This window comes from Oncorhynchus keta, chromosome 13 (genome assembly GCF_023373465.1).
Source record: "Oncorhynchus keta strain PuntledgeMale-10-30-2019 chromosome 13, Oket_V2, whole genome shotgun sequence".
Classification (NCBI taxonomy): domain Eukaryota; kingdom Metazoa; phylum Chordata; class Actinopteri; order Salmoniformes; family Salmonidae; genus Oncorhynchus; species Oncorhynchus keta.
The window spans coordinates 5,573,476-5,717,654 of record NC_068433.1 but is presented as its reverse complement, the minus strand read 5'-3'; the positions used below and the strand labels follow the sequence as shown (position 1 = coordinate 5,717,654).

The 144,179-nt window shown below is 42.6% G+C and overlaps 5 protein-coding genes, 1 long non-coding RNA gene and 1 pseudogene across 61 annotated transcripts; 4 read left to right on the top strand and 3 right to left on the bottom strand.

Moving 5' to 3' along the window:
• Positions 1–31,716: 31,716 nt before the first annotated feature.
• Positions 31,717–34,301, bottom strand: LOC127906659 (uncharacterized). The gene is made up of 2 exons (XM_052459246.1): positions 33,178–34,301; positions 31,717–33,009 (listed from the first exon to the last, which is right to left on the bottom strand). Exons 1-2 carry the CDS (start codon positions 34,238–34,240, stop codon positions 32,921–32,923), a joined length of 1,152 nt encoding a protein of 383 aa, XP_052315206.1. The 5' UTR covers positions 34,241–34,301; the 3' UTR covers positions 31,717–32,920.
• Positions 34,302–36,257: 1,956 nt separating this feature from the next.
• LOC127906658 (uncharacterized) lies at positions 36,258–46,650 on the bottom strand. 6 transcript variants are annotated; one of them, XM_052459240.1, is made up of 3 exons: positions 43,166–44,312; positions 39,013–39,306; positions 36,258–37,082 (listed from the first exon to the last, which is right to left on the bottom strand). In XM_052459240.1, the coding sequence occupies exons 1-3, from the start codon at positions 44,142–44,144 to the stop codon at positions 36,994–36,996; spliced, it is 1,362 nt and encodes a 453-aa protein (XP_052315200.1). In that variant the 5' UTR covers positions 44,145–44,312; the 3' UTR covers positions 36,258–36,993. The 6 variants fall into 6 exon arrangements, with proteins under 6 accessions (XP_052315200.1, XP_052315202.1, XP_052315204.1 ...); XM_052459242.1 differs by lacking the exon at positions 36,258–37,082 and adding an exon at positions 37,496–38,259; XM_052459244.1 differs by lacking the exons at positions 36,258–37,082; positions 43,166–44,312 and adding exons at positions 44,714–45,760; positions 46,391–46,650 and having other exon boundaries at positions 38,918–39,306.
• Positions 46,651–48,734: 2,084 nt separating this feature from the next.
• On the top strand, positions 48,735–61,531 carry LOC118381868 (mucin-5AC-like). Its single transcript, XM_052459192.1, has 10 exons — positions 48,735–50,538; positions 50,668–50,729; positions 50,814–50,962; positions 56,112–56,944; positions 57,215–57,279; positions 57,359–57,543; positions 58,150–58,355; positions 58,485–58,546; positions 58,635–58,783; positions 59,255–61,531. Exons 1-10 carry the CDS (start codon positions 48,874–48,876, stop codon positions 59,344–59,346), a joined length of 3,468 nt encoding a protein of 1,155 aa, XP_052315152.1. The 5' UTR covers positions 48,735–48,873; the 3' UTR covers positions 59,347–61,531.
• Positions 61,532–72,723: 11,192 nt separating this feature from the next.
• LOC127906661 (uncharacterized) lies at positions 72,724–88,519 on the top strand. The gene is made up of 3 exons (XR_008062268.1): positions 72,724–72,875; positions 87,872–87,940; positions 88,049–88,519. It is a non-coding gene; the product is annotated as an uncharacterized LOC127906661 (long non-coding RNA).
• A 1,446-nt stretch (positions 88,520–89,965) lies between these two features.
• On the top strand, positions 89,966–108,105 carry LOC118382147 (mucin-5AC-like). Of its 50 annotated transcripts, none has more exons than XM_052459226.1 (14): positions 89,966–90,071; positions 94,244–94,285; positions 95,295–95,931; positions 95,974–96,969; positions 97,099–97,160; positions 97,245–97,393; positions 97,548–97,715; positions 103,804–104,201; positions 104,478–104,542; positions 104,621–104,805; positions 105,411–105,616; positions 105,746–105,807; positions 105,897–106,045; positions 106,526–108,105. In XM_052459226.1, exons 7-14 carry the CDS (start codon positions 97,643–97,645, stop codon positions 106,615–106,617), a joined length of 1,230 nt encoding a protein of 409 aa, XP_052315186.1. In that variant the 5' UTR covers positions 89,966–90,071; positions 94,244–94,285; positions 95,295–95,931; positions 95,974–96,969; positions 97,099–97,160; positions 97,245–97,393; positions 97,548–97,642; the 3' UTR covers positions 106,618–108,105. The 50 variants fall into 50 exon arrangements, 42 of the variants coding, with proteins under 42 accessions (XP_052315186.1, XP_052315163.1, XP_052315165.1 ...); XM_052459203.1 differs by lacking the exon at positions 89,966–90,071 and adding an exon at positions 90,393–90,407 and having other exon boundaries at positions 95,211–95,931; XM_052459205.1 differs by lacking the exon at positions 89,966–90,071 and adding an exon at positions 90,518–90,533 and having other exon boundaries at positions 95,211–95,931.
• Positions 108,106–127,800: 19,695 nt separating this feature from the next.
• Positions 127,801–138,203, top strand: LOC118380167 (claudin domain-containing protein 1-like). 2 transcript variants are annotated; one of them, XM_052459190.1, is made up of 5 exons: positions 127,801–128,018; positions 128,121–128,815; positions 128,951–129,058; positions 129,920–130,057; positions 133,585–138,203. In XM_052459190.1, the coding sequence occupies exons 2-5, from the start codon at positions 128,524–128,526 to the stop codon at positions 133,803–133,805; spliced, it is 759 nt and encodes a 252-aa protein (XP_052315150.1). In that variant the 5' UTR covers positions 127,801–128,018; positions 128,121–128,523; the 3' UTR covers positions 133,806–138,203. The 2 variants fall into 2 exon arrangements, with proteins under 2 accessions (XP_052315150.1, XP_052315149.1); XM_052459189.1 differs by having other exon boundaries at positions 127,801–128,815.
• Positions 137,773–142,116, bottom strand: LOC118380168 (N-acyl-aromatic-L-amino acid amidohydrolase (carboxylate-forming) A-like; annotated as a pseudogene).
• Positions 142,117–144,179: the final 2,063 nt, after the last annotated feature.

Genomic DNA, 144,179 nt, shown 5'->3' with positions numbered 1-144,179 from the left:
GTACTATTTAATGAAGCTGCCAGTTGAGGACTTGTGAGGCATCTGTTTCTCAAACTAGACACTTTAATGTACTTGTCCTCTTGCTCAGTTGTGCACCGGGGCCTACCACTTTCTAATCTGGTAAGATTGCTCTGTTCTGTGAAGGGAGTAGTACACAGCGTATGAGATCAACAGTTTCTTGGCAATGTCTTGCATGGAATAGCCTTAATGTCTCAGAACAAGAATAGACTGACGAGTTTCAGAAAAAAGTTATTTGTTTCTGGACATTTTGAGCCTGTAATCGAACCCACAAATGCTGACGCTCCAGATACTCAACTAGTCTAAAGAAGGCCAGTTTTATTGATTCTTTAATCAGAACAACAGTTTTCAGCAGTGCTAACATAATTGAAAAAGGGTTTTGTAATGATAAATTAGCCTTTAAAAAATTATAAACTTGGATTAGCCAACACAACGTGCCATTGGAACACAGGAGTGATGGTTGCTGATAATGGGCCTCTGCACGCCTATGTAGATATTCCATAAAAAATCTGCCGATTCCAGCTACAATAGTCATTTGCAACATTAACAATGTCTACAACTGCATTTCTGAATAACTCAATGTGATTTTTATGGATTTAAAAAATAAATATTTCTGAAACAAAGACATTTCTAAGTGACCCCAAACTTTTGAACGGTAGTGTACGTTTCTCAACAACAGGTTATGGTCAGTAGTATCAAAAGGCTGCACTGAAATCTAACAATACGGCTCCCACAATCTTCTTATTATTTTAATATATTTTTTATTTATCCATTATTTTACCAGGTAAGTTGACTGAGAACACATTCTCATTTGCAGCAACGACCTGGGGAATAGTTACAGGGGAGAGGAGGGGGATTAATGAGCCAATTGTAAACTGGGGATTATTAGGTGACCATGATGGTTTGAGGGCCAGATTGGGAATTTAGCCAGGACACCGGGTTAACACCCCTGTGCCATGGGATCTTTAATGACCTCAGAGAGTCAGGACACCGGACCCCCTACTCTTACAATAAGTGCCATGGGATCTTTAATGACCTCAGAGAGTCAGGACACCGGGGTTAACACCCCTACTCTACAATAAGTGCCATGGGATCTTTAATGACCTCAGAGAGTCATTAACGTCCCATCCGAAAGACAGCACCCTACACAGGGCAGTGTCCCCAATCACTGCCCTGGGGCATTGGGATATTTTTAGACCAGAGGAAAGAGTGCCTCCTACTGGCCTCCAACACCACTTCTCTGGTCTCCCATTCGGGAACTGACCAGAACCAACCCTTTCACTCCCTTCGGGAACTGACCAGAACCAACGCTGCTTAGCTTCAGAAGCAAGCCAGCAGTGGTATGCAGGGTGGTATGCTGCTGGCTTGCTTCTGAAGCTAAGCAGGGTTGGTTCTGGTCAGTTCCTGGATGGGAGACCAGATGCTGCTGGAAGTGGTGTTGGAGGGCCAGTAGGAGGCACTCTTTCCTCAATTTCTTTCATTCAACCAATCATCAGTCATTTGTGTCAGTGCAGTACATGTTGAGTGCCCTTCTCTATAAGCATGCTGAAAGTCTGTTGGTAATTTGTTTACAGAGAAATAGCATTGCATTTGGTCAAACACAATTTTTTCCAACAGTTTTCTAAGAGCTGGCAGCAAGCTTATAGGTCTGCTGTTAGAACCAGATGTAGCAGATGTAGACGCACGGTGGCTAGGAAAAACTCCCTAAAAAGGCAAGAACCGAGAAAAAATCTAGAGAAGAACCAGGCTCTTAGGAGTGGCCAGTCCTCTTCGGCTGTGCCGGGTGGAGATTATAACAGTACATGGCCAATATGTTCAAATGTTCATAGATGACCAGTAGAGTCAAATAATAATAACCACAGTGGTTGAAGAGGGTGCAACAGGTCAGCATCTCAGGAGTAAATGTCAGTTGGCTTTTCATAGCCGAACATTCAGAGTTTGAGACAGCAGATGCGGTAGAGAGAGAGAGTTGGAAACAGCAGGTCCGGGACAAGGTATCACATCTGGTGAACAGGTCAGGGTTCCATAGCCGGAGGCAGAACAGTTGAAACTGGAACAGCAGCACGGCCAGGTGGACTGGGGACAGCGAGTAGTCATCAGGCCAGGTAGTCCTGAGGTGTGGTCCAAGGGCTCAGGTCCTCCGAGAGGGGAGTGAGAGGGAGAGGGAAAGGGAGAGAATTAAAGGGAGCATGCTTAAATTAACACAGGACACCGGATAAGACCGGAGAATTGCACCATATATAACAGACTGTCCCTAGTCCCCCGACACATCAACTATTACAGCATAAATACTGGAGGCTGAGACAGGAGGGGTCGGGAGACACTGTGGCCTTGTCCGACGATTCCCCCGGACAGGGCCAACCAAGCAGGATATAACCCCACCCACTTTGCCAAAGCACAGCCCCCACACCACTAGAGGGATATGCGCAAACCACCAATTTACTACCCTGAGACAAGGCTGAGTATAGCCCACGAAGAGCTCCACCACTGCACGAACCCAAGGGGGAGCCATCCCGGACAGTGTGATCACATCAGTGACTCAACTCACCCCTCCTAGGGACGGCATGGAGGACTAGTAAGCCAGTGACTCAGGTAAGAGGCTGACAATCCCAGTGGCAGGAGGGGAACCGAACAGGCAGAGAAAGCAAGGGTGATTTTGTTGCTCCAGTGCCGTTCCGTTCACCTTCGCACCCCTGGGCCATACCACACTCAATCATAGAACCTACTGAAGTGATGAGTCTTTAATAAAGACTTAAAGGTCGAGACAGAGTCTGCGTCTCTCACACGGATAGGCAGACCATTCCATAACAATTGAGCTCTATAGGAGAAAGCCCTGCATCTAGCTGTTTGCTATGAAATTCTAGGGACAGTAAGGAGGATTGCGTCTTGTGACCCTAGCGTACATGTAGGTATGTACGGCAGGACCAAAATTAAGCGATAGGTAGGAGCAAGGCCATGTACGGCTTTGTAGGTTAGCAGTAAATCCTTGAAATCAGCCCTAGACTTAACAGGAAGCCAGTGTAGAGAGGCTAGCACTGGAGTAATATGATCAAATATTTGGGTAATTGTCAAGATTCTACCAACCGTGTTTAGCACTAACTGAAGTTAATTAGTGCTTCATCCAGGTAGCCGGAAAGTAGAGGATTGCAGTAATCTAGAAGTGACAAAAGCATGGATTAGCTTTTCTGCATCCTTTTTGGACAAAAAGTTCCAGATTTATGCAATGTTACAAAGATGGAAAAAAGCTGTCCTTGATATGTTCGTAAAAAGAGAGCTCAGGATGCAGAGTAACGCTATAGTTATTTGTGACTACTGTACAACCATCAAAGTTAATTGTCAGATCCAACAGAAGATCTCTTCATTTCTTGGGACTTAGAACTAGCATCTCTGTTTTGTCCGAGTTTAAAAGTAAAACATTTGCCTCCATCCTTATGTCTGAAACACAGGCTTCCAGGGAGTGCAATTTTGGTGATTCACCATGTTTCATTGAAAGGTACAGCTGTGTATCGTCCGCATAGCAGTGAAAGTTAACATTATGTTTCCGGATGACATCACCAAGAGGTAAATATATATATATGCAGTGAAAACAATAGTGGTCCTAAAACGGAACCGCGAGGAGCACCGAAACGTACAATTAATTTGTCAGAGGACAAACCATCCACAGAGGCAAACTAATATCTTTCCTACAGATAAGATCTAAACCAGGCCAGAACATGTCCGCGTAGACAAATTAGGATTTCCAATCTCTCCAAAAGAATGGGGTGATCGATGCAGTCAATAGCACCACTAAGGTCTACGAATACAAGGACAGATGCAGAACCTTGGTCTGATGTTTTTAAGAGGTAATTTTCCACCTTCATGAGTGCAGTCTCAGTGCTATGATGGGGTCGAAAATCAGACGGAAGCATTTCGAAAACATTGTTTGTCTTCAGGAAGGCTGTGAGTTGCTGTGCAACAGCTTTTTCTAAACCTTTTGAGAGGAATTGGAGATTTGATATTGGCCACTCGTTTTTTAAAAATGTTCTGGTGTTAAGGTTTGGCTAAAGGTTAAAGAGAGGCTTTATTACTGCTACTTTTAGTGAGTTTGGTACACATCTGCTAGATAAGGAGCCATTTATTATGCTCAACAGAATAGGGCCAAGAACAGGAAGCAGCTCTTCCAGTAATTTAGTTGCAGCATGAAGGGTTAGAGTGTATCTGTCAACCAAAAGACTCATTTAAATACAACAACAATCTCAGGAATGTCAACCAACAGACTACCCTAACTACAACAACATTCTCAGTGAGTGTTTCAGAAACGTTTTACTTCTTACTTTTTACATGTGGGTGTTTATATACCTTTGTCGATTGCACTAACTGAAGTCGCTCTGGATATAAGCGTCTATTAAATGACAAATATAAATTTAACTGTTGCAAGCATGCTGGGTATTATTCTAACTTTTAAAAAATGATTCAGCGCTGCAGACTATTACATCTTCAACAACATTAGGACCAATGGCAACCATTTCACCATTCCAACCAATATCAGCTTCCTTCATTTTCAAAACTACACTGCAACCAACAGCATTTTCTCTATGCCAACAACATCCTACATATTCCACAACATCATCACAAACTACAACCATTGTGAAATCAACAACTTCAGCCTCTCAGCCAGAATTAGTAGAAAAACAAACTGTGGCCACACATCATTTCTCAGGCTCCCAAATCCCCCCAAATCCTCCCCAGCTGCACCACTTTACAACCAACATCAAACTTGGTTCAGAAGACCCAGAAGGCCCATTTTACCCAGATGAAACACACACCCAAACTTGGCTGTTGTTAGGCCTATTTACGTTGCTTATCCTACTGTTGTATGTACTAGGTTCAGACCCCAGTTATTCGTGCGTAAATGGAACTTCATATCCTTTTTGCGCACTTTTCTCTGTATGCGTATTCTGACCATGAATTTGAAGCATAGGGAAATGGCTCGTGCCAACAAGGAACTTGTTGTGGAGGAGGTGTGTCTACTGATACACTGTATTCTGACCTTGATTTAATTCCCTAATAATTATACCACCTTTATGCGCGAGGAAATAATCTCAAGAGAGTGAAAAAGTGAAAAAGCATCTACTTAATATTTTCTGATAGAAATAATAGATTGATAATGGCTATTGATAAGAGTTATGTCAATTAGTCATCCGTTTGGAGAAAGGGGATTGTAAATATACATATCAATTGGTTTAGAAGATATCTCTTTATGACGCCAGGAGACGAATGTGAAACCGGTCATACCGAAGCAAACTGAAAATGAAATCAACATGGCATGTAATTGCGGCCGTTTTCCACAGTGAATTAGGCTATAAATAGTCGTGCTGTTATTCAGAATTTTAATTGTATGCCCTCGTAATTTGCAGGGACGAAATCTGGAGAGCCACTATACGTTTTTGTGAGACCGAATCTGCCGAGTTTATTTATGTGCTTTTAGAACGTTTTACTTACTTGCCTGGGCTTTTCTCCGGATTATTTTACCATTTGTATCATGTTACATATCACCACCATCAGTAATACCCATTTATATTTATGACTGTCATTTTACTCCTTGTAGCCTACATTTTTCATCAATCCCAATCTGTTTTCCTTTCTATCCTCTGGCACTTCTGTCTAGTAGTTCCTGAGGGTCGCTAGCATCAATGGATTATAATTAGGCTAATGTTGTGCGATAATTTGGGACATGTAGCCTATTTGAATCATTATGGAACGCAGACCACACCTAGCGGTTTAAACGTGGGTCCTGGCGCACAGTTCAGGACGAGTGGACCGTTGTCATACAGTTCCATGATTAGTGAGGATTAGGGTAGATTTCTAGGATTATTGTTGTGTGTGGGTGCAAGATACATTATACAGTGTGTGCTATTTGTGTGTGTTTTGCACTCGTGTTCACAGGTTAGCCACGCTTTCAGGTTAAAGTATCCAACAACATTCCCCTATCGCACATAAAATACATGCAGGTGAGTCCTCGAAGTTAATTGCCTAACACTTTCTGATGATCTCTACAATTTCACTGGCTGTATTTCTCTATGGAGGAATGGCTCCGTGGTTGTGGATGAATCCCTTACTTACAGTACATTAATTAAGGAACCGGACAGTGGGTCTAAGCAGCACCACAGACATTAGAGATTTGACAGATACAACGAAAACAGGGAAGACCTCTGAACATTATTCCAACCAGCATAATTGCATGCAAGTGCAGACTGAATCATTAAAACAATAGAGTATGGTATAAACCAAGACTTGTTCTGTGTGGTTGAGTTGCTAGAGCGTGGTGCTTGCAATGCCGTGGATCATGGGTTCCATCCATCCATATTTTAAATGTATTTATGCATGGCTAGTGATGTTGCTGTGACCATATTACCGCCACACCCAAGTCATGAAGGCAGTCAAATTCCACGTGAATATTTAGCCACTGTAATTAGTCTTCTCCAAGCTCTGATGCTGCTGATGGTTATTAGTAGCCTACCAAAATTGCAAAGTGCCTCGTACCCCGCACTCTATTGTCCCTCTATTCACTCTGACATCAATGCAAATATAATTGAAAATTGAATCAAATACTTCATGAGAGTCCATGAGCTCACGTTGCACAACAATTCTATAGGCCATGCAATTGTGCCAGAAAACAGAGTGATGGCCTCTATTAAAAAAAGAAGAGGTGGATCCCATCAGCTTTCTATAGGCTTACTATATTAATTTCTCAACTTTTCTAATAGTAAGCACATTGCTTATGTTTACAACAGAAGTATAGCCTACCTGGCTGGCATGAAAATGAACCACAAGAAAAGCATCCTCCATTGGCTATTGATGTGTATATTATCATTATACTGTACTAATATTTTTGACCTTTAATTAAGGAGGCAAGAACAAATTCTTATTCACAATGACTGCCTACCCCATCCAAACCCAGACGACGCTGGGCCAATTGTGCGCCACCCTATGAGACTCCCAGTCGGATGTAAAACAGCCTGGAATCAAACCAGGGACTGTAGTGATGTCTCTTGCACTGAGATGCAGTGCCTTAGACCGCTGCGCCACTCGGTCTATATTTCCCCTGGCCATGTTTCGAGACAGGTGCATGATAATGGCCCATTCTAAAGCAAAACACATTTCACACACATAGTTGAAGTCGGAAGTTTACATACACTTAGGTTGGAGTCATTAAATCTCATTTTTCAACCACTCCACAAATGTCTTGTTAACAAACTATAGTTTTGGCAAGTCGGTTAGGACATCTACTTTGTGTATGACAAAAGTAATTTTTCCAACAATTGTTTACAGACAGATTATTTCACTTACAATTCAGTGTATAACAATTCCAGTCGGTCAGAAGTTTACATACACTAAGTTGACTGTGCCTTTAAACTGATTGGAAAATTCCAGAAATTTATGTCATGGGTTTAGAAAATTCTGACAGGCTAATTAAACTAATTTGAGTCAATTGGAGGTCTACCTGTCGATGTATTTCAAGGCCTACAAGCAAACCCAGTGTCTCTTTGCTTGACATCATGGGAAAATCAAAAGAAATCAGCCAAAACTTCAGAAAAATAATTGTTGACCTCCACAAGTCTGGTTCATCCTTGGGAGTATTTTCCAAATGCCTGAAGATACCACATTCATCTGTACAAACATTAGTACGCAAGTATAAACACCATGGGACCACATAGCTGTCATACCGCTCAGGAAGGAGATGCATTCTGTCTCCTAGAGATGAATGTACTTTGGTGCGAAAAGTGAAAATCAATCCCAGAACAACAGCAAAGGACCCTGTGAAGACACAGAAGAAAACAGGTACAAAAGTATCTATATCCACAGTAAAATGAGTCATATATCGACATAACCTGAAATGCCGCACAACAAGGAAGAAGCCACTGCTCCAAAACCGCCATAAAAAAAGCCAGACTAATGTTTGCAACTGCACATGGGGACAAAGATCGTACTTTTTAGAGAAATGTCCTCTGGTCTCATGAAACAAAAATATAACTTTTTGGCCGTTATGACCATTATGAACACTTTCCCAACCGTGAAGTGGCAGCATCATGTTGTGGGGTTGCTTGGCTGCAGGAGGGTCTGGTGCACTTCACAAAATAGATGGCATCATCGGGATGAAAATTACGTGGATATATTGAAGCAACATCTCAAGACATCAGTCAGGAAGTTAAAGCTTGATCGCAAATGTGTCTTCCAAATGGACAATGACCCCAAGCATACTTCCAAAGTTGTGGCAAAATGGCTTAAGGACAACAATGTCAATGTATTGGAGTGGCCATCACAAAGCCTTGACCTCAATCCTGTAGAAAATTGTGGGAAGAACTGAAGAAGCATGTGCGAGCAAGGAGGCCTTACAAACCTGACTCAGTTACACCAGCTCTGTCAGGAGGAATGGGACAAAATTCCCCCAACTTACTGTGGGAAGGTTGTGGAAGGCTACCCGAAGCGTTTGACGCAAGGTAAACAATTTAAATGCAATGCTGCCAGATACTAATTGAGTGTATGTAAACTTCTGACCCACTGGGAATGTGATGAAAGCAGTACAAGCTGAAATAAATCATTCTCTCTACTATTATTCTGACAATTCACATTCTTAAAATAAAGTGGTGATCCTAACTAACCTACGATTTTTTACTTGGATTAATTGTCAGGATTTGTGAAAAACTGGGTTTAAATGTATTTGGCTAAGGTGTATGTAAACTTCCGACTTCAACTGTATATAATTTACTATATGTAAAGACAAGATTAACTCAAGAATAGTCTGATGGGTGACAATATCAGCCTATCACATGTGAATGATATTTTATCACTTGTGAATGATGTCCAGCGTAAGGCAAGACACAAAGCCTTTGTCGATTCATAGTCGCACACCTCATGTAGCCTACCTAGCCCATTGGCCTATTTGTTTTGATAAGGTTTGTATCACAACTAAAGTGTCCAAATATATTCTTAAAATGAAGCACATTAATCCGCTTTACAAGAGGTGTAGAGCCTAAATGGCATACATAAGCAGCAAGAGAGTGTCATGTTGGGGGCAAATAATTTTCACCATAAAAATGCACCTTTATAATAAAAGCATGACATGCATAATCACATTTAGGGTCACTTTTGATAATGGTGTATTCCCGTAAATGACTCATTTGCGCTTATAGCCTACTGCCTGTGTGCGCATAGCTGTGCTTATAATGTAAAGAAATACCCTAATATTTTATCACATTTTATACTAAACGTTCTGATCTGTTGCGTCCGCCTGGTTGTATTCATTTGGGATCTATCGCATCCCACACCTGTCCTAGACTATGTTTGGAATATTTATTTATTTAGGTCAACTTTTGTACTATGGGGGATAATAGATTGAGATAGTGCTTTTGCTGTTCGTTTCGACCTACTCATCTTGATTTTCTTCCATCAGGGGTTACGAACCAAAATACTACAGAAGAGGACATGGATGGAGTTCACACGGATCAGTACTCTGCAGAACCCATTGACTCATCTGAGCAGTACTCTGCAGAACCCATTGACTCATCTGAGCAGTACTCTGAAGTAACCATGGACTCATCTGAGCAGTACTCTGCAGAACCCATTGACTCATCTGAGCAGTACTCTGCAGAACCCATTGACTCATCTGAGCAGTACTCTGCAGAACCCATTGACTCATCTGAGCAGTACTCTGAAGTAACCATGGACTCATCTGAGCAGTACTCTGCAGAACCCATTGACTCATCTGAGCAGTACTCTGCAGAACCCATTGACTCATCTGAGCAGTACTCTGCAGTACCCATTGACTCATCTGAGCAGTACTCTGCAGAACCCATTGACTCATCTGAGCAGTACTCTGCAGAACCCATTGACTCATCTGAGCAGTACTCTGCAGAACCCATTGACTCATCTGAGCAGTACTCTGCAGTACCCTGTATCTGCACGTGAATCTGGAAGACTGTACTCTTGTGTGAAGTTGAAAATATGACTTTATGTGTGACAACTGCAGGTTTTCTGTGAATTTATGTAAATCACAAGGCTTATTTGATTGTCTTGTGGTGCGGGAAAACTCTCAGCGACAACAGAGTGATGAAATACAGATACGACTTCTGTAGGTACAACGACACCTTGTGGTCCTTCTGTAGCTCAGTTGGTAGAGCATGGCGCTTGTAACGCCAGGGTAGTGGGTTCGATTCCCGGGACCACCCATACGTAGAATGTATGCACACATGACTGTAAGTCGCTTTGGATAAAAGCGTCTGCTAAATGGCATATATTATATTTATTATTGAATGCAGGAGGAGAGAATTATAATAACATCAGCATGACTTCCTCCTGCATTTATGTGTTATGAGTGAGAACAAGGTGGCATTGTACACAGTGCCATAAAAAATAATCTTTCTGAATTTCTCAATTTATGCAATTTTTGATAAAGGGAACCTGAGTTTAAAAATAACAAACAAAAAAATCTATAGTCATTTTATTTATTTAACTTACAAAAATAGGCAACGCCCAATTCCCCTGTGTGAAAAGGTCATTGTCAACTTACGCTCAATAACTGGGTGTGCCCCTTTTAGCAGCAATGACTGCAAACAAATGTTTCCCGTAGTTTCCCGTAGTTGTTTTTCAGTCTCTCACGTCACTGTGGAGACATTTTGGACCACTCATGCATGCAGAACTACTTTAAATCAGTGACATTTGTGGGTTTTGTTAAGCAATAAGTTTTCCTTTTAAGTCCTGTCACAACATTCTCAGTTGGGATTAGGTCTGGATTTTGTCTAGACGTTTTTATATTTTAGAATATAATACACTTAATTAATTATTAATAATTAATAATTAACATAATTATTGCGACAAACAGGCATATGAAATGCCAATATCATTATACCACTGACAATGTGGTGATGAATTTGTCAAAACTGAACGCACTACGCAGTTTGTATTTTATTTATATATTTTTTTAATCTTTATTTAATTTATTGAATTAATCATTATTTAACAAGGCAGGTCAGTTAGGAACACATTGTTATTTACAGCCTAGGAACAGTGGGTTAGCTGCCTTGTTCAGGGGGCAGATGTTCAGATTTTTACCTTGTCAGCTCAGGGATTTGATCTTGCAACCTTGCGGTTATTCATCCAATGCTCTAACCACCAGGCTACCTGCCACCAGAAGAGCAATTTACGAATAGCAATGATGAGCAATTTATTGTTACATTCTATCACAAATTAGCCGATTTTTCAGATCTATATGTCTGTGTCCGATAATTGGTTTGGTCATTGTTAAATTCAAGGAATACTGTAGAGTTATAATTAGTTATAAAACGAAGGAATGTTGCCAACTAATCACGTACGTTTGTAATGTTTAGTGGATGAATTTGTATTGTAATATAATATTCATGCCTGGATTATAGGACATCTGATTTTGTACTCAAATTACATAATAAGTGCAAACTAACTGTGGCAAAACTAGTACTTTTGATGTGTTACATTTTTATTGTATATTATGACCGGCACCCCTAATGTAATAATATGCTTTCTGTTTTGTTTCTGTTCAGCCTAATGACCGGCACACAGAAGTAGAGAACAGGTTAAGGCAGTAAAAAGGAATGCATCAGCACAACACCTTAAAAATTAGACACATCGCCTTATATAAGTGCCCACAGTCAAGATGAAGTCATCTAAGGGTGCACCACGGATTCTAAGACAAACTACGCCTGAACTTCTGAATATTGCACTATAGATACTGGATACAGATAAATTGGTGTAGCTCTAGTCATATATTTATTGTGAAATTATGATATCAACCATTAAGACATTTTAAAATGAACAGAATTTCAATTTCACAATAATGGGTAAGTATTTGAATATGCATTATTATAAGCCACATTTTTACTATTTTCAACAAAAGAAACATGTGTAAACTCACTTTTAAATACATTTTCTGTCAATGATATAGAAAAGGGTCCTTAGGCTATGCATTATTTCAGTACAATGCCGTTGAAATGATGCATGAAGTTATTTCATAGAATATCTCAGAAACCTTATTTTATTTTAAGGCCAACCACCATAGGCTGAATTTTATTTTCATCTACTTATCAGTGATCTACAGTGTGCTACCGTTTTGGGGACATATGCTCCTACATATGTTGCTGTGCTACCTGAAACTATTATTTCGGGAGCACCAGTGCCCCTAGAAGAAGAAAAAAATCATCCAGATATTAAATGTTATAATGATTTCTTCGCTGTCCCTCAGCCTCAGTAGTAAGCAAACATGTTGTGGCACAGAGCGTTTGGAAAATGGAGATGAGCTTCAAAAGTAACTAGGATTCATTTAGATCCAATGTAGGATATGTCTCAATCTTTTTAAAAAATTATGCTGGTGCTCCTAAACCAGCAATCTGCAGATGCTACGCAAAATATAAGGTTGTTTTTCCAATGTTTGTAAAGTAAATGTCAACAAACACTGTATGGCAAGCGGTACCGGAGCTCCAGGTCTAGGTCCAAAAAGTCTCCTTTTACCCCCAAGCCATAAGACTGCTGAACAATTAATCAAATGGCCACCCTACTCTCTGTTTAATGTCTATGCACAGTCACTTTACCTCTACCTACATGTACAAATTACCTCGACTAACCTGTACCCCGCATATTGACTTGGTACCGAAACCTCCTGTATCTATCCTCATTATTGTTATTTTATTGTTACTTCTTTTATGACTTTAAAAAAAACTTGAGTTTATTTCTTAAATATTTTCTTAAAACTGCCTTGTTAGTTAAGGGCTTGTAAAGTAAGTGTTTCATGGTAAGGTCTACCTACACCTGTTGTATTCGGTGCATGTGACAAATAACATTTGATTTGATTCAAACTATAATGTTGATATCATGGATGATCAGACTTCGCATCGATAGCCGTATTTATGAATTGGATTGTGGGTATATTTCTCCAGCCCCATCATTCAACCTTTTACCGCTTTAATACCTCACATACTTTTCACTGTCTTCCTGAATATATTCATGTGTTCCCACATTTTTCAACTTAGGAACACATGTGCTCACCATAGAACCCTGCTTATACATTTTGGTACTTTAATACAATGAGTGCTTTCAAAAAGAAACATAAAAATGTCAAAAACCTGATATTAAAGGTATATTGTCTTTAATTTATCATACTACCATCCAGTGACGGTTCTAACTTGTATGGCTCCCTGGGCGACCCCCCACACAAAAAAAAAGCACCTGTCACAGTCGTGTGTATAGGTGGCAGGGAAGTCAGGTGCAGGAGAATCAAAACTTGGTGGAATGGAGTATTTTAATAACTTAAAAATCATAACTCCAAAACCATGAGATACAATGAGACAAAGTGGGTACGAGGACCCGTCACACACCAAATACTAAACACGAATACTGAACATAAAATCATCTCTGACAAAGACATGAGGGGCAACAGAGGGTTAAATACACAACAGGGAATGAATGGGATTGAAACCAGGTGTGCAGGAAGACCAGACAAAACCAATGGAAAATGAAAAATGGATCAATGATGGCTAGAAGACCGGTGACGTCGACCACCGAGCACCGCCCGAACAAGGAGAGGCAACGACTTGTCGTGACAGCACCATTCTACACTAACTGTAGTTTTTATTCAGACAATTGGAAAAACACAAATAAATAATCATAACATTTAAAACTATATAAATATAAAAAATATATACAAAAATAAGACTCATAAATATCAAAAATAATTAACAAAGGCAAGTAGAAACAAATTTGTATTGATTTGGCACTCGAGCATCAATACATTACCCATTCCCCAACACTGTCATCTAAGAGCCAAGACTAAACCCATTCACCTTAGTGGTGTGCAGCTTGGTTTTATATTATTCTTAACGATTTCACACAAACCAGAAAGAAATGCAACAATATGTCTGTGAAACTATATTTTCACAGTATTATGAATGAATTGTGGTTCATTTGGTAGCATTTCGTTGTGTGACTGATTTTACTAAATGCATTAGTACTGTACAAAGTTAGAGGTGTGTTATTTGATAGATTCCCCCGCCCCCCTACCTCGGGCTTCCAGTGAGGAGACCTGAGGTCAACATACCCCCGCTCCCCCTACCTCTGGCTTCCAGAGGGGAGACCTGAGGTCAACCTACCCCCGCTCCCCCTACCTCTGGCTTCCAGAGGGGAGACCTGAGGTCAACCTACCCCACTCCCCCTACCTCTGGCTTCCAGTGGGGAGACCTGAGGTCAACCTACCCCCGCTCCCCCTACCTCTGGCTTCCAGTGGGGAGACCTGAGGTCAACCTACCCCCGCTCCCCCTACCTCTGGCTTCCAGGGGGGAGACCTGAGGTCAACCTACCCCCGCTCCCCCTACCTCTGGCTTCCAGTGGGGAGACCTGAGGTCAACCTACCCCCGCTCCCCCTACCTCTGGCTTCCAGGGGGGAGACCTGAGGTCAACCTACCCCCGCTCCCCCTACCTCTGGCTTCCAGGGGGGAGACCTGAGGTCAACTTTCCCCCGACCCCCTATCTCGGGCTTCCAGTGAGGAGACCTGAGGTCAACCTACCCCCGCTCCCCCTACCTCTGGCTTCCAGAGGGGACCTGAGGTCAACCTACCCAGGCTTCCAGCCTCAACCCCCCCGCCCCTACCTCAGGCTTCTAGAGGGGAAACCTGAGGTCAACCTACACCCAGTGGGGAGACCTCCCCCTACCTCTGGCTTCCAGTGGGGAGACCTGAGGTCAACCTACCCCCGCTCCCCTACCTCTGGCTTCCAGTGGGGAGACCTGAGGTCAACCTACCCCCGCTCCCCTACCTCGGGCTTCCAGTGGGGAGACCTGAGGTCAACCTACCCCGCTCCCCCTACCTCTGGCTTCCAGTGGGGAGACCTGAGGTCAACTTTCCCCCCCCCCCTGCCTCGGGCTTCCAGAGGGGAGACCTGAGGTCAACCTACCCCCGCTCCCCCTACCTCTGGCTTCCAGAGGGGAGACCTGAGGTCAACCTACCCCCGCCCCCCTACCTCAGGCTTCCAGAGGGGAGACCTGAGGTCAACCTATCCCCGCACCAATACCTCTGGCTCAGAGTGGGGAATCCTGAAATCAACCTATCCCCGCTCCCCCTACCTCGGGCTTCCAGTGGGGAGACCTGTGGTCAACTTTCCCCCGCCCCCCTCCACATCTCGTACTTCTGAGTAGGAGACCTCCCCGACAAGGTTTATTGACTCACAGTCCCACACGGTGACACGATATCATTGATGTGACGTGCAAATGAGCGCTAGAAAACCGATCATGCAAATGTCACAATTCCGAAATGTTGGTGCAGCCGCTCCGTGCCACTCCCGGCAAGATGCCGCCCCAGGCGGCTGCCCGTGTCGCCTATACCTAAAAATACCTAAATCTAAATCCACACCAAAATGTCATTATTTTTTACCCCCTTTCATAGAGAATGTTACAAACTGGACTATATGTAGTAACTTAGTTTGAAAAGATGGGGATTGGATCTAAATAAGCATTTGGCAATTGGTAGGCTAAATTCTGTTTAATTTTCTTTAACTGACATTTCCCAAAAGTCAGACTCTTCCCACAGGCCAAGTAATTTTTTCTCAGCTACATTCACCAAAGTTTGTGTGATTATCTTTAGATCATGTCAGACTTTTACTGAGGGAATTGTTTATATGTTGTCAAATTTGTATCAATGTAAAAAAAAAATGAAAAAAAGAGAATATACATTTTTGCATTTTAGAGATTGAAAGATGAAAAAGTGTTTATCCATAATCTGCTGGTTATCCTGGAATTTCTTAATATTGAATGAGATTTTGCCAAATATTTCCTTTTAAATACAATATTTCAGAAAATGTGTAATACAAAAAAAGTATTATATTTGTGTCTACATTCAACTGGTAAAAGTTGATTGTCATATGATTAAGGGGGGGAAGTGTATCTATTAGGATATGGTAACTGCAGAACTCAGTAAGCTGAAGGCTGTCTCAATTCATTACTGTTGAATTGTTCTATATCTTAAGCTATAGCTACAGTGGTTGAAACATGAGATGCAGTAAGTGAACTGTCAATTGATTTATGATCGTATTGCTAATTTGTATGTGGTTTAACTTAATTAAGGATCGGACCCTTTAAAAAAAAATGTTTTGGCTAAAATGCCAAACTGCCAGTAACTCAGAAACTGAAGCATACTATTGATACCATTTGAAAGGAAACACTTTGAAGTTTGTGGAAAAGTGAAACTAAAGTAGGAGAAAATAACACATTACATCTGGTAAAAGATAATACACAGAAAAAAACATTTGTTTTCTGTATTTTTTTTGTTCCATCATCTTTGAAATGCAAGAGAAAGGCCATTGTATCACTTAGGAGTCTATGCAGAATATATATTTTGGCCACTAGATGGCAGTAGTGTATGTGCAACGTCTAGCTTAGCTTGTAGGACAGACAGGGTGTTAAGCACGTCCCAGTTTAGGTCACCCAACAGTGCGAACTCTGAAGATAGATGGGAGGAAATCAATTCACATATGGTATACAGGGCACAGCTGGGGGCTGAAGGGGGTCTATAACAAGTATCAACGGTGAGAGACTTGTTACTGGAAAGGTGGATTTTAAAAGTAGAAACTTGAATTGTTTGGGCACAGACCTGGACAGAACTTTGCAGGCTAACTCTGCAGTAGATGGCAACTCTGCCCCCTTTGGCAGTTCTATCTAGTTGGAAAATGTTATAGTTTGGGATGGAAATTTCTGGTTTTTGGTGGCTTTCTGAAGCCAGGATTCATACACTGCTTGGACATCCGGGTTGGCAGAGTGTGCTAAAGCAGTGAATAAAACAAACTGAGGGAGGAGGCTTCTAATGTTTACATGCATGAAACCAAGGCTTTTACGGTTACATAAGTCAACAAATGAGAGCACCTGGGGAATAGGAGTAAGAGGAGTGGTAGAGGGGGCTGCAGGGCTTGGGTTAACTTCTACATCACCAGAGGAACAGAGGAGGAGTAGGATAAGAGTATGGCTAAAGGCAATAAGAACTGGTTGTCTAGAGCATTCGGAACAGAGAGTAAAAATGATATGGTAATAAAAAATGTAAGTTTACACACTCCCAGAAATGTCATAAATGATGCATAATTAGCTGTTTTCTGGTTTTTCCTGATTTCGACCTTTCTGCCTGCCCTGAGCCTGCCTGCTATTCTGTACCTTGCCACACCACACTGCATTATTGACCCCTGCCTGCTCTGACCATGAGACTGCCTGTCATTCAGGACCTTTTGAACCCTATCTGGATTAATGGCCTCTCATTTTGCCTGCCCCTGTATTAGTAATACACGTTTGACACTGTCTGGATCTGGATTTGACCTGAAACGTGCAATGACTGACCCAGCAGACTAGGACCGTCTCTGCAGTGCCATCTCCTCCCAAGGAGCCACCGTTGGAAGGCACCAGGAGTTGCTTCGTGGTCTTATGGAAGAGTTCAAGACCTTGGCCGAACACCATGACCAAGCGTTGAACACATTGCTGGAGCAATTCCGCAGGGTTGTCTGTTAGGCAGCCTACCACGATGGTAATCTCCCAGCCCTTCAGTAATCCGGCTGTTAGCAGCGCCACCTCCCCGGGTCACCCCCGGAACCCAGCTTACCTTTCCCGGAATGCTTCGATGGAGAGTTGGGCGCCTGTCGAGCGTTTCTCACTCAGTGTTCCCTCATCATCGAGCTGCAGCCCTCTTCCTTCCCCTCGGACCACTCTCATCACACTGATGTCCTGGAGGGATCTCGCTACGGCTACAGGGCTACGGCAGTATGGGAACAACAGTCTGCCGTATGCGTCAGTCTGGAGGAGTTCATGGCAGAGGTAAAGAACGTTTCTGAGGCTCCAATAGTCACTGCTGTGTCGACAAAGACTCCCGCAGTGACGCAGACAATGCAGTGGATTTCTGCACGTTGGCAGCTGAGAGTGTCTGGAACCCGGAAGAGCTGTTTGACATGTTCCTGCACTGAGTATCGGAGGAAGTAAAGGATGAGCTTGCAGCCAGGGAACTACCGACGGATCTCAACTTGTTCATTGCCTTGGATATTCGGATCAATGGGCAACTAAGGGTACGAAGGAAGGAGAGGAGAGTCGATTCCACCTTGCCTCCGAGGCATCCCGGAAGTCCCCAACGGCTCCATTGCCGAGAGAACTCGAGGCTACCCAAGTTCCTTCAAGAGCCTCCAAAGACTGCCGATTCACCTCTTCCCGAGCCTATGCAATGAGACAGCTGTCTCCAGCTGAACAGCTATACAGTCTTCACACTAAGAGTTGCCTGTATTGCGGGACTGCTGGTCATTTCGTCTCCTTCTGTCCACTAAACAAAAACAGACTCACCGGTAGGAGCAAGTACTCTGATGATCCATATGGAGAACTTTTCCTTTCCCCTTACTCGCACCCCTTTTCATACCATTTTGCTGTGGGAGAAACAGTCAAAATCTCCCCAGGTACTCATTGACTCTGTGGCCGATGAGAGCTTTATGGACGCTACCCTGGCTTCTGAGCCGGACATCCCCACTCAGCCCCTCTGCATTCCCATGGATGTTAGAGCACTGGACGGGCGCTCTATAGGCCGGATCAACAACAATACCATCCCCATCAACTTACGTGTGTCAGTGAACCACAGCGAGACGATTCAATTCCTGCTCATAAAGTCTCTTCAGGATCCTGTATTATTGGGATTCTCCTGGTTCCAGTGACACAATCCTCTCACTGTCTGGTCTGCTGGTGCCATCATGGGCTGGAGCCCATTCTGCCATGCCCATTGCCTGAATTCAGCGCAGCCTGCCCCGGGACGTCTTCCTGGGGGCTCGGAAGTTGCCCCAGACCTTTCCGCCATTCCCATAGAGTACCAGGCCCTCCGGGAGGTGTTCATTAATTAAGGCCCGGGCTACTTCGCTTCTGCCGGACCGACCCTATGACTGCGAGATTAACCTTCTCCCATGGACCACTCCGCCCCGGGGACGACTGTGCTCTCTGTCAGGTCTAGAGACCAAGGCTATGAAGACCTACATTGAGGACTCCCTATCTGCAGGGTTCAACGATCCTTCTGCCTCCCCCGCCGGTGCAGGCTTCTTCTTTGTGGAGAAGCAGTACAAAACCCTGAGCCTGTGTATTGACTACCGGTGTCTCAACGATATCACGGTGAAGAACCGCTGCCCGCAACCAGTCATCTCCTCGGCCTTCGAGCCACTCCAGGAGGTGACCATGTTCTCCAGGTTGGACCTAGGAAACGCCTACCACCTGGTGCGGATATGGGAAGGGGGGGGAGTGGAAGACTGCCTTTAACACTGCCATCAGTCACTACGAGTATATGGTCATGTGATTTGGCCTTACCATCACCTCTGCTTTGTTCCAGGCTCTGGTTAATGTTCTCCATGACATGTTGAACCGTTTGGTCGTCGTCTTTCTCGATGCCATCCTCGTCTTCTCCCTCTCCACCCAAGAACATGTGTTTTACGTCCGACAGGTTCTCCAACGCCTCCTGGAGAACCAGATTTTTGTCAAAGCAGAGATGTGTGAATTTCATCACTCCACCATCCCCTTTCTGGGTTACATCATTGCCGCAGGGAGTATACAGAATGATCCCGGGAAGGTGAGAGCGGAAGTGGATTCACAGCAGATTTGGACGTGCGATATCAGTGTATGTGGTCGATTGAGACACATCCAATGCAAACCCCCCGAATATAACTAGCTTAAACTGCTAGATTTTTATGGAGAGTTTTTTTTAATGCTAATTAGATTTTCGCAGGGGGCATGGACATCGACTCTAGGGGGTTTAATAGCTGTGATAGGAGAAAACAGAGGATGGATCAACAACACTGTAGTTAGTCCACAATACTAACCTAATTAATAGTGGCAGGGTAGCCTAGTGGTTAACACATTGGACTAGTAACTGAAATGGTTGCAAGTTCGGATCCCCGAGCTGACAAGGTTGTTCTGCCCCTGAACAGGCAGTTAACCCACTGTTCTTACACCGTCATTGAAAATAAGAATTTGTTCTTAACTGACTTGCCTGGTTAAATATAAATAAAATAAAAATCGCACTTAAATAAAGGTTACATTTTTTTGAAAAGAAGGAATCCTGTACATAATATAAATATTCTGTTTGCAATAAGGCACAAAAGTAGAAAACTGCTCATTTGCAAAGAAATGTACTTTATATCCTGAACACAAAGCTTTAGGTTTGGAGCAAATCCATTACAACACATCACGAGGTAAGTCTCTTCATATTTTCAAGCATGATGGTGGCTGTATCATGTTATGGGTATGCTTGTCGTCGGCAAGGACTAGGTCGTTTTTTAGGATAAAAATATATGAAAACCTGGTTCAGTCTGCTCCCCAGCAGGCGCTGGTGTCACGACTTCCGCCGAACGAACAAGGAGAGGGTCCGACTTCGTCGGAAGTCGACGTCACCGGCTTTCTAGCCACCGTTGATCCACTTTCATTTTCCATTTGTTCTGTCTTTGTCTTACCACACCTGGCTTCACTCAACCAATTACTTGTTTCTTATTTAACCCACTGTTCCCCATATTGTGTTTGTGAGTGATCGTTTATTGTAATTCGGTCCGTCTTTGTGGGCTCGCGATGTCACTTTGTAAATTTGTCTTTTGAGTAAAGTACGTTGATTACTCATATTTGCTGTCCTGCGCCTGACTCTTTACACCAGCTACACACAGGACCCTTATAGCTGGAGACAAATTCACATTTCAGCAGGACAAAAACCTAAAAGGCTAGCTTTTTCAAGCAGAAATTTGCTTCCTTGCAACACTAACTCAAAAAAGTTCTGGGACACTATAAAGTCCATGGAGAATAAGAACACTTCCTCCCAGCTGCCCACTGCACTGAAGATAGGAAACACTGTCACCACTGATAAATCCAACATAATTGAGAATTTCAATAAGCATTTTTCTACGGCTGGCCATGCTTTCCACCTGGCTACTCCTACCCCGGTCAACAGCACTGCACCCCCCACAGCAACTCGCCCAAGCCTTCCCTTTTTCTCCTTCTCCCAAATCCATTCAGCTGATGTTCTGAAAGAGCTGCAAAATCTGGACGAAAGCCAAGTCAACAAACAGATTACCAACCATTTTGAATCTCACCATACCTTCTCTGCTATGCAATCTGGTTTCAGAGCTGGTCATGGGTGCACCTCAGCCACGCTCAAGGTCCTAAATGATATCTTAACCGCCATCGATAAGAAACATTACTGTGCAGCCGTATTCATTGATCTGGCCAAGGCTTTCGACTCTGTCAATCATGACATCCTGATCGGCAGACTCGACAGCATTGGTTTCTCAAATGATTGCCTCGCCTGGTTCACCAACTACTTGTCTGATAGAGTTCAGTGTGTCAAATCGGAGGGTCTGCTGTCCGGACCTCTGGCAGTCTCTATGGGGGTGCCACAGGGTTCAATTCTTGGACCGACTCTCTTCTCTGTATACATCAATGATGTCGCTCTTGATGCTGGTGAGTCTCTGATCCACCTCTACGCAGATGACACCATTCTGTAAACTTCTGACCCTTCTTTGGACACTGTGTTAACAACCCTCCAGGCAAGCTTCAATGCCATACAACTCTCCTTCTGTGGCCTCTAATTGCTCTTAACTACAAGTACAACTAAATGCATGCTCTTCAACCGATCGCTACCTGCACCTGCCCGCCTGTCCAACATCACTACTCTGGACGGCTCTGACTTAGAATACGTGGACAACTACAAATACTTAGGTGTCTGGTTAGACTGTAAACTCTCCTTCCAGACCCATATCAAACATCTCCAATCCAAAGTTAAATCTAGAATTGGCTTCCTTTTTCGCAACAAAGCATCCTTCACTCATGCTGCCAAACATACCCTTGTAAAACTGATCATCCTACCAATCCTCGACTTCGGCGGTGTCATTTACAAAATAGCCTCCAATACCCTTACTCAATAAATTGGATGCAGTCTATCACAGTGCAATCCGTTTTGTCACCAAAGCCCCATATGCTACCCACCATTGCGACCTGTACCCTCTCGTTGGCTGGCCCTCGCTTCATACTCGTCGCCAAACCCACTGGCTCCATGTCATCTACAAGACCCTGCTAGGTAAAGTCCCCCCTTATCTCAGCTCGCTGGTCACCATAGCATCTCCCACCCGTAGCACAAACTCCAGCACGTATATCTCTCTAGTCACCCCCAAAACCAATTCTTTATTTGGCCGCCTCTCCTTCCAGTTCTCTGCTGCCAATGACTGGAACGAACTACAAAAATCTCGGAAACTAGAAACACTTATCTCCCTCACTAGCTTTAAGCACCAACTGTCAGAGCAGCTCACATATTACTGCACCTGTACATAGCCCACCTATAATTTAGCCCAAACAACTACCTCTTTCCCTACTGTATTTTATTTTATTTATTTATTTATTTTGCTCCTTTGCACCCCATTATTTTTATTTCTACTTTGCACATTCTTCCACTGCAAATCTACCATTCCAGTGTTTTACTTGCTATTTTGTATTTACTTTTCCACCATGGCCTTTTTTTTGCCTTTACCTCCCTTATCTCACCTCATTTGCTCACATCGTATATAGACTTGTTTATACTGTATTATTGACTGTATGTTTGTTTTACTCCATGTGTAACTCTGTGTTGTTGTATGTGTCGAACTGCTTTACTTTATCTTGGCCAGGTCGCAATTGTAAATGAGAACTTGTTCTCAACTTGCCTACCTGGTTAAATAAAGGTGTTCTCAACTTGCCTACCTGGTTAAATAAAGGTGTTCTCAACTAGCCTACCTGGTTAAATAAAGGTGTTCTCAACTTGCCTACCTGGTTAAATAAATGTGTTCTCAACTTGCCTACCTGGTTAAATAAAGGTGTTCTCAACTTGCCTACCTGGTTAAATAAAGGTGTTCTCAACTTGCCTACCTGGTTAAATAAAGGTGTTCTCAACTTGCCTACCTGGTTAAATAAAGGTGTTCTCAACTTGCCTACCTGGTTAAATAAAGGTGTTCTCAACTTGCCTACCTGGTTAAATAAAGGTGTTCTCAACTAGCCTACCTGGTTAAATAAAGGTGTTCTCAACTTGCCTACCTGGTTAAATAAAGGTGTTCTCAACCTGGTTAGCCTACCTGGTTAAATAAAGGTGTTCTCAACTAGCCTACCTGGTTAAATAAAGGTGTTCTCAACTAGCCTACCTGGTTAAATAAAGGTGTTCTCAACTAGCCTACCTGGTTAAATAAAGGTGTTCTCAACTAGCCTACCTGGTTAAATAAAGGTGTTCTCAACTAGCCTACCTGGTTAAATAAAGGTGTTCTCAACTAGCCTACCTGGTTAAATAAAGGTGTTCTCAACTAGCCTACCTGGTTAAATAAAGGTGAAATAAAAAATAAAATAAATAAATAAAAACACAAGGTCAAATATACAGTATACTGGAGTTGCTTACCAAGACGATATTGAATGTTCCTAAGTGGCCTAGTTACAGTTTTGACTTAAATCGGCTTGAAAATCTATGGCTGTCTAGCAATGATATTTATTTCTACCCCACAAGACATGCCACCAGGGGTCTTTTCACGATCCCCAAATTCAGCAAAAACAATCAAGAAAGCGTATAGTATTATATAGAGACATTATTGCATGGAACTTCCGTCCATCTCATGTTGCTCAAATGAACAGCAAACCCGGTTTAAAAAAACAGATAAAGAAACACATCACGACACTACGCCTCTCCCCTATTTGTCCTAGATAGTTTGCGTGTATATATTGATACGTTGTCTTCGTGTGCCATTTTTAAATTGATATACTTTTGTCCTTGAGCTGTTCTTGTCTATTAATGTTCTGTATTATGTTCTGTTTTATGTTTTGTGTGCGGACCGCAGGAAGAGTTGCTGCTCCTTTCGCAGCAGCTAATGGGGATCCTAATAAAATACCAAGTTATCAACAACCAACTTGACAGAGCTTGAAGAATTTTTAAAATAATAATGTGCAAATATTTTAAAACCCAGATGTGCAAATCTCTTAGAGACTTACCCAGAAAGACTCACACCTGTAATCATTGTCAAAGATGATTCTGTACCGCTTTGAAATGTGAATCTAAAATGTATTAACGCAGGGGTGTGAATACTTATGTAAATTTGATATTTCTGTACTTTATTTTCAATAAATTAGGAAACATTTTGAGAAACATGGGTATTGTGGTATCTTTATGGGGTATTGTGTGTAGATGGGTGAGAGAAAAAAAACATATTTAAACCATATTTAATTCAGTCGGGTTTGAACTGTACTGTATTTTAGTCAAGGCTCATCCTATATAACTACTGCTGTACACACCTTTCTATGGGGTGGCAGGGAGCCTCGTGGTTAGATTGTAGGGCGAGTAACCGAAAACCTGTTGGAGTGAATCCCAAGCTGACAAATAAAAAATCTGTTGTTGTGCCTCTGATGCCGTCATTGAAAATAAGAACTTGTTCTTAACAGATTTGCCAGATTTGCCAGATTTGCCAGATTTGCCAGATTTGCCTAGTAAAATACATTGCTGACACGGCTCGTTCTGATATTTCTTAATTTCTTTATATTTATTTGATGGATTTATGTGTATTGATTTCTATTGTTAGTTATTAATGCACTTCTGTTGGAGCTAAAAACATAAGCATGTCGCTGCTATAACATCTGCAAAATATATGTGCGCAACCTACACATTTTTATTTCATTTGTTTTTTTTTTCCAATTTGTAAGTCGCTCTGGATAAGAGCGTCTGCTAAATGACTTAAATGTAAATGTAAATGGGTATTGACTGACGTGATTAGGGAATCTGATTTGATTAGTGAAAACATTACCTATTTGGATATATTTGTGTTGAGCTAGTGATGGAGCAGTTTATATGTGGAGGTAGCTAATAGGTCACAAGCACTGTAGGTCATATTTTCATGGTATTAGTTTTCCTCTCCCAATTTGAACAGTTGTTGTGCTTTAACCAAATCCATTGTATTGTATATTTATGTCTTTAGATCATAATTCTCAAAGAACACATATGATGAGTCTATGCCAGGGTATAGCAACAGCGCTCCTTCTAATGGGTAAGGGACGTGTATTCATAAGAATTAGACATTTTGGAATATATATCTATGATGTCGTTGTTACAATTTTAATCAGATACATTTTACTCTGTTTATGTTGAACAATAGTGGCCATTACTATGAATCCTACAACTGCAACCACTACAACCATCAAAGATGCATCAACAACTGGTGAACCCACTAAAACCATCAAAGATGCATCAACAACTGGTGAACCCACTACAACCATCAAAGATGCATCAACAACTGGTGAACCCACTAAAACCGTCGCTGATGCATCGACAAAAACTGGTGAACAACCACAAACATCACTGATTCAGCAAGAACAACTCGTGATCCCACTACAACTACCAATGAGTTATCAAAAACTAATGGTGAACCCATTACAATCGTTTCTTGGTCATCGACAACAGCTGGTGAACCCACCACAACGATCAATCATTCATCCAGAAAAACTGGTGAAAAAACTACAACCGTCACTGACACATCGACAACGAATGGTAAACACACTGCAACAACCGTTGATGCATCGACAACAACTGGTGAGCCCAAAACAACCGACAATGATTCACCACCAAAAACTGGTGACCCCACTACAACTGTCACTAATGCATCGACAACTATTATTGAAATCACTTCAAAAGGCACTGGTGCATCAAAAACAACTTATGCACCGACTACAACCAAAACAGGTGTTGTTTTCAAAAACAACTAGTGAACCCACTACATCCGTCACTGTTTCATCAACAACTGAGACAAAAAACTGTTTTATCCACAACTGATGAACCCACTACAACCATCACTGTGAACCCACTACAACCGACACTGTTTCATCAACAACTGGTGAACCCACTACACCATCACTGGTGTGTCAAAAACCACTAGTGAACCCACTACAACCGACACTGTTTCATCAACAACTGGTGAACCCACTACGACCATCACTGGTGTGTCAACAACAACTGGTGAACCCACTACGACCATCACTGGTGTGTCAACAACAACTGGTGAACCCACTACGACCATCACTGGTGTGTCAACAACAACTGGTGAACCCACTACGACCATCACTGGTGTGTCAACAACAACTGGTGAACCCACTACGACCATCACTGGTGTGTCAACAACAACTGGTGAACCCACTACGACCATCACTGGTGTGTCAACAACAACTGGTGAACCCACTACGACCATCACTGGTGTGTCAACAACAACTGGTGAACCCACTACAACCATCACTGGTGTGTCAACAACAACTGGTGAACCCACTACAACCATCACTGGTGTGTCAACAACAACTGGTGAACCCACTACAACCATCACTGGTGTGTCAACAACAACTGGTGAACCCACTACAACCATCACTGGTGTGTCAACAACAACTGGTGAACCCACTACAACCATCACTGGTGTTTCTACAACAACTAATGAACCTTCTACAACCATCACTGGTGTGTCAACAACAACTGGTGAACCCACTACAACCATCATTGATGCATCAAAAACAACTGGTGAACCCACTACAACCATCATTGAGTCTTCATCAAGAACTGGTGAACCCACTACAACCATCACTGGTGTGTCAACAACAACTGGTGAACCCACTACAACCATCATTGATGATTCAAAAACAACTGGTGAACCCACTACAACCATCACAGAGTCAACAAAAACAACTGGTGAACCCACTACAACCATCACAGAGTCAACAAAAACAACTGGTGAACCCACTACAACCATCACAGAGTCAACAACAACAACTGGTGAACCCACTACAACCATCATTGATGCATCAAAAACAACTCGTGAACCCACAACAACCATCACTGGTGTGACATCAACAACTGGTGAACCCACTACAACTATAACTGAGTCATCATCAACAACTGGTGAACCCACTACAACTATAACTGAGTCATCATCAACAACTGGTGAACCCACTACAACTATAACTGAGTCATCGTCAACAACTGGTGAACCCACTACAACCATCACTGGTGTGACAATAACTGGTGAACCCACTACGATCATCACTGGTGTGTCAACAACAACTGGTGAACCCACTACAACTATCATTGAGTCTTCATCAACAACTGGTGAACCAACTACAACCATCACTGAGTCAACAATAACAACTGGTGAACCCACAACAACCATCACTGGTGTGACAATAACTGGTGAACCCACTACAACCATCACTGGTGTGTCAACAACAACTGGTGAACCCACTACAACTATCATTGAGTCTTCATCACAACTGGTGAACCCACTACAACCATCACTGGTGTGACAATAACTGGTGAACCCACTACAACTGTTACTGGGGCATCGACAACAACTGGTGAACCCACTACAACCATCACTGTTTCATCAACAACAACTGATGAACCCACTACAACCATCACTGAGTCAACAAAAACAACTGGTGAACCCACTACAACAGTCACTGGTGTTTCTACAACAACTAATGAACCTTCTACAACCATCACTGGTGTGTCAACAACAACTGGTGAACCCACTACAGCTATCACTGAGTCAACAAAAACAACTGGTGAACCCACAACAACAGTCACTGCTGTGTCGACAACAACTGGTGAACCCACTACAACTGTTACTGGGGCATCGACAACAACTGGTGAACCCACTACATCCATCATGGTTTCATCAACAACAACTGTTGAACCCACTACAACCATCACTGAGTCAACAAAAACAACTGGTGATTCCACTACAACCATTACTGTTTCATCAACAACAACTGTTGAACCCACTACGACTGTCACTAAGTCAACAAAAACAACTGGTGATTCCACTACAACCATCACTGTTTCATCAACAACAACTGATGAACCCACTACAACCATCACTGAGTCAACAAAAACAACTGTTCAACCCACATCAACAGTCACTGCTGTGTCGACGACAACTGGTGAACCCACTACGACAACCACTGGTGTTTCTACAACAACTAATGAACCTTCTACAACAACTATCATTGAGTCTTCATCAACAACTGGTGAACCCACTACAACCATCACTGAGTCAACAATAACAACTGGTGAACCACTACAACTATAACTGAGTCATCATCAACAACTGGTGAACCCACTACAACTATCATTGAGTCTTCATCAACAACTGGTGAACCCACTACAACCATCACTGAGTCAACAATAACAACTGGTGAACCCACAACAACAGTCACTGCTGTGTCAACAACAACTGGTGAACCCACTACATCCATCACAGTTTCATCAACAACAACTGGTGAACCCACTATGACCATCACCAAGTCGACAAAAACAACTCTTCAACCCACAACAACCATCACTGGTGTGACATCAACAACTGGTGAACCCACTACGATCATCACTGGTGTGTCAACAACAACTGGTGAACCCACTACAACTATCATTGAGTCTTCATCAACAACTGGTGAACCAACTACAACCATCACTGAGTCAACAATAACAACTGGTGAACCCACAACAACAGTCACTGCTGTGTCAACAACAACTGGTGAACCCACTACAATTGTTACAGGGGCATCAACAACAAATGGTGAACCCACTACATCCATCACTGAGTCAACAAAAACAACTGGTGAACCCACTACAATTGTTACTGGGGCATCAACAACAACTGGTGAACCCACTACATCCATCACTGAGTCAACAAAAACAACTGGTGAACCCACAACAACAGTCACTGCTGTGTCGACAACAACTGGTGAACCCACTACAACTATCATTGGTGTGTCATCGACAACTGGTGAACCCACTACAACCATCACTGGTGTGACATCAACAACTGGTGAACCCACTACAACTATAACTGAGTCATCATCAACAACTGGTGAACCCACTACAACCATCACTGGTGTGACAATAACTGGTGAACCCACTACAACTGTTACTGGGGCATCGACAACAACTGGTGAACCCACTACAACCATCACTGTTTCATCAACAACAACTGATGAACCCACTACAACCATCACTGAGTCAACAAAAACAACTGGTGAACCCACTTCAACAGTCACTGGTGTTTCTACAACAACTAATGTACCTTCTACAACCATCACTGGTGTGTCAACAACAACTGGTGAACCCACTACAGCTATCACTGAGTCAACAAAAACAACTGGTGAACCCACAACAACAGTCACTGCTGTGTCGACAACAACTGGTGAACCCACTACAACTGTTACTGGGGCATCGACAACAACTGGTGAACCCACTACATCCATCATGGTTTCATCAACAACAACTGTTGAACCCACTACAACCATCACTGAGTCAACAAAAACAACTGGTGATTCCACTACAACCATCACTGTTTCATCAACAACAACTGATGAACCCACTACAACCATCACTGAGTCAACAAAAACAACTGTTCAACCCACATCAACAGTCACTGCTGTGTCGACGACAACTGGTGAACCCACTACGACAACCACTGGTGTTTCTACAACAACTAATGAACCTTCTACAACCATCACTGGTGTGTCAACAACAACTGGTGAACCCACTACATCCATCACAGTTTCATCAAAAACAACTGGTGAACCCACAACAACTATAACTGAGTCATCATCGACAACTGGTGAACCCACTACAACCATCACTGGTGTGACATCAACAACTGTTGAACCCACTACAACTATAACTGAGTCATCGTCAACAACTGGTGAACCCACTACAACCATCACTGGTGTGACAATAACTGGTGAACCCACTACAACCATTTCTGTTTCATCAACAACAACTGATGAACCCACTACAACTATTACTGGGGCATCGACAACAACTGGTGAACCCACTACATCCATCACGGTTTCATCAGCAACAACTGATGAACCCACTTCGACCATCACTGAGTCAACAACAACTGGTGAACCCACTACATCCATCACACTTTCATCAAAAACAACTGGTGAACCCACAACAACTATAACTGAGTCATCATCAACAACTGGTGAACCCACTACAACCATCACTGGTGTGACATCAACAACTGGTGAACCCACTACAACTATAACTGAGTCATCGTCAACAACTGGTGAACCCACTACAACCATCACTGGTGTGACAATAACTGGTGAACCCACTACAATTGTTACTGGGGCATCGACAACAACTGGTGAACCCACTACAACCATCACTGTTTCATCAACAACAACTGATGAACCCACTACAACCATCACTGAGTCAACAAAAACAACTGGTGAACCCACTTCAACAGTCACTGCTGTGTCGACAACAACTGGTGAACCCACTACGACAATCACTGGTGTTTCTACAACAACTAATGAACCTTCTACAACCATCACTGTTTCATCAACAACAACTGGTGAACCCACTTCAACAGTCACTGCTGTGTCGACAACAACTGGTGAACCCACTACGACAATCACTGGTGTTTCTACAACAACTAATGAACCTTCTACAACCATCACTGTTTCATCAACAACAACTGATGAACCCACTACAACTATCATTGGTGTGTCATCAACAACTGGTGAACCCACTACATCCATCACAGTTTCATCAAAAACAACTGGTGAACCCACAACAACAGGCACTGCTGTGTCGACAACAACTGGTGAACCCACTACAATTGTTACTGGGGCATCGACAACAACTGGTGAACCCACTACAACTATCACTGAGTCAACAAAAACAACTGTTCAACCCACATCAACAGTCAAAGCTGTGTCGACAACAACTGGTGAACCCACTACGACAATAACTGGTGTTTCTACAACAACTAATGAACCTTCTACAACCATCGCTGGTGTGTCAACAACAACTGGTGAACCCACTACAACTATCATTGGTGTGTCATCGACAACTGGTGAACCCACTACAACCATCACTGGTGTGTCAACAACAACTGGTGAACCCACTACAACTATAACTGAGTCATCATCAACAACTGGTGAACCCACTACAACCATCACTGAGTCAACAAAAACAACTGGTGAACCCACTACAACCATCACTGGTGTGACATCAACAACTGGTGAACCCACTACAACCATCACTGAGTCAACAAAAACAACTGGTGAACCCACTACAACCATCACTGGTGTGACATCAACAACTGGTGAACCCACTACAACCATCACTGGTGTGTCAACAACAACTGGTGAACCCACTACATCCATTACGGTTTCATCAACAACAACTGATGAACCCACTACGACCATCACCGAGTCAACAAAAACAACTCTTCAACCCACAACAACAGTCACTGCTGTGTCGACAACAACTGGTGAACCCACTACGACAGTCACTGGTGTTTCTACAACAACTAATGAACCTTCTACAACCATCACTGAGTCAACAACAACTGGTGAACCCACTACATCCATCACAGTTTCATCAACAACAACTGATGAACCCACTACAACTGTTACTGGGGCATCGACAACAACTGGTGAACCCACTACAACCATCACTGTTTCATCAACAACAACTGATGAACCCACTACAACCATCACTGAGTCAACAAAAACAACTGGTGAACCCACTTCAACAGTCACTGCTGTGTCGACAACAACTGGTGAACCCACTACGACAATCACTGGTGTTTCTACAACAACTAATGAACCTTCTACAACCATCACTGTTTCATCAACAACAACTGATGAACCCACTACATCCATCACAGTTTCATCAAAAACAACTGGTGAACCCACAACAACAGTCACTGCTGTGTCGACAACAACTGGTGAACCCACTACAATTGTTACTGGGGCATCGACAACAACTGGTGAACCCACTACAACTATCACTGAGTCAACAAAAACAACTGGTGAACCCACAACAACAGTCACTGCTGTGTCGACAACAACTGGTGAACCTACTACAATTGTTACTGGGGCATCGACAACAACTGGTGAACCCACTACGACAATAACTGGTGTTTCTACAACAACTAATGAACCTTCTACAACCATCACTGGTGTGTCAACAACAACTGGTGAACCCACTACAACTATCATTGGTGTGTCATCGACAACTGGTGAACCCACTACAACCATCACTGAGTCAACAAAAACAACTGGTGAACCCACTACAACCATCACTGGTGTGACATCAACAACTGGTGAACCCACTACAACTATAACTGAGTCATCATCAACAACTGGTGAACCCACTACAACCATCACTGGTGTGTCAACAACAACTGGTGAACCCACTACAACCATAACTGCTGTGTCAACAACAACTGGTGAAACCACTACAACCATCATTGATGCATCAAAAACAACTGGTGAACCCCCAACAAAAGTCACTGGTGTGACATCAACAACTGGTGAACCCACTACAACTATAACTGAGTCATCATCAACAACTGGTGAACCCACTACAACCATCACTGGTGTGACAATAACTGGTGAACCCACTACAACTGTTACTGGGGCATCGACAACAACTGGTGAACCCACTACAATTGTTACTGGGGCATCAACAACAACTGTTGAACCCACTACGACTGTCACTGAGTCAACAAAAACAACTGGTGATTCCACTACAACCATCACTGTTTCATCAACAACAACTGATGAACCCACATCAACAGTCAAAGCTGTGTCAACATCAACTGGTGAACCCACTACAACTATCATTGAGTCTTCATCAACAACTGGTGAACCAACTACAACCATCATGGTTTCATCAACAACAACTGATGAACCCACTACAACTATCATTGGTGTGTCGACAACAACTGGTGAACCCACTACATCCATCACGGTTTCATCAACAACAACTGATGAACCCACTACAAGCATCACTGAGTCAACAAAAACAACTGTTCAACCCACATCAACAGTCAAAGCTGTGTCAACAACAACTGGTGAACCCACTACGACAATCACTGGTGTTTCTACAACAACTAATGAACCTTCTACAACCATCACTGGTGTGTCATCAACAACTGGTGAACCGACTACAACTATCATTGGTGTGTCATCAACAACTGGTGAACCCACTGCAACCATCACCGAGTCAACAAAAACAACTGATGAACCCACTACAAGCATCACTGGTGTTTCTACAACAACTAATGAACCTTCTACAACCATCACTGGTGTGTCAACAACAACTGCTGAACCCACTACAACTATCATTGGTGTGTCATCAACAACTGGTGAACCCACTACAACCATCACTGGTGTGTCAACAACAACTGGTGAACCCACTACAACTATCATTGAGTCTTCATCAACAACTGGTGAACCCACTACAACCATCACTGTTTCATCAACAACAACTGATGAACCCACGACAACCATCACTGAGTCAACAAAAACAACTGGTGAACCCACTTCAACAGTCACTGCTGTGTCGACAACAACTGGTGAACCCACTACAATTGTTACTGGGGCATCGACAACAACTGGTGAACCCACTACAACCATCACTGAGTCAACAAAAACAACTGGTGAACCCACTTCAACTGTCACTGCTGTGTTGACAACAACTGGTGAACCCACTACGACAATCACTGGTGTGTCAACAACAACTGGTGACCCCACCACAACCATCACGGTTTCATCAACAACAACTGGTGAACCCACTACGACAATCACTGGTATTTCTACAACAACTAATGAACCTTCTACAACCATCACAGGTGTGTCAACAACAACTGGTGAACCCACTACATCCATCATTGATGCATCAAAAACAACTGGTGAACCCACAACAACAGTCACTGCTGTGTTGACAACAACTGGTGAACCCACTACAACTGTTACTGGGGCATCGACAACAACTGGTGAACCCACTACAATTGTTACTGGGGCATCAACAACAACTGTTGAACCCACTACGACTGTCACTGAGTCAATAAAAACAACTGGTGATTCCAATACAACCATCACTGTTTCATCAACAACAACTGATGAACCCACTACGACAATCACTGGTATTTCTACAACAACTAATGAACCTTCTACAACCATCACAGGTGTGTCAACAACAACTGGTGAACCCACTACATCCATCATTGATGCATCAAAAACAACTGGTGAACCCACTTCAACAGTCACTGCTGTGTCGACAACAACTGGTGAACCCACTACAATTGTTACTGGGGCATCGACAACAACTGGTGAACCCACTACAACCATCACTGAGTCAACAAAAACAACTGGTGCACCCACTTCAAAAGTCACTGCTGTGTTGACAACAACTGGTGAACCCACTACAACTATCATTGAGTCTTCATCAACAACTGGTGAACCCACTGCAACCATCACTGGTGTGTCAACAACAACTGGTGAACCCACTACAACCATCATTGAGTCTTCATCAACAACTGGTGAACCCACTGCAACCATCACTGGTGTGTCATCAACAACTGGTGAACCCACTACAACCATCACTGGTGTGTCAACAACAACTGGTGAACCCACTACAACTATCATTGAGTCTTCATCAACAACTGGTGAACCCACTGCAACCATCACCGAGTCAACAAAAACAACTGATGAACCCACTACAAGCATCACTGGTGTTTCTACAACAACTAATGAACCTTCTACAACCATCACTGGTGTGTCAACAACAACTGCTGAACCCACTATAACTATCATTGGTGTGTCATCAACAACTGGTGAACCCACTACAACCATCACTGGTGTGTCAACAACAACGGGTGAACCCACTACAACTATCATTGAGTCTTCATCAACAACTGGTGAACCCACTACAACCATCACTGTTTCATCAACAACAACTGATGAACCCACGACAACCATCACTGAGTCAACAAAAACAACTGGTGAACCCACTTCAACAGTCACTGCTGTGTCGACAACAACTGGTGAACCCACTACAATTGTTACTGGGGCATCGACAACAACTGGTGAACCCACTACAACCATCACTGAGTCAACAAAAACAACTGGTGCACCCACTTCAAAAGTCACTGCTGTGTTGACAACAACTGGTGAACCCACTACAACTATCATTGAGTCTTCATCAACAACTGGTGAACCAACTACATCCATCACTGAGTCAACAAAAACAACTGGTGAACCCACTACATCCATCACGGTTTCATCAACAACAACTGGTGAACCCACTACACTGTCACTGAGTCAACAAAAACAACTGTTCAACCCACATCAACAGTCAAAGCTGTGTCAACAACAACTGGTGAACCCACTACAAGCATCACTGGTGTTTCTACAACAACTAATGAACCTTCAACAACCATCACTGAGTCAACAAAAACAACTGCTGAACCCACTTCAACAGTCACTGCTTTGTCGACAACAACTGGTGAACCCACTACAATTGTTACTGTGGCATCGACAACAACTGGTGAACCCACTACAACCATCACTGAGTCAACAAAAACAACTGGTGAACCCACTTCAACAGTTACTGCTGTGTTGACAGCAACTGGTGAACCAACTACAACCATCACTGGTGTGTCAACAACAACTGGTGAACCCACTACAACTATCATTGAGTCTTCATCAACAACTGGTGAACCAACTACAACCATCACTGAGTCTTCATCAACAACTGGTGAACCAACTACAACCATCACTGAGTCAACAAAAACAACTGGTGAACCAACAACATCCATCACGGTTTCATCAACAACAACTGATGAACCAACTACATCCATCACGGTTTCATCAACAACAACTGATGAACCCACTACATCCATCACGGTTTCATCAACAACAACTGGTGAACCCACTACATCCATCACGGTTTCATCAACAACAACTGGTGAACCCACTACGACTGTCACTGAGTCAACAAAAACAACTGTTCAAACCACATCAACAGTCAAAGCTGTGTCAACAACAACTGGTGAACCCACTACGAAAATCACTGGTATTTCTACAACAACTAATGAACCTTCTACAACCATCACTGGTGTGTCAACAACAACTGGTGAACCCACTACATCCATCATTGATGCATCAAAAACAACTGGTGAACCCACAACAACAGTCACTGCTGTGTTGACAACAACTGGTGAACCCACTACGACTGTCACTGAGTCAACAAAAACAACTGTTCAAACCACATCAACAGTCAAAGCTGTGTCAACAACAACTGGTGAACCCACTACGACAATCACTGGTGTTTCTACAACAACTAATGAACCTTCTACATCCATCACTGGTGTGTCAACAACAACTGCTGAACCCACTACAACTATCATTGGTGTGTCATCAACAACTGGTGAACCCACTACAACCATCACTGGTGTGTCAACAACAACTGGTGAACCCACTACAACTATCATTGAGTCTTCATCAACAACTGGTGAACCCACTACAACCATCACTGTTTCATCAACAATAACTGATGAACCCACGACAACCATCACTGAGTCAACAAAAACAACTGGTGAACCCACTTCAACAGTCACTGCTGTGTCGACAACAACTGGTGAACCCACTACAATTGTTACTGGGGCATCGACAACAACTGGTGAACCCACTACAATTGTTACTGGGGCATCAACAACAACTGTTGAACCCACTACGACTGTCACTGAGTCAACAAAAACAACTGGTGATTCCACTACAACCATCACTGTTTCCTCAACAACAACTGATGAACCCACATCAACAGTCAAAGCTGTGTCAACATCAACTGGTGAACCCACTACGACAATCACTGGTGTGTCAACAACAACTGGTGAACCCAATACAACTATCATTGAGTCTTCATCAACAACTGGTGAAAAAACTACAACCATCACTGAGTCAACAAAAACAACTGGTGAACCAACAACAATAGTCACTGCTGTGTCGACAACAACTGGTGAACCCAATACATCCATCACGGTTTCATCAACAACAACTGATGAACCCACTACAAGCATCACTGAGTCAACAAAAACAACTGTTCAACCCACATCAACAGTCAAAGCTGTGTCAACAACAACTGGTGAACCCACTACGACAATCACTGGTGTTTCTACAACAACTAATGAACCTTCTACAACCATCACTGGTGTGTCAACAACAACAACTGCTGAACCCACTACAACTATCATTGGTGTGTCATCAACAACTGGTGAACCCACTACAACCATCACTGGTGTGTCAACAACAACTGGTGAACCCACTACAACTATCATTGAGTCTTCATCAACAACTGGTGAACCCACTACAACCATCACTGTTTCATCAACAACAACTGATGAACCCACGACAACCATCACTGAGTCAACAAAAACAACTGGTGAACCCACTTCAACAGTCACTGGTATTTCTACAACAACTAATGAACCTTCTACAACCATCACTGGTGTGTCAACAACAACGGGTGAACCCACTACAACTATCATTGAGTGTGTCATCGACAACTGGTGAACCAACTACATCCATCACGGTTTCATCAACAACAACTGATGAACCCACTACAAGCATCACCGAGTCAACAAAAACAACTGGTGAACCCACAACAACAGTCACTGCTGTGTTGACAACAACTGGTGAACCCACTACAACTGTTACTGGGGCATCGACAACAACTGGTGAACCCACTACAATTGTTACTGGGGCATCAACAACAACTGTTGAACCCACTACGACTGTCACTGAGTCAACAAAAACAACTGGTGATTCCACTACAACCATCACTGTTTCATCAACAACAACTGATGAACCCACATCAACAGTCAAAGCTGTGTCGACGACAACTGGTGAACCCACTACGACAATCACTGGTGTGTCAACAACAACTGGTGAACCCACTACAACTATCATTGAGTCTTCATCAACAACTGGTGAACCAACTACAACCATCACTGAGTCAACAAAAACAACTGGTGAACCAACAACAATAGTCACTGCTGTGTCGACAACAACTGAACCCACTACATCCATCACTGTTTCATCAACAACAACTGGTGAACCAACTACAAGCATCACGGTTTCATCAACAACAACTGATGAACCCACTACAAGCATCACTGAGTCAACAAAAACAACTGGTGAACCAACAACAATAGTCACTGCTGTGTCGACAACAACTGGTGAACCCACTACACCCATCACTGAGTCAACAAAAACAACTGTTCAACCCACATCAACAGTCAAAGCTGTGTCAACAACAACTGGTGAACCCACTACGACAATCACTGGTGTTTCTACAACAACTAATGAACCTTCTACAACCATCACTGGTGTGTCAACAACAACTGGTGAACCCACTACGACAATCACTGGTGTTTCATCAACAACTAATGAACCTTCTACAACTATCATTGGTGTGTCATCAACAACTGGTGAACCCACTACAACCATCACTGGTGTGTCAACAACAACTGGTGAATCCGCTACAACTATCATTGAGTCTTCATCAACAACTGGTGAACCCACTACAACCATCACTGTTTCATCAACAACAACTGATGAACCCACGACAACCATCACTGAGTCAACAAAAACAACTGGTGAACCCACTTCAACAGTCACTGCTGTGTCGACAACAACTGGTGAACCCACTACAATTGTTACTGGGGCATCGACAACAACTGGTGAACCCACTACAACCATCACTGAGTCAACAAAAACAACTGGTGAACCCACTTCAACAGTCACTGCTGTGTTGACAACAACTGGTGAACCCACTACAACTATCATTGAGTCTTCATCAACAACTGGTGAACCAACTACAACCATCACTGAGTCAACAAAAACAACTGGTGAACCAACAACAATAGTCACTGCTGTCGACAACAACTGGTGAACCCAATACATCCATCACGGTTTCATCAACAACAACTGATGAACCCACTACAAGCATCACTGAGTCAAAAAAACAACTGTTCAACCCACATCAACAGTCAAAGCTGTGTCAACAACAACTGGTGAACCCACTACGACAATCACTGGTGTTTCTACAACAACTAATGAACCTTCTACAACCATCACTGGTGTGTCAACAACAACTGCTGAACCCACTACAACTATCATTGGTGTGTCATCAACAACTGGTGAACCCACTACAACCATCACTGGTGTGTCAACAACAACTGGTGAACCCACTACAACTATCATTGAGTCTTCATCAACAACTGGTGAACCCACTACAACCATCACTGTTTCATCAACAACAACTGATGAACCCACGACAACCATCACTGAGTCAACAAAAACAACTGGTGAACCCACTTCAACAGTCACTGGTATTTCTACAACAACTAATGAACCTTCTACAACCATCACTGGTGTGTCAACAACAACTGGTGAACCCACTACAACTATCATTGGTGTGTCATCGACAACTGGTGAACCAACTACATCCATTACGGTTTCATCAACAACAACTGATGAACCCACTACAAGCATCACCGAGTCAACAAAAACAACTGGTGAACCCACTACAAGCATCACCGAGTCAACAAAAACAACTGGTGAACCCACAACAACAGTCACTGCTGTGTTGACAACAACTGGTGAACCCACTACAACTGTTACTGGGGCATCGACAACAACTGGTGAACCCACTACAATTGTTACTGGGGCATCAACAACAATTGTTGAACCCACTACGACTGTCACTGAGTCAACAAAAACAACTGTTCAACCCACATCAACAGTCAAAGCTGTGTCAACAACAACTGGTGAACCCACTACGACAATCACTGGTGTTTCTACAACAACTAATGAACCTTCTACAACCATCACTGGTGTGTCAACAACAACTGGTGAACCCACTACGACAATCACTGGTGTTTCTACAACAACTAATGAACCTTCTACAACTATCATTGGTGTGTCATCAACAACTGGTGAACCCACTACAACCATCACTGGTGTGTCAACAACAACTGGTGAATCCACTACAACTATCATTGAGTCTTCATCAACAACTGGTGAACCCACTACAACCATCACTGTTTCATCAACAACAACTGATGAACCCACGACAACCATCACTGAGTCAACAAAAACAACTGGTGAACCCACTTCAACAGTCACTGCTGTGTTGACAACAACTGGTGAACCCACTACAACTGTTACTGGGGCATCGACAACAACTGGTGAACCCACTACAATTGTTACTGGGGCATCAACAACAACTGTTGAACCCACTACGACTGTCACTGAGTCAACAAAAACAACTGGTGATTCCACTACAACCATCACTGTTTCATCAACAACAACTGATGAACCCACATCAACAGTCAAAGCTGTGTCGACGACAACTGGTGAACCCACTACGACAATCACTGGTGTGTCAACAACAACTGGTGAACCCACTACAACTATCATTGAGTCTTCATCAACAACTGGTGAACCAACTACAACCATCACTGAGTCAACAAAAACAACTGGTGAACCAACAACAATAGTCACTGCTGTGTCGACAACAACTGGTGAACCCACTACATCCATCACTGTTTCATCAACAACAACTGGTGAACCAACTACAAGCATCACGGTTTCATCAACAACAACTGATGAACCCACTACAAGCATCACTGAGTCAACAAAAACAACTGGTGAACCAACAACAATAGTCACTGCTGTGTCGACAACAACTGGTGAACCCACTACACCCATCACTGAGTCAACAAAAACAACTGTTCAACCCACATCAACAGTCAAAGCTGTGTCAACAACAACTGGTGAACCCACTACGACAATCACTGGTGTTTCTACAACAACTAATGAACCTTCTACAACCATCACTGGTGTGTCAACAACAACTGCTGAACCCACTACAACTATCATTGGTGTGTCATCAACAACTGGTGAACCCACTACAACCATCACTGGTGTGTCAACAACAACTGGTGAACCCACTACAACTATCATTGAGTCTTCATCAACAACTGGTGAACCCACTACAACCATCACTGTTTCATCAACAACAACTGATGAACCCACGACAACCATCACTGAGTCAACAAAAACAACTGGTGAACCCACTTCAACAGTCACTGGTATTTCTACAACAACTAATGAACCTTCTACAACCATCACTGGTGTGTCAACAACAACGGGTGAACCCACTACAACTATCATTGGTGTGTCATCGACAACTGGTGAACCAACTACATCCATTACGGTTTCATCAACAACAACTGATGAACCCACTACAAGCATCACCGAGTCAACAAAAACAACTGGTGAACCCACTTCAACAGTCACTGCTGTGTCGACAACAACTGGTGAACCCACTACAATTGTTACTGGGGCATCGACAACAACTGGTGAACCCACTACAACCATCACTGAGTCAACAAAAACAACTGGTGAACCCACTTCAACAGTCACTGCTGTGTTGACAACAACTGGTGAACCCACTACAACTATCATTGAGTCTTCATCAACAACTGGTGAACCAACTACAACCATCACTGAGTCAACAAAAACAACTGGTGAACCAACAACAATAGTCACTGCTGTGTCGACAACAACTAGTGAACCCACTACAACTGTTACTGGGGCATCGACAACAACTGGTGAACCCACTACAACTGTTACTGGGGCATCGACAACAACTGGTGATCCCACTACAACCATCACCGAGTCAACGAAAACAACTGATGAACCCACTACAAGCATCACTGGTGTTTCTACAACAACTAATGAACCTTCTACAACCATCACTGGTGTGTCGACAATAACTGGTGAACCCACTACAATTGTTACTGGGGCATCGACAACAACTGGTGAACCCACTACATCCATCACGGTTTCATCAACAACAACTGATGAACCCACTACAACCATCACGAGTCAATAAAAACAACTGGTGAACCCACTACAAAAGTCACTACTGTGTCGACAACAACTGGTGAAACAACTACGACTGTCACAGAGTCAACAACAACTGGTGAACCCACTACATCCGTCACAGTTTCATCAACAACAACTGGTGAACCCACTACAACTATGATTGAGTCTTCATCAACAACTGGTGAAAAAACTACAACCATCACTGAGTCAACAAAAACAACTGGTGAACCAACAACAATAGTCACTGCTGTGTCGACAACAACTGGTGAACCCAATACATCCATCACGGTTTCATCAACAACAACTGATGAACCCACTACAAGCATCACTGAGTCAACAAAAACAACTGTTCAACCCACATCAACAGTCAAAGCTGTGTCAACAACAACTGGTGAACCCACTACGACAATCACTGGTGTTTCTACAACAACTAATGAACCTTCTACAACCATCACTGGTGTGTCAACAACAACTGCTGAACCCACTACAACTATCATTGGTGTGTCATCAACAACTGGTGAACCCACTACAACCATCACTGGTGTGTCAACAACAACTGGTGAACCCACTACAACTATCATTGAGTCTTCATCAACAACTGGTGAACCCACTACAACCATCACTGTTTCATCAACAACAACTGATGAACCCACGACAACCATCACTGAGTCAACAAAAACAACTGGTGAACCCACTTCAACAGTCACTGGTATTTCTACAACAACTAATGAACCTTCTACAACCATCACTGGTGTGTCAACAACAACGGTGAACCCACTACAACCATCATTGGTGTGTCATCGACAACTGGTGAACCAACTACATCCATTACGGTTTCATCAACAACAACTGATGAACCCACTACAAGCATCACCGAGTCAACAAAAACAACTGGTGAACCCACAACAACAGTCACTGCTGTGTTGACAACAACTGGTGAACCCACTACAACTGTTACTGGGGCATCGACAACAACTGGTGAACCCACTACGACTGTCACTGAGTCAACAAAAACAACTGGTGATTCCACTACAACCATCACTGTTTCATCAACAACAACTGATGAACCCACATCAACAGTCAAAGCTGTGTCGACGACAACTGGTGAACCCACTACGACAATCACTGGTGTGTCAACAACAACTGGTGAACCCACTACAACTATCATTGAGTCTTCATCAACAACTGGTGAACCAACTACAACCATCACTGTTTCATCAACAACAACTGATGAATCCACGACAACCATCACTGAGTCAACAAAAACAACTGGTGAACCCACTTCAACAGTCACTGGTATTTCTACAACAACTAATGAACCTTCTACAACCATCACTGGTGTGTCAACAACAACGGGTGAACCCACTACAACTATCATTGGTGTGTCATCGACAACTGGTGAACCAACTACATCCATTACGGTTTCATCAACAACAACTGATGAACCCACTACAAGCATCACCGAGTCAACAAAAACAACTGGTGAACCCACTTCAACAGTCACTGCTGTGTCGACAACAACTGGTGAACCCACTACAATTGTTACTGGGGCATCGACAACAACTGGTGAACCCACTACAACCATCACTGAGTCAACAAAAACAACTGGTGAACCCACTTCAACAGTCACTGCTGTGTTGACAACAACTGGTGAACCCACTACAACTATCATTGAGTCTTCATCAACAACTGGTGAACCCACTACAACCATCACTGAGTCAACAAAAACAACTGGTGAACCAACAACAATAGTCACTGCTGTGTCGACAACAACTAGTGAACCCACTACAACTGTTACTGGGGCATCGACAACAACTGGTGAACCCACTACAACTGTTACTGGGGCATCGACAACAACTGGTGATCCCACTACAACCATCACCGAGTCAACGAAAACAACTGATGAACCCACTACAAGCATCACTGGTGTTTCTACAACAACTAATGAACCTTCTACAACCATCACTGGTGTGTCGACAACAACTGGTGAACCCACTACAATTGTTACTGGGGCATCGACAACAACTGGTGAACCCACTACATCCATCACGGTTTCATCAACAACAACTGATGAACCCACTACAACCATCACCGAGTCAATAAAAACAACTGGTGAACCCACTACAAAAGTCACTACTGTGTCGACAACAACTGGTGAAACAACTACGACTGTCACAGAGTCAACAACAACTGGTGAACCCACTACATCCGTCACAGTTTCATCAACAACAACTGGTGAACCCACTACAACTATCATTGGTGTGTCAACAACAACTGGTGAACCCAATACAACTATCATTGAGTCTTCATCAACAACTGGTGAAAAACTACAACCATCACTGAGTCAACAAAAACAACTGGTGAACCAACAACAATAGTCACTGCTGTGTCGACAACAACTGGTGAACCCAATACATCCATCACGGTTTCATCAACAACAACTGATGAACCCACTACAAGCATCACTGAGTCAACAAAACAACTGTTCAACCCACATCAACAGTCAAAGCTGTGTCAACAACAACTGGTGAACCCACTACGACAATCACTGGTGTTTCTACAACAACTAATGAACCTTCTACAACCATCACTGGTGTGTCAACAACAACTGCTGAACCCACTACAACTATCATTGGTGTGTCATCAACAACTGGTGAACCCACTACAACCATCACTGGTGTGTCAACAACAACTGGTGAACCCACTACAACTATCATTGAGTCTTCATCAACAACTGGTGAACCCACTACAACCATCACTGTTTCATCAACAACAACTGATGAACCCACGACAACCATCACTGAGTCAACAAAACAACTGGTGAACCCACTTCAACAGTCACTGGTATTTCTACAACAACTAATGAACCTTCTACAACCATCACTGGTGTGTCAACAACAACGGGTGAACCCACTACAACTATCATTGGTGTGTCATCGACAACTGGTGAACCAACTACATCCATTACGGTTTCATCAACAACAACTGATGAACCCACTACAAGCATCACCGAGTCAACAAAAACAACTGGTGAACCCACAACAACAGTCACTGCTGTGTTGACAACAACTGGTGAACCCACTACAACTGTTACTGGGGCATCGACAACAACTGGTGAACCCACTACGACTGTCACTGAGTCAACAAAAACAACTGGTGATTCCACTACAACCATCACTGTTTCATCAACAACAACTGATGAACCCACATCAACAGTCAAAGCTGTGTCGACGACAACTGGTGAACCCACTACGACAATCACTGGTGTGTCAACAACAACTGGTGAACCCACTACAACTATCATTGAGTCTTCATTAACAACTGGTGAACCAACTACAACCATCACTGAGTCAACAAAAACAACTGGTGAACCAACAACAATAGTCACTGCTGTGTCGACAACAACTGAACCCACTACATCCATCACTGTTTCATCAACAACAACTGGTGAACCAACTACAAGGATCACGGTTTCATCAACAACAACTGATGAACCCACTACAAGCATCACTGAGTCAACAAAAACAACTGTTGAACCAACAACAATAGTCACTGCTGTGTCGACAACAACTGGTGAACCCACTACACCCATCACTGAGTCAACAAAAACAACTGTTCAACCCACATCAACAGTCAAAGCTGTGTCAACAACAACTGGTGAACCCACTACAACCATCACTGGTGTGTCAACAACAACTGGTGAATCCACTACAACTATCATTGAGTCTTCATCAACAACTGGTGAACCCACTACATCCATCACGGTTTCATCAACAACAACTGATGAACCCACTACAAGCATCACTGAGTCAACAAAAACAACTGTTCAACCCACATCAACAGTCAAAGCTGTGTCAACAACAACTGGTGAACCCACTACGACAATCACTGGTGTTTCTACAACAACTAATGAACCTTCTACAACCATCACTGGTGTGTCAACAACAACTGGTAAACCCACTACAACTATCATTGGTGTGTCATCAACAACTGGTGAACCCACTGCAACCATCACCGAGTCAACAAAAACAACTGATGAACCCACTACAAGCATCACTGGTGTTTCTACAACAACTAATGAACCTTCTACAACCATCACTGGTGTGTCAACAACAACTGCTGAACCCACTACAACTATCATTGGTGTGTCAACAACAACTGGTGAACCCACTACAACCATCACTGGTGTGTCAACAACAACTGGTGAACCCACTACAACTATCATTGAGTCTTCATCAACAACTGGTGAACCCACTACAACCATCACTGTTTCATCAACAACAACTGATGAACCCACGACAACCATCACTGAGTCAACAAAAACAACTGGTGAACCAACAACAATAGTCACTGCTGTGTCGACAACAACTGGTGAACCCAATACATCCATCACGGTTTCATCAACAACAACTGATGAACCCACTACAAGCATCACTGAGTCAACAAAAACAACTGTTCAACCCACATCAACAGTCAAAGCTGTGTCAACAACAACTGGTGAACCCACTACGACAATCACTGGTGTGTCAACAACAACTAATGAACCTTCTACAACCATCACTGGTGTGTCAACAACAACTGCTGAACCCACTACAACTATCATTGGTGTGTCATCAACAACTGGTGAACCCACTACAACCATCACTGGTGTGTCAACAACAACTGGTGAACCCACTACAACTATCATTGAGTCTTCATCAACAACTGGTGAACCCACTACAACCATCACTGTTTCATCAACAACAACTGATGAACCCACGACAACCATCACTGAGTCAACAAAAACAACTGGTGAACCAACAACAATAGTCACTGCTGTGTCGACAACAACTGATGAACCAACTACATCCATCACGGTTTCATCAACAACAACTGATGAACCCACTACAAGCATCACTGAGTCAACAAAAACAACTGTTCAACCCACATCAACAGTCAAAGCTGTGTCAACAACAACTGGTGAACCCACTACGACAATCACTGGTGTTTCTACAACAACTAATGAACCTTCTACAACCATCACTGGTGTGTCAACAACAACTGCTGAACCCACTACAACTATCATTGGTGTGTCATCAACAACTGGTGAACCCACTACAACCATCACTGGTGTGTCAACAACAACTGGTGAACCCACTACAACTATCACTGTTTCATCAACAACAACTGATGAACCCACGACAACCATCACTGAGTCAACAAAAACAACTGGTGAACCCACGACAACCATCACTGTTTCATCAACAACAACTGATGAACCCACGACAACCATCACTGAGTCAACAAAAACAACTGGTGAACCCACTACAACAATCACTGGTGTGTCAACAACAACGGGTGAACCCACTACAACCATCATTGGTGTGTCATCGACAACTGGTGAACCAACTACATCCATTACGGTTTCATCAACAACAACTGATGAACCCACTACAAGCATCACCGAGTCAACAAAAACAACTGGTGAACCCACAACAACAGTCACTGCTGTGTTGACAACAACTGGTGAACCCACTACAACTGTTACTGGGGCATCGACAACAACTGGTGAACCCACTACAATTGTTACTGGGGCATCAACAACAACTGTTGAACCCACTACGACTGTCACTGAGTCAACAAAAACAACTGGTGATTCCACTACAACCATCACTGTTTCATCAACAACAACTGATGAACCCACATCAACAGTCAAAGCTGTGTCGACGACAACTGGTGAACCCACTACGACAATCACTGGTGTGTCAACAACAACTGGTGAACCCACTACAACTATCATTGAGTCTTCATCAACAACTGGTGAACCAACTACAACCATCACTGAGTCAACAAAAACAAGTGGTGAAACAACAACAATAGTCACTGCTGTGTCGACAACAACTGAACCCACTACATCCATCACTGTTTCATCAACAACAACTGGTGAACCAACTACAAGGATCACGGTTTCATCAACAACAACTGATGAACCCACTACAAGCATCACTGAGTCAACAAAAACAACTGTTGAACCAACAACAATAGTCACTGCTGTGTCGACAACAACTGGTGAACCCACTACACCCATCACTGAGTCAACAAAAACAACTGTTCAACCCACATCAACAGTCAAAGCTGTGTCAACAACAACTGGTGAACCCACTACGACAATCACTGGTGTTTCTACAACAACTAATGAACCTTCTACAACCATCACTGGTGTGTCAACAACAACTGCTGAACCCACTACAACTATCATTGGTGTGTCATCAACAACTGGTGAACCCACTACAACCATCACTGGTGTGTCAACAACAACTGGTGAATCCACTACAACTATCATTGAGTCTTCATCAACAACTGGTGAACCCACTACAACCATCACTGTTTCATCAACAACAACTGATGAACCCACGACAACCATCACTGAGTCAACAAAAACAACTGGTGAACCCACTTCAACAGTCACTGCTGTGTCGACAACAACTGGTGAACCCACTACAATTGTTACTGGGGCATCGACAACAACTGGTGAACCCACTACAACCATCACTGAGTCAACAAAAACAACTGGTGAACCCACTTCAACAGTCACTGCTGTGTTGACAACAACTGGTGAACCCACTACAACTATCATTGAGTCTTCATCAACAACTGGTGATCCCACTACAACCATCACCGAGTCAACGAAAACAACTGATGAACCCACTACAAGCATCACTGGTGTTTCTACAACAACTAATGAACCTTCTACAACCATCACTGGTGTGTCGACAACAACTGGTGAACCCACTACAATTGTTACTGGGGCATCGACAACAACTGGTGAACCCACTACATCCATCACGGTTTCATCAACAACAACTGATGAACCCACTACAACCATCACCGAGTCAATAAAAACAACTGGTGAACCCACTACAAAAGTCACTACTGTGTCGACAACAACTGGTGAAACAACTACGACTGTCACAGAGTCAACAACAACTGGTGAACCCACTACATCCGTCACAGTTTCATCAACAACAACTGGTGAACCCACTACAACTATGATTGGTGTGTCATCAACAACTGGTGAACCCACTACAACCATCACTGGTGTGTCAACAACAACTGGTGAACCCACTACAACTATCATTGAATCTTCATCAACAACTGGTGAACCCACTTCAACAGTCACTGCTGTGTTGACAACAACTGGGGAACCCACTACAACTGTTGATGGGGCATCGACAACAACTGGTGAACCCACTACAACCATCACTGCTGTGTCGACAGCAGCTGGTGAACCCACTACATCCATCACGATTTCATCAACAACAACTGATGAACCCACTACAATCATCACTGAGTCAACAAAAACAACTCTTCAACCCACAACAACAGTCACTGCTGTGTCAACAACAACTGTTGAACCCACTACAACTATCATTGAGTCTTCATCAACAACTGGTGAACCCACTACAACCATCACTGCTGTGTCGACAACAACTGGTGAACCCACTACGACTGTCACTGAGTCAACAAAAACAACTGTTGATTCCACTACAACCATCACAGAGTCAACAAAAACAACTGGTGAACCCACTACAACTATCATTGAGTCTTCATCAACAACTGGTGAACCCACTACATCCGTCACAGTTTCATCAACAACAACTAATGAACCTTCTACAACCAACACTGGTGTGTCATCAACAACTGGTGAACCCACTACAACCATCATTGATGCATCAAAAACAACTGTTGATTCCACTACAACCATCACAGAGTCAACAAAAACAACTGGTGAACCCACTACAACCATCACTGCTGTGTCGACAACAACTGGTGAAACAACGACAACCGTGAATGGTGCATTGACAACAACTGGTGAACCCACTACGACTGTCACAGTTTCATCAACAACAACTGATGAACCCACTACAGCCATCACTGAGTCAACAAAAACAACTGTTCAACCCACATCAACAGTCAAAGCTGTGTCGACAACTGCTGGTGAACCCACTACGACAATCACTGGTGTTTCTACAACAACTAATGAACCTTCTACAACCATCACTGGTGTGTCAACAACAACTGGTGAACCCACTACAACTATCACGGTTTCATCAAAAACAACTGGTGAACCTACTACGACTGTCACTGAGTCAACAAAAACAACTGGTGAACCCACTACAACTGTCACTGTTGTGTCAACAACTGTTACTGGGGCATCGACAACAACTGGTGAACCCACCACAACCATCACTGAGTCAACAAAATCAACTGTTCAACCCACATCAACAGTCAAAGCTGTGTCGACAACTGCTGGTGAACCCACTACGACAATCACTGGTGTTTCTACAACAACTAATGAACCTTCTACAACCATCACTGGTGTGTCAACAACAACTGGTGAACCCACTACAACTATCATAGATTCTTCATCAACAACTTTTGAACCCACTCCAGTCATCACTGGTGTGTCGGCAACGACTGTTACAGCTTTACCCACTACAACCGTCACTAGTGCATCAAATGCCACCACAACTACAACGGTTACTCCTGTCATCACTACTGCCATCATCACAGCCACGACAACTGCAACTACCGCTGTTGCAAACTCTAGGGTTCCTGTGGTGTTCAGGTCCAGAGGAGAGACATTTACCTCTGATCTATCAAACCCATCTTCTCAGGCCTTTCAAACCCGAGCATTGCTGATTAAAACTAAGGTGAGCCTCCCAAAACAATGAAGATGTGAATGTCCTAACGAGAGGGGTAGAATACAGTAATACAGTCAACTTTTAATTGACAGTAAGTTGTTTGTTTAAAATTCATCTGTTTCTTGTTTTGTCTTCCAGCTTGAACCTTTCTATCGATCGGCTTTCACCTCTTTCAACAGTTTGGATGTGACAGCATTCAGGTGATTTTTTTGCATTACATGTTGTGTGTTGATTTAAATTCATCTCACTTTCTATCTAACATGTTATCTCTAATTTCTTCTCAGCTCTGGATCCATCATCAATACTGTAAATGTAGCATTCAGCTCCCCATCGGTCCCTAATATCACAGAGATTGGCATTGTTTTGATAAATGCTGCTCAAAACATCACAGCTTTCAATATTGACCTCAACTCAGTGACGGTCAACAACACAGGTAAACACATGTATTAATTCAATTCCATTTTATTATGTGGTAAGTTATATATTTTTTTAAATTGGAGCATCACAAATCTATTTGGAACAGTAATTGGTGAAGCGATTTATTTCAACCATTGAGTTTAAAATAAAATAAAATAAAAAAATACAAATAAAATGACGTACATTTCAGTTGTGATTTGCCTGCTCTTGCTCTGTAATGCACACGTTGCTAATAATGTGAGTGTTCTGTATCAGAATGCCACATTTCTTCTCATTCTAATGCTTCGAACTGTGTGTTTGTAGCATCTACAGTCCATTCAGAAAGTATTCAGACCCCTTGAATTTTTTCACATTTTGTTACGTTACAGCATCATTCTAAAATTGATTAAATGTTCCTTTCTTTGTCATCAATCTCCACACAACACCCAATAATGACACTGCAAAAAACAGTTTTTTAGACATGTTTGCTAATTTATAAAAAAATAAAAAATTGAAATATTACACTTACATAATACATTTACATGTAAGTATTCAGAACCCCTTTCAGTACTTTGTTGAAGCACCTTTGGCAGTGATTACAGCCTTGAGTCTTCTTAGGTATGATGATACAAGCTTTGCACATCTGTTTTTGGGGAGATTTTCCCCATTCTTCTGTGCAGATCCTCTCAAGCGCTGTCAGGTTATATTGGGAGCGTCCCTGCACAGCTATTTTCAGGTCTCTCCAGAGATATTCAAATGGTTCAAGTCGGGGATCTGGCTTGGCCACTCACGGCACATGTTCAGAATCCACTCCTGTGTTTTCTTGACTGTGTGCTTAGGGTCATTGTCCTGTTGGAAGGTGAACATTCACCCCAGTCTGAGGTCCTGAGCGCTCTGGAGCAGGTTTTCATCAAGGATCTCTCTGTACTTTGCTCCTTTCATCTTTCCCTCGATCCTGATTAGTCTCCCAGTCCATGTCGCTGAACAACATCCCCACAGAATGATGCTGCCACCACCATGATTCACCATAGGGCCAGGTTTCCTCCAGATGTGACGCTTGGCATTCAGGCATAAGAGTTCAATCTTGGTTTCATCAGACCAGAGAATCTTGTTTCTCATGGTCTGAGGGTCTTTCGATGACTCCAAGCAGACTCTGGGTTTCCTCCAGACGTGACACTTGGCATTCAATCCAAAGACTAAAATCTAGGTTTCATCAGACCAGAGAACCTTTGTTTCTCATGGCAAACTCCAAGTGGGCTGTCATGTGCCTTTTACTGAGGAGTTGCTTCTTTTTGGCCACTCTACCATAAAAGGCTGATTGGTGGAGTGCTGCTGAGATGGATATCCTTCTGTTCCATTTAAGAATGATGGAAGCCATTGTGTTATTGGGGACCTTAAATGCTGCAGACATGTTTTGGTACCCTAGCCCAGACCTGTGCCTCAACACAGTTCTGTCTCGCAGCTCTATGGACAATTCCTTCGACCTCATGGCTTGATTTTTCCTCTTTTTCCACTGTCAACTCTGGGACCTTATATAGACAGGTGTGTGACCTTCCAAATCATTGAATATATCACAGATGGACTCCAATCAAGTTGTAGAAAAATAGGTAGGTAGGGCAAAGATACAAGACGGTAGGCAGGCTCAGGGTCGGGGCAGGCAGGCAGGCAGGAGTGACAAAAACTGGGAAACTAGAAAACAGGGACAAGGAGACAATCACAAAGACAGGTGAAACCAGTGACGGTCCGCTTGTCATCGATACTTAGAGGTGGTCTTGAGAAAGGCCGACCCGGCTCTCTTCCAGGTACGACTACAACGGTGGACAAACATCTGGACCGAAGGTATGCCGACCTCTTCCTCTTGCTTGGAGAATAATGAGGGCTGGGATAGCCCAGAGAACACTCAAAGGGCGAGAGACCAGTGGCAGAGTAAGGAAGGTAGTTGCGGGTGTACTCGACCCACACCAGTTGCTGACTCCAGGTGGTGGGGTTGGCAGAGACTAGGCAGCGAAGGGTCATCTCCAAGTCTTGGTTGGCTCGCTCCGACTGGCCAGTGGACTGGGGGTGGATCCCGGAGGACAGTCAGGCCGATGACCCAATGAGCATGCAAAAAGCCTTCCAGGACTGGGATGAGAACTGAGGACCCTGGTCGGAGACCATGTCCACCGGGAGTCCACGGATCCGGAAGACGTGCTGCACCATAAGCTGGGCCATCTCCTTGGCCGGTAGAGAGAGATTGGGTAGAGGAATGTATTGGAAAACCGGTTGACCACAGTCAGGATGGCAGTGTTTCCCTCAGACGGGTGGAGACCCGAGACGAAATCCAGGGATATATGGTACCAGGGAGACGGTGAGAGACAAGCAGTGGTTGAAAAAGACCAGCCGGAGGTTGCCGGGGAGTCTTGTTCTGTGCACAGACCGTGCAGGCGGCAACAAATGCGGCGAAATCCGGAACCATTTTAGGTCACCAAAAGCGTTGTCGCACGAAGACCAGGGTCCGCTGGGAGCCCGAGGGGCAGGCAAACCTGGAGGAATGGGCCCACTCCAGGACCACGGAGCGGACAGAGTCAGGCAAAAACATCTGGTTATCTGGGCCCCCTCCAGGGTTCGGCTGGGACCGCTGCGCCTTCCGGAACCTGTTTCCCAATACCCCAGCTGAGTGCCGTCTCCAGGCACAAGGTGGGAAGGACGGTCTCGGGCTCTGGGGTAGTAACAGTGGAACTATAACAGCGATTGATGTGGATTGAGGTGCTGGGCAGGGCGGAGATAATCCAGGCTTTTGTGGTAGGTCCACACAATGAACGGATGTTCCGCCACTTCCAGCCAGTGCCTCCATTCCTCTAATGCCAAACTTCACGCTCCCGATTCCCCACATCGTAGTTCCTCTCTGTGGAGTTGAAACGGTGGGAGAAGAAGGCACAAGGATGCAGCTTAAGGTCCAGGGCAGAATATTGGGACAGAACAGCCCCCACTCTGACATCCGAAGCATCGGCCTCCACCATGAACTGATGGGAAGGGTCAGGATGAACCAAGATAGGACCAGTGGTGAAGCGGTGTTTGAGGTCCCGGAACATCCGGTCAGGGGCAGAGGACCACGTGAACGAACCTTGGTAGAGGTGAGTGCAGACAGGGGGGAAACCAGGGTGCTATAACCCCAGATAAAGCGACAATAGAAGTAAGCAAACCCCTGGAAACGTTGCAGCTGCACCCTGGACGTAGGCTGGAGCCAATCCACCACTGCTCTCACCTTCCCTGGACACTCCCAGCAGTCATGAAGAAACCCAGAATGTGGATGGTGGAGAGATGGAACTCGCACTTCTCTGCCTTCACAAACAGCTGATTCTCCAGAAGGTGGTGAAGAACCTGTCGTACGTGGAGCACGGGGTCTTGGAGGGGAGCAGGAGAAGAAGAGGATGTCATCAATATAGATGAAGACGAACTGTTTCAACATGACGCAGAGAACGTCATTTACCAGAGCCTGGAACACAGCAGTGGCATTGGTGAGGCCAAAATGCATGAACAGATACTTGTAGTGGCTGCTGACCATGTTGAAGGCGTTCTTCCATTTGTCCCCCTCTCGTATCAGCACCAGGTCATAGGCATTCCGTAGAAAAACAGTGGCCCCCTGGAGCGGCTCAAAGGCCGAGGAAATGAGTGGTAGCAGGTAACGGTTCTTCACAGTAATGTAATTGAGTCCCCGGAAGTCTGCACGGGCGCAGGGTCTTGTCCTTTTTCTCCAAGAAGTAGAACCCGGCGCCGGCAGGAGAGGAAGAGGGATGGATAAATCCTGTGGCTAGGGAGTCCCCAATGTAGGTCTCCATAGCCTTGGTCTCCGGGCCCGACAGAGAGTACAGACATCCCCGGGGCGGCGTGGTGCTAGGGAGAGGGTCAGTCCTGCAGTCAGAGTGTCGGTGTGGCGGAAGCAAAGTGGCCCGGGCTTTGCTCAACACCTGGAGGTCCTGGTACTCCGCGGGAATGGTGAGAGGTCCGGGACAACTTCCCAGCCCCCAGGAAGGCGTCCCGGGGCAGGTTGCGCTGACTTCAGACAATGGACGTGGCAGAACGGATGAGGGGATTGTGTCGCTGGAGCAAGGACAATCCCAAATCTGTGGGAATCTGAGGAGACTTGATGAGCAGAAATGGAATAGTCTCGCTGTGATTCCCTGACACCCATAGGTTGATGGGAGTGGTAATATGAGTGACCCGGCCTATAGAGCGCCCGTCCAGTGCTCTAACATCCATGGGAATGGAGAGGGGCTGAGTGGGGATGTTCAAATCGGAAGCCAGGGTAGCGTCCAAAAAGCTCTCGTCGGCTCGAGAGTCAATGAGGACGCAAAGAGATTTGGACTGGTTTCCCCACAGTAGAATGGCATGAAAAGGGGGTGCGAGTAAGGGAAGCATAAAAGTTCTCCATATGGCCCACCAGAGTACTCGCTCCTACCGGTGGGCCTGGTCTTTTAAAAGACAAGAGGATACAAAATGACCAAGAGTCCTGCAACACAGACAACTCTTCGTGTTGATCCTGTATTGCCATTTCGCTGGCGACAATGCTCCAGCAAAATGTCCAAAGCCCGGCCATGGCATTCAGCCAACATTTGGACCCCCCCCATAAGGTCACGAAGCAATTCCTCATACCTCCCCAAGGTGGCTCCTTGGGAAAAGATGGCGTTGAGAAGCTGGCCCGGGTCTGCTGGGTCAGTTGTGGCCAGTTTGTAATAACACATTTCAGGTAAGGCCAAGACGCAGACAACGTTGAAGTAACAACAGTGTATTAATCCAACAGGGGCAGGCAAGAGACAGGTCAAGGGCAGGCAGGGGTCAATATACAGATATGTAGAGCAAAGGTACAGGACGGAAGGTAGGCTCAGGGACAGGTCCGGCAGAGGTCAGTAATCGAGATAGGTGGGGCAAAGTTACAGGATGAAAGGCAGGCTCAGTGCAGGCAGGAATTCAAGGGGTCTGAATGTACTGTAAACATGAGAAATGGTTTTCAGCTGAAGTGGTCCATGTGAAATGTTGCAACCTGTTTACAGGCTGCAAGATGTGCATTACATAACAGCCCAACATTTACTGATTTAGATGTCAATATAAGATCATCGTGTTATACTCCCATCTGTTACAATGACTGTGTTATACTGCCACACAGCCTTAAAGAGATGTTGAAATGTCCATTTTATGTTTTAACTTAGCTGCTCCTGCAACAAGTTCTGTTCCTGCTACAACTTCTGTTACTACCACTGTGGCTGGTACTACCACCACAACAACTGGAGAACCTGTCACTGTTCCTGCTACAACTTCTGTTACTACCACTGTGGCCGGTACTACCACCACAACAACTGGAGAACCTGTCACTGTTCCTGCTACAACTTCTGTTACTACCACTGTGGCCGGTACTACCACCGCAACAACTGGAGAACCTGTCACTGTTCCTGCTACAACTTCTGTTACTACCACTGTGGCCGGTAATACCACCGCAACAACTGGAGAACCTGTCACTGTTCCTGCTACAACTTCTGTTACTACCACTGTGGCTGGTACTACCACCACAACAACTGGAGAACCTGTCACTGTTCCTGCTACAACTTCTGTTACTACCACTGTGGCTGGTACTACCACCACAACAACTGGAGAACCTGTCACTGTTCCTGCTACAACTTCTGTTACTACCACTGTGGCCGGTACTACCACTGCAACAACTGGAAAACCTGTCACTGTTCCTGCTACCATTCCTACAACTAGGCCCACAACTACAACCACCTATGTGGCCCCCACAACTACAGTGTCAAAGACAGCATCACCACTATCAACAACTACCAGCACAGCTCCAACTACCACAACAACCAATGCACCAACTACCACAACAACACATACTACTACTACTAGTACAACAACAACAACTACAACTGCACATCTTCAACCTGTTCCACTGGTGTCTTTCGTCATACAACAAGTGTTTGTAGAAACTTTAAATGACCCTCAAAGTACACAATTCCAAGAACTTGCAGTAACTATTACTGCAGTGGTAAGTCCTAGAAATTCTGAGTTTGTTCATATTGGGTGTATGACCATCAATAATGTTTGGCGATTGTTGGAAAATCTATATTTTATTAAAGTACATCTTTAATATGTTCTAATCAGGTGACAATAAGTCTCCATCACTACATGTTGATTTATATTCCCCAATGTCTATCTTAAATAACTAGGGCTTAGCTATGTGGATAGGAATATATAGACATGTTTTTGTGTGTGTTAAATCATTCAAATGTTCTCCTGTTTGTACCATTCCTTACAGTTCGATGTGATCTACAAAGCAAAATATGGGATCCTCTTCATCCGGACGATTGTTCTTGGATTCACGTAATATTCCATTATATTCTATTATATTCTTTTAACCTTTGGCATGCCACTGTTCATAACCTTTTATGACCTTTTGCAGACCTATTTTCCATTCCCGTATGGATGCAGAAACACAGGCAGAGGTCCAACTAGTGTTCAATGAGACCTCCACTCAATCTGTCCCTGAGGTTACTGACATTAGCAATACACTGAAAGAAGCAGTTGCCAATCCAGACATTACCTTTGGCAACCTCTCTGTGGATGTCACCACCATCATTGTTAAAGGTGAGTAAACCAAGTTGGGTGAACGAAAACGATTATACACAGAAATTTCTCCAGTGTTGAATAAAATCTGATTGTTACATTTAATTCTTACATATATACATGTAGCTCAACTAATAATTTAACTACATTTGGCAGTAGCTTGGTGGTTGTTGCACCGAATTCATATCTAATTAGTGTTTTCAGTAGTTAACTACATTTCTTGCCGTGTAGCTAACTACTGGAACTACACTACTTTTTTTATGACAAATTGGGGGGAGGGGCAGGGAGGTGTCCAAACGTCCAAAAATAAACAAGGTACAAAAAAAAAAGTAACCCTCAGTCATTCAAAGTGCTGCCAGAACCCTACTCCAGGTTAGTGTTAGAGCCCAGGTACCTGAGAGAATGGAACTGCTGCAGCTAGCTATTTTTGTGAACAATTATTTTATTTATTTTCTATACAAGACAACAAATAAGCAGTACAAGCAATACCTAGTTGGAGCAACCACGCCCCAAAAATATAAATATTTTAAAGAAAAAATTAAGTGAAGAATCAAAAAATCAAACACAGAACAGACAGTGTAAAGCATTAGCTTGTACAGTAACTTTTCTGCTCTTTTGACTTCAAAGTGCCCACCACAAATAGCAACACAACTACAACGGCTACTCCTGTCATCACTACTGCTATCATCACAACTACAACCACTGAAACTACGGTTGTGGCACTCACTAAGGTGACTGTGGTGTTCCGGTCCAGCGGAGAGACATTTACCTCTGACCTATCAAACACATCTTCTCAGGCCTTTCAAACCCGAGCATTACTGATTAAAACTCAGGTGAGCCTCTTAAAATAATGAAGATGTGAATGTACTATTGAAAGGGGTAGAATACAGTCACATAGTCAGCTTTTACTCAACAGGAAGTTGTTTGTTTAAACTTCATCTGTTTCTTGTTTTGTCTTCCAGCTTGATCCCTTCTATCGATCAGCTTTCACCTCTTTCAACAGTTTGACTGTGACAGAATTCAGGTGATTTATTTTTTTGCATTACATTTTGTATGTTGATATAAATTGATCTCACTTTCTATCTAACATCTTATCTCTCATTTGTTCCCAGCTCTGGATCCATCATCAATACTATGAATTTAGCATTCAGATCCTCCTCCGTCCCAAATTCCAGGGAGATTGGCACTGTTTTAATAAATGCCGCCCCAAAAATCACAGCTTTCAACATTGACCCCACCTCAGTGAGAGTCAACGACACAGGTTAACATATTTATTTATTTATTTGTATTCTATTATAAGTTAAATAAATATACAGTGGGGCAAAAAAAAGTATTTAGTCAGCCACCAATTGTGCAAGTTCTCCCACTTAAAAAGATGAGAGAGGCCTGTAATTTTCATCATAGGTACACTTCAACTATGACAGACAAAATGAGATAGAAAAATCCAGAAAAACACATTGTTGAATTTTTAATAAATTTATTAGCAAAATATGGTGGAAAATAAGTATTGGTGGCTGACTAAATACTTTTTTTGCCCCACTGCATTGTCTAAAAATGTAATTATTGTATTTTCTTCACCATTTTATCATATGCCATTATCTCTACATTAATCAATAATTTATGAGTTGTGATCCAGTTGTATTTAGCAAATCAGCTGTCTCACTAATCACATTACAGGGCAACAAACACTATTTTCATTTGAGCATGTTTCCCTTTTCTCTTTCCATCCCAGCTGTGACCTCAAGTGGAATAAGCAGCAAGACCAGTCTCTGCACAGCATTCTTTCTGGTGGTTCTGTCGCTGCTACTGTCAAGCCAACATTAGTCTCAGTGGCAACGCCCACTAAAAACACTATTTCACTCACTGGCAAGCAGCAGAACGAAATAGTGTGTGTAGTCATATTTTCACTTTGAGAACTTCCCACACATTCCAACCCCTACCCCAATTCCACCCATGATTTGAATAGTGTCCAAAAATGAAATCAAGTCTTGTAAGCTGACATAAGATACACTATGTGTGGCAGTTGAACACAACGATGTGATATAATTACTGCCTATTCGATCAAAATGTGCTCCCAAGGAAGTGGGAAATTCGCTCTGTTGCTGATATGAACTAAAAACATTTAATCACTCTGTTGCTGTTATGAACTAAAACGTTGATTCACTCTGTTGCTGTTATGAACTAATGACAACAATATCTTATTTTCTATTTTGACTTAACCAGTGAAACCTGGATAACTGATTTAAATAAGGTCCTTTTTGAGGAAAAAGTTAATCAATTTAAACTGTGGTCAATGTAGTTTTCATTCTGTTTTCTATTCTTCGTCATGTAAATCTATCTATTATACCAATGAATGTAAATCTGTAGTTCTGATATTGTAATATATGTCTTACTGTTGTTGAGATTCAGGCCATTGTAGTGTTTACTATTTGTTGACTAAATGAGTGGTTTGAATGACAAGGTACAGTATGGCTCCAAATTGTGATGTTTATCTGACTATCTGGCTTTAAAAAACTGGAACAACAAGACTACACTAGATCAGCCCAACACATCCATGTGGTGAGAGAGTGTTGTGTCCCACTGGTCTGGACAGCAGTTAGTTTTGTTGGTGCAATATTCGCTCTCCCAGAAATTGAGCTTTGATTGGTCATCACATGCGAGATATTCGCATGTAAAATGCTCCTCGCTTCCTAATCAATTCGCCTCGCCCCAACTAGAGACAGACAAACAGGTAGCTAGTTTAATGATTCTTTCAATTTGAAAAGGGGATACCAGCATAGCATGCCACGTTGAAGTCGCAGGCCCTACATTATCAATGCAACGTGCCGACAACATCCAAGAGCCTTCCCAGACTCTGGAGAAGACAGACATGTATCTTTCGCCAGACTACCTCTAGATGCAATTCCACAAATATCACTCAGATTAACCGTAGATGTAAAAAGTTTGAAAGCGTACAATATCTCTGAAAAACTAAACTCATCAAGTGTTAAGATAGGAAACATTTTGTATTTATTTCCTTTATTTCTTTCTTTTATTTCCTCTATCCAAAACATAGAAAATTAACATAGAATGCCCACGCTAGTCACACCCTGGCCTAACCAAAATAGAGAATAAAAACCTCTCTATGGCCAGAGCGTGACACATATGTATATACTGTATTCTCTTCTATTCTATACTATCTTAGTTTATGTCGCTCTGACACAGCTCATGCTAATACTTATATATTCTTAATTCCATTCCTTTACTTTAGATTGTGTGTATTGTTAGATATAACTTGTTAGATATTACTGCACTGTTGGAGCTAGAAACACAAACATTTTGCTACAAAACCACAAAAACATCTGCTAAACACATGTATGGGACAAATAACATTTGATTTGATTTGAAATACCTTACCCCCTCATGACTTATTGCTTAATCACGCATCAGCATATATTTTCAAAACAAAAACAAGTACTGTATGTCACGTTCTGACCTTTATTTCCTTTGTTTTGTCATTATTTAGTATGGTCAGGGCGTGAGTTGGGGTGGGCAGTCTATGTTTGTTTTTCTAGGTTTTGGGTATTTCTATGTTTCGGCCTAGTATGATTCTCAATCAGAGGCAGGTGTCATTAGTTGTCTCTGATTGAGAATCATACTTAGGTAGCCTGGGTTTCCCTGTGTGTTTGTGGGTGATTGTTCCTGTCTCTGTGTTTGCACCAGATAGGGCTGTTTTGGGTATTCACGTTTCTTGTTTTGTTTTGTTTTGTTTTGTTTTGTTTTGTTTAGTTTAGTTTAGTTTAGTTTTGTTTTGTTTTGTTGTGTTGTGTTTGTGTTTATCTTTGAATTAAACATGAATCAGAATAACCACGCTGCGCTTTGGTCCGCCTCTCTGTCAATGGAAGAATTCCCTTACACTGTATCCTGTGAGCTCAATTGTAAAATTATTCCATTCTAGAATGAAAGAGGGGTATAAATAAATCATGGTCAGAATAAAAAAAATAATTTAATAAAGTTGTTGTGTCATTGAGCAGGAGTTTTACTGTGTATTGTCTTAAACACATACTGTCACATCAATCGAAGAAAGATTTCAAGGACAGAGAACCTGTTTTGATGGATCAGTTTATGCTGTCCCTTAGTTCCGAACCCCCAGTTATAATCCAGGGTGATTATAGGATACCATAACATCATGCCACAGGGTCAAACTCCGGTTCCCATGGGCTGCCATATATGCAGGTTTGCATTCCTCCCTTACACAAATGTCATTGACTGAGGAGTCTACAAACCCGAGGAGTATACTAATAATGGGATAAAGATGTTCATGAGCTGACTTTGGTCAATTCTGAACTCAACTCAGTATAACCGTTGACAAGAAGGTGGCTCACCATTCAGGTAAACCAAAGACGGCCATATTGACAGTCTATTAAAAGAAAGGCTGCACTTCTAATAGCCTATTTGCAGCAATAGCCTGAATTTGCAGGATAACTTATTTTTTTTCCTTTTTATTTAGGCAAAAACTTAGTTGTCCATGGAATGCGTTTTTTAACATTCTCTCAGTGAAGATATTGGCATTCGACTCACTGGGCTGTACACGCAAGGTATGCACACACCGATACAAGCCTGGCTTGAGTTAGGTACAGGTGTTGGATCAATATCCTTCCTTTGTAGCGTGGTTGGAGCCTGAATTGGAATGTGAAGCTAACTGAAGCTAGCTATAGAAAAGGTGGCTTTAAATAATTCAGAATAGATCTAGTTAGCATCACACTATAGGCCTACTGCTCTGGTTTCCCTGGTCTAAATCAGACACTCATTAAGTTAAATGATAAGAATGAAACCAGCAGATGCTGCAGCCATGCAGAAATGTAGTCTGATAACATAAATTACACAGTCCTCCTCAGCCCTCCATGGTTTATACATAACCCAAACTCCTCAGCCCTCCATGGTTTATACATAACCCAAACTCCTCAGCCCTCCATGGTTTATACATAACCCAAACTCCTCAGCCCTCCATGGTTTATACATAACCCAAACTCCTCAGCCCTCCATGGTTTATACATAACCCAAACTCCACAGCCCTCCATGGTTTATACATAACCCAAACTCCTCAGCCCTCCATGGTTTATACATAACCCAAACTCCTCAGCCCTCCATGGTTTATACATAACCCAAACTCCTCAGCCCTCCATGGTTTATACATAACCCAAACTCCTCAGCCCTCCATGGTTTATACATAACCCAAACTCCACAGCCCTCCATGGTTTATACATAACCCAAACTCCTCAGCCCTCCATGGTTTATACATAACCCAAACTCCACAGCCCTCCATGGTTTATACATAACCCAAACTCCTCAGCCCTCCATGGTTTATACATAACCCAAACTCCACAGCCCTCCATGGTTTATACATAACCCAAACTCCACAGCCCTCCATGGTTTATACATAACCCAAACTCCACAGCCCTCCATGGTTTATACATAACCCAAACTCCTCAGCCCTCCATGGTTTATACATAACCCAAACTCCACAGCCCTCCATGGTTTATACATAACCCAAACTCCTCAGCCCTCCATGGTTTATACATAACCCAAACTCCACAGCCCTCCATGGTTTATACATAACCCAAACTCCACAGCCCTCCATGGTTTATACATAACCCAAACTCCTCAGCCCTCCATGGTTTATACATAACCCAAACTCCTCAGCCCTCCATGGTTTATACATAACCCAAACTCCACAGCCCTCCATGGTTTATACATAACCCAAACTCCTCAGCCCTCCATGGTTTATACATAACCCAAACTCCACAGCCCTCCATGGTTTATACATAACCCAAACTCCTCAGCCCTCCATGGTTTATACATAACCCAAACTCCACAGCCCTCCATGGTTTATACATAACCCAAACTCCTCAGCCCTCCATGTTTTATACATAACTCAAACTCCTCAGCCCTCCATGGTTTATACATAACCCAAACTCCACAGCCCTCCATGTTTTATACATAACCCAAACTCCACAGCCCTCCATGGTTTATACATAACTCAAACTCCTCAGCCCTCCATGGTTTATACATAACTCAAACTCCTCAGCCCTCCATGGTTTCTACATAACCCAAACTCCACAGCCCTCCATGGTTTATACATAACTCAAACTCCTCAGCCCTCCATGGTTTATACATAACCCAAACTCCTCAGCCCTCCATGGTTTATACATAACTCAAACTCCACAGCCCTCCATGGTTTATACATAACCCAAACTCCTCAGCCCTCCATGGTTTATACATAACCCAAACTCCTCAGCCCTCCATGGTTTATACATAACCCAAACTCCACAGCCCTCCATGGTTTATACATAACCCAAACTCCTCAGCCCTCCATGGTTTATACATAACCCAAACTCCACAGCCCTCCATGGTTTATACATAACCCAAACTCCTCAGCCCTCCATGGTTTATACATAACCCAAACTCCTCAGCCCTCCATGGTTTATACATAACCCAAACTCCTCAGCCCTCCATGGTTTATACATAACTCAAACTCCACAGCCCTCCATGGTTTATACATAACCCAAACTCCACAGCCCTCCATGGTTTATACATAACCCAAACTCCACAGCCATCCATGGTTTATACATAACTCAAACTCCACAGCCCTCCATGGTTTATACATAACCCAAACTCCACAGCCCTCCATGGTTTATACATAACTCAAACTCCACAGCCCTCCATGGTTTATACATAACCCAAACTCCTCAGCCCTCCATGGTTTATACATAACCCAAACTCCACAGCCCTCCATGGTTTATACATAACCCAAACTCCTCAGCCCTCCATGGTTTATACATAACCCAAACTCCTCAGCCCTCCATGGTTTATACATAACTCAAACTCCACAGCCCTCCATGGTTTATACATAACCCAAACTCCACAGCCCTCCATGGTTTATACATAACCCAAACTCCTCAGCCCTCCATGGTTTATACATAACTCAAACTCCACAGCCCTCCATGGTTTATACATAACCCAAACTCCACAGCCCTCCATGGTTTATACATAACTCAAACTCCTCAGCCCTCCATGGTTTATACATAACCCAAACTCCTCAGCCCTCCATGGTTTATACATAACCCAAACTCCACAGCCCTCCATGGTTTATACATAACTCAAACTCCACAGCCCTCCATGGTTTATACATAACCCAAACTCCACAGCCCTCCATGGTATATACATAACTCAAACTCCTCAGCCCTCCATGGTTTATACATAACCCAAACTCCACAGCCCTCCATGGTTTATACATAACCCAAACTCCTCAGCCCTCCATGGTTTATACATAACTCAAACTCCACAGCCCTCCATGGTTTATACATAACTCAAACTCCTCAGCCCTCCATGGTTTATACATAACTCAAACTCCACAGCCCTCCATGGTTTATACATAACCCAAACTCCACAGCCCTCCATGGTTTATACATAACCCAAACTCCACAGCCCTCCATGGTTTATACATAACTCAAACTCCTCAGCCCTCCATGGTTTATACATAACCCAAACTCCACAGCCCTCCATGGTTTATACATAACTCAAACTCCTCAGCCCTCCATGGTTTATACATAACCCAAACTCCTCAGCCCTCCATGGTTTATACATAACTCAAACTCCTCAGCCCTCCATGGTTTATACATAACTCAAACTCCTCAGCCCTCCATGGTTTATACATAACTCAAACTCCACAGCCCTCCATGGTTTATACATAACCCAAACTCCACAGCCCTCCATGGTTTATACATAACTCAAACTCCACAGCCCTCCATGGTTTATACATAACCCAAACTCCACAGCCCTCCATGGTTTATACATAACTCAAACTCCTCAGCCCTCCATGGTTTATACATAACTCAAACTCCACAGCCCTCCATGGTTTATACATAACTCAAACTCCTCAGCCCTCCATGGTTTATACATAACTCAAACTCCTCAGCCCTCCATGGTTTATACATAACCCAAACTCCACAGCCCTCCATGGTTTATACATAACCCAAACTCCTCAGCCCTCCATGGTTTATACATAACCCAAACTCCACAGCCCTCCGTGGTTTATACATAACCCAAACTCCACAGCCCTCCATGGTTTATACATAACTCAAACTCCACAGCCCTCCATGGTTTATACATAACCCAAACTCCTCAGCCCTCCATGGTTTATACATAACTCAAACTCCTCAGCCCTCCATGGTTTATACATAACCCAAACTCCTCAGCCCTCCATGGTTTATACATAACTCAAACTCCACAGCCCTCCATGGTTTATACATAACCCAAACTCCACAGCCCTCCATGGTTTATACATAACCCAAACTCCACAGCCCTCCATGGTTTATACATAACCCAAACTCCTCAGCCCTCCATGGTTTATACATAACCCAAACTCCACAGCCCTCCATGGTTTATACATAACTCAAACTCCACAGCCCTCCATGGTTTATACATAACTCAAACTCCACAGCCCTCCATGGTTTATACATAACCCAAACTCCACAGCCCTCCATGGTTTATACATAACTCAAACTCCACAGCCCTCCATGGTTTATACATAACTCAAACTCCACAGCCCTCCATGGTTTATACATAACTCAAACTCCACAGCCCTCCATGGTTTATACATAACCCAAACTCCACAGCCCTCCATGGTTTATACATAACCCAAACTCCACAGCCCTCCATGGTTTATACATAACCCAAACTCCTCAGCCCTCCATGGTTTATACATAACTCAAACTCCACAGCCCTCCATGGTTTATACATAACTCAAACTCCACAGCCCTCCACGGTTTATACTGAAATGTCATTGTAACCAATGTTACCTCAAAACAAATTAGACACTGAACAAATTTCCAGTCTGCTGAGCGCAAACTTGAATGATGTGAAAATTCTGTGCAACTTCGAGTTTGCGTTTACTGTGAACACTAAGGCTGTACCCACTTTAAGTTACAGTTTTAACAGTGGCCAAGTAGGCTACTGTGGCTATTTGATCATAATGTTATCAGAACTCAGGATAAGACCCAGATGCAGACAGCTAGAGTCACAAATGTTTATTGACCCAAACCGAGGGCATGCAAAAAACAGGTCAAAGGCAGATAGAGGTCCAAAATCCAGTCAATGAGGTACAGAACAGCAGGCAGGCTCGGGGTCAGGACAGGCAGAGGTCCGTAAACGGGTCAGAATCATGCAGGTACATAACGGCAGGCTCGGGGTCAGGGAAGCAGAATGGTCAGAACCGGGAAAACTTGGAAACAAAACTTGAAAAAAGCAGGAAGATGGGGAAATACGCTGGTAAGATCTGACAAGATGAACTGGCAACAGATAAACAGAGAACACAGGCATAATTACACTGAGGATAATGGGGAAGATGGGTGACACCTGGAGGGGGATGGAGACAAGCACAAAGACAAGTGAAACAGATCAGGGTGTGACAAATATGGGCCTATCAGAGTGGCCAAACATAAATAAATATGGAGAAAAAGCATCCCATAATATTTTAACATGTAAATAGCTGTTATTACATTCAGCCTACAGTAGCATTCAATGTGTGGTGATCGATGTCGGCCTACATTCCATTAGACTTGAAAAAAACATTCAGGCTTGACATTAACCTGCTTATCCACTTGTCCTTCAGACAAGGACGTGACTGAAAATGTTGTTGTGCTGTTAGATGCAAGAAACCACTTTACAAAATAAAATGCATTATGATTCCCATACCATTATTACAGCGAAAGGAGACACATTATTCCCATACCACTATTATGGAGAATCAGACACAATATGCTACCCTCTGCCTATTGGCTACTTAGCTTATTTAAGCCAGTCTCAATATACAACACTTCCCCTTCAAGACAAAAAAATATCTTTAACTGACTCGCTTTTCAAAGATGTCCAAGAAATGTACACGTTTTGTGCTCTTGTAGGAAGCAATCACTCCCCTACTGCTGACTACAAATGATCTAAAACTGGGCTAATAACAAAATGTGCACATGGCTACACGCAGCTCTCGTTTTGATCTCAAAACAAGCGCATCTACTCACGACCGCTCATGCTGTAAACACAGTCCAGTTCAAAGTAAATGACACAGAACCATATAGGTTAAAACTTCTTTGGGACAGTGGGGAAGTTTTGAGTAGCTTGGATAAAAACTGCCTCCTACTCAGTCCTAAAAGCTAAAGTTTCTAAACGGTTTGAATGATGTCTGTGAGTATAACACAACTCATATGGCAGGCAAAAACCTGAGAAAAAATCCAACAAGGAAGTGGGAAATCTGAAGTTTGTAGTTTTTCAAGTCATTGCCTATCGAGAATACAGTGTCTATGAGTTCATATTGCACTTTCTACGGCTTCCACTAGATATCAACAGTCTTTAGAACCTTGTTTGATGCTTCTACTGTGAAGGATGAGGGAATAAGAGCTGATTGAGTCAGGGGTCTTGCGTGAGCTGTTGTATCTTTTCTGAATTTTTAGAATGAGTATTTCTGTATTTGAATTTGGCGCTCTGCAATCTCACTGGATGTTGGCCAGGTGGGATGCTAGCGTCCCACATACCCTAAAGAGGTTCAAAACAGTTTCCCATGCTTGTTCAATGAACCATAAACAATTAATTATTGAACATGCACCTGTGGAAAGGTCATTAACTTCTTATGGCTGCAGGGGCAGTATTGAGTAGCTTGGAGGAAGGGTGCCCAGAGTAAATGGCCTGCTCCTCAGTCCCATTTGCTAATATATGCATATTATTAGTATTGGATAGAAAACACTCTGAAGTTTCTAAAACTGTTTGAATGATGTCTGTGAGTTTAACATAACTCACAGATGGCAGGGTAGCCTAGTGGTTAGAGTGTTGGACTAGTAACCGAAAGGTTGCAAGTTCAAACCCCCGAGCTGACAAGGTACAAATCTGTTGTTCTGCCCCTGAACTGGCACTTAACCCACTGTTCCTAGGCCGTCATTGTAAATAAGAATTTGTTCTTAACTGACTTGCTTAGTAAAATAAAGGATTAAAAAAAAAACTGAGAAGAAATCCAAACAGTGAGAAATCTGAGATTGGTTTATTTTCAACCCAGCCCCGATTGAATTCACAGTGGGATATGCATGAGGTTACACTTCCTAGGGCTTCCACTAGAAGCCAAAGTCTTTATAAACTTGAATGAGGCTTCTACTGTGTTGTGGGGCTCAATGGGAGCTGAATGAGCCAGGTTTCTGGCAGAGAGCCAAGGGCTGGTCATGTGCAATTCACATAATAGTGACCTGCTTTCCATGGCTCCTCTATAAACAAAGGAATTTTCCGGTTGGAATTGTATTGAACATTTATTATAACAACACCCTAAAGATTGATTCTATACTCAGTTTGACAAGTTTCTTCGACCTGTAATATTACTTTTTGAAGTTTTTGTCTGACGTTCGGATTGACCTGCACGAGCGTCTGGATTTGTGTACTAAAAGCACTAACAAAAGTAGCTACTTGTACATAAATAATGGACATTATCTAAGAAATCAAGCATTTATTGTGGAACTAGGATTCCTGGGAGTGCATTCTGATGAATATCATCAAAGGTAAGGGAATATTTATAATGTGATTTCTGATTTCTGTTGACTCCAACATGGTGGACAATTTTATTTATTTTCTGAGCGTCGTCTCAGATTACTGCAAGGTTTGCTTTTTCCATAAAAAAAATGTAAAATCTGACACAGCGGTTGCATTAACCTCTTGGAACTGTAGGGGCAGTATCGTCATTTTTTGAAGAAAAAAAACGTTCCCGTTTTAATGCCAGTGGCAGGTCATTGGTAAAATTAGAAAGAGTAGAGGGCCTGGAGAGCTGCCCTGTGGTACTCCACATTTTACATGTTTGACATAAGAGAAGCTTACATTAAAGAAAACCCTTTGAGTTCTACTAGATAGAAAGCTCTGAATCCACGATATGGCAGAGGATGAAAAGCCATAACACATACATTTTTTAAACAACAGGTTATGGTCAATAATATAAAAGTGTGCACTGAAATCTAACAATACAGCTCTCCAGAATCTTCTTCTTATCAACTTCTTTCAACCATTGATCGGTCATTTGTGTCAGTGCAGTACTTGTTGAGTGCCCTTCTCTATCAATATGCTGAAAGTCTGTTGTTCTTTTGTTTACAGAGAAATAGCATTGTATTTGGCCAAACTGGCAGCAAGCTTATAGGTCTGCTGTTAGAACCAGTAAATGCTGATTTACCACTCTTGGGTAGCGGAATTACTTTTCTTTCCTTCCAGGACTCAGGACAAAGACATTCCTCTGGCTGAGATTAAAGATATGACAGATAGGAGTGGCTGTTTAGTCAGCTACCATCCTCAGTATCTTTCCATCAAAGTCGTCAATGCCAGGAGTTTTGTCATTATTAATCGATAACAATAATTTGTCTACCTCTCACACAATAACATTACAAAATTCAAACCTGCGATGCTTTTCATTCATTATTTGTTTTTTACGCATGAATATGATGGCTCACTGCTCGCTGTTGGCATTTCCTGCCTAAGTTTTCAGACTTTGTCAATAAAGTCATTAATACAATTGCCAACATCAAATTGTTTTGTGATGAATAAGCCATCTGATTTTTTATTTGATTTATTCTTATTTTATTTCACCTTTATTTGACCAGGTAGGCAAGTTAAGAACAAGTTCTCATTTACAATTGCGACCTGGCCAAGATAAAGCAAAGTAGTTCGACACATACAACAATACAGAGTTACACATGGAGTAAAACAAACATAGTCAATAATACAGTAGAAAAATAAGTCTATATACAATGTGAGCAAGTGAGGTTAGATAAGGGAAGTATAGGAAAAATAAAAGGCCATGGTGGCGAAGTAAATACAATATAGCAAGTAAAACACTGGAATGGTAGATTTGCAGTGGAAGAATATGCAAAGTAGAGATAAAAATAATGGGGTGAAAAGAGCAAAATAAATAAAGCTAGTGAGGGAGATAAGTGTTTCCAGTTTCAGAGATTTTTGTAGTTCGTTCCAGTCATTGGCAGCAAAGAACTGGAAGGAGAGGCGGTCAAAGGAAGAATTGGTTTTGGGGGGCGACCAGAGAGATATACCTGCTGGAGCGCGTGCGACAGGTGGGTGCTGCGATGGTGACCAGCGAGCTGAGATAAGGGGGGACTTTACCTAGCAGGGTCTTGTAGATGACCTGGAGCCAGTGGGTTTGGCGATGAGTATGAAGCGAGGGCCAGCCAACGAGAGCGTACAGGTCGCGGTGGTTGGCAGTATATGGGGCTTTGGTGACAAAACAGATGGCACTGTGATAGACTGCATCCAATTTATTTAGCAGGGATTGGAGGCTATTTTGTAAATGACATCGCCGAAGTCGAGGATTGGTACGATGGTCAGTTTTACAAGGGTATGTTTGACAACATGAGTGAAGGATGCTTTGTTGCGAAATAGGAAGCCAATTCTAGATTTAACTTTGGATTGGAGATGTTTGATGTAATAATAATAATAATATAATAATAATAATGTGAGTCTGGATGGAGAGTTTACAGTCTAACCAGACACCTAGGTATTTGTAGTTGTCCACATATTCTAAGTCAGAGCCGTCCAGAGTAGTGATGTTGGACAGGTAAACAGGTGCAGGCAGCAATCGGTTGAAGAGCATGCATTTAGGAGTTGAATTTGTCTTTCTCCCCATAATTTCATTTAAAGTACTCCAAAGTTTTTTTCCATATTCTTTATAACATTGATCCTTGCTTCATAATACAGTTTCTACTTATTTTTGTTGAGTTTAGTGACATAATTTCTCAATGTGCAGTAAGTCAGCCAGTCAGATGTACAGCCAAACTTATTAGCCACTCTCCTTTTCCCCCATCTCTTTCAACCATTCAGTTTTTCAATTCCTCATCAATCCATGAAGCCTTAACAGTTCTAACAGTCAGTTTCTTATCAGGTGCATGTTCAATAATTGGAAGTAGCAATTTCATAAATTCATCAAGTGCAGCGTCTGGATGCTCAGACCAACAAATATTTGTGACATCATCCACATAAGAGTCACATGGTTCAAATACACCAAGACATTTGTGTATAGAGCACAACATAATCTATTCCCCATCGGGGTCTGTAAAGATTTGGCATGGGTCCTCAGATCCTCAAAGGGTTCTACAGCTGCACTATTGAGAGCATCCTGACGGGTTGCGTCACAGCCTTGTATGGCAACTGCTCGGCCTCCGACCGCAATGCCTTACAAAGGGCAGTGCAGTGCGTATGGCCCAATACATCACTGGGCCATCCAGGACCTCTATACCAGGCGGTGGCAGAGGAAGACCAAGCCACCCATAGACTGTTCTCTCTGCTACCTCACGGCAAGTGGTACTCGAGCGCCAAGTCTAGGTCCAAGAGGCTTCTAAACAACTTCTACCCCCAAGCCATAAGACTCTAGAACCTCTAATCAAATGGCTATCCAGACAATATGCATTGACACCCCCCTCTTTTAATGCTCTCTATTTATTATCTATGAATAGTCACTTTTCATATAACCTCGCTATTGTTATTTTACTGCTGCTCTTTACTAATTTGTTAAGTTTATTTCATAGGTATTTATTTAAAACTGCAGTGTTGGTTAAGGTCTTGTAAGTAAGCATTTCACTGTAAGGTCCTGTTGTATTCGGCGGATATGACAAATACAATTTGATTTGATTTGTATGTGACCAATAAAATGTGGTTTGATTTGATTGGTTTGATTTGGTCCTTCAGAGATTGTTGAGGTTTTACATCAGGTGATGAAGGAACTGAACCAAAGACTGGAGAGACACTTTAATTTAGATGCTGCCAACTTTACATTTGTAATGTTTAGTGGATGAATTTGTATTGTAATTTAATATTCATGCCTGGATTCTAGGACATCTGATTTTATACAATAGGTGCAAACTAACTGTGACAAAAGTAGTGTTTTTCATGTGTTACTTTTATATTGTATTTATTGATTGACAACCCTAATGTCACAATATGCTTTGTGTTTTGCTCTAGCCTAATGACCATTACACGGAAGTAGAGAACAGGTCTTGGCAGTTAAAAGGAATGCATCAACAATACATCGTAGACATGAGACAAGGAACAGATTGGTCACCACTACAGTACCTCATATCACGCCATACCACATTACCTTATATAAGTGCCCAGTCAAGATGAATTCATCTAAGGGTGCACCACGGATTCTAAGACAAACTACTCCTGAACTTCTGAATATTGCACTATAGATACTGGATACAGATAACTTGGTGTAGGTCTCGTCAAATAAATGATCAAATCAACCAATAAGACATTTTAGAATCAACAGAATTTATATTTCACAATAAAGGGTAAGTATTTGAATATTCATTATAATAAGCCACATTTGTACTATTTTTCATGTTTTTTCTTCTTTAAACTCACTTTGAAATACATTTTCTGTCAATCACATAGAAAAGGCTCCTTATGCATTATTTCAGTACAATACCTTTTAAATGATTCATGGCGTTAATTCATAGAATATCTCTTGTTTATTTTATGGCCAACCTCCACAGCCTGAAAAAAAAGTGCATCAACTTATCAGTGATCTACAGTGTGCTACCGTTTTGGGGACATATGCTCCTACATATGTTGCTGTGCTACCTGAAACTATTATTTTGGGAGCATCAGTGCCCCTAGAAGAAGAAAAATCACCCAGATAATAAATGTTATAATGATTTCTTCGCTGTCCTTCGGCCTCAGTAGTAAGCAAACCTGTGTCACAGAAAGTTCGGAAAATGGAGATGAGTAGGCTATATCTCAATCTAAACTTGTTTTATTCTGGTGCTCCTAAACATTGTATTTTGGGTTTAGGAGCAAACTGCAGTTGCAACATTCATTTTTTGACCTATAAATGAATGATGTAAACCTGTTGATTTTTAAAGAGTTTAACTAATAAATGCCCCATGAGCTTAGTTCAACTGTCGTAGCCAATGAGATGCAAAATATATGCTTGTTTTCCCAATTCTGTAAAGTAAATGTAAACAAACACTGTACGGCAAGCAGTACCGAGCGCCAAGTCTAGGTGCAAAATGTTCCTAACAGCTTTTACCCCCATAAGACTGCTGGACAATTAATCAAATGGCCACCCTGACTATTTGCATTGACCCCCACCCTTTGTTTATAAATAATACCATGCTATTGTTTGAGGAGAGTGCACAGTTATGAACTGGAAAAGTTATTAATAAACCAGTTAGGTGCATTTGGGCAGTCTGAAAACAATATTTTCAACAGAAATGCAATGGTTCATTGGATCAGCCGTCAGAATATTACTGAGGGAATTGTTTATATGTTGTCAAATTTGTATTCAATATAACATTTGAAAAAATTCAACAACAAAAAAATGCAATGGTTCATTGGATCAGCCCGTCAGAATATTACTGAGGGAATTGTTTATATGTTGTCAAATTTGTATTCAATATAACATTTGAAAAAATTCAACAACAAAAAAATGCTAAAAAAGAATATATGTTTTTGTATTTAGAGATTTAAATAGTATTCATCCATAATCTGCTGGTTTAAAAGTCCACTCCTTGGAATGTCTTAACAAAATTAAACCAAAATATTTAGGCTGACTTCTTTCAGTGTCCAGATTAATGGATTTCCAGTATATGCAAATATGTTCTTATTTAATTAGATATCGCATAATTTTTCATTTTAAATACAATATTTCAGAAAATGTGTAATACAAAAAAGTATTATATTTGTGTCTACATTCAACTGGTAAAAGTTGATTGTCATATGATTAAGGGGTGAAATGTTTCTATTAGGATATGGTAACTGCAGAACTCAGTAAGCTGAAGGCTGTCTCAATTCATTACTGTTGAATTGTTCTATATCTTAAGCTATAGCTACAGTGGTTGAAACATGAGATGCAGTAAGAAAGTATTCAGATCCCTTGACTTTTATTCTAAAATTGATTAAATACATGTTTTTCTTCATCAATCTACACACATAATGACAAAGCAAAAACAGGTTTGTAGAAATGTTGGTAAATTTATTTAAAAAAATTTGAATAGCAGCAATTTGGTTTTAAAAGCGCATCATGTCAAAATGTGTAGAATAGCAAGATCACCACCGGTCGACATTGCGCCACTGTCATGACTCTCCTTCCTTGGCGAGGATCAAAGGTGCCAGATCAGCTCGGCACATGGGGGACAGATTGACAGATCTCCCCCACTCTCTCCCACAGGAGAGCAGGAGAGAGGGATTATGGACAGTTTTATGACTTCACAACCGGTCGTAAAATTATAGAGAACTTTCTCTAAATTGCCCTGCAGTATTGTGAAGGTAAAACTCCCTTTGTTACAGACAGACTCTTGCCACCAAAATGTGGGAAAAGGTCAGTTGGGACTTAATTCTGTCAAAATGTTATTTATTTTGTGATGTCATTAATGATGGCGTAGCTAAATACCTGTATCTCTGAAGATGTACACGTTCGAGCTGTCAGGTTTGCATCTAAATGTTGTATAAAATATATGATTAAGTATGACAATACTTTTGTGAAGATTTTAGCCTCCTAAATGATAATTAATTTTCATCTAAACTTCTGCCCAGTCAGTAGCCACGCCACAGTGAGCTCAGAGTTTGTGCTAGCATGGTGGAACGCCCCTTTTGGCCAGAGTACATGAAAGGTGTTTCAAACTCTTGAGACCAAGTAGACGATGGTGTGAGCCCAATGTCACAAAATTGTTAGAAGCTCTGAAACTCTCAAGACGAGTAAAGACTAAAGACTAGACCAGACACAGTCTGCAGCTGTGTATGAAAAAGTACTTATAGAACATTGACGATAGACAGTAGCCACGCCACAGTGAGCTCAGGCCGTGGTATCCATTCCAACAAACACTCCAAGACCAGAAAAGCTTTACTAGAAAGGACATTGTGACCTCTGGTGGACAAACCAGAATCTTATACATCCCTCGATAACTTCACCATAGGACCGATCGAGTTCGACAGAGAGGCGACAGAGAAAGACATCTACAGGAAAACATATATTGTATTTCTAATCCGAATGAACGTGGTTAGGGTGCTAAGTTTTCATATTTCTGTGAGCGTAACTTCCATATGTATGTACGATAAATTGACTCTCTTTGTCTCTCCCTCTCTTCATCTTTCCCCTTTCTATTGTGTAAAAAGCCATCATATCGTGTCAGTCCACTAGGACGTTTATCTCATGTAAGTGTACATGTGTATTCTGTTATTATTTAGTTAGTTAATAAATAAATAATTAAATCAGTTTCGTGTAGTACTGAATTTTCAAAAGGACTAGGGTTCTTGCAGATATCATGAGGTCTACGATGTTCAGAATGAGACTGATGAGGTAATAATTAGACGATTCATAAGGTGAATGCACCAATTTGTAAGTCGCTCTGGATAAGAGCGTCTGCTAAATGACTTAAATGTAAATGTAAATAGTTTACTGTTATTTATGTAAGAGATATCCATATATCTTTAGAGTTTAAGTCGGGAGATAGTAACTCGTTAAACAACTTTTCCCGTGGTGCCCCAAATTCCTAATGAGTTAATTGTTACATGATTAATTTATTTGAGTAACAAATAAACATAATTAGTTGATTAAATAAATAACAGTCATCAGATTAATGACATTCACGTCACGACACAGCTCATAAGTTACCTGCTGAGCTCAAGTACTTAATTGGCGGTTCACAAAAGATATATATGTATAGGGGGTCCTTGACATAAAAATGTTTTAAAACGCAAGATTTAGCAGACGCTGTTATGCAGTGCGACTTTGTACATTCAACAAGCTGTCTTATCGTGTCAGTCCACTAGGGACTAGGAGTTTCAGTCTACTGCAGAGAGAGCCTGCAGAGTTCTGTCATACTATCCAGGTATGTGACCAATCTACTGCAGAGATAGCCTGCAGAGTTCTGTCATACTATCCAGGTATGTGCCCAAACAATTCGAGCTTCTACTTTTATAAATACACCTATCCAGAAACAAGTCTCTCACAGTTGCCACCTTTATAGACCCCATTCACCCTCATCCCGTCAGTAGAGGATGCCTGGTTGCTCTTTAAAAGTGCTTTCCTCACATCTTAAATAAGCATGCACCATTCAGAAAATGTAGAACTAAGAACGGATATAGCCCTTGGTTCACCCCAGATTTGACTGCCCTTGACCAGCACAAAACATTCTGTGACGTTCTGCATTAGCATCGAATACAAGTCAGGAACCAAGGGAAGTCAGGAACCAATATACTCAGTCAGTTAGGAAAGCTAAGGCTAGCTTTTTCAAATATAAATTTGAATCCTGTAGCACTAATTCCAAAACGTTTTGGGACACTGTAAAGTCCATAGAGAATAAGAGCACCACTGAGGATAGGAAACACTGTCACCACTGATAAATCTACGATCATTTCAATAAGCATTTTCCTATGGCTGGCCATGCTTTCCACCCAGCCAACATCTCAGCACACACCACAGCAACTTGCTCAAGCGCCCTACCCCCATCTTCTCCTTCACCCAAATCCAGACAGTTGATGTCCTGAAAGAGCTGCAAAATATGGATCCCTAAAAGTCAGCTGGGCTACACAATCTGGACCCTCTCTTTCAAAGAATATCCACTAAAATTGTTGCAACCCTCTTAAAAGCCTATTCTATTCTCTTTCGTATCGTCTGAGATCCACAAAGATTGAAAGCTGCCGCGTCATCCCCCTCTTCAAAGGGGAGACACTCTAGACCCAAACTGTTATAGACCTATATCCATCCTGCCCTGCCCTTCTGAAATCTTCGAAAGCCAAGTTAACAAACAGATCACCACCATTTTGAATCCCACCGTACCTTCTTAACTATGCAATATGGTTTCCGAGCTGGCCATGGGTGCACCTCAGTCACGCTCAAGGTCCTAAACGATATCATTACCGCCATCGATAAAGACAGTACTGTGCAGCCGTCTTCATCGACCTGTCCAGTGCATTTGACTCTGTCTATCACAGCATTCTTATCGGCAGACTCAACAGCCTTGGCTTCTCAAATGACTGCCTCGCCTGGTTCACCAACTACATCTCAGATAGAGTTCAGTGTGTCAAATCAGAGGGCCTGTTGTCCAGACCTCTGGCAGTCTCTATGGTGGTGCCACAATGCCCCATATATTACCCACCACTGTGACCTGTATGCTCTCGTTGGCTGGCCCTCACTACATATTTGTCATTATTCCTTCTCCACCAAACATTACAGTTGGCACTATGCATTGGGGCAGGTAGCATTCTCCTTGCATCCGCCCAAACCTAGATTCATCCGCCTGACTGCCAGATGGTGAATCGTGATTCAACCGAGGACAGATGATGTCTACGCATTTCAGCACTCGACGGTCACGTTCTGTGAGATTGTGTGGCCTACCTCTTCATGGCTGAGCCAATTTAGCTCCTTGAAGTTTCCACTTTAATCGCACCTACAGTTGACTGAGGAACCCTAGCAGGGCAGACATTTTTAAACTGACTTGTTGAAAAGGAGGCATCCTATGATGGTGCCACGTTGAAAGTCAATGAGCTCTTCAGTAAGGCCACTCTACTGCCAATGTTTGTCTATGGAGATTGCATGGCTGTGTGCTCAATTTTATAAACCTGTCAGCAATGGGTGTGGCTGAAATAGCCAAATCCAGTAATTTGAAGGGTGTCAGATCAGAGTATCATCCAATCCGACCATTAACTGTCAATGTACGGATATGATTACGAGTATGGCCATGTCAGCACACTCATACCCTATAGGCTGACTCATCATCATCGGTGATCAGGCCTACCACCGTTGTGTCGTCAGAAAACTTAATCGTGGTTTTGGAGTCCTGCGAGGCCAAGCAGTCGTTGGTGAACAGGGAGAACAGGAGGGGACTAAGCACGCACCCTTAAGGGGCCCCCTGTAAAGGGTCAGCATGGCAGATGTGGTATTGCATGTCCTAACCACCAGGGGGCGGTCTCGGGAAAGCCAGGATCCAGTTGCAGAGGGAGGTGTTCAGTCCCAGTGTCCTTAGCTTAGTGATGAGCTTGGAGGGCAATATGGTGTTGAATGTAGAGTTGTTGTCTATGAACAGCATTGTCACATAGGTATCCCTCTTGTCCAGATGGGAAAGAGCAGTGTGCAGTGCAATAGAGATTGCGTCATCTGCGGATCTGTTGGGGCGGTATGCGAATTGGAGTGGGTGCAAAGGATGATGGTGTTGATGTGAGCAATGACCAGCCTTTCAAGCAGTGGAGGACGGCTCATAATAATGTCTGGAACGGAGCGAATAGAATTCCATCAAACAAATGGAAACCATGTTGGAAACCAGGGAAAAGTGCTGAGTCACTGCTTATTTTTGTTAGAATGTTTATTTTTGTTTGGACAGTGAAATGAGGTGGCGTCAACTTTTCTTGAGTATACACATTTTTATTATGATACGTTTATTTAGTTTTTAGTGTAATTGTTTTTGATCATAAATATTTGTGTTGATAAACACAAGCATGAAAACATTTTAATGATATATATTTAAGACAACAAACATTTTGGGGGATGCTCGATTATTGGTTGTCATACTTGAGTAAAAGAAAAGATAACTTAATAGAAAATGACTCAAGTAAAAGTGAAAGTCACCCAGTAAAATACCACTTGAGTAAAAGTCTAAAAGTATTTGGTTTTATATATTCTTAAGTATCAAAAGTAAAATGGAATTACTAAAATGTACTTAAGTGTCAAACGTAAAAGTATAAATCACTTCAACTGCCTTATATTAAGGAAAGCAGACGGCACAATTTGTATTTATTTTTATTGACGGATAGCCAGGGGCACACTCCAACACTCAGACATAATTTACAAACGAAGCACTTGTGTTTAGCTGAGTCCTCCAGATCAGAGGCAGTAGGGATGACTGGGATGTTCTCTTGACAAGTCTATGCTTGACCATATTCCTATCAAAATGTAACAAATACTTTGGTGTTTCGGGGAAAATGTATGGATTATTTTATTTCGAATGTAGTGAAGTAAAAGTAAAAGTTGCCAAAAATACAAAAAGTAAAGTACAGATAGCAAAAATTACTTAAGTAGAACACCACTGGTGCAAAGTACACCACCGCAATCAAAGAGGCTGAACAACAGTACAGGACAAAGTGGAGTCGCAATTCAATAGCTCAGATACTTCTAGATGTGTGTGTCAGGGACTCCACACAATCACTGATTATAAAGGGCAAGCCAGCCACATCGCAGACACCAACACCTCGCTCCCAGACAATCTAAACACAGTCTTGCCCGTTTCACGGGAATACACAGGGCCACCGCCGTGATCTAAACGACTATCGCCCCGTAGCACTCACTTCTGTCATCATGAATCGCTTCAAGGTCCAGACCTAATCCCAATTGAGATGTTGTGGCAGGACTTGAAACCAGCAGTTCATGTTTGAAACCCACAAATGTCGCTGAGTGAAAGCAGTTCTGCATGTAAGAATGGTCCAAAATTCCTCCACGCGATGATGTGAGAGACTGATGAAGCTACAGGAAGGGTTTGGTTGCAGTCATTGTAGCAAAAGGTGTCACAACCAGTTATTGAGTGTAAGGGGACAAATACTTTTTCTCACAGGGGAATTGGGTGTTGCGTAATTTTTTTTCCTTGAATAAATAAAAATAAGTATACATTTTTGTCTTATTTGTAAAAGCAGGTTCTATTTATCTAAGATTAGGTTTTGGTCGAAGATAACATTCAGTATTAAAAATATGCATAAAAATGTGTAAAAGTCAGAAAGAGGGGCAAATACTTGTTCTGAGTCTTCATGTCTCAGAACAAGACTGACGAATTTCAGATGAAAGTTATTTGTTTCTGGCCATTTTGAGCCAGAAACAAAGAACCCACAAATGCTGATGCTCCAGATACTCAACTAGTCTAAATAAGGCCAGATGTATTGCTTTAATCAGTGCAACAGTTTGCAGCTGTGCTAACATAATTGCAAAAAGGGTTTTGTAATGATCAATTAGCCTTTTAAAATTATAAACTTGGATTAGCTAACACAACGTGCCATTGGAACACAAGAGTGATGGTTGCTGATAATGGGCCTCTGTACACCTATGTAGATATTCAATTTAAAAAATCATCAGTTTCCAGCTAAAATAGTCATTTACAACATTAACAATGCTCTATTAATTGTATTTCTGATAAATTTTATGTTATTTTAATGGACAAAATTGACATTTCTAAGTTACCTCAAACTTTTGAATGGTAGTGTACTTCCATTTGTTTTTTCAACTGGTACTGTGGTACCTTCAGAGGTGTCTGGTGAGACCTAAAGCAAAACAAGTATAGTAGGTGTTCTTGAGAGTCTCATCTTTCCATAATAGTTTTAGGCCAAACCGTTAAGACACTAAAGTCGATTTTGTGAGAAGATCAATTTTCGGGATGTCTCATGGTCTGACAAACACATCTCTAGCTCTGTCACCTTCACTGCAGATGCTAAGTGCGATATCGGCGCATGGGGGATTGAGACACATGCATTGCAATAAAACAAATATCGCAAGCTTAATCTGCTAGATTTCAAATCAAATCAAATTTATTTATATAGCCCTTCTTATATCAGCTGATATCTCAATGTGCTGTACAGAAACCCAGCCTAAAACCCGAAACAGCAAGCAATGCAGGTGATGGAGCACGTTGGCAAGGAAAACTCCCTAGAAAGGCCAAACCTAGGAAGAAACCTAGAGAGGAACCAGGCAATGAGAGGTGGCCAGTCCTCCTCTGGCTGTGCCGGGTGGAGATTATAACAGAACATGGCCAAGATGTTCAAATGTTCATAAAAGACCAGCGTGGTCAAATAATAGGTCTGGGACAGGTAGCACGTCCGGAACAGGTCAGGATTCCATAGCCACAGGCAGAACAGTTGAAACTGGAGCAGCAGCACGGCCAGGTGGACTGGGGACAGCAAGGTGTCATCATGCCAGGTAGTCCTGAGGCCTGGTCCTAGGGCTCAGGTCCTCCGAGAGAGAGAAAGAAAGAGAGAAAGAGATAATTAGAGAGAGCATACTTAAATTCACACAGGACACCGGATAAGACAGGAGAAGTACCAGATATAACAAACGGACCCTACCCCGACACATAAACTACTGCAGCATAAATACTGGAGGCTGAGACATGAGGGGTCAGGAGACACTGTGGTCCCATCCGATGATACCCCAGACAGGGCCAAACAGGAAGGATATAACCCCACCCACTTTGCCAAAGCACAGTCCCCACACCACTAGAGGAATTTCCTCAGCCACCAATTTACCATCCTGAGACAAGGCCGAGTACAGCACACAAAGATCTCCGCCACGGCACAACCCAAGGTGGGGCTCCAACCCAGACAGGAAGATCACATCAGTGACTCAACCCACTCAAGTGAAAGAGCACCAGTAAGCCAGTGACTCAGCCCCTGTAATAGGGTTATAGAGGCAGAGAATCCCAGTGGAAAGAGAGGAACCTGCCAGGCAGAGACAGCAAGGGCGGTTCGTTGCTCCAGAGCCTTTCCGTTCACCTTCACACTCCTGGGCCTGAATACACTCAATCATTTGACCCACTGAAGAGATGAGTCTTCAGTAAAGACTCAAAGGTTGAGACCGAGTTTGCGTCTCTCACATGGGTAGGCAGACCATTCCATGAAAATGGAGCTCTATAGGAGAAAGCCCTGCCTCCAGCTGTTTGATTAGAAATTATAGGGACAATTAGGAGGCCTGCGTCTTGTGACCATAGCGTACGTGTAGGTATGTACGGCAGGACCAAATCAGAGAGATAGGTAGGAGCAAGCACACGTAATGCGTTGTAGGGAGGCTAGCACTGGAGTAATATGATACATACATGATACAGCTTTTGGTTCTAGTCAGGATTCTAGCAGCCGTATTTAGCACTAGCTGAAGTTTATTTAGTGCTTTATCCGGGTAGCCGGAAAGTAGAGCATTGCAGTAGACTAACCTAGAAGTAACAAAAGCATGGATACATTTTTCTGCATCATTTTTGGACAGAAAGTTTCTGATTTTTAAATGTTACGTAGATGGAAAAAAAGCTGTCATTGAAACAGTCTTGATATGTTAATCAAAAAGAGAGATCAGGGTCCAGAGTAACGCCGAGGTCCTTCACAATTTTATTTGTGACGACTGTACAACCATTAAGATGAATTGTCAGATTCAACAGAATATGTATTTGTTTCTTGGGACCAAGAACAAGCATCTCTGTTTTGTCCGAGGTTAAAAGTAGAAAGTTTGCAGCCATCCACTTCCTTATGTCTTGCGAGGGCAATTTTGGGGCTTCACCATGTTTCATTGAAATGTACAGCTGTGTGTCATCCGCATAGCAGTTAAAATGATGTGGTCCTTCTGTAGCTCAGTTGGTAGAGCATGGCGCTTGTAACGCCAGGGTAGTGGGTTCGATTCCGGGACCACCATACGTAGAATGTATGCACACATGACTGTAAGTCGCTATAAAAGCGTCCGCTAAATGGCATATATTATATTATTATTATTATTTTCAATGACATCCCTAAGAGGTCAAATATATAGTGAAAACAATAGTGGTCCTAACACGGAACATTGAGGAACACCGAAATTTACAGTTGATTTGTCAGAGGACAAGCCATTCACAGAGACAAACGGATATCTTTCCGAAAGATAAGATCTAAACCAGGCCAGAACTTGTCCGTGTATACCAATTTGGGTTTCCAATCTCTCCAAAAGAATGTGGTGATCGATGGTATCAAAAGCAGCACGAGGGCAGATGGAGAGCCTCGGTCTGATGCCATTAAAAGGTAATTTACCACCTTCACGTGCAGTCTCAGTGCTATGATGGGGTCTAAAACCAGACTGAAGCGTTTCGTATACATTGTTTGTCTTCAGGAAGGCAGTGAGTTGCTGCGCAGCAGCCTTTTCTAGAATTTTTGAGAGGAATGGAAGATTCGATATAGGCCGATAGTTTTTTATATTTTCTGGGTCAAGGTTTGGCTTTTTCAAGAGAGGCTTTATTACTGCCACTTTTAGTGAGTTTGGTACACATCCAGTGGATAGAGAGCCGTTTATTATGTTCAACATAGGAGGACCAAGCACAGGAAGCAGCTCTTTCAGTAGTTTAGTTGGAATAGGGTCCAGTATGCAGCTTGAAGGATTAGAGGCCATGATTATTTTCATCATTGTGTCAAGAGATATAGTACTAAAACACTTTGAGTGTCTCTCTTGATCCTAGTTCCTGGCAGAGTTGTGCAGACTCAGGACAACTGAGCTTTGAAGGAATACGCAGATTTAAAGAGGAGTCTGTAATTTGCTTTCTAATAATCATGATCTTTTCCTCAAAGAAGTTCATGAATTTATTACTGCTGAAGAGAAAGCCATCCTCACTTGGGGAATGCTGCTTTTAGTTATCTTTGAGACGGTATCAAAATCAATTTCGGATTGTTCTTATTTTCCTCAATTAAGTTGGAAAATAGGATGATCGAGCAGCAGTAAGGGCTCTTCGATACTGCACGGTACTGTCTTTCCAAGCTAGTCGGAAAACTTCCAGTTTGGAGTGGCGCCATTTCCGTTCCAATTTTCTGAAGCTTGCTTCAGAGCTCGGGTATTTTCTGTATACCAGGGTGCTAGTTTCTTATGAGAATTGTTTTTAGTTTTTAGGGTGCAACTGCATCTAGGTATTGCGCAAGGTTAAATTGAGTTCCTCAGTTAGGTGGTTAACTGATTTTTGTCCTCTGATGTCCTTGGGTAGGCAGAGGGAGTCTGAAGGGCATCAAGGAATATTTGTGTTGTCTGTGAATTTATAGCACGACTTTTGATGCCCTTGGTTGGGGTCTGAGCAGATTATTTGTTGCAATTGCAAAATGTAATAAAATGGTGGTCCGATAGTCTAGATTATGAGGAAAACATTAAGATCCACAACATTTATTCCATGGGACAAAACTAGGTCCAGAGTATGACTGTGACAGTGAGTAGGTCCGGTGACATGTTGGACAAACCCACCCTCTGCTATGACTACAAGGTCCGATAGGAATTCAGGGAACTCAATGAGAACGTTGTATATGGCCCAGGAGGCCTGTAAACAGTAGCTATAAAAGTGATTGAGTAGGCTACATAGATTTCATGACTAGAAGCTCAAAAGATGAAAACGCTATCATTTTTTACATTTGCTATCGTGAATATTAGCATCACCTCCACCTTGCGGATGCACGGGGATATGGTCACTAGTGTAACCAGGGGGTGAGGCCTCATTTAACACAGGAAATTCATCAGGCTTAAGCCATGTTTCAGTCAGGCCAATCACATCAATATTATGATCAGTGATTAGTTCATTGACTATAATTGCCTTTGAAGTAAGGGATCTAACATTAAGTAGCCCTATTTTGAGATGTGAGGTATCACGATCTCTTGCAAAAATAATAGGAATAGACAAGGTCTTTATCCTAGTGAGATTGCTAAGGCGAACACCGCCATGTTTAGTTTTGCCCAACCCAGGTCGAGGCACAGACATGGTCTCAATGGGGGATAGATGAGCTGACCACACTGACTGTGCTAGTGGCAGACCACTGCTGGCAGGTTGGCTAACAGCCTGCTGCCTGGCCTGCACCCTATTTCATTGTGGAGCTAGAGGAGTTAGAGCCCTGTCTCTGTTGGTAGATAAGAAGAGAGGACCCCTCCAGCTAGGATGGAGTCCGTCACTCCTCAGCAGGCCAGGCTTGGTCCTGTTTGTGGGTGAGTCCCAGAAAAAGGGCCAATTATCTACAAATTCCATATTTTGGGAGGGCAGAAAACAGTTTTCAACCAGCGATTGAGTTGTGAGACTCTGCTGTAGAGCTTTGTATGGAGAGTTGTTTTATTATGCTAATTCAATTTCCGTGGGGGTATGGACATTGACTCTAGGGGGTTTAACGGCTGTGGTAAGGACAAAACTGAGGATGGATCAACAACACTGTAGTTAGTCCACAATACTAACCTAAATTACAGAGTGAAAAGAAGGAAGCCTGTACATAATACAAATATTCCAAAAGATGCTTCCTGTTTGCAATAAGGCACAAAATTAAAACTGCTCTTCATAGACAGTTTGTGGACAGGCAAAATATCATAAACCAGGTCAGAGTCCAGGAGGTACAGAGTGGCAGGCAGGCTCAAGGTCAGAGCAGGAAAGGATCAAAACTGGGAGAACTAGAAAAAATGGAGATAAGGAAAAAGCAGGAGCACGGAAAAACACGCTGGTTGACTTGACAAGACGAACTGGCAACAGACAAACAGAGAAGACAGGAATAAATATCCAGGGACTAATGGGGAAAAAAAACAGGTGACACCTGGAGATGGATGGAGACAATCACAAAGACAGGTGAAACAGATCAGGGCATGACACAATAACCTAAAACACAAGGCCAAGTAGACAGTACACTAGAGTTGCTTACCAAGACGAGATTGAATGTTCCTGGAGTGGCCTAGTTACTGTTTTGACTTAAATTGCCTTGAATATCTATGGCTGTCTAGCAATGATCTAGCAGTATTATATGGAACACATACTTACCCCACTATATATACCACCAGGGGTCTTTTCACTGTCCCCAAATTCAGAATAAACTCATAAAAGCGTACAGTATTATATAGAGCCATTACACGGAACTTCCTTCCATCTCATATGATAAATTGAACAGCAAACCTGGTTTAAAAAACAGATGAAAGGAACACCACGCACTACGTCTTCCACTATTTGACCTAGATAGTTTGTGTGTATGTATTGATATGTAGGCTACGTGCCATTTTTAAATGGATGTAGTTTTGATCTTGAACTGTTCTTGTCTATTAGTGTTCCGTATTATGTCATGTTTTATGTTTTGTGTGACCCCAGGAAGAGTAGCTGCTTCTTTTTTCTCGCAACAGCTAACGGGATCCTAATAAAATTCCAAATTATCAACCACCGACTTGACAGAGCTTGAAGAATTTTTTAAGAATAATGTGCAAATATTGTACAATCCAGGTGTGCAAAGCTTTTGAGACTTACCCAGAAAGACACACAGCTGTAATCGCTGTCAAAGGTGATTCCCTCGTTGGCTGGCCCTCGCTTTCATACCCGTTGCCAAACCCACTAGGTCCAGGTCATCTACAAGACCCTGCTAGGTAAAGTCCCCTTATCTCAGCTCGCTGGTCACCATAGCAGCACCCACCTGTAGCACACGCCCAGCAGGTATATCTCTGGTCACCCCCAAAACCAATTCTTCCTTTGGCCGCCTCCTTCCAGTTCTCTGCTGCCAATGACTGGAACGAACTACAAAAATCTCTGAAACTGGAAACACTTATCTCCCTCACTAGCTTTAAGCACCAGCTGTCAGAGCAGCTCACGGATTACTGCACCTGTACATAGCCCATCTATAATTGAGCCCAAACAACTACCTCTTCCCCTACTGTATTGATTTATTGATTTATTTTGCTCCTTTGCACCCCATTATTCTATTTCTACTTTGCACATTCTTCCACTGCAAATCTACCATTCCAGTGTTTTACTTGCTATATTGTATTTACTTCGCCACCATGGCCTTTTTTGTTTTGCCTTTATCTCATTTTCTCACATTGCATATAGACTAATTTTTCTACTGTATTATTGACTGTATGTTTGTTTTACTCCATGTGTAACTCTGTGTTGTTGTATGTCAAACTGCTTTGCTTTATCTTGGCCAGGTCAAAATTGGAAATGAGAACTTGTTCTCAACTTGCCTACCTGGTTAAATAAAGGTGAAATAAATAAATTAATAAACATTTAACTCAGGGGTGTGAATACTAAGTAAAGCCAATATTTCTCCACTTCATTTTCAATACATTTGAAAAAAAAATCTAAAAACATGTTTTCACCTTTCGATTACTAGTTCAACGCTCTAACAACTAGGCTACGCTGCCACCCCAAGTAGGATTATTAAACAAGAATTCTCAGGGCGGGAAACAACCAGCCTGGCGCATCACACTGAACATGTAACAAAACAATTCCAACAAGGGCATGGGGGGAACAGAGGAATATAACAGAGGAATATATATATATATGTATATATAGTTCAATGTGATTAGGGAATGTAAACCAGGTGTGACAAGACAAAACAAATGGAACAATGAAAAATGGAGCGGCAATGGCTAGAAGGCCGGTGACGTCGACCGCAGAACGACGCCCAAACAAGGAAAGGACTTCGTGGAAGTCGTGACAATATTTGTGTTGAGCTAGTGATGGAGCAGTTTATATATGGAGGTAGCTAATAGGTCACAAGCACTGTAGGTCATATTTTCATGGTATTAGTTTTCCTCTCCCATTTTGAACACTTGTGTTTTAACCAAATCCATTGTATTGTATATTTATGTCTTTAGATCATAATTCTCAAAGAACACATATGATGAGTCTATGCCAGGGTATAGCAACAGCGCTCCTTCTAATGGGTAAGCGATGCGTATTCAACAGAATTAGACATTTTGGAATATATATCAATGATGTCATTGTTATTATTTTAATAAAATAAATGTTCCTCTGTTTTTGCTGAACAAAAGTGGTCATTACAATGAATCCTACAACCGCAACCGTTACAGCCGTCAATGATGCATCAACAACAACTGATGAACCCATTAAAAACGTAACTGATGCATTGACTACAACTGGTGAACCCACTACAACTGTCATTGATGCATCGCTAGTAACTGGTGAACCCACAACAACCATCAACGGTGCATCACCAACTACTGTTAAAGCCACAGCCACTACAACCATCACCGAGTTATCAAAAACAACTGGTGAACCAAATAAAATGGTCATTGATGCAATGACAAAACTGGTGAACCGCCACAGCCGTCACCGATTCAACGACAACAACTGGTGAACATGCTAAAACCACCACTGAGTCAACAAAAACAACTGGTGAACATACTAAAACCACCACTGATTCAACGACAACTGGTGAACCCACTAAAACCACTGAGTCAACGACAACAACTGGTGAACCCACTAAAACCACCACTGAGTCATCAACAACAACTGGTGAACCCACTAAACCACCACTGAGTCAACAAAAACAACTGGTGAACATACTAAAACCACCACTGAGTCAACGACAACAACTGGTGAACCCACTAAAACTACCACTGATTCAACGACAACAACTGGTGAACATACTAAAACCACCACTGATTCAACGACAACAACTGGTGAAACCACTAAAACCACCACTGAGTCAACAAAACAACTGGTGAACATACTAAAACCACCACTGATTCAACGACAACTGGTGAACCCACTAAAACCACTGAGTCAACGACAACAACTGGTGAACCCACTAAAACCACTGAGTCAACAAAAACAACCGGTGAACCCACTAAAATGTCACTGTTCCATCCAGAACAACTGGAACCCATTACAATCGTTTTTAAGCGTCATCCAGAACCACTGGTGAAAATACTACAACCGTCAATGATTCACCAAAAACAACGAGTGAACCCACAACAAGTGTCACTGATGCAACAACTACTGCCAGTGAAACCGCTAAAACCATCACTGGTGTTGTCGACAAAACAGATGCAGCTGCAACTGTCATTGATGCACCGAGAACAACTGGTCAACCCACTCCAACCATCATTGATGTGTCGATAGTAACTAGTGAACCCACTACAACCATCACTGATACATCAACACCAACTGGTGAACCCACTACAACCATCATTGATGTGTTGACAACAACTGGTGAACCCACTACAACCATCATTGATGTGTCGATAGTAACTGGTGAACCCACTACAACCATCATTGATGTGTCGATAGTAACTAGTGAACCCACTACAACCATCACTGATACATCAACAACAACTGGTGAACCCACTCCAACCATCATTGATGTGTCGATAGTAACTAGTGAACCCACTACAACCATCACTGATACATCAACAACAACTGGTGAACCCACTCCGACCATCATTGATGTGTTGACAACAACTGGTGAACCCACAACAACAGTCACTGATGTGTCGACAACAACTGGTGAACCCACTACAACCATCACTGATACATCAACAACAACTGGTGAACCCACTACAACCATCATTGATGTGTCGATAGTAACTGGTGAACCCACTACAACCATCACTGATACATCAACAACAACTGGTGAACCCACTCCAACCATCATTGATGTGTCGATAGTAACTGGTGAACCCACTACAACCATCACTGATACATCAACAACAACTGGTGAACCCACTCCAACCATCATTGATGTGTCGATAGTAACTGGTGAACCCACTACAACCATCACTGATACATCAACACCAACTGGTGAACCCACTCCAACCATCATTGATGTGTCGATAGTAACTGGTGAACCCACTACAACCATCACTGATACATCAACAACAACTGGTGAACCCACTACAACCATCACTGATACATCAACACCAACTGGTGAACCCACTCCAACCATCATTGATGTGTCGATAGCAACTGGTGAACCCACTACAACCATCACTGATACATCAACAACAACTGGTGAACCCACTACAACCATCACTGATACATCAACAACAACTGGTGAACCCACTACAACCATCACTGATACATCAACACCAACTGGTGAACCCACTCCAACCATCATTGATGTGTCGATAGCAACTGGTGAACCCACTACAACCATCACTGATACATCAACAACAACTGGTGAACCCACTACAACCATCATTGATGTGTCGATAGTAACTGGTGAACCCACTACAACCATCATTGATGTGTCGATAGTAACTGGTGAACCCACTACAACCATCACTGATACATCAACAACAACTGGTGAACCCACTCCAACCATCATTGATGTGTCGATAGTAACTAGTGAACCCACTACAACCATCACTGATACATCAACACCAACTGGTGAACCCACTCCAACCATCACTGATGTGTCGATAGTAACTAGTGAACCTACTACAACCATCACTGATACATCAACAACAACTGGTGAACCCACTACAACCATCACTGATACATCAACAACAACTGGTGAACCCACTACAACTGACACTGGTGTGTTGACAACAACTGGTGAACTCACTACAACTGACACTGGTGTGTTGACAACAACTGGTGAACCCACTACAACTGACACTGGTGTGTTGACAACAACTGGTGAACCCACAACAACAGTCACTGTTGTGTCAACAACAACTGGTGAACCCACTCCAACCATCATTGGTGTGTCAACAACAACTGGTGAACCCACAACAACAGTCACTGCTGTGTCGACAACAACTGGTGACCCCACCACAACCATCACTGAGTCAACAAAAACAACTGGTGAACCCACTACAACTGTTACTGGGGCATCAACAACAACAACTGGTGAACCCACTACAACTGACACTGGTGTGTTGACAACAACTGGTGAACCCACTACAACTGACACTGGTGTGTTGACAACAACTGGTGAACCCACTACAACTGACACTGGTGTGTTGACAACAACTGGTGAACTCACTACAACTGACACTGGTGTGTTGACAACAACTGGTGAACCCACTACAACTGACACTGGTGTGTTGACAACAACTGGTGAACTCACTACAACTGACACTGGTGTGTTGACAACAACTGGTGAACCCACTACAACTGACACTGGTGTGTTGACAACAACTGGTGAACCCACTACAATATTCACTAGTGTGTTGACAAAAATGGTTACAGCGTCACCCACTACATCCGTCACTGGTACATCAGCAACAACGGCTACAGCTGCACCCACAACAACCGTCACTGGTACATCAGCAACAACGGCTACAGCTGCACCCACAACAACCGTCACTGGTACATCAGCAACAACGGCTACAGCTGCACCCACAACAACCGTCACTGGTACATCAGCAACAACGGCTACAGCTGCACCCACAACAACCGTCACTAGTGCATCAAATGTCACCACAACGACAACGGCTACTCCTGTCATCACTACTGCTATCGTCACGACAACTGCAACTACCGCTGTTGCAATCACTAGGTTCCTGTGGTGTTCAGGTCCAGAGGAGAGACATTTACCTCTGATCTATCAAACCCATCATCTCAGGCCTTTCAAACAAGAGCATTACTGATTATAACTCAGGTGAGCCTCCTAAAAGAATTAAGATGTGAATGTCCAAACGAGAGGGGTAGAATATAGTCACATAGTCAGCTTTTAATCAACAGGAAGTTGTTTGTTTAAACTTCATCTGTTTCTTGTTTTGTCTTCCAGCTTGAACCTTTCTATCGATCGGCTTTCACCTCTTTCAACAGTTTGACTGTAACAGAATTCAGGTGATTTTTTTGCATTACATGTTGTATGTTGATTGAAATTGATCTCACTTTCTATCTAACATGTTATCTCTCATTTGTTCCCAGCTCTGGATCCATCATCAATACTGTAAATGTAGCATTCAGCTCCCCCTCGGTCCCTAATATCACAGAGATTGGTACTGTTTTGATAAATGCTGCTCAAAACATCACAGCTTTGGAAATTGACCCCAACTCAGTGACGGTCAACAACACAGGTAAACACATGTATTTATTATATCCTATTATTTGGTAAATTAACAGTTTGTACGCCATGCATTTTGTACACCATTGTATCATGTGTCATTACATTACAGGGCAACAAACACTCGTCATATTTTCATTTGATCGTGTTTCCTTTTTCTGTTACAGCTGCAGCCACAAAAACTCTTACCAGTGCAATAACAACGAGTGGCTTATCGACAAGAACTGGTGAACCCACTACATCCGTCACCAGTGTGTCGACAATGAGTGGAGCATCAACAACTGCTGTTACAGTCGAACCCGCTGCAACTGTCATTGATGCACCGACAACAACAGGTGAACCCACTACAACCATAACTGATTCATCAACAATAACTTCTGAACCCACTACAACCATCACTGATTCATCAACAACAACAGATGAACCCACTACAACCATAACTGATTCATCAACAACAACTGGTGAACCCACTACAACCATCACTGATACATCAACAACAACTGGTGAACCCACTACAACCATCAACGGTGCATCACCAACTATTGTTAAAGCCACAGCCACTACAACCATCACCGAGTTATCAAAAACAACTGGTGAACCAAATAAAATGGTCATTGATGCAATGACAAAACTGGTGAACCGCTACAGCCGTCACCGATTCAACGACAACAACTGGTGAACATACTAAAACCACCACTGAGTCAACAAAAACAACTGGTGAACATACTAAAACCACCACTGATTCAACGACAACTGGTGAACCCACTAAAACCACTGAGTCAACGACAACAACTGGTGAACATACTAAAACCACCACTGAGTCATCAACAACAACTGGTGAACCCACTAAAACCACCACTGATTCAACGACAACTGGTGAACTCACTAAAACCACTGAGTCAACGACAACAACTGGTGAACATACTAAAACCACCACTGAGTCAACAACAACAACTGGTGAACCCACTAAAACCACTGAGTCAACAAAAACAACCGGTGAACCAACTAAAACCACTGAGTCAACGACAACAACTGGTGAACATACTAAAACCACTGAGTCAACAAAAACAACCGGTGAACCCACTAAAAATGTCACTGTTCCATCCAGAACAACTGGTGAACCCATTACAATCGTTTTTGCGTCATCCAGAACCACTGGTGAAAATACTACAACCGTCAATGATTCACCAAAAACAACGAGTGAACCCACAACAAGTGTCACTGATGCAACAACTACTGCCAGTGAAACCGCTAAAACCATCACTGGTGTTGTCGACAAAAACAGATGCAGCTGCAACTGTCATTGATGCACCGAGAACAACTGGTCAACCCACTACAACCATCATTGATGTGTTGACAACAACTGGTGAACCCACGACAACCATCACTGATACATCAACACCAACTGGTGAACCCACTCCAACCATCATTGATGTGCCGATAGTAACTGGTGACCCCACTACAACCATCACTGATACATCAACAACAACTGGTGAACCCACTACAACCATCACTGATACATCAACACCAACTGGTGAACCCACTACAACCATCACTGATACATCAACAACAACTGGTGAACCCACTACAACCATCACTGATACATCAACAACAACTGGTGAACCCACTCCAGCCATCACTGATACATCAACAACAACTGGTGAACCCACTCCAACCATCATTGATGTGTCGATAGTAACTGGTGAACCCACTACAACCATCACTGATACATCAACAACAACTGGTGAACCCACTACAACCATCACTGATACATCAACAACAACTGGTGAACCCACTACAACCATCACTGATACATCAACAACAACTGGTGAACCCACTACAACCATCACTGATACATCAACAACAACTGGTGAACCCACTCCAGCCATCACTGATACATCAACAACAACTGGTGAACCCACTCCAACCATCATTGATGTGTCAATAGTAACTGGTGAACCCACTACAACCATCACTGATACATCAACAACAACTGGTGAACCCACTACAACCATCATTGATGTGTCGACAACAACTGGTGAACCCACTACAACCATCACTGATACATCAACACCAACTGGTGAACCCACTACAACCATCACTGATGTGTCGATAGTAACTGGTGAACCCACTCCAACCATCATTGATACATCAACACCAACAGGTGAACCCACTCCAACCATCACTGATACATCAACACCAACAGGTGAACCCACTCCAACCATCATTGATGTGTCGATAGTAACTGGTGAACCCACTACAACCATCACTGATACATCAACACCAACTGGTGAACCCACTACAACCATCATTGATGTGTCGATAGTAACTAGTGAACCCACTACAACCATCATTGATGTGTCGATAGTAACTGGTGAACCCACTACAACCATCACTGATACATCAACAACAACTGGTGAACCCACTACAACCATCACTGATACATCAACAACAACTGGTGAACCCACTACAACCATCATTGATGTGTCGACAACAACTGGTGAACCCACTACAACCATCACTGATACATCAACACCAACTGGTGAACCCACTCCAACCATCATTGATGTGTCGATAGTAACTGGTGAACCCACTACAACCATCACTGATACATCAACACCAACTGGTGAACCCACTACAACCATCACTGATACATCAACACCAACTGGTGAACCCACTCAACCATCATTGATGTGTCGATAGTAACAGGTGAACCCACTACAACCATCACTGATACATCAACAACAACTGGTGAACCCACTACAACCATCACTGATACATCAACACCAACTGGTGAACCCACTCAACCATCATTGATGTGTCGATAGTAACTGGTGAACCCACTACAACCATCACTGATACATCAACACCAACTGGTGAACCCACTACAACCATCATTGATACATCAACAACAACTGGTGAACCCACTACAACCATCATTGATGTGTTGACAACAACTGGTGAACCCACTACAACCATCACTGATACATCAACAACAACTGGTGAACCCACTACAACCATCATTGATGTGTCGATAGTAACTGGTGAACCCACTACAACCATCACTGATACATCAACAACAACTGGTGAACCCACTACAACTGTTACTGGGGCATCAACAACAACAACTGGTGAACCCACTACAACCATAACTGATACATCAACAACAACAGGTGAACCCACTACAACCATCACTGATACATCAACAACAACTGGTGAACCCACTACAACCATCACTGATACATCAACAACAACAGGTGAACCCACTACAACCATCACTGATACATCAACACCAACTGGTGAACCCACTCCAACCATCATTGATGTGTCGACAACAACTGGTGAACCCACAACAACAGTCACTGTTGTGTCAACAACAACTGGTGAACCCACTCCAACCATCATTGGTGTGTCAACAACAACTGGTGAACCCACAACAACAGTCACTGCTGTGTCGACAACAACTGGTGACCCCACCACAACCATCACTGATACATCAACAACAACTGGTGAACCCACTACAACCATCACTGAGTCAACAAAAACAACTGGTGAACCCACCACAACCATCACTGAGTCAACAAAAACAACTGGTGAACCCACCACAACCATCACTGATACATCAACAACAACTGGTGAACCCACTACAACTGTTACTGGGGCATCAACAACAACAACTGGTGAACCCACTACAACTGTCACTCGTGGGTCGAAAACAACTTCTGAACCCACTATAACCGTAACTGATTCATCAACTACAGCTGAGTCAACAAAAACAACTGGTGAACCCACTACAACTGACACTGGTGTGTTGACAACAACTGGTGAACCCACTACAACTGACACTGGTGTGTTGACAACAACTGGTGAACTCACTACAACTGACACTGGTGTGTTGACAACAACTGGTGAACCCACTACAACTGACACTGGTAGGTTGACAACAACTGGTGAACCCACTACAACTGACACTAGTGTGTTGACAACAACTGGTGAACCCACTACAATATTCACTAGTGTGTTGACAAAAATGGTTACAGCGTCACCCACTACATCCGTCACTGGTACATCAGCAACAATGGCTACAGCTGCACCCGCAACAACCGTCACTGGTACATCAGCAACAACGGCTACAGCTGCACCCACAACAACCGTCACTGGTACATCAGCAACAATGGCTACAGCTGCACCCGCAACAACCGTCACTAGTACATCAGCAACAACGGCTACAGCTGCACCCACAACAACCGTCACTGGTACATCAGCAACAACGGCTACAGCTGCACCCACAACAACCGTCACTGGTACATCAGCAACAACGGCTACAGCTGCACCCACAACAACCGTCACTGGTACATCAGCAACAAAGGCTACAGCTGCACCCACAACAACCGTCACTGGTACATCAGCAACAATGGCTACAGCTGCACCCACAACAACCGTCACTGGTACATCAGCAACAATGGCTACAGCTGCACCCACAACAACCGTCACTGGTACATCCGAAACAACGGCTACAGCTGCACCCACAACAACCGTCACTGGTACATCAGCAACAATGGCTACAGCTGCACCCGCAACAACCGTCACTGGTACATCAGCAACAACGGCTACAGCTGCACCCACAACAACCGTCACTGGTACATCAGCAACAATGGCTACAGCTGCACCCACAACAACCGTCACTGGTACATCAGCAACAACGGCTACAGCTGCACCCACAACAACCGTCACTAGTGCATCAAATGTCACCACAACGACAACGGCTACTCCTGTCATCACTACTGCTATCGTCACGACAACTGCAACTACCGCTGTTGCAATCACTAGGTTCCTGTGGTGTTCAGGTCCAGAGGAGAGACATTTACCTCTGATCTATCAAACCCATCATCTCAGGCCTTTCAAACAAGAGCATTACTGATTATAACTCAGGTGAGCCTCCTAAAAGAATTAAGATGTGAATGTCCAAACGAGAGGGGTAGAATATAGTCACATAGTCAGCTTTTAATCAACAGGAAGTTGTTTGTTTAAACTTCATCTGTTTCTTGTTTTGTCTTCCAGCTTGAACCTTTCTATCGATCGGCTTTCACCTCTTTCAACAGTTTGACTGTAACAGAATTCAGGTGATTTTTTTGCATTACATGTTGTATGTTGATTTAAATTCATCTCACTTTCTATCTAACATGTTATCTCTCATTTGTTCCCAGCTCTGGATCCATCATCAATACTGTAAATGTAGCATTCAGCTCCCCCTCGGTCCCTAATATCACAGAGATTGGCACTGTTTTGATAAATGCTGCTCAAAACATCACAGCTTTGGAAATTGACCCCAACTCAGTGACGGTCAACAACACAGGTAAACACATGTATTTATTATATCCTATTATTTGGTAAATGAACAGTTTGTACGCCATGCATTTTGTACACCATTGTATCATGTGTCATTACATTACAGGGCAACAAACAATCGTCATATTTTCATTTGATCGTGTTTCCTTTTTCTGTTACAGCTGCAGCCACAAAAACTCTTACCAGTGCAATAACAACGAGTGGCTTATCGACAAGAACTGGTGAACCCACTACATCCGTCACCAGTGTGTCGACAATGAGTGGAGCATCAACAACTGCTGTTACAGTCGAACCCGCTGCAACTGTCATTGATGCACCGACAACAACAGGTGAACCCACTACAACCATAACTGATTCATCAACAATAACTTCTGAACCCACTACAACCATCACTGATTCATCAACAACAACAGATGAACCCACTACAACCATAACTGATTCATCAACAATAACTTCTGAACCCACTACAACCATCACTGATTCATCAACAACAACAGATGAACCCACTACAACCATAACTGATTCATCAACAATAACTTCTGAACCCACTACAACCATCACTGATTCATCAACAACAACTGGTGAACCCACTGAAACATTGACAATACCTAGTGAATCCACTACAACAGTCAACGGTGTGTCGGTAACAAAGTTTACAGCTGAACCCACTACAAACGTCACTGGAACATCAACAACAACTGGTGAACCTTCTTCAGCCGTTGTTGGTGTGTCGACAACAAGTTACGAATCCACAACAGTTACTGCAGCAACTACTACAACTCTCACCGGTGTGTTGACAACAACTGGTGAACCCACTACAACAATCACTGGGGTGTTGACTACAACTGGTGAACCCACTACAACCGTCACTGGTGTGTTGACAATGAGTGGTGCATCAACATCTACTACTACAGCTGCACCCACTACAACTCTCACTGATTCATCAACAACAATGGTTACAGTGGCACCAACTACAGCCGCCACTGGTGTGTCGACAACAACGGTTACAGTCGCAGCCACTACAACCGTCACTGGTGTGTCGACAACAAGTGATGCACCAACAACTACTGTTACTGCAGCAACTACTACAAGCATCACAGGTGTGTCGACAACAACTGGTGAACCCACGACAACCAAAACTGATTCATCAACAACAAATGGTGAACCCACTACGACCATCACTGTTGTGTCGACAACAACTGCTGAACCCACTACAACCATCACTGGAGTGTCGACAACAACTGCTGAACCCACTACAACCATCACTGGTGTGTCGACAACAAGTGATGCAACAACAGCTACTGTTACTGCAGCACCCACTACAATCGTCATGGGTGTGTTGACGACAACTGGTGAACCCACTACAACCGTCATTGATGCATCGACAACTACTAGTGAACCCACAACAACCGTTACTGGTCCATTGACAACATCTGGTGAACCCACTACAACCATCACTGTTGTGTCGACAATAACTGCTGAACCCACTACGACCATCCCTGTTGTGTCGACAACATCTGCTGAACCCACTACAACCATCACTGGTGTGTCGACAACAACTGCTGAACCCACTACAACCGTCACTGGTGTGTCGACAACAACTGCTGAACCCACTACAACCATCACTGGTGTGTCGACAACAACTGCTGAACCCACTACAACCATCACTGGTGTGTCGACAACAACTGATGCAACAACAGCTACTGTTACTGCAGCACCCACTACAATCGTCATGGGTGTGTTGACGACAACTGGTGAACCCACTACAACCGTCATTGATGCATCGACAACTACTAGTGAACCCACAACAACCGTTACTGGTCCATTGACAACATCTGGTGAACCCACTACAACCATCACTGTTGTGTCGACAACAACTGCTGAACCCACTATGACCATCCCTGTTGTGTCGACAACAACTGCTGAACCCACTACAACCATCACTGGTGTGTCGACAACAAGTGATGCAACAACAGCTACTGTTACTGCAGCACCCACTACAATCGTCATGGGTGTGTTGACGACAACTGGTGAACCCACTACAACCGTCATTGATGCATCGACAACTACTAGTGAACCCACAACAACCGTTACTGGTCCATTGACAACATCTGGTGAACCCACTACAACCATCACTGTTGTGTCGACAACATCTGGTGAACCCACTACAACCATCACTGTTGTGTCGACAACATCTGGTGAACCCACTACCACAATCACTGGTGTGTCGACTGTAACGGTTACAGATATACCCATTACAACCGTAACAGGTGCATTGACAACAGCGATTACAACGGCTCCAAATACATTCATCACTGTTGTGTCGGCATCTACTGGTGAACCCAATTCAACTGTAACTGTTGGGTCAACAACAACTGGAGAACTCCCTTCACCCGTCACTGGTAGGACGACAACAACAACAAATTACGAACATTCCAGTTGTTTTGCCTGCTCTGTAATACACATGTTGTTAATGTGAGTGTTTTATATCAGAATATCACAGTTCTTCTCGTTCTAATGCAGCTAATCCAGTGCATTCGGAAACTATTGAGAACCCTTGAATTTTGCCATATTTTGTTACGTTCCTCATTCTAAAGTTTTTTTCCCCCGTCATCAATCTCCCCAATAATGACAAAGCAAAAACTGTTTTTTAGCAAATGTATAAAAAATTCTCAACTGAAATATTACATTTTTATACCCTAACTATTCAGACCCTTTACTTAGTACTTTGTTGAAGCACCTTTGGCAGTGATTACAGCCTCGAGTCTTCTTGGGTATGATGCTACAAGCTTTGCACACCTGTTTTTGGCGGGTTGTTCCCATTCTTCTCTGCAGATCCTCTCAAGCTCTGTCAGGTTGAATGGGGAATGTCGTTGCACAGCTATTTTAAGGTCTCTCCAAAGATATTCAAAAGGTTCAAGTCAGGGCTATGGATTGGCCACTTTAAGAGACTTGTCAAATCAAATCAAATCAAATGTATTTATATAGCCCTTCGTACATCAGCTGATATCTCAAAGTGCTGTTCAGAAACCCAGCCTAAAACCCCAAACAGCAAGCAATGCAGGTGTAGAAGCACGGTGGCTAGGAAAAACTCCCTAGAAAGGCCAAAACCTAGGAAGAAACCTAGAGAGGAACCAGGCTATGTGGGGTGGCCAGTCCTCTTCTGGCTGTGCCGGGTGGAGATTATAACAGAACATGGCCAAGATGTTCAAATGTTCATAAATGACCAGCATCGTCAAATAATAATAAGGCAGAACAATTGAAACTGGAGCAGCAGCACAGTCAGGTGGACTGGGGACAGCAAGGAGTCATCATGTCAGGTCGTCCTGGGGCACGGTCCTTGGGCTCAGGTCCTCCGAGAGAGAGAAAGAAAGAGAGAATTAGAGAGAGCATATGTGGGGTGGCCAGTCCTCTTCTGGCTGTGCCGGGTGGAGATTATAACAGAACATGGCCAAGATGTTCAAATGTTCATAAATGACCAGCATGGTCAAATAATAGTAAGGCAGAACAGTTGAAACTGGAGCAGCAGCATGGCCAGGTGGACTGGGGACAGCAAGGAGTCATCATGTCAGGTAGTCCTGGGGCATGGTCCTAGGGCTCAGGTAGTTGAAACTGGAGCAGCAGCATGGCCAGGTGGACTGGGGACAGCAAGGAGTTTTGCACACTCTTGGCATTTTCTCAACCAGCTTCACCTGGAATGCTTTTCCAACGGTCTTGAAGGAGTTCCCGTGTATGCTGAGTACTTGTTGGCTGATTTTCCTTCACTCTGTGGTCAGACTCATCCCAAACCATCTCAATTTTGATTGATGTCGGGGGGTTGTGGAGGCCAGGTCATCTGATGCAGCACGCCATTACTCTCCTTCTTGGTACAATAGCCCTTACACAGCCTGGAGGTGTATTGGGTCATTGTCCTGTTGAAAATCAAATGATAGTCCCACTAAGCCCAAACCAGATGGGATGGAGTATCGCTGCAGAATGCTGTGGTAGCCATGCTGGTTAAGTGTGCCTTGAATTCTAAATAAATCACAGACAGTGTCACCAGCAAAGCACACCCACACTGTAACACCTCCTCTTCCGTGCTTTACGGTGGGAAATACACAAGTGGAGATCATCTGTTCACTCACACCGCGTCTCACAAAGACACGGCGGTTGGAACCAAAAATCTCCACTTTGGACTCCAGACCAAAGGACAAATTTCCACCGGTCTAGCGTGCATTGCATGCATTTCTTGGCCCAAGCAAGTCTCTTCTTATTATTGGTGTTCTTTAGTAGTGGTTTCTTTGCAACAATTCAACCATGAAGGCCTGATTCACACAGTCTCCTCTCAACAGTTGATGTTGAGATGTGTCTGTTATTTGAACTCTGTGAAGCACTTATTTGGGCTGCAATTTCTGAGAATGGTAACTCTAATGAACTTATCCTCTGCAGCAGAGGTAATTCTGGGTCTTCCATTCCTGTGGCGGTCCTCATGAGAGCCAGTTTCATCATAGCGCTTGATGGTTTTTGCGACAGCACTTGAAGAAACATTCAAAGTTCTTGAACTGTTCCATATTAACTGACATTCATGTCTTTTAGTAATGATGGACTGTTTGTCTTTGCTTATTTGAGCTGTTCTTTCCAATAATATGGACTTGGTATTGTACCAAGAAGGGCTATCTTCTGAATACTCCCACAACCTTGTCACAATACAACTGATTGGCTCAAATAAATTAAGAACGAAAGAAATTCCACAAATGTAATTTTAAGTATGCATTCCAGATGACTACCTCATGAAGCTGGTTGAGAGAATGTCCAAAGTGTGCAAAGCTGTCATCAAGGCAAAGGATGGCTTTTTGAAGAATCTCAAATATATAATACATTTTGATTTGTTTAACACATTTTTTGTATACTACATGATTCCATGTGTGTTATTTCTGAATAATGACTAAATGAAAACTGTTTTTAGACATTTTGCAAATATATTAGAATAAATAAACAGAAATACCTTGTTTACATAACTATACAGACGCTTTGTTATCCTCTCTAGGGTCCCACCTAGCCAACATCCAGTGAGATTGCAGAGAGACAAATTCAAATACAGAAATACTCATTATAAAAATTCAGAAAAGATACAATTATTTTACATAGGTTAAAATATTAACCTCTTGTGAATCCAACCACGGTGTCAGATTTATAAAATGCTTTATGGTGAAAGCATACGTTACAATTATTTGAGAACATAGCCCAGCAGACAAATCATTACAAACATTACAAAGTAGAGTTACACAAGTCAGAAATAGAGATAAAATTAATCACTTACCTTTGATGATCGTCATATGGTTGCACTCAGAAGACATTAATTTATTCAATAAATGATCCTTTTGTTCGATAGAGTCTCTCTTTATATCTGAAAACCTCCGTTATGTTCGCACATTTTCTTCAGTAATCCACAGGCTCAAACGCTGTCAAAACAGGCAGACAAAAAAAATCAAAATTGCATCCGTAAAGTTCATAGAAACATGTCAAACGATGTTTATATTCAATCCTCAGGTTGTTTTTAGCCTGAATAATCGATAATATTTCAACAGGACAATAACGTTGCCAATATAAAAGGTAAACAAGAAAGGCACTCTCTCGGTCGCGCGCATGAAAAAACTATGTGACACGGCAGGGTCCACTCATTCAGACTGCTTTTACTCCCTCATTTTTCAGAATACAAGCCTGAAACCATTTCTAAAGACTGATGACATCTAGTGGAAGGCATAGGAACGGCAATTTGAGTCCTAAGTCAATGGATACTGTAATGGCATTGAATAGAAAACTACAACAACAACAACAAATCCTACTTCCTGAATGTTATTTTCTCAGGTTTTCGCCTGCCAAATCAGTTCTGTTATACTCACAGACTTTATTTTAACAGTTATGGAAACTTTAGAGTGTGTTCTATCCAATATGCATATCATATCTTCTGGGCCAGAAAAAGGCAGTTTAATTTGGGCACGCTATTCATCCAAAATTCCAAATGCTGCCCCCTACCCTAGAGAAGTTATGAGACTCAAAATCGAGCTTTCTTAAACCCTGTTTTTGCGTTGTCATTATGGCATATTTTGTGAAAATTGATGAGGGGGGAAAAAGTATTTAATCCATTTCAGAATACGGCTGTAATGTAACAAAATCTGGGATAAAGTCAAGGGGTCTGAATTTCCAAATGTACTGTATACTTTAGAAATGTTTTTCAGTTGAAGTGGTTCATGTGAAAAGGTGCAAGAAGACTGTTTACAGGCTGCAGGATGTGCATTACATTAAAGCCCAACATTTAATGATTTAGTTGTCAATATAAGAGCATCATGTTATACTCCCATCTGTTACGCTGACTGTGTTATACTGCCACACAGCCTTAAAGAGATGTGTAAATGTCCTATTTATTTTTGAACTTAGCTGCTCCTGCTACAAGTATTGTTCCTGCTACAACTTCTGTTACTACCACTGTGGCTGGTACTACCACCACAACAACTGGAGAACCTGTCACTGTTCCTGCTACCGTTCCTACAACTAGGCCCACAACTACAACCACCACCTATGTGGCCCCCACAATTACAGTGTCAAGGAAAGCATCACCACTGTCAACAACTACCAGCACAGCTCCAACTACAACAACCAACGCAACAACCACTACTACAACACCTACTACTACAACTAGTACAACAACAACTACAACTGCACATATTAAACCTGTTCCACTGGTGGCTTTCGTCATGCAACAAGTGTTTGTAGAAGCTTTAAATGACCCTCAAAGTACACAATTCCAAGAACTTGCAGTAACTATTACTGCAGTGGTAAGTCCTAGAAATTCAGAGTTTGTTCATATTGGGTGTATGACCATCAATAATGTTTGGCGATTGTTGGAAAATCTATATTTTAAAGTACATATTTTATTTGTTTTAATCAGGCGACAATAAGTCTCCATCACTACAGATCTATTTATATTAATAATAATATACAATGTCTATCTTAAATAACTAGGGCTTAGCTATGTGGATAGGAATATATAGACATGTTTTTGTGTGTGTTAAATCATTCAAATGGTCTCCTGTTTGTACCATTCCTTACAGTTTGATGTGATCTACAAAGCAAAATATGGGATCCTCTTCATCCGGACGATTGTTCTTGGATTCACGTAATATTCCATTATATTCTATTATTTTCTTTTAACCTTTGGCATGCCACTGTTCATGACCTTTTATGACCTTTGCAGACCTATTTTCCATTCCCGTATGGATGCAAAAACAAAGGCAGAGGTCAAACTGGTGTTCAATGAGACCTCCACTCAATCTGTCCCTGAGGTTACTGACATTAGCAATACACTGAAAGAAGCAGTTGCCAATCCAAACATTACCTTTGGCAACCTCTCTGTGGATGTTACCACCATCATTGTTAAAGGTGAGTAAACCAAGTTGGGTGAACGAAAACGATTATACACAGCAATTTCTCCAGTGTTGAATAAAATCAGAGTGTTACATTTAATTCTTACATATATACACGTAGCTCAACTAATAATTTAACTACATTTGGCAGTAGCTTGGTGGTAGTTGCACCGAATTCATATCTAATTAGTGTTTTCAGTAGTTAACTACATTTCTTGCCGTGTAGCTAACTACTGGAACTACACTACTTTTTATGACAAATTGGGGGGAGGGGCAGGGATGTGTCCAAACGTCCAAAAATAAACAAGGTACAAAAAGAAAAAGTAACCCTCAGTCATTCAAAGTGCTGCCAGAACCCTACTCCAGGTTAGTGTTAGAGCCCAGGTACCTGAGAGAATGGAACTGCTGCAGCTAGCTATTTTTGTGAACAATTATTTTATTTATTTTCTATACAAGACAACAAATAAGCAGTACAAGCAATACCTAGTTGGAGCAACCACGCCCCAAAAATATAAATATTTTAAAGAAAAAATTAAGTGAAGAATCAAAAAATCAAACACAGAACAGACAGTGTAAAGCATTAGCTTGTACAGTAACTTTTCTGCTCTTTTGACTTCAAAGTGCCCACCACAAATAGCAACACAACTACAACGGCTACTCCTGTCATCACTACTGCTATCATCACAACTACAACCACTGAAACTACGGTTGTGGCACTCACTAAGGTGACTGTGGTGTTCCGGTCCAGCGGAGAGACATTTACCTCTGACCTATCAAACAAATCTTCTCAGGCCTTTCAAACCCGAGCATTACTGATTAAAACTCAGGTGAGCCTCTTAAAAGAATGAAGATGTGAATGTACTATTGAAAGGGGTAGAATACAGTCACATAGTCAGCTTTTACTCAACAGGAAGTTGTTTGTTTAAACTTCATCTGTTTCTTGTTTTGTCTTCCAGCTTGATCCCTTCTATCGATCAGCTTTCACCTCTTTCAACAGTTTGACTGTGACAGAATTCAGGTGATTTATTTTTTTTGCATTACATTTTGTATGTTGATATAAATTGATCTCACTTTCTATCTAACATCTTATCTCTCATTTGTTCCCAGCTCTGGATCCATCATCAATACTATGAATTTAGCATTCAGATCCTCCTCCGTCCCAAATTCCAGGGAGATTGGCACTGTTTTAATAAATGCCGCCCCAAAAATCACAGCTTTCAACATTGACCCCACCTCATTGAGAGTCAACGACACAGGTTAACATATTTATTTATTTATTTATTTGTATTCTATTATAAGTTAAATAAATATACAGTGGGGCAAAAAAAAGTATTTAGTCAGCCACCAATTGTGCAAGTTCTCCCACTTAAAAAGATGAGAGAGGCCTGTAATTTTCATCATAGGTACACTTCAACTATGACAGACAAAATGAGATAGAAAAATCCAGAAAAACACATTGTTGAATTTTTAATAAATTTATTAGCAAAATATGGTGGAAAATAAGTATTGGTGGCTGACTAAATACTTGTTTGCCCCACTGCATTGTCTAAAAATGTAATTATTGTATTTTCTTCACCATTTTATCATATGCCATTATCTCTACATTAATCAATCATTTATGAGTTGCGTTCCAGTTGTATTTAGCAAATCAGCTGTCTCACTAATCACATTACAGGGCAACAAACACTCTTCCTATTTTCATTTGAGCATGTTTCCCTTTTCTCTTTCCATCCCAGCTGTGACCTCAAGTGGAATAAGCAGCAAGACGAGCCTCTGCACAGCATTCTTTCTGGTGGTTCTGTCGCTGCTACTGTCAAGCCAACATTAGTCTCCGTGGCAACGCCCACTAAAAACACTATTTCACTCACTGGCAAGCAGCAGAACGAAATAGTGTGTGTAGTCATATTTTCACTTTGAGAACTTCCCACACATTCCAACCCCTACCCCAATTCCACCCATGATTTGAATAGTGTCCAAAAATGAAATCAAGTCTTGTAAGCTGACATAAGATACACTATGTGTGGCAGTTGAACACAACGATGTGATATAATTACTGCCTATTCGATCAAAATGTGTAAGTGTATGGGTTTCCGTCATAAGTCGATGTTAGTTCCATGCAATGAAAAATAATGTTTGATTTAATATGTACTTAAGGTTATTTTTGATTCGCTCTGTTGCTGATATGAACTAAAAACATTTAATCACTCTGTTGCTGATATGAACTAAAAACATTTAATCACTCTGTTGCTGATATGAACTAAAACGTTGATTCACTCTGTCGCTGATATGAACTAAAAACATGTAATCACTCTGTCGCTGATATGAACTAAAAGCATGTAATCACTCTGTCGCTGATATGAACTAAAAACATTTAATCACTCTGTTGCTGATATGAACTAAAAACATGTAATCACTCTGTTGCTGATATGAACTAAAAACATTTAATCACTCTGTTGCTGATATGAACTAAAACGTTGATTCACTCTGTTGCTGATATGAACTAAAAACATTTAATCACTCTGTCGCTGATATGAACTAAAACGTTGATTCACTCTGTTGCTGATATGAACTAAAAACATTGAATCACTCTGTTGCTGATATGAACTAAAAACATTTAATCACTCTGTTGCTGATATGAACTAAAACATTGATTCACTCTGTTGCTGATATGAACTAAAAACATGTAATCACTCTGTTGCTGATATGAACTAAAACGTTGATTCACTCTGTTGCTGATATGAACTAAAAACATTTAATCACTCTGTTGCTGATATGAACTAAAAACATTTAATCACTCTGTTGCTGATATGAACTAAAAACATTTAATCACTCTGTTGCTGATATGAACTAAAACGTTGATTCACTCTGTTGCTGATATAAACAAAAACATGTAATCACTCTGTTGCTGATATGAACTAATGAGAGAAATATTTTATTTTCTATTTTGACTTAACCAGTGAAACCTGGATAACTGATTTAAATAAGGCCCTTTTGGAGCAAAATGTTCTACAATTTAAATCAATGTAGTTTTCATTCTGTTAAACACTTAATTATTTCTTCAATGGTCCTTGTGGACTTGAGTCACATTACTTGGAGTCGAGTCAGACTTGAGTCACATTACTTGGAGTCGAGTCAGACTTGAGTCACATTACTTGGAGTCGAGTCAGACTTGAGTTACAAACATGATGACTTGCAACTCGACTTTGACTTTAACACCAATGACTTGTGCCTTGACTTGGACTTGAGCCTTATGACTTGACCTGACTTGATACCCTCCCCAAGCCCAAATATTAAAAATGATGCTGTTAACAAAAAAGTGTTCCCTGTCCTCTTCATTTAACGGATTACAGTTTGAAATCGCACAGCAGCCAATCAAATTGTGCGTGGCAGTGCAGAGGAACGTCGGCGGGTGAATTCAGATGGAGCCCTTGGAACGATGATACCCAAAATTATTATTTTCGTATATAAAGATGACGCTGTATCAACAAAAAACGGATTGCAACATGCGGGAAGTAAATTACAGACGGAGGCGCAACAATTTACAACTTTGTTTGACATTTGAAGCTGCACAAAGAACGGTAAGTAGTGATGTGAAATGTAGAAATGTAGTCTGATAACTTAAATTACACAGTCCTCCTCAGCCCTCCATGGTTTATACATAACCCAAACTCCTCAGCCCTCCATGGTTTATACATAACCCAAACTCCACAGCCCTCCATGGTTTATACATAACCCAAACTCCTCAGCCCTCCATGGTTTATACATAACCCAAACTCCTCAGCCCTCCATGGTTTATACATAACCCAAACTCCACAGCCCTCCATGGTTTATACATAACCCAAACTCCACAGCCCTCCATGGTTTATACATAACCCAAACTCCACAGCCCTCCATGGTTTATACATAACCCAAACTCCTCAGCCCTCCATGGTTTATACATAACCCAAACTCCACAGCCCTCCATGGTTTATACATAACCCAAACTCCTCAGCCCTCCATGGTTTATACATAACTCAAACTCCTCAGCCCTCCATGGTTTATACATAACCCAAACTCCTCAGCCCTCCATGGTTTATACATAACTCAAACTCCTCAGCCCTCCATGGTTTATACATAACTCAAACTCCTCATCCCTCCATGGTTTATACATAACCCAAACTCCTCAGCCCTCCATGGTTTATACATAACCCAAACTCCACAGCCCTCCATGGTTTATACATAACCCAAACTCCACAGCCCTCCATGGTTTATACATAACTCAAACTCCACAGCCCTCCATGGTTTATACATAACCCAAACTCCACAGCCCTCCATGGTTTATACATAACCCAAACTCCACAGCCCTCCATGGTTTATACATAACCCAAACTCCACAGCCCTCCATGGTTTATACATAACCCAAACTCCACAGCCCTCCATGGTTTATACATAACCCAAACTCCTCAGCCCTCCATGGTTTATACATAACCCAAACTCCACAGCCCTCCATGGTTTATACATAACCCAAACTCCATTCCATGGTTTATACATAACCCAAACTCCTCAGCCCTCCATGGTTTATACATAACCCAAACTCACAGCCCTCCATGGTTTATACATAACCCAAACTCCACATGGGCTGGTTTATACATAACCCAAACTCCACAGCCCTCCATGGTTTATACATAACCCAAACTCCTCAGCCTCCATGGTTTATACATAACCCAAACTCCAGCCCTCCATGGTTTATAAAACTCCAAGCCCTCCATGTTCCACAGCCCTCCATGGTTTATACATAACCCAAACTCCACAGCCCTCCATGGTTTATACATAACCCAAACTCCAAGCCCTCCATGGTTTATACATAACCCAAACTCCTCAGCCCTCCATGGTTTATACATAACCCAAACTCCACAGCCCTCCATGGTTTATACATAACCCAAACTCCTCAGCCCTCCATGGTTTATACATAACCCAAACTCCTTGCAGCCCTCCATGGTTTATACATAACCCAAACTCCACAGCCCTCCATGGTTTATACATAACCCAAACTCCACAGCCCTCCATGGTTTATACATAACCCAAACTCCTCAGCCCTCCATGGTTTATACATAACCCAAACTCCTGGGCCCTCCATGGTTTATACATAACCCAAACTCCTCAGCCCTCCATGGTTTATACATAACTATAAACTCCACAGCCCTCCATGGTTTATACATAACCCAAACTCCACAGCCCTCCATGGTTTTTACATAACCCAAACTCCACAGCCCTCCATGGTTTATACAAACAAACTCATCCATGGTTTATACATAACCCAAACTCCACAGCCCTCCATGGTTTATACATAACCCAAACTCCAGCCCTCCATGGTTTATACATAACCCAAACTCCACAGCCCTCCATGGTTTATACATAACCCAAACTCCTCAGCCCTCCATGGTTTATACATGGAAACTTTCCATGGTTTATACATAACCCAAACTCCACAGCCCTCCATGGTTTATACATAACCCAAACTCCCAGCCCTCCATGGTTTATAGCATAACCCAAACTATAGCCCTCCATGGTTTATACATAACCCAAACTCCACAGCCCTCCATGGTTTATACATAACCCAAACTCCTCAGCCCTCCATGGTTTATACATAACCCAAACTCCTCAGCCCTCCATGGTTTATAACATAACCCAAACTCCACAGCCCTCCATGGTTTATACATAACCCAAACTCCTCAGCCCTCCATGGTTTATACATAACCCAAACTCCACAGCCCTCCATGGTTTATACATAACCCAAACTCCACAGCCCTCCATGGTTTATACATAACCCAAACTCCACAGCCCTCCATGGTTTATACATAACCCAAACTCCACAGCCCTCCATGGTTTATACATAACCCAAACTCCTCAGCCCTCCATGGTTTATACATAACCCAAACTCCTCAGCCCTCCATGGTTTATACATAACCCAAACTCCTCAGCCCTCCATGGTTTATACATAACCCAAACTCCTCAGCCAGCCCTCCATGGTTTATACATAACCCAAACTCCTCAGCCCTCCATGGTTTTATACATAACCCAAACTCCTCAGCCCTCCATGGTTTATACATAACCCAAACTCCACAGCCCTCCATGGTTTATACATAACCCAAACTCCACAGCCCTCCATGGTTTATACATAACCCAAACTCCACAGCCCTCCATGGTTTATACATAACTCAAACTCCACAGCCCTCCATGGTTTATACATAACCCAAACTCCACAGCCCCATCCATGGTTTATACATAACCCAAACTCCACAGCCCTCCATGGTTTATACATAACCCAAACTCCACAGCCCTCCATGGTTTATACATAACCCAAACTCCACAGCCCTCCATGGTTTATACATAACCCAAACTCCACAGCCCTCCATGGTTTATACATAACCCAAACTCCACAGCCCTCCATGGTTTATACATAACCCAAACTCCTCAGCCCTCCATGGTTTATACATAACCCAAACTCCTCAGCCCTCCATGGTTTATACATAACTCAAACTCCTCAGCCCTCCATGGTTTATACATAACCCAAACTCCACAGCCCTCCATGGTTTATACATAACCCAAACTCCACAGCCCTCCATGGTTTATACATAACCCAAACTCCACAGCCCTCCATGGTTTATACATAACCCAAACTCCACAGCCCTCCATGGTTTATACATAACCCAAACTCCACAGCCCTCCATGGTTTATACATAACCCAAACTCCTCAGCCCTCCATGGTTTATACATAACCCAAACTCCTCAGCCCTCCATGGTTTATACATAACCCAAACTCCACAGCCCTCCATGGTTTATACATAACTCAAACTCCTCAGCCCTCCATGGTTTATACATAACCCAAACTCCTCAGCCCTCCATGGTTTATACATAACCCAAACTCCACAGCCCTCCATGGTTTATACATAACCCAAACTCCTCAGCCCTCCATGGTTTATACATAACCCAAACTCCTCAGCCCTCCATGGTTTATACATAACCCAAACTCCTCAGCCCTCCATGGTTTATACATAACCCAAACTCCACAGCCCTCCATGGTTTATACATAACCCAAACTCCACAGCCCTCCATGGTTTATACATAACCCAAACTCCACAGCCCTCCATGGTTTATACATAACCCAAACTCCACAGCCCTCCATGGTTTATACATAACCCAAACTCCACAGCCCTCCATGGTTTATACATAACCCAAACTCCACAGCCCTCCATGGTTTATACATAACCCAAACTCCACAGCCCTCCATGGTTTATACATAACCCAAACTCCACAGCCCTCCATGGTTTATACATAACCCAAACTCCACAGCCCTCCATGGTTTATACATAACCCAAACTCCACAGCCCTCCATGGTTTATACATAACCCAAACTCCACAGCCCTCCATGGTTTATACATAACCCAAACTCCTCAGCCCTCCATGGTTTATACATAACCCAAACTCCTCAGCCCTCCATGGTTTATACATAACCCAAACTCCACAGCCCTCCATGGTTTATACATAACCCAAACTCCACAGCCCTCCATGGTTTATACATAACCCAAACTCCACAGCCCTCCATGGTTTATACATAACCCAAACTCCACAGCCCTCCATGGTTTATACATAACCCAAACTCCACAGCCCTCCATGGTTTATACATAACCCAAACTCCACAGCCCTCCATGGTTTATACATAACCCAAACTCCACAGCCCTCCATGGTTTATACATAACTCAAACTCCACAGCCCTCCATGGTTTATACATAACCCAAACTCCTCAGCCCTCCATGGTTTATACATAACCCAAACTCCTCAGCCCTCCATGGTTTATACATAACCCAAACTCCACAGCCCTCCATGGTTTATACATAACTCAAACTCCACAGCCCTCCATGGTTTATACATAACCCAAACTCCTCAGCCCTCCATGGTTTATACATAACCCAAACTCCACAGCCCTCCATGGTTTATACATAACCCAAACTCCATCAGCCCTCCATGGTTTATACATAACTCAAACTCCTCAGCCCTCCATGGTTTATACATAACCCAAACTCCTCAGCCCTCCATGGTTTATACATAACTCAAACTCCACAGCCCTCCATGTTTTATACATAACTCAAACTCCTCAGCCCTCCATGGTTTATACATAACCCAAACTCCACAGCCCTCCATGGTTTATACATAACCCAAACTCCACAGCCCTCCATGTTTTATACATAACCCAAACTCCACAGCCCTCCATGGTTTATACATAACCCAAACTCCTCAGCCCTCCATGGTTTATACATAACCCAAACTCCACAGCCCTCCATGGTTTATACATAACCCAAACTCCTCAGCCCTCCATGGTTTATACATAACCCAAACTCCACAGCCCTCCATGGTTTATACATAACCCAAACTCCTCAGCCCTCCATGGTTTATACATAACCCAAACTCCTCAGCCCTCCATGGTTTATACATAACCCAAACTCCACAGCCCTCCATGGTTTATACATAACCCAAACTCCTCAGCCCTCCATGGTTTATACATAACTCAAACTCCACAGCCCTCCATGGTTTATACATAACTCAAACTCCACAGCCCTCCATGGTTTATACATAACCCAAACTCCACAGCCCTCCATGGTTTATACATAACCCAAACTCCACAGCCCTCCATGGTTTATACATAACCCAAACTCCACAGCCCTCCATGGTTTATACATAACCCAAACTCCTCAGCCCTCCATGTTTTATACATAACCCAAACTCCACAGCCCTCCATGTTTTATACATAACTCAAACTCCACAGCCCTCCATGGTTTATACATAACCCAAACTCCACAGCCCTCCATGGTTTATACATAACCCAAACTCCACAGCCCTCCATGTTTTATACATAACCCAAACTCCACAGCCCTCCATGGTTTATACATAACCCAAACTCCACAGCCCTCCATGGTTTATACATAACCCAAACTCCTCAGCCCTCCATGGTTTATACATAACTCAAACTCCTCAGCCCTCCATGGTTTATACATAACCCAAACTCCTCAGCCCTCCATGGTTTATACATAACTCAAACTCCTCAGCCCTCCATGGTTTATACATAACTCAAACTCCACAGCCCTCCATGGTTTATACATAACCCAAACTCCACAGCCCTCCATGGTTTATACATAACCCAAACTCCACAGCCCTCCACGGTTTATACTGAAATGTCATTGTAACCAATGTTACCTCAACAAATTAGGCACTGAACAAATTTCAAGTCTGCTGAGCGCAAACTGGCAGAGGTCCGTAAACGGGTCAGAATCATGCAGGTACAGAACGGCAGGCTCGGGGTCAGGGCAGGCAGAATGGTCAGAACCGGGAAAACTAGGAAACAGAACTTGAAAAAAGCAGGAAGATGGGAAAACATGTTGGTAAGATCTGACAAGATGAACTGGCAACAGACAAACAGAGAATACAGGCATAATTACACTGGGGATAATGGGGAACATGGGCGACACATGGAGGGGGGTGGAGACAAGCACAAAGACAAGTGAAACAGATCAGGGTGTGACAAATGATGTGGGCCTATCAGAGTGGCCAACCATAAAGAAATGTGGAGAAAATGCATCCCATGATATTTTAACTTGTAAATAGCTGTTATTTCATTCAGCCTACAGTAGCATTCAATGTGTGGTGATCGATGTCGGCCTACATTCCACTAGACATTTGAAAAAAACATTCAGGCTTGACATTAACCTGCTTATCCACTTGTCCTTCAAAGAAGGACGTGACTGAAAATGTTGTTGTGCTGTTAGATGCAAGAAACCACTTTACAAAATAAAATGCATTATTATTCCCATACCACTATTATGGAGAATCAGACACAATATGCTACCCTCTGCCTATTGGCTACTTAGCTTATTTAAGCCAGTCTCAATATACAACACTGCTCCTTCAAGACAAAGAAAATATCGTTAACTGTTTCACTTTTCAAAGATGTCCAGAAATGTACACGTTTTGTGCTCTATTCGGAAGCAATCACTCCTCTACTGCTGACTACAAATTATCTAAAGTTGGGCTAATAACTCACTAACTAGCAAAGGATATGAACAAAATGTGCACATGGCTAAATGTAGCTTTTGCTTTGATCTCAAAACAAGCGCATCTACTCACGACCTCTCATGCTGTAAACACAGTCCAGTTCAAAGTAAATGACACAGAACCATATAGGTTAATGGTATATTTACATATAGGCCTACTGCAGTTGTGATTGGTTATGCTGCACCGGTCTGCGTAGAGTATGGGTCCTGAGTCCTGAGTGTAAATGCAATCTCTTGCATAGTTTGTTTTGTTTTGGTATGTTGCATTGAAAGTGACTAAAAAAGTGTTGATTCATTACAATTGTCAGAGTAAAGGGAAACGTTGCTAGTGTTAACAGGGAAAACTCTAGAATAGTGGTCACCAACCTTTTCTTAGTCAAGATCAATTTCTGAGTCAAAATGCAAGCTCAGATTTTTTTTACCATGCCTTAAAAAAAAACATAAGCTTATGCAATATTAACCAATGAAAAACAGTACTCTGGCAAAGATGTTTGTTCAGTAAGCTATGGGCCCAAAACAATATCACTGCATAATGGCTTTGCTTGAATTTGCAAATTTTGAATAAAGCTATATGATCACGATGGTAATAAATCCGTTGTTGTATTACTTATGAGGCACAGCTGTGTCAGCATACATTTAAGAACTTAAACATGAACTCACTCATAAAAACTGCATCTCTTTGCTGTCTTCGTTGACAGTCTCTCCAGTCATGGTTTTAAACGTTTTGAATTTTCAGAGAATCAGCTTTTCTATAGCTTTCTTTAATGCCTGCTACATTACCGCAGACAAGGTAATCTGAGCCATCCTATGGTTCAGAATGGCAACAGTTCGCCTACCGGATGGACGGGCAGGGCAGCTGAATCAGCACTCCATCAGTGACATGAATAAGTCAACTCAGAAAAAAAAGAAATGTCCCTTTTTCAGGACCCTGTCTTTCAAAATTCAAATAACTTCACAGATCTTCATTGCAAAATGCTTTTTCTATGAACCATAAACATTTCATGAATATGCACCTGTGAAACGGTAGTTAAGACAATATCAGCTTACAGACGGTAGGCAGTTAAGGTCACAGTTATGAATACTTAGGACACTAAAGAGGCCTTTCTACTGACTCTAAAAAACACCAAAAGAAAGATGCCCAGGGTCCCTGCTCATCTGCGTGAATGTGCCTTAGGCACGCTGCAAGGAGGCATGAGGATTCCAGATGTGGCCAGGGCAATAAATTGCAATGTCCGTACTGTGACACCTATGACAGCGCTACAGGGAGACAGGACGGACAGCTGATCATCCTCGCAGACCACGTGTAACAACACCTGCAAAGGATCGGTATAGCCTATGACAACAACAACTGTCCGAGTTACACCAGGAATGCACAATCGCTCCATCAGTGCTTAGACTGTCCCCAATAGGCTGAGAGAGGCTGGACTGAGGGCTTGTAGACCTGTTGTAATGCAGGTCCTCACCAGACATCACCAGCAACAATGTTGCCTATGGGCACAAACCCACCGTCGCTGGACCAGACAGGACTGGAAAAAAGTGCTCTTCACTGACGAGTTGCGGTTTTATCTCACCAGGGGTGATGGTCAGATTCGCATTTATCGTTGAAGGAATGAGCATTATACGGAGGCCTGTACTCTGGTGCTGGATTGATTTGGAGGTGGAGGGTCTGTCATGGTCTGGGGTGGTGTGTCACCACATCATCGGACTGAGCTTGTTGTCATTGCAGGCAATCTCAACGCTGTGCGTTACAGGGAAGACATCCTCCCTCACGTGGTACCCTTCCTGCAGGCTCATCCTGACATGACCCTCCAGCATGACAATGCCACCAGCCATACTGCTCGTTCTGTGCATGATTTCATGCAAGACAGGAATGTCAGTGTTCTGCCATGTCCAGCGAAGAGCCCGGATCTCAATTCCATTGAGCACGTCCAGGACCAGTTGGATCAGAGCGTGAGGGCTAGGGCCATTCCCCCCAGAAATGTCAGGGAACTTGCAGGTGCCTTGGTGGAAGAGTGGGGGAGTGGGGGAACTGTCCATATGGAGGAGATGCACTGTAGTACCTAATGCAGCTGGTGGCCACACCAGATACTGACTGTTACTTTTGATTTTGACCCCTTCTTTGTTCAGGGACACATTTTTCCATTCCTGTTAGTCACATGTCTGTGGAACTTGTTCAGTTTATGTCTCAGTTGTTGAATCTTGTTATATGTATATAAATATTTACACATGTTAAATTTGCTGAAAATAAATGCTGTTGACAGTGAGAGGATGTTTCTTTTTTTGCAGAGTTTATATTTCATATTGTCAGAACCCAACAATATGTTCTGAGCTATCTTAATAAGTAAGATATGTTATGAATGCTTTCAAACAGGATCTGTCTGTACTTTTCTCCATTCATCTTTCCCTTGTGCCTGACTAATCTCCCTGTCCCTGCCGCTAAAAAACTTCCAAAAAGCATGATGCTGCCACCACCATGCTTCACCGTAGGGATGGTGCCAGGTTTCCACCATGCTTCAGCGTAGGAATGATATTCGCCAGGTGATGAGCGGTGCCTGGCTTCCTCCAGACGTGACACTTGACATTCAGGCCAAAGAGTTAAATCTTGGTTTCAGCAGAACAGAGAATATTGTTTCTCATGGTCTAACAGTCCTTTGGGTGTCTTTTGGCTGAGGAGTGTCTTCCGTCTGGCCACTCTTCCAATAAATACCTAATATGTGTAGTGCTGCGGAGATGGTTGTCTATGTGGAAGATTCATCCATCTCCAAAGAGGAACTCTGGAGATCTGTCTGAGGGACCATCAGGTTCTTGATCACCTCCCTTACCAAGGCCCATCTCCCCCGTCTGCTCAGTTTGGCTGAGTGGCCTGCTCTAGGAAGAGTCTTGGTGGTTCCAATCTTCTTCCATTTAAGAATGATGGAGGCCACTGTTTTCTTGGGGACCTTCAATGCTGCAGACATTCTTTGGTACCCTTCCCTAGATCTGTGCCTTGACACAATCCTGTCTTGGAGCTCTACGGACATTTCCTTCGACCTATTGGCTTGGTTTTTGCTCTGACATTCACTGTCAACTATATGGACAAGTGTGGGCCTTTCCAAACCTTGTCCAATCATATATTATTTGAATTGACCACAGGTGGACTCCAATCAAGTTGTAGAAACATCTCAAGGATGATCAACGGAAACAGGATTCAACCATCTCAAATTACAACAGATTCTCGTACTCCGTTAGATGCAACTGGTTCATCAGAAACAGAGGCCACAGATGTTACTCATCATGAATCCTCCTCCACTACTACTACTACTACTACTACTACTACTACTACAACTACTACTACGCCAAAGATGTTACTCATCCTGCATCCTCCTCCTCTACCACCACTACCAGATGCTCTCATAACCCCACTTTTCCAACATCTTATGGGTAGCATCAATCTCCACCAAAGTCAGAGATTGATTTGTGCAGTGGCAACTACAGATGCCCATAAATCCACAGTAACTAGGGTTCCCACACACAGTTCTGACGAAAATATGACAAAGCCTTTAGCCTGGACAAAAAAAATACTGACTAGTCAACGCTTGTAAATGCCTCGGACACTACACAGGCAAGCAATGTCATCTTGACAGGAGGTGGTAGAATGACAACGCTGAACACCGTTGTTGTCAACGAAACGTCACAGTGCAACTTTCCCGGCCTTTAGTATATATTTATTTATATATATATTTTTATACATGTAACATTAAAATCTTATTACATTACATTGCAATCCACCTGCAGTGAAGCCACTCAATATTTACAGCACATTGTCATTCAACAGACTCCCATCCAGAGTGACCCACAGATCCAACAACCTATCAGCCACCTGCCAAAGCTCCCAACCTATCAGCCACCTGCCAAAGCTCCCAACCTATCAGCCACCTGCCAAAGCTCCCAACCTATCAGCCACCTGCCAAAGCTCCCAACCTATCAGCCACCTGCCAAAGCTCCCAACCTATCAGCCACCTGCCAAAGCTCCCAACCTATCAGCCACCTGCCAAAGCTCCCAACCTATCAGCCACCTGCCAAAGCTCCCAACCTATCAGCCACCTGCCAAAGCTCCCAACCGCCAGGCCACCAGACATCCAAGATCCCACCCACAGTTCCCCGAGAGCTGCCACTCTATCATTCAACCCCCCCCCCCAAACAATAAAAATTATACAATTAAATAATGAAATAATTCCACCCCCCAAGACCCCCACAAGCCCCCCCAAATGCACCAACAACCAGCAAAATGAACAAAAAAATAAAATAGACAAAGACAAAGGAAAACCAAAAATAACATTGCAAAAAAAATAGACATCAAAGGAAAATAATCATAAAAGCAAACCCCCCTTTTCTTCTTTGGACTGCAAGGCCTGGCACACTTCAGAATCATTTTGATAGTTCATGCTGACCAGTAGTGTGGGCCACAGAAAGTAAAGTGGAGTTTATTACTGGCCACCCATTTCAAAACAGACCTCAACAGGTTGTTAAGCGTTTTAGCGACTTCAAAGTGAAGTGAGGAAATTAGAAGGGGGGTTCGGCAGGCAAGTAAATGGCCTTGCCGAAATCCCCCCCCTTCTAATTTCCCTAATTTTGTCCCTAGAGTGAAATACTTTATGTGGCACACATCAGAGTCAATTATTTTCTATAGAACAAACTTCACGTTAGGATAGGCAACCTAAATGATATTATATATCAACACATACACCCTGAACCATGGAATCGGTACATGGAATCGGTACACCAACTATTTTGCAATCTGTATGGCACAACTGTCAACATCCTGGTCCTCGTGTGAAACTGGATGCTATTTTTATTCCTCCACCAGTTTTGTTCCTTTAAATTATGCAGACAGACCAGTTTCCTACCTCTTCCCACTGCCAGCTTCCTCCTCCATTTATAAGTAATGCTGTAATCAATTGGTTGCAATCTTAGATTGATCAGACCTTCACATACAATTCTGATAACTCCATGAAAGACGTACCTTTACCATTCCAATTTACAATATAATTAAAAAACAAAATACCCTTTTCAAAAGTATTTTCCATAAATTGTCATCAACATTTAGCACACAGGCAACAAGAGAAGGATTTCCAATTGTTGGATTGGACAGTCCCTAAAAACACATCAATTCAGCCCCTGGGAATTTGGCAACAGACACTGCCATATCTACAACCTCTGCTTTAAATTCCCAATATCTTGTATTGGTAAATGAAGCTGTCACCTGAGTAATGTGTAATGGTGTTGTTGATTTTTTATCCGTTTTTCAGAAGTCAACTATAGATCAACTCAAAGTCCAAAACTGCAGACTCTGTGAACACATCAACAAATACAGTCTCCAACATTTTGGGGTATTTTATTTCGATCCCCTGTTGCAAATGTAGCAGCTACACTATCTGGGGTCTGCACACAAAACATGAAACATGACTTAATACAAAACATTGATATACAAGAACAGCTCAAGGCACACGTAGCCTACATATCAATACATACACACAAACTATCTAGGTCAAATAGGGGAGAGGCGTTGTGCCGTGCGTGAGGTGTTGCTTTATTAGTTTTTTTTTATTAAACCAGGTTTGCTGTTTACTTGACAAATATGAGATGGTAGGGAGTTCCATAATAATGGCTCTATATAATATTGTACTCTTTCTTGAATTTCATCTGGATTCAGGGACTTTGAAATGGCCCCTGGTGTCATGTCTGCTGGGGTAAGTGTGTGTGTCAGAGCTGTGTGTATGTTGACTATGCAGACAATTTGGGATTTTCAAAACATTCATGTTTCTTTTTTTCTTACATTTTTTTGTTAACATTAATGTTATACAAAGAAGAAGTGATGCAGTCAAGTCTCTCCCCAACTCTTAGCCAAGAGAGACTGGCATGCATAGTATTTATTTCAGCCCTCAGATTACATTGGGCCAGCTGCAGTTAAACTAGGTCTTTCCGTGCAGCACTCGACCAGACGACTGGACAATAATCAAGATAAGACAAATCTAGAGCTTCCAGGACTTGCTTTGAGGAGTGTGGTGTCAAAAATGCACAGTATCTCTTTATTACGGACAGACCTCTCCACATCTTACAACCATTGAATCTATATGTTATGACCATGAGAGTTTACAATCTAAGGTTACGCCAAGTAATTTTGTTTCCTCAACTTGTTCAACAAACATTCATTACCAGATTCAGCTGAGGTCTAGAACTTAGGGAATGATTTGTACCAAATACAATGCTCTTAGTTTTAGAGATGTTCAGGACCAGTTTATTATTGGCCACCCATTCCAAAACAGATCTCAACAGATTGTTAAGTGTTTTAGCGACTTCATTAGCTGTGGTTGCTGATGCATATATGGTTGAATCATCAGCATACATGGACACCAATGCTTTGTTTAATGTCAGTGGCAGGTCATTGGTAAAATCAGAAAAGAGTAGAAGACCTAGAGCGATGACCTGTGGTACTCCACATTTTACATGTGTGACATTAGAGAAGCTTCCATTAAAGAATGAGCTGGCAGCAAGCTTATAGTTCTGCTTTTAGAACCAGTAAGGGCTGCTTTACCACTTTTGGGTAGCGGAATTACTTTTGTTTCCTTCCAGGACTCTGGATAAAGACATTCCTCTAGGCTCAGATTAAAGATCTCAGATAGGAGTGGCTGTAGAGTCAGCTACCATCCTCAGTAGCTTTCCATGTAAGTCATCAATGGCAGGAGGTTTGTAATTATTAATCGATAACAATAATTTGTCTACCTCTCCCACACTAACTTTACAAAATTCAAACCTGTGATGCTTTTCATTAGTTTTTTTTTCTTTTTTTTATGCATGAAAATGATGGCTTACTGTACACTGTTGGAATTTCCTGCCTAAGTTTTTCCAATTTGTCAATAAAGTAGTCATTAAAATAATTGGCAACATCAAATGTTTTTTTGGATAAATAAGCCATCTGATTTGATGAAAGATGGAGTTGAATTTGTCTTTCTGCCCATACGTACCCCCAATGTTTTTTTTCCATCATTCTTTATATCATTGATCTTTGCTTCACAATACAGTTTCTACTTCTTTTTGTTGAGTTTAGTCACATAATTTCTCAATTTGCAGTAAGTCACCCAGCCAGAATGATTAGCCACTCCTTTTGCCCCATCTCTTTCATCCATACAGTTTTTCAATTCCTCATCAATCCATTAAGCCTTAACAGTTCTAACAGTCAGTTTCATAACAGGCGCATGTTTATCAATACTTGGAAGAAGTAATTTCATAAATTCATTAAGTGCAGTGTCTGGATGCTCAGTCCAACACATATGTTTAACATCATCCACATAAGTCACAGCTAAATCTTTTGTATGATCTCTTATACACTATTTTAGGCCCTGCTGTTGCAACTTTGGCTTTCCTGGATATAGCCACTATATTGTGGTCACTGCATCCAATGGGTACAGATCCAGCTTCAGAACAAAGTTCTACCGTATTATTAAAAATGTGATTGATGATCTTGTTCCTGTAGTGTTTGTAAACACCATGGTAGGTTGATTAATAACCTGAACCAGATTAGAGACACTTGTTACAGTGAGAAGCTTTGTCTAAGCAGACAGCTCGATGAAAACCAGTCAATATGTAGGTCCTCAGGAAAGTAGACCTCTCGGTTTACATCACATGCACTATCAAGCATTTCACACATATTATTTAGATACTGACAGTTCACACTTGGTGGCCTGTAGCAACAACCCAAAAGAAAAGGCTTTAAATGTGCCAAGTGAACCTGCAACCACAACACTTCAATAACACTTAAAATAAGATCCCGCTCCTTATCAGACCTCAGGGTAAGAGCTCAGTAATCCAGAGCAGAGTCTGAAATGTACAGAACAGTAGGCAGGTTCATGGTCAGGGCAGGCAGGCAGGGCTCAGTTATCCAGGTCTGTGTCACAAGGTACAGGCAGGCTCAGGATCAGGGCAGGGAGAATGGTCAAAACCGGGGAAAACAGGGACTACAGAGAAAACCAGGAGTACAGGAAAAATGCTGGTAGGCTTGATGAGACAAGACGAACTTGGCAACAGACAAATCAAAAACACAGGAGATATAACTCCAAAACAGAGCAACAGAGTGTCACACCCTGATCTGGTTCACCTGTCCATGTGATTGTCTCCACCCCCTCCAGGTGTCACTTATTATCCCCGGTGTATCCTTGTGTTTCCTGTCTCTCTGTGCCAGTTCGTCTTGTTTGCCAAGTCAACCAGCATTTTCCCTTGCTCCTATTTTTCCCAGTCTCTCTTCATTTCTAGTCCTCCTGGTTTTGACCCTTGCCTGTCCTGACTCTGAACTCAGCTCCCTGACTACCAGCCTGCCTATCCCCTTATATTGTTTTTGGACTTGGATCTGGTTTTTGACACCTGCCTGGCCTGACCTCGAGGCTACCTATTGTCTGGTACTGGTTGGGAGTCTGACCTGGTTTATGAACTCTGGCCTGTCCCCGACCTGCCTTTGCCTACTCACTTTGTTATAATAAATATCGGAGCTAACATCTGCCTCCTGTGTCTGCATTTGGGTTTGGTCTTGTGCCCTTATAGTACAAACTGGCCATGACAGACCCAGCAGACTTAGACCAGCTCCGCCTCGTTGTCTCCCTGTAGGGAGCCACCATTGGGACGCTTGAGGTGCTGCTTCTGGACCTTTTGGAAGGGCTTTGTTCCCTGACGGAACGCCACGACCAACGGTTCAAGGCGATAATGAAGCAAATCAGTGAAGACGCTCATAGGCAGCACGCCACATCTGAGACCTACCAACCACCCAGTAACCTTCCTACTAGTGGTGGATTGGTTCAACCTACCCCGGCTCCCTGAGAGCCCCGATTACCTCCTCCGGAACGTTATGCAGGTGATTCCGGTACCTGCCAGGCATTCCTTTCCCACTGCTCTGTCATCTTCGAACTCCAGCCCTCTTCATTCCCATCGGACTGATCGAAGGTAATGTATTTAATCACGCTAATGTCTGGAAATTCGCTCTCCTGTGCAACAGCTGTGTGGGAGCAGCAATCCTCTGTGTGCCAGTGCTTGGAGGAATTCATGGTAGCAGTGAGGAAGGTTTTCGATTCTCTGGTGCCCGTGAGGGAGTTGGCTTGAAAACTACTGCAGGTATATCAGAACTCCCGTAGTGTGGCAGACTATGCAGTAGATTTTTGCACATTGGCCGCCGAGAGTTCCTTGAATCCGGAGGCTCTGTTCGACACCTTCCTCCATGGACTGTCGGAGTTGATCATGGCTGGACACACATGAACATGCCAGTTATAGCTAGCCAATGAAGAGCTATGTTTTATAAAGATTTTATAAAGATCCTGTCGTACTGCATTTTATTATTTTGTACAAAGTGTGCAAAACAATACAGAAAACAATCCCATATCCAGTTACAATTGACATGTCTAATGCTGAAACAATCAGACAGTAAGGATTATACTTGTAACCCCAAAACATCTACCTCAGCCCCAGTGACAAATCCAAGGCCTGCTACAATTGCATCAGTTGAAGCTCCTGCTTTTCCATGTACAACTAAAACCAATCCAGAGCCCACAAGCCCATTCAGAGTTTCAATGTCTGTGGCAGAAACTCCATTGACTGAGAGAACAACAGTTACTTGCAACCCCTATTACCTCTTTGACAAAAATCTCTGCTTTGCCAAAAATGGGTGAGGGGGTACTAAGCTAAAATATGTAATTGTTTTAAGATGGTGAGACCATGTATCATTTAGCTATTTGATTTTGAATTGTAAAACCACTTCAAATATAATTCAACGCGAGCTGCCAGTAGTGACACGAGCCTACCAGACGGGCTAAATCACTTCTATGAGGGGTCTGAGGCAAGCAACACTGAAACATGCATGAGAGCGCCAGCTGTTCTGGACGACTGTGTGATAACGCTTCCGTAGCCAATGTGAGTAAGACCTTTAAAAAGGTCAACATTCACAAGGCCGCAGGACCAGATGTGTAGTCCAACACCATAGTCCCCTCTAAGCTCATCACCAAGCTAAGAACCCTGGGACTAAACACCTCCCTCCCAACACATCTTCGAGAGTGATCCTCAACACGGAACCCCTTTAGGGGTGCATGCTCAGTCACCTACTCACCCATGACTGCATGGCCAAGCAAGACTCCAACAACATCATTAAGTTTGCAGACGACACAACAATGGTAGGCCTGATCACCAACAACGACGAGACTATAGAGAGGTCAGAGACCTGGCAGTGTGGTGCAAGGATAACAACCTCTTCCTCAACATGATCAAGACAAAGGAGATGATCATGTACTACAGGAAAACGAGGGTCGAGCACGCCCCCATTGTCATTGACGGGTCTGTAGTGGAGCAGGTTGATAGTTTCACATTCCTTGATGTGCACATCACCAACAAACTGGTCCAAACACACCAAGACAGTCGTGAATAGGGCAAAACAAAACCTATTCCCCCTCAGGAGACTGAAAATATTTGGCATGGGTCCTCAGATCCTCAAAAGGTTCTACAGCTGCACCATCCAGAGCATCCTGACGGGTATGGCAACGGCTCGGCCTCTGACCGCAATACCCTACAAAGGGCAGTGTGTACGGCCCAGTACATCACTGGGCCATCCAGGACCTCTATACCAGGCGGTGTCAGAGGATGGCCTAGCCACCCTAGTCATAGACTGTTCTCTCTGCTACCTCATGGCAAGTGGTACCCGAGCACCAATTCTAGGTCCAAGAGGCTTCTAAAAAACATCTACCCCCAAGCCAAAAGACTCTTGAACCTCTAATCAAAAGGCTACCCAGATTATTTGCATTGATCCCCCCTGTTTATATAGTCTCACACATTGACTCTGTACTAGTACCCCCCTGTATATAGTCTCCACATTGACTCTGTACTGGTACCCCATGTATATAGCCTCCACATTGACTCTGTACCGGTAACCCCACATGACTATACCCCCTAGCCTCCACATTGACTCTGTAACCCCCTGGTACCCCATTGACTCTGTACCGGTATATATAGCCTCCACATTGACTCTGTACCGGTGCCCCCTGTACCCCACATTGACTCTGTATATAGCCTCCACATTGACTCTGTACCGGTACCCCCCTGTCTGTATATAGCCTCCACATTGACTCTGTACCGGTACCCCCTGTATATAGCCTCGCTATTGTTATTTTACTGCTGCTCTTTAATTACTTATTTGTTACTTTAATTTTTTTATTTATTTTATTTTTTAGGAAAACTGCATTGTTTGGTTAAGGTCTTGTAAGTAAGCATTTCACTGTAAGGTCCTGTTGTATTCGGCGGATATGACAAATACAATTTGATTTGATTTGTATGTGACCAATAAAATGTGGTTTGATTTGATTGGTTTGATTTGGTCCTTCAGAGATTGTTGAGGTTTTACATCAGGTGATGAAGGAACTGAACCAAAGACTGGAGAGACACTTTAATTTAGATGCTGCCAACTTTACATTTGTAATGTTTAGTGGATGAATTTGTATTGTAATTCATTATACAATAGGTGCAAACTAACTGTGACAAAAGTAGTGTTTTTCATGTGTTACTTTTATATTGTATTTATTGATTGACAACCCTAATGTCACAATATGCTTTGTGTTTTGCTCTAGCCTAATGACTGTGACACGGATGTAGATAACAGGTGCTGGCAGTTAAAAGGAATGCATCAACACGACACCTTAGATATGAGACAAGGAACAGATTGGTCACCACTACAGTACCTCATATCACGCCATACCACATTACCTGATATAAGTGCCCACAGTCAAGATGAATTCATCTAAGGGTGCACCACGGATTCTAAGACAAACTACGCCTGAACTTCTGAATATTGCACTATGGATACTGGATACAGATAACTTGGTGTAGCTCTCGTCAAATAAATGATCAAATCAACCAATAAGACATTTTAGAATCAACAGAATTTATATTTCAGAACTTTTTTTTTTTACACCTTTATTTAACCAGTTAAGAACAAATTCTTATTTTCAATGATGCCCTTCAAAAACCCTGCCTTGTTCCTAGGGCCGTCATTGAAAATAAGAATTTGTTCTTAACTGACTTGCCTGGTTAAATAAAGGTGTAAAAAAAAAAGAACAACAGATTTGTACCTTGTCAGCTCAGTGATTTGAACTTGCAACCTTCCGGATACTAGTCCAACACTCTAACCACTAGGCTACCCTGCCACCCCAAATAAGTAGTATTAAGTATTAAGTAGTAGGAAGTATTTCAATATTCATTATAGTAAGCCACATTTGTACTATTTTTCATGTTTTTTCTTCTGTAAACTCACTTTGAAATACATTTTCTGTCAATCACATAGAAAAGGGTCCTTATGCATTATTTCGGTACAATACCTTTGAAATGATGCATGGTTATTTCATAGAATATGGTTTACCAAGAAAGTAGTGGTGCTATTATAACAATCAGTTGTGCTTTGCAACTGTTCTCTATTGAATTGACATATTCCTAAAGTCATGAGTGACACATCACACAGCCACTAAAGGACCGAAAGGCAACGAATAGCAGCAGTCAGTCCTAAAACTCAAACCCTCACTCTGCAAAATCAACAACAACCTGCATCAGTCCCTAGACAAAAACGTTGTTATTTATTTTGTCATATTTGAGTTAAGGTTACAGGTAAAATAATTACATTCAGTTCATATATTCAGTTCATATCTCATTTCCATATAGTTATGTGTATCGTAGCCTACCTTCTCTATAGGAGTAGGATATTCTATTTTGTTCAATAATTCAGATTATTAGACATTTTCAAGAAGATAATTGTAGGTCTAGGCCTAAAAATGTATGGTTTAAACTGGACTTTAAATCACTTACACAAACGGGGCGCATTGGGCGCCGATGACGTAAAACGTCGATTAAGGCAGACCCCCGCACCTCTCTGATGGAGCGGGGTTGGGTTAAATGCGGTGGTGGGTCGACTTTAGTCAACAGTCGGCTTCGTTAGCCTCACTACTCAGACACTGTCTTCGAGCTATGAGTAAAACTATAATACCCAGCATTCCACTGCCGCCTGCCGGAAAAGGAAAACGCATGGATGTATGCGTTTACAATCTTTCTTAACAAGCTTAAATTCGCAGGTGCTGTTCGTCATGAAACAAGTGTAGGCGATACGGGCAAGAGAAAATAATGACACATTTATTATTTGCTACTACTCATTTAGTATGATATAACAGTATGTGTTTGTTTTGTACTTGTACAACAGGCGGGGTAGCCAAATAATCTGTCGCATCGTCAGGCCACCCACCCACCACCATATGCAGCAGTGATTTTTAAGAAGTGGGACAAGCGAACAGATGGCGCATCTAGGCTGCGCGCGACAGGGACACCTACAGTGTTGAAACAGTGTCGGATATGAACAAGGCAGCTAGTAAAGGCGTGTTTTATGTAGTCTACATCTATGCCATTTCTGAGTGGATTGGATAATATTACATCGCAGGATTTCCTCCGGAATCGTTGCTTGAGCCTGCCTACTCTACTTTGGCGCGGGTATTGGAAAACACGCAGTGACGGGGCCATCGCCACCGGTAGCTATAATCAGAGAGGAAGAGGCGAAGTGAAGCTTTTGCTATAATCTCCTATTTGACGCCTCTCTCAGTTGGTAAACAATGGTTGACAACCGTTATGCCACGGCTTTGGTTATCAGCTGTGTGCTCAGCGTGCTGGCTACGGTGTACCTGTCTGTAGCGGTTGGGACGCAGCACTGGTACCAGTACACTAGTCCCCCAGTGCGCGGCGAGGCCAACATATCCGAACTGCGGTCGCTGCATGATGAATTCATGGACGGGGAATTCGATGAGAAGACCTACAGCGACACGCTCTTCCGTCTCAACGGGACCATAGGCCTCTGGTGGCGCTGCGTTCTGGTGCCATCTCATACCCACTGGTACAAGGAGTCGGGTATGTACAACCTAATCTCCTCCCATAAACTCAGTCAACACGGATTTCCTCAAAACAATTTGTTGATCCAATCCATGGTTTTATCAGGGCATGATTTATGCTTTTTTTTATTTCTCAATTTCTCTTCTGTTTCAGATCCAACGATGGTGATGAAGTGTGTTAGCTTCACGTTAACACAACAGTTTACCCCAAAGTACAAAGAGCCAGGGAACCACAACAGTGGAGAGGACATGCTGCGGACCTGTAAGTCTGTATTGATTTATTTAGCAAATTACAATGCATTGATCTGTTACCTTACCCAGCTTCTGTGATATGCTATGCTATGCTATCCTCAATGCCTTGTGCCAGGGTTCACCAACTCCAGGCCTGGAAAACAATCTGGGTGTGCAAGCTTTTGTTCCAACACAATATGAACACAATTGATTCACCCGGTATCTCTCCAGAACCGGAGTTAGATCACGCTGTATCTCTCCAGAACCGGAGTTGGATCACCCTGTATCTCTCCAGAACCGGAGTTGGTTCACCCTGTATCTCTCCAGAACCGGAGTAGGATCACCCTGTATCTCTCCAGAACCGGAGTTGGTTCACCCTGTATCTCTCCAGAACCGGAGTAGGATCACCCTGTATCTCTCCAGAACCGGAGTTGGTTCACCCTGTATCTCTCCAGAACCGGAGTTGGATCACCCTGTATCTCTCCAGAACCGGAGTTGGTTCACCCTGTATCTCTCCAGAACCGGAGTTGGATCACCCTGTATCTCTCCAGAACCGGAGTTGGATCACCCTGTATCTCTCCAGAACCGGAGTTGGATCACCCTGTATCTCTCCAGAACCGGAGTTGGATCACCCTGTATCTCTCCAGAACCGGAGTTGGATCACCCTGTATCTCTCCAGAACCGGAGTTGGTTCACCCTGGCTTATGGCCACATTGTGTGATTTGCATTATGCAATGCATAAATAACTTATACCTGGCGTCTGTGATATTCAATAATAGACACAGTATGATTGTATGCACTTGGATGCTCATGCTTTTTCTATCTGAATTGTGTGTGAGAGTTTTGACAGCTTGCCTATTGAGTTCTAACTTGGATCCCTATCTGTGTACAGACCTGTGGAGGTGTCAGTTCCTGCTGCCATTAATCTCCTTAGGTCTGGTGGTGCTGGCAGGCTTGATAGGGTTCTGTGCCTGCCTCTGCCACAGTCTCACCCCCACCCTGGGCATAGGAATGATCCACCTGCTGGCTGGTGAGAGATTTATTAAACATTGTATTGTCCTTATCATTCTCTTCTTAAGCAATAAGGCCCATGTGGGTGTGGTATATGGCCAATATACCACGGCTAAGGGCTGTGTCACGCCTTGGTCATTGTATTTTGTGTTTTCATTATATATTTGGTCAGGCCAGGGTGTGACATGGGTTTATATATTGTATTTTCGTTTTGGGGTTTGTAGTATTTGGGATCGCGGCTGATTAGGGGTGTTGTATAGGCTTGGCTGCCTGAGGCGGTTCTCAATCAGAGTCAGGTGATTCTCATTGTCTCTGATTGGGAACCGTATTTAGGTAGCCTGAGTTTCGCTTTGTATTTCGTGGGTGCTTGTTCCTGTCTCTGTGTAGTTTCACCAGATAGGCTGTAATTAGGTTTCACGTTCCGTTTGTTGTTTTGTATTTTGTATAGTTATTTCATGTGTCACTTTTTCTATTAAAGTCATGAGTAACCACTATGCTGCATTTCGGTCCGACTCTCTTTCTACAAACGAAGAACGACGTTCCAGGCTGTTACATTTACATTTAAGTCATTTAGCAGACGCTCTTATCCAGAGCGACTTACAAATTGGTGCATTCACCTTATGACATCCAGTGGAACAGTCACTTTACAATAGTGCATCTAAATCTTAAAAGGGGGGTGAGAAGGATTACTTATCCTATCCTAGGTATTCCTTAAAGAGGTGGGGTTTCAGGTGTCTCCGGAAGGTGGTGATTGACTCCGCTGTCCTGGCATCGTGAGGGAGTTTGTTCCACCATTGGGGGGCCAGAGCAGCGAACAGTTTTGACTGGGCTGAGCGGGCTGTATCTGTTCTTAGATACGATGCAACGCGGAGCCTTTGCCGTGGTATATTGGCCACGTATATTATACGACGAACCCAGGGGTGCGTTATTGCTATTAGAAAGTGGTTACCAATGTAATTAGAGCAGTACAAATACATGTTTCGTCATACCTGTGGTATACGGTCTGATATACCACAGCTGTCAGCCAATCAGCATTCAGGGCTTGGACCACCCAGTTTATAATAAGTTCATTGTTTCCAGAAGGGCATTTCAGTGCTAGGCACCATGGCTATTGACCATAACTTTGTTCTACTATAGTGGAGTCCAGCTTTTCCCAAACTCGGTCCTGGGGACCACATTGTTGTGCACGTTTTGGTTTTTGCCTTTGCACTACACAGATGATTCATATAACTGACTGTTCATCATCTATTTCTAACAGAAATGTGTTTCCTGTGGCACTAATTCCAAAAAGTTTTGGGACACTGTAAAGTCCATGGAGAATAAGAGCACCTCCTCCCAGCTGCCGACTGCACTGAGGACAGGAAACACTGTCACCACTGATAAATCTACGATTATCAATAATTTCAATAAGCATTTTTTCTACGGCTGGCCATGCTTTCCACCTGACTACACATACCCCAGCCAACATCTCAGCACTCCCTGCAGTAACCTGCCCAAGCCCCCCCCCCCCGCTTCTCCTTCACCCAAATCCAGACAGCTGATGAGCTGCAAAATCTGGATCACTACAAATCAGCTGGGCTAGACTTTCTGGACCCTCTCTTTCTAAAATGATCTGCCGAAATTGTTGCAACCCCTATTACTAGCCTATTCAAATTCTCTTTCTGAGATCCCCAAAGATTGGAAAGCTTCTCCCTCTTCAAAGGGGGAGACACTCAAGATCCAAACTGCTACAGACCTATATCCATCCTGCCCTGCCTTTCTAAAGTCTTCAAAAGCCAAGTTAACAAACAGATCACCGACCATTTCGAATCCCACCGTACCTTCTACACTATGCAATCTGGTTTCTGAGCTGGTCATGGGTGCACCTCAGCCACGCTCAAGGTCCTAAACAATATCATAACCGGCATCAATAAAAGACAGTACTGTGCAGCCGTCTTCATCGACCTGGCCAAAGCTTTCCACTCTATCAATCACTGCATTCTTATCGGCGGACTCGATAGCCTTGGCTTCTCAAATAGTGACAAAATGGATGGCACTGTGATAGACTACATCCAGTTTGCTTAGTAGAGTGTTCTATTTTGTAAATGACATCGCTGAAGTCAAGGATCGGTAGGATAGTCAGTTTTACTAGGGTAAGTTTGGCAGCATGAGTGAAGGAGGATTTGTTGAAAAATAGGAAACTGATTCTAGATTTAATTTTGGATTGGAGATGCTTGATGTGAGTCTGGAAGGAGCATTTACAGTCTTACCAGACACCTAGGTATTTGTAGTTGTCCACATATTCTAGGTCAGAACCTTCCAGAGTAGTGATGCTAGTCAGGCGGGAGGGTGCAGGCAGCAATCGGTTGAAGAGCATGCACTAAGTTTTACTTGCATTTAAAAGCAGTTGGAGGAAACGGAAGTAGTGTTGTTTGGCGTTGAAGCTCGTTTTGAGGTTAGTTAACACAGTGTCCAAAGAAGGGCCAGAAGTATACAGAATGGTGTCGTCTGCGTAAAGGTGGATCAGAGAATCACAAGCAGCAAGAGCGACATCATTGAAATATACAGAGAAAAGAGTCGGCCCGAGTATTTAACCCTGTGGCATCCCCATAGACACTGCCAGAGGTCCGAACAACAGGCCCTCCGATTTGACACACTGAACTCTATCTGAAAGGTAGTTGGTGAACCGGGCGAGGCAGAAAGCCCCATATACTTCCCACTACTGCGATCTGTATGCGCTCATTGGCTGGCCCTCACTACATATTCGTCGCCAAACCCACTAGCTCCAGGTCATCTATAAGTCTTTGCTAGGTAAAGCCCCGCCTTGTCTCAGCTCACTGGTCACCATAGCAACACCCACCTGTAGCACGTGCTCCAGCAGTCATATTTCACTGGTCACCCCCAAAGCCAACTCTTCTTTTGGCCGCCTTTCCTTCCAGTTCTCTGCTGCCAATGGAACGAATAGCAAAAATCACTGAAGCTGGAGTCCTATATCTCCATCTCTAACTTTAAGCATCAGCTGTCTGAGCAGCTTACCGATCACTGAACCTGTACACAGCCAATCTGTAAATAGCACACCCAACTACCTCATCCCCATATTATTATTTACCCTTTTGCTATTTTGCACCCCAGTATATCTGCTTGCACATCATCATCTGCACATCAATCACCCCAGTGTTAATGCTAAGTTGTAATTATTTCACCTCAATGGCCTACCTCCCTAATCTTCTAAATTTGCAAACACTGTACATATATTTTTCTGTAGTGTTATTGACTGTACGTTTGTTTATGTGTAACTCTGTGTTGTTTTTGTGCTGCTTTGCTTTATCTTGGCCAGGTCGCAGTTGTAAATGAGAACTTGTTCTCAACTGGTTTAACCTGGTTAAATAAAAGTGGGGGGGGAAACAACATGCAGCTATCCTTGAGATCATGTTTTAAGACTCACCATTGATACTGCAATAGTTGAAGGAAAAAGTAATCCTTGATTTATTTTAGAAATATACAACAATTGCATATACCTGACCCCCCCCTCTCCCTCTCTCTCTCTTCCTCCTGCTCTCCCTGAAGGGCTGTGTACTCTAGCCACAGTGTGCTGTTACCTGGCAGGGATGGATCTCCTCCACAGGGTCTCTGTGTTGCCAGACAAGGTGGACGGCTCCCTGGGCTGGTCGCTCTACCTGGCCCTCATCTCGTCCCCACTGCACATGATGGCTGCCGCTCTCCTGGTGTGGGCGGCACGCAGCCACAGTCAGAACTACTACCGTATGACAGCCTACAGGGTAGCATAGAGACCAGGCCTGCTGGTGCCTGACTATCTGTTTTTATATAGGCACATTTCCAAATCAAAACCATAATTCCAACCACATGATACTTGTTGATCTTGAAATAACTGAATAAGAATATAGAAAATGCTAATCTTTGCCCTCTGATAGGCTACTGGGATTTTCACCCTGTTGCTTTTCACACCGTTGCTTATCCAATCATTTCAGATCTATTAAAGTGCCTAGTGTAAGGGTGAGGGAGTTGAAATTGGGAAACAGTGTGACCCAGAACAAAATGTACCATTGGTTAGACCAACAAGCATATAATTGTTTATAATAGACTTTCCAAACCGTAACCAACCACAGTCAGATATGCTTCCATTCGAATTTCATATGTACTAGCAAGAAATATTATTGGCCCATGTTTGGAAAATCAAACCGTTCTGAAAGAAATATGTTTATGGTGATTCAAGTTTAGTCCAAACATTTGATTACAGTACCAGTAAAAAGTTTGGTCACACCGACTCATTCCAGGGTTTTCTTATTCTACATTGTAGAAAAATAATGAAGACATCAAAACTATCAATTAACACATGGAATCATGTAGTAATCAAAAAAGTGTTAAAACAAATCAAAATATATTTTCAATTTTAGATTCTCAAAAGTAGCCACCCTTTGCCTTGATGACACCTTTGCACACTCTTGGCATTCTCTCAACCAGCTTCACCTGGAATGCTTTTTAAAAAGTCTTGAAGGAGTTCCCGCATATGCTGAGCACTTGTTGGGTGTTTTTCCTTCACTCTGCGGTCCAACTCATCCCAAACCATCTCAATTGGGTTGAGGTCGGGTGATTGTGGAGGCCAGGTCATCTGACGCAGCACTCCATCACACTCCTTCTTGGTCAAATAGCCCTTACACAGCCTGGAGGTTGTGTTGGGTCATTGTCCTGTTGAACCAGATGGGATGGCGTATCGCTTCATAATACTGTGGTAGCCATGCTGGTTAAGTGTGCCTTGAATTCTAAATTAATCACAGTGTCACCAGCAAAGCACCACCACACCACCTCCTCCATGCTTCACGGTGGGAACCACACATGCAGAGATCATCCGTTGACCTACTCTGCGTCTCACAAAGACACGGCGCTTGGAACCAAAAACATTTGTACTCATCAGACCAAAGGACAGATTCCCACCGGTCTAATGTCCATTGCTCGTGTTTCTTGGCCCAAGCAAGTCTCTTCTTATTATTGGTGTCCTTTAGTAGTGGTTTCTTTGCAGCAATTCAACCATGAAAGCTTGATCCACATGGTCTCCTCTGAACAGTTGATGTGTAGATGTATCTGTTACTTGAACTCTGTAAAGCATTTATTTGGGCTGCAATTTCTGAGGCTGGTAACTCTAATGAACTTATCCTCCACAGCAGAGGTAACTCTGGGTCTTCCTTTCCTGTGGTGGTCCTCATGAGAGCCAGGTTCATCATAGTGCTTGATGGTTTTTGGTTTTCGGATTTGCTGACCCTCATATCTTAAAGTAATGATGGACTGTCAAAAATCAAACCACATTTCTTTATATAGCCCTTTGTACATCAGCTGATATCTCAAAGTGCTGTATAGAAACCCAGCCTAAAACCCCAAACAGCAAGCAATGCAGGTGTAGAAGCACGGTGGCTAGGAAAAACTCCCTAGAAAGGCCAAAACCTAGGAAGAAACCTAGAGAGGAACCAGGCTATGTGGGGTGGCCAGTCCTCTTCTGGCTGTGCCGGGTGGAGATTATAACATAACATGGCCAAGATGTTCAAATGTTCATAAATGACCAGCATGGTCCAATAATAATAAGGCAGAACAGTTGAACTGGAGCAGCAGCACAGCCAGGTGGACTGAGGACAGCAAGGAGTCATCATGTCAGGTAGTCCTGAGGCATGGTTCTAGGGCTCAGGTCCTCCGAGAGAGAGAGAGAAAGAAAGAGAGAATTAGAGAGAGCACACTTAAATTCACACAGGACACCGAATAGGACAGGAGAAGTACTCCAGATAAAACAAACTGACCCTAGCCCCCCGACACATAAACTACTGCAGCATAAATACTGGAGGCTGAGACAGGAGGGTTCAGGAGACACTGTGGCCCCATCCGAGGACACCCCCGGACAGGGCCAAACAGGAAGGATATAACCCCACCCACTTTGCCAAAGCACAGCCTCCACACCACTAGAGGGATATCTTCAACCACCAACTTACCAACTTTTCTCTTTGCTTTTTTGAGCTGTTCTTTCCATAATATGGACTTGATCTTTTACCACATAGGGCTGTCTTCTGTATACCACCCCTACCTTGTCACAACTGATTGGCTCAACACATTAATAAGAACAGAAATTCCTCAAATAAACTTTTTAAGGCACACCTGTTAATTGAAATGCATTCCAGGTGACTACCTCATGATGCTGGTTGAGAGAACGCCAAGAGTGTGCAAAGCTGTCATCAAGGCAAAGGGTAGCTGCTTTGAAGAATATCAAATATGTTTTGATTTGTTCAACACTTTTTTTTGGTTTCTACATGATTCCATATGTGTTATTTCATAGTGTTTCTTTACAATGTAGAAAAATAGTAAAAAATAAATAAAAACCCTTCGATGAGTAGGTGTGTCCAAACTTTTGACTGGTACTATATATCAAATTGTATTTTGACCTTAGAAGAACCTGGACATAGCCAGGACAAATGGAAAAATATAAGCTACAAATATTTCCTTTTGAGTGACAATCTATAGAAAGTTACATATTGTTTGTAGTGGTTGTGTTTGGATATGTTGTATGTCATTTGTTGATTTTTAAGAGATTTGTTTTTAGTCTTTTTATCAGGAGTATTATTTTGATTGATTTGTACGATTCTGCAGAACTTCGTAGGAATGTATTACCCCCAGAGTACAGCTAGGTTAATAGTGGACAATGTCACTTTGTTCTGGTTTGTACACATGACGTTACATTCCGTTGTCACTATTGACTAGCTGTGGTTACATTGATTTATGTTGCATTTTACATAGTGTTACTTTTTTTGTTATTTATGTTTTTTGGTTTTACTTAATTTATTCATTTTTACATCACCTACAAATGCCACTTCTATGGCATGGGCTTGTATTAATAATCTCAAAGAAATGCGAAGATTAAACTGTGAACTGTTAATGCTAATTTATTATGTGAAGAATGTATTTAATGTGGTCGTATGAAAAATGTTAATGATCCTTTTTCTTCGAATACTAGTTATTTTTGGATCCTATTTTTAAATGCTTTGCAACGAATGCATTATTCGTAGGCCTGGGTATTTAATCTGTATTTAGTCTACAATGTACAATTAACTGTTCGCAAGTGAAGATTAATGTCTGACAAATACCCTGATCAACCCTTGACCGTCAAGAAGAATAGAGTAGTTGGAAAAATGTTAATTTAAATTGTGTGTCCATAAGGTCTGCATGTATTCATATACATGATATGACAGCAGTCAATGTTTCATGAAAACATATGTGTTATGAAAGGTAAGATTTATGAAAGAATGTGGACTTAAAGATGAGCTGATGAGTCAAGCTTTTTCAAAATGATGTCGATTATTATTTTTTTTTTTCTCAATATTTAAAACAAATGGTTCTAACCATATTTTCTGCCTCAAATGTAGTTCATATGGCAAATTATATGGTATGTATGTGCTTCAGTAAATCTATTGTGAATGTATTTTATCTCCCAAGAGATATCCTGGAGTAGCGAGCAAGTGTGGAAAATGTTGAATTGTGAGCTGATGATGTCATACTAAGTTAGTGTGTGTGCGCGTGTGTATTGAAGCGTTTTATCAGCAAATGCTGTCGTTTCAGTAAAGGATTTTATTTTTACACTTTTGAAGTTCATAACATTTGAACAATGTGTCTCACTTGACAACCTTATTCCTGAGGTGTGTTTTGAATCTACTGTTCATATCAAGAACTTGAAATTAGCTCTGATTTGTATTGTCCATTTAGTTAGTCACTCTCCTCTCCATATTCCATTAGCTTCTGATAGCCTTCGTCCAAGCTGTCAGGAGTGTACCTGGTGAGACAGCGGCCGAAGAGGAAGACGAAGGTCTCCTCAATTTCTTCCTCTTTCTTTCTGGCACACTTTTCCACTTTCCCTGTTCTAGTTCACTCTCCAACCAGATGGACGGTATCCCTACACTTCTCTGTCTTGCCAGGGAGAGAGCTATGCCCTTCTCATAGTACGCACATTCATTAAAGAAGAATGGATAGAGAGGCTCAGTCCCTTGGTACTTTCGTGTCTCTCCAGAGGAAATCTGGAACAAAAGGTCAAGTTAAACAATTTAAAGGCAATGCTACCGAATTCTAATTATGTGTATGTAAACTTCTGACCCACTGGGAATGCGATGAAAGAAATAAAAACTGAAATAAATCTTTCTCTCTACTATTATTCTGACATTTCGGGTTCTTAAAATAAAGTGGGGATCCTAACTGACCTAAAACAAGGATTTTTTACTAGGATTAAATGTCAGGAATTGTGAAAAACTGGGTTTAAATGCATTTGGCTAAGGTGTATGTAAACTTCCGACTTCAACTGTAGCTCCAACAGTGAAGTAATACCTAACAATACAAGACGATACACACAAATCCTCCTAAGAAATACCAGAACGAGCTATCACAACATCGACATACAGAGAGATGCCACCAGACCACTAAGGCTGTTTGACCACCATGGCAGTAAAGAAGGCCACCTCCTTATTTACTCACCAAAGCCGTCCTTGCCTACAGACGAGAGAGAGAGAGACAGAGAGAGAGAGGGGGAGAGAGACAGAGAGAGAGTGCTTGAGAGAGACAGGGAGCAAGAGAGAGACAGAGAGAGAGAGAGGGGGAGAGAGACAGAGAGAGAGAGCTAGAGAGAGAGAGAGAGCGAGAGACAGAGAGAGAGACAGAGAGAGAGAGAATACTCTTCCTTGAGGGTCGAAGTGAATGACCCTCCCAGGTATGTAAGACATCTTTTTTTCCCTCTGTGAAAAAACAACAACGTGTCAATCCTGACAGAAATCACCTCAGCATTACAATGTGGGTGAGATCATAGGAATCTCAGATCTTATTTCTACTGTGATTGTGTGTATCAACAAAATATATCTGGTTCAAAGCACAATGAAGGCTACTATCCAAATTGTTGGAGACAGAGTTAAGGGCCAACCTCATGTTCTACCCTACTGAGTTAAAATATCAAAGGTTGTACTATCCCTCGTCACCTTTCCTTTATCAATATTTTAGAATAGGATATAACTATCCCCTCTTTTCAATCAGTGCATATCTACTCCAATGAGAAAATGCATTACAAACGATTTGACTTCATCTCCTCTTTGAGTATCTGTTGAGGATCATTTGCTCTGATACCCTACAGGTATCTGTAGATGTGAAGAAAGATCCAATCGCAGTCCGAGTAGGCGATGAGGCACAGGCCCATGTTAGCGGTAGTGTTGTGGAGGTCAAACACCAGGTCCATTGACTCTGGACTGCCTTTAAATCAAATCAAATCAAATCAAATTGTATTTGTCACGTACACATGGTTAGCAGATGTTAATGCGAGTGTAGCGAAATGCTTGTGCTTCTAGTTCCGACAATGCAGTAATAACCAACAAGTAATCTAACTAACAATTCCAAAACTACTGTCTTATACACACTGTAAGGGGATAAAGAATATGTACATAAAAATATATGAATGAGTGATGGTACAGAGCAGCATACGCAAGATACAGTAGATGGAATCGAGTACAGTATATACATATGAGATGAGTATGTAAACAAAGTGGCATAGTTAAAGTGGCTAGTGATACATGTATTACATAAGGATGCAGTAGATGATATAGTATAGAGTACAGTATATATACGTATACATATGAGATTACTTTAGGACTTAGCAAGGAGTTCAGCTCCTGGGACCTTATAGGGGATTTTGTCTGTCACAGGGCCACTAAGAGGGAGAGAAGCAGGATGAATCAGGGCCTAGCCTTTTGGGGCCCCAATGCAAAATGTGGTTGGCGGGCCCCCCACCTCGCAGCAAAACATAATTTTCCATGTTGATACCATTCCGTTGACTCCATTCCAGCCATTATTGTGAGCTGTCCTCCCCTCAGCAGCCTCCACTGGTGTAGTTATATGTCTATCATATTGAGGTATCTAGCTATAATTTACACCTGATCAATCAAATCGATAGGTGTAAGCAATTATGGTAATTCCAATTGCCCTTAACTAGTTAACTAGGTGTCTTCGCTAGACAGACTGAGTCGGAGGGGGACCAGCTATACCATTTTAAAGTGTTGAAAAGTACATATATACTATTTATAACACTGCCCTAATCCATCCAATTTTCTCCCAGTAAAGTGTAACCTGTGTGTTTGCTTGTTTACGTCTCTGTTTCCTACCCTGTTCTCCAGAACCTAGTGGTTCTGCCCAAAACCCAGACGTGGATGCACCTGATGTCCTCCATTACCTGTTCTCCAGGACCTAGGGGTTCTGTCCACCACCCAGACGTGGATGCACCTGATGTCCTCCATTACCTGTTCTCCAGGACCTAGGGGTTCTGCCCAAAACCCAGACGTGGATCCACCTGATGTCCTCCATTACCTGTTCCCCAGGACCTAGGGGTTCTGCCCAACACACAGACGTGGATGCACCTGCTGTCCTCCATTACCTGTTCTCCAGGACCTAGTGGTTCTGCCCAAAACCCAGACGTGGATCCACCTGATGTCCTCCATTACCTGTTCTCCAGGACCTAGGGGTTCTGCCCAACACCCAGACGTGGATCCACCTGATGTCCTCAATTACCAACCACCCCCCAATTTTCATTACATCATCTACAGCTGCTGTTATTGTCATGTTGTCATTTTCTGTTCTAAGAACATTTTCTTGATCTATCATACTGGGCACATGATATGTGAGATTAACTAAAACACTAGCACTGCAAACACTCAAAACAAAGCGGTGCCTGGACTTTGCAGTCTCCCTCTTCAACTGTGTGGGAGGTAGCCTAGTGGTTAGAGCATTGGATTAGTAACCGAAAGGTTGCAAGATTAAATCCCCGAGCTGATAAGGTAAAACAAATCTTTCTTTTTGCCCCTGAACAAGGCATTTAATTCACTGTTTCTGGGCTGTCATTGAAAATAAGAATTTGTTCTTAACTGACTTGCCAAGTTAAATAAAAAAGTGCCCATTCTGAGACTGGCTGACTGTTGAGAGCAAGTGCCAAGCATAATCATCACTCACCCACCTCCACTATATTCCACACACCAGAATTAGTATTTTAGTCTATGATTGCCATGTGAGTGATGAAAATAAATTAATGACATAACACTACCAAACAATATCAAAGTTTATGCACGAAAAATGTGCCTTGTTTGAATAGCGATGATGAAAATAACGTAATTTAAGCTGTAATGATCTCCAAAATTCTTATCATTCGGTCATCACACCGTTAATATAGCAACAGACGCTAATAGTTTATTGAATCACATTGTGACTCAGAGGGGGACACTTTTTGGCCAGGGGATATTATTTGGCATGACTGGCCCTCTGGAGGTCAGGGCCTTTGTAATTTTCGGTCATGATTACTACAAGTTTAGATTGCTGGCAAGACTAACTACCAATCTAAAATTTTGAAGATGACTAATTGAGTGACTGACATAAGCAAGTGAAAAACTGCTGAGGCACAACCAATTTTTGAAATTGCACCTAGTGTATTCAGACCTGAGGGTCAGAGTTGTCAGACCTGACAGTCAGGGTCATCAAGGGTCAGGGTCGTCAGACCTGAGGGTCAGGGTCATCAAGGGTCAGGGTCGTCAGACCTGAGGGTCAGGGTCATCAAGGGTCAGGGTCGTCAAGGGTCAGGGTTGTCAGACCTGAGGTGTGTGCTGGTGAAACAGAGGTTCAGATCTGTCTCCATGTATCTCTGACATTGCTGAACGGAGCGCGGGTTGTACATCACGGTCACCACAGACACATGATCGTCCTCCTCAACCTTCGTCTTCCTCTTCGTCCGCTGTCTCACCAGGTACACTCCTGACAGCTCGTTTGCAAGGCTACCACCACACACTGCAACGCGGGACACAGTCAGCAACGCCAACTCCCTTTCTTTCCGTCTAAAGGATGGCAGAATTATATTATAACAAATGACTTAAAATATCATTTTAACAGCATCAACCACACTTAGAAATGTCACCTGTACTATCAGTATCCTGTTTCTTGATACTGTAGCTCACTAGCTTGGTGTTACAGTTCCAGACTAGTGCAAATATATTCTGCTGCCTTGTACCCACACCTCACAGTGAATTCCAGTTCTGTCATTCCCGCCTGTTAGTTGTTCTCCAGTGGGAGTTATCAAAGACAACAGCTTGGTGACGTAGCAGGTTAACAATACCAACAAACACGGCAGAAATCCATAAGAAATCATGGGTTCAAATTCTCACCTTGGCTTCCTTTCCTGTCCTGCGGCAAGGTGTTGGGCCAACTACTCTCACCGTGAATGTTTTAACCTTTGAACTTTCCCTATAATTAAATCCTCAAACACACCCTCACTGAATGGTTTGAAATTAAGTGAATGTCTGGAAGGGCTGAATCTTGTTTGAGATTTACATATATTGAAACCTTACATAATACGTAAACCGGTGTGTAGCTCCGTCCTTCACAAAGATACATTTAACTATTGTTTTTTTTAAGGATTTCACACTTCTTACCCTTGCTGTTATTTTTCCCTTCCCTCTCTCCTGTGGTTCACCACTCCCACCCTCTCTCTGGCTGTCATGCAGTTTCACTGATTCAGCACTCATCCCTCCCTCTCTCACTCTCACTATCAATGGTAATGTACAGACTGCGCCGGCCTGTATTATGTTGTGAAATAAATTCATTAAACATCCTACTATGTGATTTACTGGATTTTTGTCCCTCATTTTGTCTGTCATAGTTGAAGTGTACCTATGATGAAAATTACAGGCCTCTCTCATCTTTTTAAGTGGGAGAACTTGCACAATTGGTTGCTGACTAAATACTTTTTTGCCCCATTGTATATTCTCACCCATCTACACACAATACCCCATAATGACACACTGAAAACCTGTTATTTAATTTTTGGGGCAAATTTAGAGAAATTTGAATATAGAAATAACTCATTTAGATAAGCATTCTCACCCCTGAATCCATACATGTTAGAATCACCTTTGTCCAGCATTGAGTCTTTCTGGGTAAGTCTCTTAAAGCTTTGCACACCTGGATTGTACAATATTTGCACATTATTCTTTAAAAAATTCTAGATTGACATTTTCAAGTCTTGCCATAGATTGTCAAGACGGTTTAAAAAGTGAGGTACCATCACCAAATTGACATTCTGAAATCAACCCCAATGAGCGATGGAGAGGAACCAGAATATGTCACGTTCTGACCATAGTTCTTGTGTGTTTTCCTTGTTTTAGTGTTGGTCAGGACGTGAGCTATGTTGTATGTCTAGTTTGTCTTTTTCTTTGTTTGGCCTGATATGGTTCTCAATCAGAGGCAGGTGTTAGGCATTGTCTCTGATTGGGAACCATATTTAGGTAGCCTGTTTTGTGTTGGGTTTTGTGGGTGGTTGTTTCCTGTCTTGTGTTCTCTGTACCAGAAGGACTGTTTTGGGATTTGGCCACGTTTATTGTTTTGGAGTGTGTTTAGGTTGAGTTGATGTCATTAAATAACCATGGACACTTACCACGCTGCGCTTTGGTCCTCTCCTTCCCAGGAAGAAAGCTGTTACAGAATCAATGCCTGGCCATCCCGATGTCATCGGGCCAGTCAATTTTGCATTTCGGAGGTATTTTTGAGCATGGCAAATTCGTGATGGTAAATGCCCATTGAAACATATTGCAAATGCACAGTGCATTTGCAATATGATTCATTAGTGAAAAAACATCACCAATTATGAAGTTAATCTGCTGAGTTAGGTGGTTTTGTGGGGATTGAATCCAGGTCTACCTACATGAAACAAACACTCTCTTACGCTGAGTTACATCGCCTTAGATTGGAAGTAGTTGCGTTTGGGAATAGAGAAAGAGTGAGCCGAGGGTGAAGAATCCTGTTTAGACCCCTCACTGCAAGCTGGCTTTTGATCTCTCCCCGGTGGTCTATTGGTTAGGATTTGATGCTCTGACTGCTGCACCACGGAATCGATTCCCGCTCAGGGAATGACTTGCTTTTGGGGAAACACTAGGCATAAGTCAAAAACTTGGTACATCTGCTGAAAATGTTATACTCTTCTGAGTCAGCGACCTAAGGACTGTTGCAATCTCAAGAACTCTCTGCTGCTCTACCAACATTCCTTTCAAAGGTCAACAAGTGAAGATTTCTTCTCTCAGGGAAAGATATTTGTTTGTCAAGCACATGTC

Excerpts from the sequence above, each read along its gene's own strand:
- LOC118381868 (XM_052459192.1), top strand. The coding sequence starts at position 48,874 with ATGATTGGTGTGTCATCAACAACTGGTGAACCCACTACAACCATCACT. Across the intron at positions 57,544-58,149 it reads CACCACCATCATTGTTAAAG|TGCCCACCACAAATAGCAAC; the intron begins GTGAGTAAACCA and ends TTGACTTCAAAG. Across the intron at positions 58,547-58,634 it reads TTGACTGTGACAGAATTCAG|CTCTGGATCCATCATCAATA; the intron begins GTGATTTATTTT and ends ATTTGTTCCCAG.
- LOC118382147 (XM_052459193.1), top strand. The coding sequence starts at position 98,270 with ATGAGTGGTGCATCAACATCTACTACTACAGCTGCACCCACTACAACT. Across the intron at positions 99,789-103,803 it reads ACTCCCTTCACCCGTCACTG|CTGCTCCTGCTACAAGTATT; the intron begins GTAGGACGACAA and ends TTTTGAACTTAG. Across the intron at positions 105,617-105,745 it reads CATTACTGATTAAAACTCAG|CTTGATCCCTTCTATCGATC; the intron begins GTGAGCCTCTTA and ends TTTGTCTTCCAG.
- LOC127906658 (XM_052459240.1), bottom strand. The coding sequence starts at position 44,144 with ATGATAGTTGTATTGGGTTCACCAGTTGTTGTTGACACACCAATGATA. Across the intron at positions 39,307-43,165 it reads ACCAGTGATGGTTGTAGAAG|GTTCATTAGTTGTTGTAGAA; the intron begins GTTCATTAGTTG and ends TGGTTGTAGAAG. Across the intron at positions 37,083-39,012 it reads ACCAGTGATGGTTGTAGAAG|GTTCATTAGTTGTTGTAGAA; the intron begins GTTCATTAGTTG and ends TGGTTGTAGAAG.
- LOC118380167 (XM_052459190.1), top strand. The coding sequence starts at position 128,524 with ATGGTTGACAACCGTTATGCCACGGCTTTGGTTATCAGCTGTGTGCTC. Across the intron at positions 128,816-128,950 it reads CCACTGGTACAAGGAGTCGG|ATCCAACGATGGTGATGAAG; the intron begins GTATGTACAACC and ends CTTCTGTTTCAG. Across the intron at positions 130,058-133,584 it reads AATGATCCACCTGCTGGCTG|GGCTGTGTACTCTAGCCACA; the intron begins GTGAGAGATTTA and ends CTCTCCCTGAAG.
- LOC127906659 (XM_052459246.1), bottom strand. The coding sequence starts at position 34,240 with ATGGTTGTAGTGGGTTCACCAGTTGTTGTCGATGCCCCAGTAACAATT. Across the intron at positions 33,010-33,177 it reads ACCAGTGATGGTTGTAGAAG|GTTCATTAGTTGTTGTAGAA; the intron begins GTTCATTAGTTG and ends TGGTTGTAGAAG.